The 144,179-nt window shown below is 44.8% G+C and overlaps 1 protein-coding gene and 1 long non-coding RNA gene across 4 annotated transcripts; one reads left to right on the forward strand and one right to left on the reverse strand.

The window, feature by feature from the left end:
* Positions 1-12,335: 12,335 nt before the first annotated feature.
* LOC112571435 (transcription factor GATA-3-like) lies at positions 12,336-89,961 on the reverse strand. Of its 3 annotated transcripts, none has more exons than XM_025250408.1 (6): positions 89,903-89,961; positions 72,213-73,394; positions 55,409-56,035; positions 48,744-48,889; positions 31,236-31,361; positions 12,336-18,705 (listed from the first exon to the last, which is right to left on the reverse strand). In XM_025250408.1, exons 2-6 carry the CDS (start codon positions 72,436-72,438, stop codon positions 18,247-18,249), a joined length of 1,584 nt encoding a protein of 527 aa, XP_025106193.1. In that variant the 5' UTR covers positions 72,439-73,394; positions 89,903-89,961; the 3' UTR covers positions 12,336-18,246. The 3 variants fall into 3 exon arrangements, with proteins under 3 accessions (XP_025106193.1, XP_025106192.1, XP_025106194.1); XM_025250407.1 differs by lacking the exon at positions 89,903-89,961 and adding an exon at positions 79,269-79,786; XM_025250409.1 differs by lacking the exons at positions 72,213-73,394; positions 89,903-89,961 and adding an exon at positions 60,660-60,681.
* LOC112571436 lies at positions 89,949-92,679 on the forward strand. The gene is made up of 3 exons (XR_003100821.1): positions 89,949-90,535; positions 91,311-91,389; positions 91,895-92,679. It is a non-coding gene; the product is annotated as an uncharacterized LOC112571436 (long non-coding RNA).
* The last annotated feature ends 51,500 nt before the right edge of the window (positions 92,680-144,179 follow it).

Genomic DNA, 144,179 nt, shown 5'->3' on the forward strand with positions numbered 1-144,179 from the left:
CCTAATTTGCCCACCTATGAAATTTTAAAAGGAGTTGTGTCGTCTGCGTCAGGACAACGAATGGTGTTTTGGGTTTTATTCTAATGCATCCCTTAGTTTGTCTGATTGATTGATTGATCGATTGTTCCGTTAGTCTTTGGCTTTTCTTCTGTCTTTTCTTTAGTTTCATTCATTCTTTCATTCATTTTTTTTTTCTTTTGACATTCTCAGTATTAAAGCATCAAATTCCGTAATAGTTTTCTTATTGTGGATTCTTGCTATACCGAGAGGTTGGAGGTTCGACTCGTCTAAGATTGTATCTCACCTGTGCTGGCTTTGTCTCACCTCACCTCACCTCACCTCACGTCACCTCACGTCACCTCACCTCACCTCACCTCACCTCACCTCACCTCACCTCACCTCACCTCACCTCACCTCACCTCACCACAATGAGCATCAACTCACGTCTGCTGCGTGTTGGGTTTTTTTTCTGACTGACGGATCCTGTCACATTCTTTGGTGATGATCCTGTCCGCTCTCGTCTACCTATGGGCAAGGAATGTGGATAATTTGCTTACCTGTACGACAGTTTATTATCGTTCTAAGGTGAAGGACCTGACCTTCCAAGCCTCCTGACCGACTTGATACAAAGCAACGATTAGAAAAACAAACATGCCGAGGGTGAGCCGACCGTTACTGGACCTCTAGCCAGTCCTGGTGAGATTAAATGGTCAAGACTCTCCTCCTCCTCCTCCTCCTCCTCCTCCTCCTCCTCATCCTCATTGCAAGTTTTGTTTACACCTTTCTTTCTATCATTTCATCTTGCTGTCCTTTGTGTCTTGTTTGTGAGTGTGAGCACAAGCCGTGCTGTGTGCAAATAAATAAATATTTATGTTTGTGCACCTATGTGTGAGTGTGTGTGTCTGTTCATTCACATGCTCCTAGTGTGCTGTGTTCTGCATGCAGGTGCAGGATGGAGGGCAGGAGACCCTGTACTAGAGAGCGGACTCCATCTGTGGTAGCTGCGCCTGGAGGCGGGCTGAAAATAAATTTTGCCGCGCGCAGAATCCTTATGAAGTATTTATCGTTAATTTAAGGGAAGAATGTGAGGTTTTGTGTCCACATAACACACCACCACCACCACCACCACCACCACCACCACCACCACCACCACCACCACCACCACCACCACCACCACCACCACCACACCACCACCACCACCACCACTGCCACCACCACCACCAACGCCAGGCCCATCTGCATATTTTATCCATTTACCTTCAGGGGATCCCCGAGTTTTGTTTTGTCGGTGAGTCGTGCACGCGCGCGCTCTGCCATTTTGCGGGTATCGCTGTACCCTGTAACATCTGTCCTCTGATATTACAAACTCTGCCTAAAGTGTTGTCTGCACATTTTGCTTTATCTGTCCCACAACACGTGTTTGCCTTTATGCTTGTCCAACAGCAACATGTGACCCTCATTACTGATGCCTGTCGCATGTTGTTTTCAATTTTTTAAAAAAGCAAACTGTTGCCTTAATAAGTAGAGTAAACAAAACCATAAAAATGTTAATAAGTAAATAATATTAATCTGTCACCAAATCCAGAAACATGTTTGCAAAGTGTAGAAGAGATAAGGATGCATTGAGAAGAAAGGAAAATAAAATTAACAGTCAAAATAATGAAACTTGTGTCAGGTGTGTTTCAATCAGTCGACGAATGTGTGTTTGTGTGCGCGTGTGGATTTGTGTGAAAGTGCTTGAATGTTAAGGTGTGTGAGTAAATATGTACGTGTGTGTGCATGTGTACAAAAGTGTGTGTGTGTGTGAGAGAGAGAGAGAGAGAGAGAACGTATGCATGTGTATCAATGTGTGTGCATATGCATAAAAGTGTGTGTGTGTGTGTGTGTGTACGCCATTTTTTGCGGACTAGAACACCCCTCTCCACCAGAACCTTCAAAGGAAGTGGGGTGGACGGGGTCGCGCATGCGCGCGCGTGCTAGATCATGTGTGCCAACGTGTCTACACGGACACCACCACTCCTAACTCCTTCAGAAAGAACAAGAAACAAAGGAAAAACCCTTCCACTCCAACCCATCCCCTCTTTAAAAAAAAAATGGCACAATAAAGTGGGAACCGACCCCTGACAATAAAAAAGACTGGCTACATGTTATTTCTGTCTGCAGGACGAGAAGAATGTAGCAGACTTATTCAAAAGTCGCGCGGTCGGTCAACAAAACAGCAAACTTTCAGACAAACTGTGGCTCGGTTTCTTCTCGCGTGTAAAATCTTTCATCTGTGGCAATCGTCATCGCAAAGTGAACATCGCTGCCTGCTAATGACGCCACCCACGGCACGCAGTGTGCTTTCAATGTACCCCGTTTGATTTCTTGTGGTCACGTGGGTCTCTACCCGATACCATCTGCACTGGACTGTGCTTGCTCTCCTTTCACGATTCCTGTCCCCAGGTTTGCTCGTCTCCTGTAACCAGCTTCCCTCCCCTCACGCTCCAGTCGGGTATTGACCGGGTGCGTGGCCAAGAAGAGAGGTTTTAGTTTTCTTGTTTGTGGACGATTTTTTGCCCCTCGGCTAAAGACGCCCGCCGCGTGTTTGCAAGTCCAAACGCAGGTAATTATCACGCTATTTTCAACGGCTTGTTCAGATCGAGTCCGCGGTTTCTTGGTTATCGACCCTTGGTGCCAGCAGGGGGGGACCGACGTATAGGTGGCGCACGTTTGCTCTTTGATTCCCAACTGCAAGTGTCACGTGTCTCTTGCTGCCGAGCTGGGGTCCCACACCTGTTCTGCTTCTCACCTGAAACTTATCGCACTCCTTCTATGCGCTCGAACATGCACTCCCTTGTCCATCCCACCCTCCCCACCACCCATCTCTTTCTTTCTCTCCTTTTTTTTTCTTGGTCACAAAGAAGAGTTTTGTCAGGAAGAGTTTCGGAAATGGCTACGTGTGGACTTTTGGTCAGGCTTGTTTGTTGATGGTGCCTTGTGGAACCACACTTAATGATTTTTCTTTCTTCCATTTTCTGTGGTGTTTCTTTTTGTGAGGTGCATGTGTTGACAAGGTGTTTGTGTTTAAGCTTGCTAAATAGAGTCGACAGGTAACTGCTTGTCTGTCATTTCTTGTGCTTTTCTGATTTCCTCTAACTTACAATAAATAAGTTAATAAATAAATAAAACACAAATAAGAATAATCATAACCATTATCATCATAATCATCATCATCATCATCATCATCAGATTTATATACATGTAGAGACTTTTCCAGCATCAAATGTACTTCAAGCACTTTACATACATTATATGTATCTTAAAGGCGCACGAGCACACGTATTTGACCAGCCATCAAATGAATGTTCATGAACACACATACACAGAAATATGCAGACACAGTGCACAGCAAAATATAAATAAAGTTGATTGGCAGAGCGCTTTACTCAAAGGGTTCATGAAAGCTCCCCACAAAAAACAAAAAAAAAAACAAACAAAAAAACAAACAAAAAAAACAACAAAAAACAAACAAAAAAACAAAAAACACAACAAAACAATAAACAAAGCAGAAACAAAAACAAAACAAAAAAAAAAAATACCAAAGCAAAACAAAACAAAAAAGTATAAAAACACAAGACCATGGATGTTCATAAAAGCGTTAGGTTCGTATCTGAGCGCACGATATTTAAAAAATATTTCTATAATGATGTCTGTTTGTACGAGTGTTCAAAGAAATTCATAACCCATCTGTTTGTATGTGTGTGCGTGTGCACGTGCGCTCATTCCGGAAATGAAGTAGTTAGAAATTCATTGCACTTTAGGAAGTTAATATTTTATCTCACAATTAAACAACTCATAGTAGAGAAACAAAATTGATATCCCATAAAAAAAGCTGCTTGATTGGTCTTTGTCTCTGAATCCAGATGCAGAAAGAAAATGAAAGAGTGAAAATGACAGACATCAATAGAAAATAGTTTACTTTACATTTTACTTTATATTTTACTTTATATTTACTTTATTTGCTTATACATGTCAGATTGTAAATCACACAATGCACACTTTGTAAGCATACTAGCGAGCTGTTGGTTGGTGTGCTGTCAACATAAGAACATGTACATCACACAATACACAGAGCTACATCATCACAACAATGTGTGTACAATGTACATCACAACATCACAACATCACATCACACAGTGCACAGAGCTACATCATCACGACAATGTGTGACAGACAGCACAGTACAATAGACATCACAACATCACAACAACATCACATCACACAGTGCACACCACGTTGACAACAATGCTGTAAATCACACCCAGGGCCCAACCACCACAACAGCCCGGAAATCAGCGAAAGCACCGATGGCAAGGGGACCCACGTGACACGCTAATTAACATATTCCTGCCCAGTTATCATCAGCATCTTTATTGTGCCCATAAATCTTGCCCTGCGGCTCACCTGTTGCGCTGCGTTTGGCAATGGGCACCCCGAGCTCCACCCCACCGCCACCTCTAACAGCGAGGAAGGGGAGGCAGGAGGCGATGATAGAAGGAGGAAAAGAAAGAGAAAAATTAGGGAGGGAGTGAGGGGTGGGGTAGGGTGATGTGAGGGACAGGTGGTAGGTGTGAGAGCAGCTTGTGCAATGGCCGGGTGACCGTAAATCACAATTGTTTGCAAGAAAAAACTGGCCGAGGACAGGGTGGTCAGTTGTTTCTGGGTGTTATACTCATTTATACACATTGATACGTTAATACTAAAATGTCTATATTGCAATCATCTTTTATGAAAATGAAAATATTCTTCCCCTCCCTCAACATGCCATACTCACTTTTGTCTCATCTGCTCCCTCCGATATTCCCCATCCCCTGCCCTCCCTCCTTCCCTGCCTCGCCTGCTCATCTATCCTATCGTACCTGTGCTGTCATTGTCTCGAGACTTCACTGTTCTTCATCTCCTTCAGGCTCAAGGCATCGCTCGTGTTCCCAAACAGATCAAATGCCTCCTGGTGTTGATTCTCAAAATGTCGGGGCTCCTGCTGACGTGGCCCTGTCTGCGACTGGTTACCCTGTGGAGGGCAGGGACTATTTTCACAGACAACACAGGCTGGGGGCGTCTGCCGCTCTCCCTCCCCTCCAAGCCCTCAGCATCACTGGATGGACCCGCCTTCCAGCCTCAGCCACCAACAACAACCATCACCACAGCCTCCCCCACCATCCACACACAATCGCACGATTCTCCATAACAACAGTAGACAACAACAACAATTTTATCCCTTTCCTCCTTTATTATAAACATCCCGGAAAATTCTGCGTTTTGAAGTTTTTCTTCAAAGATTCAATTTGTAAACACGTAAGAGAGCTCTTTGGTAAACAATTTAGTCTTGGTTCTGTTAATACATGTTATTGTTTGTTGTCACTGCCGACGTGTCTGTTGTAAATGTATTTCTGTCTGTCCATTGCATTCCTGTGTACTGTCTGTAGTACTGACCTTTGACCTGTCTGCTGCTTTAAATACAATTAAGGACTTTTCTGTCTCTTCTTCGATGCTGCCAATAAAGTTTCTTTCTTTTCCTTTTCCTTTCTTTTTCAGTGTTGCTACTAAACTTTATCTTTCTTTCTTTTTCTTTCCTTCGACGATTCTAAAACACCTTTCGTTCGTTCGAAAAGTAACATTCTATTCTGCCTGTCGTTTGTTGTCTCGTCTAACCACTTCACTTGTGTCAGTTTAACACCACCACCATGACTGTGTCAACAGATTGTTGTCTAAGTTTACAGTCGTGGACAGGTGGCAGTCTCCACACAACAACATTCGACAGTCGGGTGGATGAACACCTGCATCGGTCTCCGCTTCTGTCCGCCAGACACTTGGAACTGTTGAGCCACTCCCTCCCCTCGCCAGATGTCACAGTGGTTGTGAAGTAGAAAAGGTTCGGAACAACGACGATTGTGATTGAGTGTACTTGACGATGTGTCAGTAGATGGACAGATAAAGTGCAGTGCACTTGAATATATTGACTTGAGTCTGTAAATTGTTCCTCCGCGAAAGAAAAGGGGAAAAGGGAGAAAGAGAAAGAAGAAAAGAAAGAAACTCAGTGGGTTGAAAGTCATCGTAAACACAACTTGGTGAAATTCCAACAAAAATAATGAAATAAAATATATAAAAGCATTTGATGTGAAAAGAAAAAGTGTAAAATTGAATTGCTTGCAGTTTGAATATTCATCCGAGCAAAAAAATATCCTAGGACACAACAGCATTTTTCGTAATGAGCGGAACATGCTGATAGAAGCTACACCTGCGGGACACCTTTCAACTTGTTCCAACACAAACCATATCTGTGGGCAGCAATAGGAACACAGAAGGTGGGGACATATCTAGATATCTTTGTGTAGACATGTGGGGGCGTTAAAACTGAACGTGCATAAACACTTCATACAAGTACAGAGAGGATGTGGCAAGCTGCATGAGCCTTTGTATGTCCCTACCATGCCTTTGCCATAAATAAATTTTTGTAAAAGTTAAATAAGACCGTCCAGATGTCTTTAGTCTTTGGAATACAGATGAAAAAAAAATCCATTCTCACAGTCAAAAGATTTCAGTTGGTGAGAAAGCAGAATGATACTAGTCGTACCACGTGACAACTGTGTCCTCTGGTTGATGGGCGAGGCGGGTGAGGCTCCACACTCCTGCTGGCTCTCACCACCCGACCCTCCGGGACGAGAGTCAAGTTCAGGACTAGATGAGGTCTAGCCCGAGTCATGTAGCCTGTCACAGTGGATCGTGGACCAAACAAGCCAAACATGTTGACGAGGAGCAGCTGTGAGCTTGTTGTTCTCATGTCATTGCAGGAAATCGTCCTACAGGTCACATCACATCATTTCTTCTCAGTCGAGACTCTTAGCGGGTTAAAACAAGGCAAAGAACTCTGCTTGTGGTTATATAAACATCACTTGACAGACAGACAGACAGACAGACAGACAGACAGACAGACAGACAGACAGACAGACAGACAGACAGACAGACAGACAGACTAAATGAATTAAAGACAGCGAGGAAAAACAGTTAAAATAGAAGAAGAAGAAAAAAAAAAGTACAGGCACACGAGAATACCAGACATCCATTAAATCGTTATCACAAATACGTTTATAAAATTTCAGTAAATATAAAAATAATATTAAAAACACACGTGGTGTGAATAGAATAAATGTGAAACTACAATGCCTGGAGTTTGAATATTCAACCGAACAAAAATATCCTAGGACACAACAGCTTTTTTTGTAATAAACGGAACAGGCTGATAGAAGCTACACCTGCGGGACACCTTTCAACTTGTTCCATAACACAAGCCATATCTGTATGCAGCGATTTCTACACAGAAGGTGCGGAAATATACAGATATCTTTGTGCAGACATGCGAGAGATTTTAAAACTGGAAAATAATTCATAAAAGTACAGAGATGCACGCGGCAAGTTGCATGGGCATTCGTTTTTCCTGACAATAAATGTCTTTTATACACAGAAATGAAAATAAGGCTGCCGGGGTGTCTTTAGTGTTGGAAATACAAATAAAACCCCGCTCACAGTGAAAATAGATTTCAGTTGGTGAGGAAGCAGACTGGATAGCAGACCACGTGACAGCTGTGTCATCTGGTTGATGAGCCAGGCTGCCTCGCACCATCCGACCCTCACGACATCTCCTAGAGTTCAGGTCCAGCTGCGTGTTCTTGCCGCGGGGAGCATCTTGGAGAAGACACACCTGTCACAGTGGACCATGGGTCAAACAAACAAACAAACAAACAAACAAACAAACAAACAAACAAACAAACAAACAAACAAACAAATAAATAAACAAACATGTTAACGAGGAACAGCCGAGGGCTTGTTGTTCTCGCGGTGATTGCAGGTCTTGCTGCTTCATCTCTTCTCATGGACATTGTTCACACGCCGCTCTTCTGGCTTTACGGGCCTCGTGGTTGCGAGGAATGATGGTTGTGAGCTCCGCAAAGAAGTTCAAATCGCGCTGGCAACTGTTGTGTACTGTTCCGTACAGATGATGACGGGTACGAAATGGCGGCCAGACTGTCGCTTCTATGGTTTGTAGGTGATAAAATAATCCCTTTAAAGTTTTTCATTTGAAATATTTGAGAAGGTGAGAAGCTTTCAGAGTGGATTTCGAGAGTACGTCAGTTTTTCACTTTTGAAAACTGTTTCAGCTCAAGAATAACTAAAATGACAATAAGTACAAGTATAGTTAACAATGTCAACAAGCACAAAACCTGTTTTCTTCTCGCATTGTCTAGTTACTTTCTAGAATGACAAAGTCGAGCACCTTCAATCAATCAGAAAAAAAGGTTATTGCAGTTGAAAGTGTTGTGTAAGATTGTTCAGTACCAACAGCATCAGATGACCATATATGAAATTTTGATTTCACCAAACGACACAAAGAAGTAACAACTTTACTGTATTTTTATGTAATTGTTAAGGAACACATCTGACACACAGCGCACCAAATGATGGCAATCATGTGTGAACAACCAACTGGTTAAAAAAAATTAGAAAGTCTAAAAAAAAAATTAGAAAGTCTAAATCACCAAGTTTCGTTTACCAAAACATTTTGTAAGATAAAGCAGATATTGTATACATTCTGAAATTATTTTAGTTTCTGTTATCACAATACCTGCGGAATTTTAACAAAGGCTGAACAGCCCTCAGGCACTGCACCTGCACACTCTACAGTGGCTTTGGACACAAACAATAACCTGAATTAAAAATATTTAATGTCAAAAACTATTCAATAGGTAAAGGGAGTGTTGTTTATCGTCTCTGTCGCATTGTGAAATTCGTCGTTGAAGCCTCCGTCGTTATGTTCTGAGCTCTAACATGAAAACAACAGTCGCTGCCTATCTCGAAATCCAGAATGATTTGACACACCAACATACGAAGAACACAAATAAAACGGAAATTACAAAATAAACAAAAAATACAGTCTTTTAAATGTAATAATCATTCACTTTACAATTTACTAATGAAATACTCCCCAATTAATAATTTATGTTCCGCGATTTATTTCGAGAGAACAATAAGTCAAATATAAAACTCATGAAACTTCTTAAGAAAGTTTGTCTACTCAGAAGCAAAAGCTGACTCAGACTAACCTCAACAGGTTGTCAAGTGACTACTCTCTTCTAACAAGTCTGTTGTGGACTTCACAAATCAAACCTCGACAGGACGGAGCACCACAACACCGAGACAAACAGAAAAACAGTAAAAACATCCTCAAAAAATCCCCCGCTGGCCTCAGTCCTTTCAATATTTATACTAGTGAGGCTCTGATGTCCTCCTCAGTCTGCTCTTGTAGGAATGCACAGCAAACCGTGGATGACATCCTACACTAGTGTCAGCTCCTCCTTCAACTGATGGCCGAGGTCTGGCCGTCACCGATGCCCTCGACATCAAGGTGTAGGGAGCTTTGCAGATGACTGCCAGTGTCATCTTGAGAGCTGGCCTCCGAGTGTTTGATCTATTGTGCTTTTGGTAAGTAACTGTAGAGTAAACTGTGACCAATCAACATATTGGTCCAAGAACAGCAACCCTGCCATTCTATTAATTTATTAACTTTCCCTGGGTATCCTGGGGTATGATGCTGTATAAGTTGTTACTGATATTGTTATTGACTGTTGGATAAGGAACGGTCATTTTCCTCTTGAATGTATGTTCGCCATGAGAAAAATATCAGAGAGCTCATATAAGGGAGCAAACTCGCTCACCGAACTAACGGAGGAACTACTGTTACAGGTCTGGCGATGTTACAACCTCGGGTACCTAATAGAATGTCAAGTACTTGACGAAAAAGTACTAACTCCTGGAAGCAAAGCAAAGGAGGCAGCCATAAAAGCGAGTTGTCGGACCTGAAGTTTAGGTGGCGCTGTCTGCACCTGGGTGTTTACCCTTTGTAACAAGGGTGAGTCAGACTACCAGGGCTTAGTGCCTCTTTCCAGCAAAGAGTTTCCCACCCACTTCTGCTGTAACTCCTCGGCGCATCTTGAAAGTTTGCTGAAATAAAAAAGAGAAGAAAAGAGAAATAAAAAACAGATACTGCGAATGAAACGCCGATGGACTGAGTTGTAACTCTCGAGGACTGGGGCGTGTGCGTTGTCACGTGCAAAGCCTCGTGACTGGTTCTACCTGGCTGGGGTCAGATGCTGACATGAACTAGTGTTTTTATACAGATATCCCATTCACATCATCGTCATCATCATCCATCATTCATCCATCATCATTCTTTCTCAAATTTTACTGATCCCTAGGGACATTCAGTGACATTACAGTCTACTCCATGTACTGTCTGTTGGTGACGTATGCAGTGTTAGTCTTATGGGACACGACACCCGGCGAGAGTAGGTCTGTGGGTAGCAAGCCTCCACCCGCTCGTCTGGAGCCATGGCGTAGACAATAGAGTGAATAGACTATCTATCGTCTCTCGTCACCCACACTCGGTCTTTTGTCACCCTGACCTCAGCTCTTGAGACTCGTGACTTGGCAAGAGACCAGAGCTAGGGCCTCACGCGCTGCTCGTGAGTATTGTGAAGGCGTGAGGCAAGGGCAGACAACGCGACACACTCTTTGACTCAAGCCTATCACGTGTCTCACCTGTCCGCCTCCTTTCCTCCCACTCCGTACCTCACCCCCTACCCCACACCCTGCATGGCCTTCTCTATTAACCTTTTATATCTTCATGAGTTTATCATCTCTCATTTCTCGCCGCTTCTTGCCATCACGAAGGGTAACTGGAGAGGGTCTAGTCATGGCGACCCCAGGCGTCCTCTGACCTCGACTGTCATGGCGGCGTTCGTTGCTTGGTGAATGCTTGCCATGTGCCATGCACACACGATCTTAATCAATGACTCAACAGAATATACAACCAACTTCAGAGGAAAAAAGCTTTCAAAAAGAAACTTGTACACTGTGCAAATGTGTTTGTTTATTTTGTTTTTGTTTGTTTGTTTACTGGAAGTGGGCAGTGAGCGTCAGTCACGCGGAGAGCTGTGCTCACTTGCAGCCTCTGTTGTTTTGATATAGTGAGGTGTTCATGTCTTCACAGGGTTAATGTGTTATATAATTTACACACCTACACGCTCTCTTTCTTCTCTCGCATACACATCATCATCGTCATCATCATCATCATCATCATCATCATTTTGAGTGCGCACATATCTCCATCTTCAGTGAAATGGTTGCTCGATATTTTTTTTCCCCTGGTACAGGTGCTGTATACTCATGAGCGTGTAAATATTTTGTATGGAAACTTCGATAGCAAGCAAGAAAGTTCATCATACAGAGAAAAAGAAATAAAACAAAACGATGGACAAACATTACCTGAGTTCCCTGGGTATTGATCTCCACACAACACGGGTACCGCTACTTCTCCCCTGCTACCTGCTTAGTATGCACCAGCACGAGACTTTCAATAGGAATTCCTTGTAATGCATTCACACGTGTGTGTGTGTGTGAGAGAGAGAAAGAAAGAGAACGGGTGAGATTAGAATCTTCTTATCCATTTTCTACTGTTGACAAATAAGTTCTTTCTACGTTGCTTTAAGTCTTTTTTTTTTTTTTGAAAACACGGATCTCTTCCTGCTGGGGAAAATAATTCTTTCTTTTGAATAATAATAATAATAATAATAATAATAATAATAATAATAATAATAATAATAATAATTAATTATTATTTTGTGAAGCACTTTGAGCTAGCGTTCGATGTTGGGGTATATACATTGACATTATTATTATTATGAAACTTTTTATGTCTGTTATTCAGTGTCTCAATATTCTCAGTATTGCACTAGTTTATTGTCTGAATCACGTGACCTTAATATTGAACAGCTCATGAATACAGCGCCTGTCCCCAGCACCAGCCGGTCTCCAAGTGCTGTACACACGGACACACAAATGTCACACAGCGGCCTGCTTGGCATGTAAGCAACATCATCCACACATATATATACATGTATAGGGAGGAGTAAGCCAGAGTATCCAGAGAAACCCACCGGCGATCAGTGGTGTAAAGAGATGTCACATTCAGAAAGAAGTTATTCGGAACTGAGATTCGAACTCTCGGCACAAGATTTTCTTTGTCAGGAGAAGCGGTCTATGACAGATGAAGAAAATCACGTGAATAATCACACACACAAATGGAAAAAATGAAAAAGAAAAAGCAGGGAATAAAAAAAAAAAAAAAATAGATAAATAAAAAGATGCAAGACGTATTCATTCATTTATTATTTCATTCATTCATTTAAAGCCAAGAACAGAGACTTGGCTGCTGGAGAATTAAAATCCCGACAAAACACTTGAGTTTGTGATCTTTAATTCCTGACAATATTTGACTTTGTTACAATGACAGCCTTTGAGCAGAACTGAAACTATATGTACACGGACACTCGTGAACCATACCATTACACATGTACAGAGGAAGAACACAAAGACCGTTATACATCATCAGAGACCTAGTGACTCGTACTCAGTGTCCTACTCCAGACACCGACTGAAGACAACTGCAGCAAAGGTTTACTACTTGGACCGTAACAATCATGTACAGAACATTATCAGGTGAGTTGGTGTGTGAGATAGAAGGGATTCCCGTGTTGTATAATCATCAAACTTTCCTTCATTGACGACCTCCAACCCCGTTACCCTCTGAACTTCAAAAAGTTATTAAAGGAGTCGGGTAGCCGTGTTTAAATTTTTCTTCAAGTGTTTCAGACGACTTATCATCACATTTGAACAGAAAAAAAATGGGTTTCACTTTTGACATAAAAGCTGGTGTCACAATATTATTATTTTATTTTTCTATTTATTCGTAAAATAAATTCTCTTTGTTCCTGAACGCAATTATCTTTAAAAATTGAATAAACCGTCACACTGTGGAGAAAAACTGAGAACAAAGCCACACTGTGATTTAAAAACAAAAACAAGACTTTAATGTCTAGCACACTATTTCATGTTTTATTAAATTCCAGTGCATTTCATTCATTGTACACAAAGTTTTATTCCATTCACCGCCTTTAATATGAGAACTGCAACCCGGGTGCAGTCAGTCCAAAGCAAACCCATTCCCCAAAACAGTAATTGTGCAGTGTACTGCAGATATAGTTACACACCCGTACACAACAAAACCTGAACAAAGCAATAACTAATATATAATGCAGTCTGGCAGAGTGGGGAGGATAGAGGTTCATCAACTATCAACTATTCACGGATAAACACTGACGAGTGCTGAGCACTCTCGCAAAGGAAAAGAAGGAGGGAAGGATCGAATAACAATCGGAAAATTATTTTTTCATTTGAAGATCAGTTATTGACACAATGTATTCATCAATCCACTGATGTATTATTGTTATTATTATTTTTTTTTAGAATTCTTTTGTTATTCGTAAAATTTCAGACGCATGGCATTGCTGTTCAGGGGTTGATGCCTCAGATAAATCTTTTATTGATATATTTCTCTTATTATTAATAAGTAACAAAGAAAGAATATGTAAGGGCAACAGTTACACACTTCAAAGAAAAAAAAATATCTACAGAAATCAAAAAGACAATGCAAATCTTGAAACGACTAGAACTACCGCTGACAAACGGTGTTGGTGAATGTAAGGGGGATAATATCATAGGCAAGAAGTTGTCGTTCGTGTTCAAACCAAGTCGGGCAAGACAAAAATAAAGGAATGGAACCGGGTAGAAATTAAAAAAACGGAACCAAATGAGTTTTAAAAAAATAAAGGAAAGTTCCAGAGAGCATGCGTGACGTTTCATAACGAGGTTCATGTACAAAAGCGGTTTGATAAATACGTGTAGTACGTCACACCTGAGCCTGGTGTCTATGGCGGCTCATATGAACACCAGCTATGCGATAACAAGTGGAAAAAAGAACAGTCGACCAAGGTATGAGTGCGTAACAAGGAATTGCATAAATATTACATCTTATGCACGTCGGATTGGCAGAGATAATGGTGCAGCATACATTGTAGACCGTCTACACAGCGAGGGCGAGGTTTACTTTCAAATTACTGAAATGAAGAACTGAAAACAAATGGCAGTCCAAGACAGTGCAAACAATGCACTCGCAAAACTGGCTACAGGTGGCCCTTAGTGACGAATACGTCATTGTCGTACAGGTAAGTCATATCTATAAATAGCCACACTCCGGGCACGTGCAGCAAACGCTTGCTCCGCAATCAACGTGGTAATGATATGCTGTCGTCATGACGACGAAAGCTTTATTGTTTTTTTCTGATTTTGCGGTATTTGTTTGTTTGTTTACCCCTGCCCTGCATCCGGGCGTCAACCAGCAGTAGAAACAACAGTGAAAGTGCATAATTTTAAAAATAGAATATCCCCCATTGTATATTTACATGATACCATGCAGTCCAGTTTAAACATTAAAATATATATCAGTGGTTTATTTTTGCTGAGTACATAGTTAACAGGCTGGGAGGACTGGGGATGGAGTCTGCGGTCCGGAGACACAAGTTTTTGTTGTCAACCACGACCGTGATAAATTAGCATTGGTGTTCTCAAGAAGCCGATTATAAGTCGAGAGAACATTTGAAGATAATTCCCTCCCTAGGTCATGCCAATAACCAGAAAGCAAGCTGATTGGTCATCGTGGTGACCGGAAGCTAGGCTGAAGGTTGTGAAGGAGGGAGGGAGAGAGAGATGGGTTGTGATGTTCAAACTGTTGTAGGATCTGAGAGGAGGACAAAATCCAGCTCACAGTTGTAAAAGTTTAAAGGACTTTAAAGGGTTGTGAAGTTCCTGTTGGACAAACTGACTTGCTGGGATGACAGAAATTCTCAAAGACTCCCAGCAACCCCCTGGTGTTTCTCCCATCCTCAAAGTCGTTTCCCGCTTTCATTTTCTCCCTCTCCCCCTAGTCCACCCCAACCTCTCCCTCTGTCAACAGACTCCAGACCTTCAAGAGCAAACATACAGGAATGGCAGACGACAAACATGTTGTTGTCCTCGTCTCATTACATCATGAAAAAGTAAATCTCGTGCAGTAACATCTCTCTCTCTCGTTCTCAGAAAAGCTCGAGAGTTCGCTCGTCCCGTTAAGTTGTCGATGGTGTCACGGGAAATAACAATGCTTGATCCTGGGATCCGATCCTCTCTTCCTGTGTACACTAAGCTCCCAGATGTCCTGTCCTCCTTCCGTCCGACTATTGCCAGCGATTTGTACTGAGAAGAGACCCGTTAGTCCCTGACCAACCGTTAGTCAGAACTCAATCTTTGTTCCGGTGCCGCGTGCATCAGTCCGTCCTCTCGCTAGCTTTCCAACATCTGACCTTACTTTAACCCCTTCACCTTCTTTATAGTATTTATGACTGACTTCACATTAATGCTTACTCTGCAGTGTTAAACATGCATTGCTTTCCTTGAAAATATTCTCATTGATGACTGACCCCTGTTCTTGCTACGTCATAACTTGTCTCCCCTTTAAAAAAATTATTTGGCGAACGTCCTGTTGATGAAGTGTCACGAAAGGGGGAGTACTCCTCTGCTGCTCCCAACCTAACTACTTGGACACCACCAAGCGACGACTAAATCATTTTTGCCAACCGTCAGCACACGCGAGCAACCAAAAAAAAAAAAAATAATAATAAAAAATTCGGTCATCCTGATTGTAGTTTCGTTACGTCACAGGCGTCAAATTCCCAGTTGGCTCCAATCCTTTGGTATGTCCTTCTTCCTCCCCTTCCCCCCAGTTCCCTCTTTGACTTGGAGTCTGGAGAACTGGCAGGTCGCCGAGTCACAGTGGCGACGCACGGAAGCCAGTCGGTGACCCGTGGTGACCCCCAGGAGTACACGGTGGCTCAGCGGTTCACTGCTTCTGCTCGCAGGGCACGGCGTCGCTTGGATCTTTTTTCTGGCCTGACGCACCCAGGGTGGCTGAAGTCTTCAAAAGAGATGAGCCAGGACAGGCGAACAATTTTTTAATTTTGAACAGATACTTTATGTCAGAGAACCTCTATACCTAACCCTCCTTTCCAACCTTTTTATTATTTTTTAAAATTCATGTGCCACGGTAGTCTAAGTCAAAGCAACAACAGTTATTGACGATAATGTCTGCAAATCCCTGTCTTTTCTGTCACATTCCCCCATCCATCATCCCCTCCATCCCCGAGAGTTGTCCTCGCGACTCTTTGTGGCAAACCTCGCAGCCCTTGGCTGGCAGCTGGTGAAAATGAACAGTTAGGGTGAAAGTGAGGCTGGGCGTCAGATATCACCAGTTACATTGTCACGTGACAGTCAGATCAGCTGATCTGGCAATAATCAACACTCGGCGTACTTTACTACTTTAACCCCTTAACTGTCAGGATCACATCGCCGCTACTATTGCCATCATCCCGGCTTCAATTTCTTTTCTACAGACAGGGAGGGTGGGGAGGATTCTGGAGAGTGTCAGGATGGGACACCATAAACTAATTTTTACAGATATCATTTAGTGTTGGCTGTTTAACTGTTAAATTAGTTCTTACTCTATAGACATGGGTGTTTTACTGTTAAGTTTGGGTCGGAGTTGTACTGGGGAGAGGGACGAGCGGTACTACCACAGCACGAGAGCAAAATACTTGTTGAACGGCTTGTACGCGCAGACAGCGGCAAGAAATGTGTCTGGGGGGTCGGCGAGGACCACAAGGACAGAGAGGAGGGGTGGCGAGGGTGGCAGGGGTGCAGGGTACCCAGGACAGACGTGCAACGGTCCGTACCGTCAGCGCCTCCAACTGCCAGGGGAGAGAAATCAGATCGGTTTCCGTCGCCCAAGGGTCGAGGACGAACTCTGGCGACGCCAGACCTACTGCTGCCCCAGACACACGAACGCACGCACAGAGAGAGAGAGAGAAAGAAAAAATGGTGATCACGCAAGTCTTATCTGCTTGTCTACTCCAAGCCTCTCCCTGGGTGGGAGCTCGTCCAATGTTCTTGCTCCAGCCTCTGACCTGCTATACAAAGGTCAGAGGACATTTTTTTTTTTGGAGAAGGGGGGGGGGGGAGAACACTGAAGCAGACTTTTAAAGTGTCGGAATGGGGTAGGTGTATTTTTCAAATATCTTAGATGTAAAGTCAGCCCTTAGTGAGAATAAATGACTCAGAAATTTGTCGTGAAAGATTTCTTTCGTGGTTTTGCCCCCGGAAGGTCTCTATAGTCGTCAGCAATGGCTCATTCATTTTTGAGAAGCAGCAGGGGCTGGTCTACAAGCCCACACACCAACCTACAGGGGCTGGTGGGCCCTAAAGTCTCTCCGAGTGGTCTACAAGCCCACACACCAAGCTGCAGAAGGAACAACAGCAAAATCTTACTTTGTCTTGTACTCAGCTTGGTGTGTTCCAGCCCCAGCAGTGGTTGTCCAAGTCCTGCTGTCAACCATGCAGGTCTGCTATGGTCAAGCCATCTTAGCAATATCGTATTATTAATATCATTAATTAATGACATGTTAGTGAATGTCGTTGACACATTGGTGACACGTTAACAGCATTTTTACACAAGTGTCAGTGGATAACAATACTGTCAGTTCCTTTTCACTCCGGCCCCTAGTCATCTGCTAACGAAGCACAAATCAACGGTTATTGTCTGCTGCCATCACCTGTCCACCTTGGGTTATCCAGGTTCTAAAGTCTGTAGAGGAGAGGCGGGCAGACAGGAAGGACTCAGCCTGGGGTTCGAACCTCAAATACAGACTCGTGATGCAGATGAGAAAAGTTGCTGCCGACCCTACACAATGGGGAAAACACAAATATTCTTTTTAAAAAATCGCCCCCTGCCTAATTCTTACATGAAAAAAAAAAAAATAACTGATACATATGTGACTCGGCATCCACCATTATATTTTTTTCCAAAAGTAAGTCAGGGTATTTCAATGGCGTCCACAATTCGGAGCTTAATCCGCCTTAACCCGAATCCGCCTGTAGGTTCGATGGAGATCATCACCACTCAGTGTCAATGTACGTCACCATGTCAACAAAGTGGATGAAATATTGTCTGTATCCACAGTCTGTATCCACAATGCCCTTGTGTTCACAGCCCCCACTACCCCCTGGGAGATGTCATGCAGGTCCTGGACTCCTCCCCCCGAGCAAATGAGAACTTGGAGACCGAAACAGGTGACCCCCGGGTCAGAGGTGACGAGCGAGGGGGCGACTTGTCGCCGATGCTCATGAAGTCAACAGAAGCGTTTGACTATGCTGCGTGCGGGGCTCCTCTTACGCCATGGCGCCCACCATGTTGGAAGTGGAGAGGTTGAGACCAGATGACGAGATGTTGGGAATGCTACTAAACGACGAAGGGAACGACGACTGCAGCGAGGACTGGAACTGGTTGAAGCCTCCGCCCATGGCCAGGCCGCCGCCCAACGACCCCATCTGCGCGGCAGCGTGGTGGTGATGATGGTGGTGGTGCGCCGAGTGGTGCGCCGGGTGCGTGCTGGCATGATGGGTGAGGTAGCCACCGCCCATGGAGCCCAGTCCCTGTGACGTCATGTACGGGGACATAGATGGGGGCATGGCCGGGCTGAAGTTGGGGGCTGGGAAGTTGGAGAAGGGCTTGTCCCTCAGCAGGTCCATGGCCCCCATTCCTCCCTTGCCTTTCTTCTTGGATTTGGTGGACATCTTGCGATTCCGCGTCTGGATGCCGTCCTTCTTCATTGTCAGCGGCCGGTTCACCTGCAACCACAGACAACGATGTCAATGCTTGAATGATCCGACAGAAGGTTATGAAACATTAATACACATCCTTACAGCAGCAAGACAAGAATACTAAGGAGATGACGCCATGGTTGGGAGGAACAACGAAGAGATGATGCTGTTGATGATGAGGATGATGATGATGATGATGATGATGATGATGTGATGATGTTGATGATTGATGATGTAAAATAGGTTCACTGCATTTTTTTTCTGATGACAGTCTTCACGCGCACTTCAAAATGAAACAGGAACCGAAATTTTTCAATATCTTAAAACCAGTTTATAATAATAATTAGTGTTCACACTTACATAAATCTCAGTTACGACATCGCAACGAATTTTCCATTGTAAGTATTCGCGACCTTGTGAGATTGTGGAACACATACAAAAACATAAATAAAAACAATAAATAAAGTGACTGACTATTACAATCAGTCAGTAACCTCCGAGTCAACATCCGCAACCCCCTAATTTCTCTGTTTGGAAGTAAACATTCCCTTCTACAGACATGAATAACTGGTGACTTTAAAACATCAAAAGAATCACGAGAGACTTAAGTAGTTTTCAAACCGGAAGTTCTGGTAAGCCATCTTGTTACAGTCTGGCCCTCGACCCTCAAAGCCCTTACAACAAGACCATGCAAGGTGTTGGTCATTAGCGGTTGTCTCGAGTAAATTCGCTGATTAAGCAGAGAGAGAGGACAAATAAGGAGAGGGGAGAAAAGATCCCTATTCCCTCTTTCTCTGTATGTGTGTGCCTCTGATCACTAGGTGTCGCTGTCCCAGTTGCCTAAGGCAGGCTTCTCCGCAGCACAGCGTGGGTTACATCCGGGACCTGTGGACACCAGGCTCGACACACAGACCCACCCTCGAGTGTAAGAACGTCACCTCTGTCGGCTGACATGTGCGTCGAGTGTCTCCGGCGCTGGCTAAGTGTCTCGTGACGTCACTGTCAGCCGGTTAGGGATTTGAGGACCGGAAGTGACACTTAGTGCCAAGACAAAAGGAAGAGTGGAGAGGCAAGAATCGAGAGTCGACAAACAGAGCGTCTCGGGGCAGGCATATGTTTCAAGAGGGACTCGGAGGGGGACGAACCCTGTCCGCTGAAACTCGAGAAGGGTTTGCACCTGCGCCGCTCGACTCCTTGTCGAGTGGCCAGCGAGTCCGCCTGGCACAGGAAGTGTCAACCACGTAAGGGATCCACATGTGGACTGTTGGCTTGGACGGTCAAGTGGCAGGCCTCGGATGGCCGTTAGTGATGCTTTCTTGGTCCCTCTGTCCATCCTTCCCTCCTTTGAGAGCCGACGGTGTGACGTCGTCCAAAACCGTATGTCACTGACCAATACTTTCAAAGATTTTTGAAATGAAATTAAAAAAAAACAACAACAAACAAATAATCAATCGTCTTTTCCCAAAAAACCTCTCATTAGGCAGAGTATCAAGGATATTCCAGGTAGATTGCTGGGTAGACCAATGGACCGACAATAAAATTCTCTTTCCAGTTTCTATTTCAAGTAGTCTTGAATAGTTAACCATGTCACGTGACAGTTATAGTTCTCGCCTACGTGTGATATGAGAAATAATTACAATTTACACTCATCACTCTCTGACGCATAAATAATTATAATTAATGGGCCGCATTTGATGGTTTAGAAATGTTAACTCAGTGTGTAGACGCGGTCATCACATCATAAACAATCAGACAAAAACCATCATCATCGTCATCCCCTTTGGAAATAAATGTTGACATACCTTCACTTTTTTTTTTCGCCCTGAAACATTTTGTTTGTTTGTGGGAAGACATACGTTATGGCGGGTACCGACCTCGCTAAGCCCGAGAGACAGCAACACACACGAGCGACAGCTCACAGGCAAGATCCGTGCTAATCTCTATACACTACAACCGTCCTTCATCTCGCTGTCTTCCACATCTCAATGCAGTCATCTGTGTCCGGGAAGAAAGGGAGGAAAGAGAAAAGTAAGTCAGAAGAAAAAAGGGAGGCTACTTAAACAGGGCTCTAATCGCGGAACGACGAACAAAGCAGCATGGGAGATTTTCTTCCTTGCGCTGACATGCGCAGCAACAGATATCGAACAAGTAGAGAGAGAGAAGGGGGGAGATGGAGAAAAAAGAGAGAGAGAGAGACAGACAGAACAGACAGGCAAAAGACGGGTAGATGGGAAGACAGAGAGAGGGAAGAGAGAAAGAAAAAATGTGCTACGCCATACGCCTCCGTTTTTTTAAAAAACCATTTCTGTTGCCGTTTCTCCTCCCTTGTCTTATTCTCTCCCCTAGGGAGCGCGGCAAGCCGAAGCAATTATGGCGGTTAATTTGACGTCAACATTTATTTCCTCGAACGTTAGTTCGGACTGCCATCCCGTGCATTTCGCACGTGCCGCAGTTGCGTGCGCGCGCACTTCCTCTTCGTCTTCGTCGCCACGGCTTCCGGTCTGGAGAACAAACAAACAAGAATGTGGACATCGTCGTGGAAGTCTTTTAGAGCGAAACAGTTCCGGAACTCGGACTACACTATAGAAAGTCAACCCTCGTCTCTCGAGGAAGAAAAGAACAATCGCTCCGTCCCCACCCCCAACTTAAAAAAAAAAAATTTAGAATGATCACGTGTGCTTCAAGTAATTATTTAAACTACTTTCATCTGAATGAAGGATGAACAGCTGATAGGCAAGGAACTGTTGAATAATAATTATGCATCTGTTTAGGTCTGTTTTAGGCAGAACTGATATTAATTTTAAAATTGATTACGATCACGAGAAAATGACAAAAAATTCACACAATAAAATAAATTTTTTTTTCATGCTACACCGCCGACAAAACTTACAGGAGGACACAAACCCACTTCCAAAAGGAAGGAAAAGATGCTGCAATGCTACACCATGCGGATGTCTGGCCCCTCCTCCACCCTCTTTGAGTTCAGTTATCTGGCACATCCCTCCAAACAATTCATCTGCCACTTTATTGAGTTGCCGCCAGTCTCAACTTCACTTTTTATTATGTCATCAAAAGATCAGGACTGTTAGACCAACTGTTAACAAAATTACGCGGGACAAAGCTCGGGTTTTGATTTTTAAAAAAACTATCTCAAAAGACCACCACAATGGGTGGTGGCAAAAAGCTTTGGGCAAAGCAGTAATCGACTTTGTCGGTCTCTTGACACGCATGAGAACAGAGACTGCTTGTCGCCGTCACGCAAGCGTGACAACTGTTACATTTTCTCGTCTGACTGACCGCGGAGCGAGGTATTGATGGAGGAGGACTCGGTGGGGCCGCCAGACTACACCCGCGCAAATCACAGGCCATCCTGGCTCAGGTTCGATTCCAATTAAGCCCGACTACAGTTGCGACTGTTTGCTGTATGCGGGTTACTAGGTCCTTTACATCCCTCCCTTTAAAATGGCAAGCAGAAAAAAAAAAAAAAAGAATGTAGTAGGTTTGTTCCCCACAAGTATCGAGCAAATAAAAGCAAAGCAGATAATCAAACACTACTGTAGCAAAAAAAAAAAAAAAAAAAAAAAAAAGAAAAGAAAAAAGGACAAGAAAAACAAAAACAAAGCAATAAAAGCAAAAATAGCAAAAGAAAAAAGAAAAGGAAAAATGAATAGGACCAAGAATAGAAACGAACCCCCCCCTACAAAATCTCCCAAAAATCAAGAACTCAAAAAAAAAAAAAAGAGAGAAAAAAAACCGTATATTGCAGTTTTTCCCTCAGTATCGAGCTAAGCATTAACGATTAAACATGTTATCAACAGCAAGAAGAAAATCCAGAAAAAAGATAACAAAATGAGGAAAAGAAAAAACAAAACAATAAAAACCTCGTGAGGAGAAGTCGATATATTTCATCCTCCACTCTCTCCCCTCCCTCCTCAAACAATTAAACTAAAGTAACAGTGGTTAGTCTCACTCAGCTCTCCCTACAACCTTTGCCCTGTGACCTCCTACCTCATTATTTTCAAAATTATATTTTCCCATGTTATTTACACCTCACGAGTTTGTTTTATTTTGTTGCACTGCACAACAACTGCGGTAGATGCGATGGGAGGGAGGCAAAGCTCGTTCCCCAGACACACTCAGCTCCACCTCCTGTCAGTATTTTAACATGAGATTATCTACTGGCTTCTCTGCTCGTGCTCGCTGCTCAAAATCAACACTTCGTTAACCGGAAGAATGCACAAACGGAAAGTGAGTTGGGGTTGTGGAGAGTGCACACAACGGTTGTACTTGTATTTTAACTTCAGCATCCTAGCTGTCTTCTGGTTATCTCCATCTGGTCAGTCTAGCTTATTCCAGAATATTCCAGGTGTAATATAGCTCGAGGGGGAAAATGTCTTTTATTTCTTTTTGCGCCATTCATATACACATTTCTTGTAATTCAAACCTAAAACGCCAATAATAATAATTATACTACTACTACTACTACTACTACTACTACTACTACTAATAATAATAATAATAATAATAAAAATAAAAAAATGTAGGCGCAGTCACGCCAGTATTCACATTGTTGTCCACTTAGGCGCCATACAAGCTAATCAACAACATCAGAGACTGGTACAACTGCCAAGTGTGAGGATGAAGTGAGTAGTGACAGACTGGAGGATCGACAACAATGTTCGTTAAAATACTGTTTATTGGCCCAGGTGTACAGGACTCTCAGTCGCTGCGTCTCCTCCGTAAACAATCAGTCTCAATAAACAAACAGTGTCAGTGAGTAAACAAACAGACCGGGTGGTGTAAGCCGAGTGTCACGACTTTGGGTTGTCGCCATCCGTTTTAACGTGTGAGAGTTCGAATCTTGCAGACAGCCCCTTCACCGCCTTTCTTTCTACGGGTACTAGCTTCATGCACCCTAAACAACTTTCTTGTTACCAAACCTGTTCGTACTTTTACATGTCTGGGTATATTCTTGAAACATGTCTGAATGTCATAATAAGGATACACGCAAAGATCTGAAGACATTCACTTGCAGATACAAACTCAAATTTCAACTGGGACTTGCTTTAACCCTTTAACACACATCCAGACATGCAACAGGGTATTTATCTGTTCAGGTAGAATAAAATGTGCAGGAAAATAAAATGCTGGCCGAGAAGGTTGCTCGGAGCTAACTTCTGTGTAAGTAGAGAAGCAAGGAGATAATGTGAGCGAGGTGGTTGAGGATCAGCGGGAAGTGACGTAGTCTGTTGAAATGTTTCGCCCACCTTCACCCTCCCAGTTCCCTTGTTCCCTCCCTTGCCCTCCCCCCGCACTCGGTGGCTGACGACGCGGAGAGGCACAAAGCTGCGTGATTATCCCCGTTAATATCTCAAGCCTAATTGCACGCTTTGTTTGTGCCCAGCCCGCCGCTCGGCCCCCGAGTGCAGGGGTCGGCCCCTGACTGGCTTTGAGGAAGGTTTGGCACCGCGGCCCCAGCCTGGCTGTCTCTTGCGGGTGGCGGGTACGCCGTCAGAGAAAGGGGTGGCTGTACCCCGAGTCTGTGGATCTTCCTGTCGAGCATTCGGGGGGGCCAATGCATTGTGGCAGGTCGCACTGTCTATTGTCGCCAACTTTCCGGTAGGCTCTCTAACTTCGGGGTAGATGGACGGGTGGAGGAGGTAAGAGAGGAGGAGCCGTACTACCCATGGCTATCTCACGATTTTTTTTTTTCTTCCCCTTTCAGTACAGACGACGACATGTGTGTGTGCGCGCGCTCCTCCTGTCACGATTAGTCACACACCACATCGCCAGAGAAACAAAAGAAAGGAAAACACAAACACGACCTCGCCATCATTCAGCTGATGAGTTCGTCGCTTCATCGTCAACAGGAGGAGGATTAGGTCCTAATCCTGAGCTTCGACTCGCTGTCTACATAACGACTTCCCACAATGCCTCCCCGCAGCTTTATCGCTCCGTTCGCTCCCAGTCGTGGGCGGCCATGGTAATAAATCAACGGCAAATAAATCCTCGCCAACCATTGCCTCCATTTGCGGTCATTTTATTCTCTCGCCACCCCTACCCCAACCCCTATTTTTTCCATGGTCACAAGTTTATTTTAATTTGTGAAAAAAATAAATGTCGCTGGCTACCTCGGGTGTTCTGTCGCCGCGGCTTCTGTCATCTTCGGCAGAGATAGGACACAGCTCATCAAGTTCGCTCTGCTACCCGACTAATCAGATGTAATTACGTCGGGTGCGTTGTTACCCGCTCCTCTCTCCTTCCTTCCCCACCCAACCCCCTGTTCCAGCCACCATTTTGCAGCCCGAGCGAACGGTGCGCGCGCCACCCCATGGGGAGATAATGGCGGGCCCCGTCAGCGGGTGTTTGCTGCTCTCTTGTACCCTGATTAGCTAGCCGCGGGCGTGTCGTTAAGTAACGGGCATCTCCTCTTGTCCACTGTTCAGACCTGGGTAGTACGAACACGACAGAGTAGGAGACCTGTCGCCAATACCCACCCTGTGTCTGTTCTTCTCACCTCTGGATCCACCCGCCATGCGTTTCGCATCGGACAGAGGCTTCTTGCCTAGGACCTGCGTGCGTTCGTCTCGGTCACGTGACATTTCTGTTCACCCAACCAACCCCCACCCGTGATTAGCATCTGTCGCTGGGAATGACACACAGACAGACTCGCTGACAATAGCAGTAGCCAAGATGGCGCACGGACCCCGGAGCCTCCATCAAAAGGTTTGCTTGTCAGGAGCGCCGTGGTGGGGACCGAGGCGGGATGCGGGTCGTAGTGCAAACGCTTCTCCAGGTAATTACACATGAACTGTTCATTTGTCAGCTGTTCATCTGCCGCCTCCATCCTCAATCACCCTCACAACCACTTCCAGAAAGCTTGTCTGTCCATCCGCTGACCTTTGGCTTTGCTCTTTTGACGGCGGACAACTCCGGCATTCAATTAGCCGAGTGGTCAAGGCGCCTGCTTCGCTCCAGACTCCCGACACCATCACCGGGTGGATGCGGTCCTTTACTCCGGGGGACCCACCCCTTTCGACTCTTGGCTAACCCTCGGCTCCTAATTTTCTGGACAGGTCCCTTTCCCGGTGGGTTGTCTTCCGCCCCCTTTTCTTCAGCACTCACTCCTTCATCTCCACGGCGGGGGGAACACGACGGGTTAAAGATCACCAAGCGAGCGCGCGACTCGGAGGCGGAGGATGAGGATGGATGGATGGTCTTTTAGCTGCCCGCTAGAGTCTTGTCAGAGCGGTAAGGTAGTCTATCGTCTGAACAAACAAAGTCTGGAGGAAGATAAAACGTTTTCTTGTAGACTAAAGGGTTCGTTCTTCAAGAACTGGCAGAGACCAGAGACTCGGGTGTGTCAAAGGTTGCGAGGGGTCAGCAAAGGTGACAAACGCTCGTCAATAGATACTAATCATTGTTTTCTCTTGCCTTGCTATATCCTGCCAATACCTACACGAACACTTGGAACTTTTCTAGACATCAGTGAATGTTGTGTGTTGTAAACAGTAAATAATAATTTACAGCAGTTGTCTGCGCTCGTTCTCTCTCTCTCTACAAAGAACAAAGAGGCGAGGGAGGTTAAAGCAAGAGCTCATCAAGAGAACAAAGAGTTTTGAGTTGAAAGCAAGAGCTCGTCAAAAGAGGTTTCAAACGACAGCGACATCAGCAGTAATCTGCCACAACGGCCAGTGAGACTGCCATCACAGACCAGCTTCAAACAACAGCCCGCGCCGCTGCTTGCAGCAACACATCATTGAAAACATTCCCAGAAATGACAAATCGCCTCAAACAACTGACGAGGGGTGGAAGTGGAGCAGGGGTGCTGTCGGCGGGTGGGTGAGGAAGAAACAGTAAAATGCCCTTTTAATTTGCTTGACTGCCAGCCTTCAATTACACGCCGCTCTGCCCCTCTGTCCGTCACACCTACGTCCTTTGTGGCGCCCTCTGGCTCTGTGTTGCTTCCCCTGCAGGGCCATGTTTTCTGGTCTTAGCTTTTACGACATCCGTTGTTGTTGGGGTTCCTCCCTGCTACCCGACAGGTGAGCGCACAAGAATAGACAGTTTACTCAATGGAACAAACTTTTTTTTTTTACTTTCTTCCGCATTTCTTCACCATTGAAATGTGCAGGCTCCCATGTGTCTGCCTTTCACTTTTATCTATTTTTCCATAATTTTTTTTTCTTGATTGTGGTTTTGTTTTTATTCTTCCTTTGCACGTTTGTGTGTGTGTGCGTGTGTACATCCCCCTCTCTTGACCTAAAAAAATAAAGACCTTAACAATAAATGTTAGACTAAAGGGTGCACAATCACAAGACGTAGTGAACAACGGTTTTTATTTATTTATTTATTTTGGGGGGGTCACGTAGATGTAACGAGGTTCGGCAAGAGATGACTTCTGGTCCACGAATGGTCAATAGCCTCCCCTGTTGTTTTTATAAATATCTCAAATACCCAAACCGTTGTTTCTATAAATACCCTGAAATACCTCGAAACTCAATCAAGCGTGGCGGACAGGCGTTCCGCGGAGCGCCGTCTCCAGGCCGTCTGGGGGGAGGCGGCATCGGTTCCGCTTCTTTGATCGGCCAATTTCTACATTACCGCGCTTGAAATCCGACGCGCGCGTGCAGCCAACGTCTTGTGCACGAGGACACCCTGACGCCATGCTGCGCACGTTCACACACTTTTTGGCGTGGCACGTGCCACGCACGCATGCGCAGAAATGAGGAAACGGGTTTTTTTTCTTTCCCCTGAGCAGCACAACTCATTACAGTTTGACATATTATTACTGCAAAAATAACCACAATCTTCCTCCCTCTTCGTCGGGTATTTTTTTCCCAGGGAAGCTGGCGGAGGAGAAGCGCGAGATGCTGTCGTATGGGGCGCAGACAATGTAACATTGTTGGGAGGTAAATAAAAACACAAATAACAGCGGAGAAAATAAGCACCCGTGCTTACTTTCATTTCAGTACAATTTTCTTGGTCTTACACAGAATCGGCTAGGGGAAAGGCGTCAGGTTCGAAACCCAGCGTATCGCAGTGCCCCTGTGGGAGGGGTACAATGACTTTTGATGAATTTTAAGGTGACGAGGGAAACAAACACAAGAGCATGACATACAAAAAATTTACCCTGTGCCCAGTATAAAAAAATTTAAAAAAATGAGTGGTGGGGATATCTATTAACTCCTCCCCAACATAAGAGTCAGGGATGACGGTCTTTCTTTCTAAATCCCTTCTCTCGCCGCTAATGTTATTATAGCGACGCCCGTTGCAATAACGATAACAACAACCAAAAAAGCACAACAACAATGCAAGTGTGTGAGCAATCAGCGAAGACATCAACAATTGCAGGCGGCGATAACCGCGGATGACGACGAGGCGCCATCGCCGTGGCCTCCATGCTGGCATGTCCGGGTCTCCTCCAGGCCGGGGTAGACCCCGGGGTTTGTTTACTCTCGCCACTCACCCCGCTAGTGGGGTATGGTGCGCCACGCGTGTATTATTTTACTTCATCTTTTTGATGTCGGAGTTGTTCCCCCTTGGAGATGGCGTCGCCCTCGCCAGACGAGGAGCAGAAGTACAACAACCTGGGCGGAGGGTCTGGGAGTCGAGTCTGTCATTCAGAGATAAGCCGAGCTTGAAGTCTGATTTTCTTGGTCTCTTCCGACAGGGTTGTTATAGAAGCACCCAGCTTTCGCTTTTTGTTGTTTACTATTTTCTTTTCCTACTTATCTTTTTTGTTATTAATGATGTTCAGCGGCGGAAGAACACTTTTAAAAACACGTTAATATTCATTTTTTCTCTCCTTTTCGTGCACTCAGTACTAATAACATTGTTCGATAAAAGCTAAATCGACAAAGACAAGGTTGGAAAATCGTATACTTTTGATTGGATGAGAGCAGTATGCCTTGTTAATTTTACATGAAGTATATTTTTATATTTAAATAATTTTTTTTAAACGGTCTTAATTTGTGGTTCACTATTTCTAGCGCATGCTTTAAAAATAATTTAGCTGAAAAAAAAGCGTTTTCAAAGCACCGACTGACCGAGTTTCGAACCTGGTAGTTCATAGTCGAGTGCATTAGCTACACAAGTCAAAAGAGCGGGTTAGGAATTGAATAATCTAGTCTGCGACGAGACGAGCAACCCTGACGGGTGAAACGATTGTAATTTATTGTTCTTTGTCAAAATAAAAACTCCCTAACGGACCACTGGACCACAGTAGTTTGTTTATCTTTGTCTTTAGGTGACCCACCTCCCTTCAAGGCGTGTCCACCGCCAAACCAAGTCGCCGACCTGACGAGACTTATTATTTACAACACAACACCTGTTGTCCACTCAGACGGTATAGTTGTGGTGTAAGTCTGTTGTCGATACTATCTCCAACGGTCTGCTGACCGGGCGTCTGGTGGGCTGTGGCGATGAAAACAATAGTCACTGACCCTCGGTGGACATTTCACACACAAGAGGACGACCACGTCTTCTACCCCAGTCTGCTGGGTCCAGGTAAGTGAGCGACACCTGGGACTAAATTAGAGGGAGGATAGGGAAGTGGAGGGGTAGAGGTGGGGTGGGTGGCAAAGTACGTCACGGGCTGCCAACGTTGGCGAACCCTCACAATCCGTCTGGTCGAGGTCTGTGTCTCAGTCGCCCTTCGTTTTGTTTGGAGTCCTCGTCCTCAACGCCCGACAGAGGTAAGAGCGGTTCTACCACTGATTTCCCCTCCCCTCTACCCCCATGAGGTGGGTGGGTAGGGTGAGGGCCGACAGTGGGAGGCGGTGAAGGAAGAGCAGACAGGTGAGTAGGGAAATAAGTAGGACGAGATCTCGCGGCTGAGAAATGGCACTTTGACCCGCCACTCGATGGTGAACTTAGCCAGGGCGAACATTACCTGCCTGACCGTCTGTAGGGCTCGGTGTTTCTGTGAACTACTTCGCTCCATCCTTGTTAGTTTTTTTTTATATAACCTAAAAATGTTTACATATATATATATACAGTCTGCATGTCAAAACTGTCATCCACTGAAAGTCAAAAGGAGGATGCGACATTCTGAAGGGAGGATTTCACGGTTGGTGGATCAAGGTACAGGCGAACGAACACCTGGACAATCAGCAAATATCGATAACTATATCTATCAAAGTACAGGGACAGACACAAAGCTATAAATCCTAAAGGTCATAGGTGAACATTACAAACCAGGGACATTTAGATATTTATCGCACGCAGGTCGAATGTAAAAGGAACGAGGGAAAAACTGCATACTCAGTGAAAAATGGCGAGTTGTTCTCTAGTCAGGGCTGACATCATTAGCTAACAGTTTATTAAATATTTACGAAACTTTAGATGGAAAATTAAAAAGAATGGGGATGAATCTCAGAAATTTTGTGGCCGTGTATGTAATATCGGAAATATTCAACGACAGCAAGTTCGAACCTCTATGCGCGAGTTCATCCAAGTGTATTTACAAGTCGTTGGTTGATCTTCTGTTTGTCACTTGACAGGTTCATTAACCTCAGGTTTATGGCCCGTAGGAGACAGGTAGACAGCAGTTTACTAGGTGTTGCTCTCAAGGGAGTCTACTCACGGTGGGTCAACACAGAGGACAGTAACGTCACACGCGTTCGTCACCTGAGGTTCGCAACCCACGGCGATGGTAGGCGAGGGTGGGTGAAGGTGTCGCACGCTCTGAGTTCAGTCTTCACCCTCTCCGCCCCTCGGTGCCTACGTCTCGGACGCTACAAGGTGTTTCAACGGCCGCTTTGATGTCCGGGCGAGAGTTCTCTCCCCGCAGCCAAACCGTGACGTCGACGCTCGGGGTGACGCCCAGATCACAAGTAACGTTTCCTCGGCTACTCGGGTGTCTGTTTACACCCGCCCATACCTCCGTTATGGCCGCTGGGCAGGCTACTGAAGTCATCCCTCCGATGTCCGTTTATGAGGGGGAGAGGTTACTCGTGGTGTTCCCTCAAACACGTTTTGCCCAGAGCCTCTCACCATCCCCCTCTATCCTCCTACCCTCACCACCCCTCTACCCTCATTCGTTTGTGCGCGTGCGCGTGAGTGTGCGTGGTAGAATCCAGAATACAATCTCTACAAATGTACCCCAACAGTGGGTGAGAGAGAGAGAGAAAGTGTGTGTGTGTCAAAGAGAGTGGCGACTGTATGGTGGCTGGGGCAGGGATGGGGTAGAGAATAATATCGTCACATAATATTCACGTTCGCTGAACCGTTGAAGTCAGTTGCAAAATAAATAAAAAATTTCTCCACCACACAAACTAATTAAAACACAACAACAAACCATCGTCCTCGAAAAACATGCCGAGCTAATTAATTGATTCGCTGATTGTAAGAAACATTTGCCACGATCGAGTTCTAAAATTAGTCGTTGGCGAACGAAAAGGTGCAGACAAAATAAATAAATAAATAACGAAACTAGCTGACCGAAAGGACGAACTCGATTTTCATCGTGTGGAGAAACAAAGAAAGAGAAGATATGAAGAAGGTAAAAGAAGGAAGAAAGTTAAAGTCCATCCCACCCTACCCAGGGTACTCACGTTATGCAGCTTGTAGTAAAGCCCACAGGCGTTGCACACCGGGTCGCCGTTGGGGTTGCGGCGCCACAGGGTGGTCGTGGTGGTTCCGCAGTTGGCGCAGCTGGTGCCGGCTCGTCGCGCGGCGGACTGCACGTGGAGGAAGAAAGAATGGCCGTTAGGACAGTTACCGCGATTAGCCGCGAATTATCCTCATTACAGTAGTTGTCTACGTCACACATACTTTTTTTTTTATCTCTCAATCCACATTCTTTCTCTCTATCACTCTTTCCACTCCCCTCCCACGCACTACTTACCACAGACAGACAGACGATCGCATCCAACTACAAAGCAACTCAGTAAATAAAGGAATAAAATTAAAAAGTGAGACAGCCACGCTTGTCCTGTCGCACAAATAAAAAAAAAAAAAAACAAATAATAGAAAGATACTTTAGAAAATATTAAAAATATGCGAGGGTGGGTATGACACCACTCACTCGACAATTAATTGCTGGGACAGTCAGCTGACACCGGGTCTCAGACTTCATCGTCAAGGCCATACCCCGGGTACAGCTCTTCCCATATAATTGTCATCATCATAGGCTTGTAAGCTCGGGTTGATTTTTTTTTTTTTTAAAAAGGGGATAGATGACTAAAATGAATGTTAATGTGAAGACAAGTTCTCAAATGAGTGAGTAGATGGTGTTTGTCGGAGATTTCTCCCATCTTTGATTGTATGTATGTATTTTTGCTACAGGATTTCGTTTTTAATTAAATTTTTTCCCAAATAAAGACAATTGCTATGTCTCCTGACACATAATACAGAGATAGACAGACAGAAACAGAGTATACCCTTGCCATCGTGTTCGAAGCACCTCACAAATATTTGTGAAACTGTAAACATGTCTGCGAACGCCTGTTTACAAGTTATTGAAGTGAGAGTGTTGTGAGTGGCGACAACAAAGGTTAGTGGGGGAAACTAGCTGTGGAGAAGAGAAGGAGAAAAAAAAACCCATAACGAATGGGTAGGAACGAAGATGAGAAGAAAAAAAAAAGGCTCAAGGTGGATGGAAAGGAGACTTGGAACAGAAAAGCTTCACAAGGACAGAACGACAGCCGGCGTAAGGCCGAGACGAAGGCTAAAGCAGTGGATAAAAACCAGGAGCTGTCATCTACTCTATCATTAGCCAGAGCTCCACCCCGGGTAGTCTTACAGGCACAGCGCCCGCCTGACTGGGGCAGGGCCCCTCGCCACGAGAACTCCCACTCACCCTCCGTCCTCCCCACGCCGACCAGCCTCGTCATCGCCGACTCACAATTGCATCCTCGAGGTAGAGGACCGGTCCACCCCACCCCCACTTCATGCACACACCCACCACCCGGACTATTTCCATCATCGTCTACCGCCGGAGAGAGGGAGTGTTCCAGCCCCAGCAATGTCTGCTGCGGGGGATTATGGGAAGTCAGATAATGACTGGGGCTGAGCAATGTCACAATGGACGGCTTGACAAAAAATATCCGCACGTTCATATGAACGGTAGTACCCCAGACGAATGGGGAGGGGTGGATTTTTGTTTGTTGTTGAAGAGAAAATTCACTTATATACTGGTCGAAATAAAGACGATAAGAAAGATAAAGATGATTATATTGTCGATGATGATTTAGATGCTGAAATATTTAGAGAATATTCTGACTAGGTTCATCCACCGAATTCTAATTAGCAACAGAAAATTCACTCAGATTGATTAACTGTTTTTTTTTTAATTATCTCCACTCTTTATGACGACCAGCTCAGAGACGGAAACAAATAAATAATAATAAAACTACGAGACGTGCACCGCTCCTGTCTTCCTGCGATGGCCGCCATTGCCGGGTGTGTTTGTTTAGAATCATATCAAACAGGTCCCCGACAAGAGCTCCCATAATTTTTTCTTCTTTCGTGCACGAAGCAGACCCAGCATTTCGACAGACAGCAGCTAAAACGTATCGTGAGAGCTCGAGCAATTAAGACCCGGGTGTGAAGTCGAGGCTGTAAGCTGATGGAGGCGAAGCCATCTTCAGGCCTCGACGACAACGCATGGTGCGGAATGAACGAGGGCCTGCAAGGATGGTTTTTCGGGTGGCTCAACACCCGTATCGGGTACGTGAATGGGGTACGTGGGCGCAGGACGGCGGGGGGAAGGGAGGGGTGGTGGCTCGCTGTCGGGTAGCGGGCGTGAAACTGGATCTACTCGCATGTGAGCGGCACTAAGTCCTTCCACCCGACTCTTTGTCACCTCGTTCACCCACTCCCACCTTCTTCCTCCACCCAGCTACCCGACTCACCGCCTTGTTCGAACTGCAACTTTATGTCAGGAAAATAGGAGAAAATATAGTCTTGGGGGAAATCCCAACACAAGTGCTCTCTATGGGGTGGGGGAGAGAGAGAGAGTGTATGGATGCTTCTGTCATCCATGTTCTATCTTCACACTCCGCCGATCTGTCCATTCCTGGAGTGTCTGTCGTCTCTGTCTCCCCGTCCCTACTCACATTTCGTATCCGGTGCTCATTCTCTAGCCTCATAAGAACAAACTTTACACTTCTTCGGTTCTAAGGCTGAACTCTTGAACACACTCTTGACAATATCTTGGCCGGGTATGTAATTAATACAAGTGTTGACTACAGGGTGAAATGTTAATAAGCTTATCAGGGTGGGTGTGTGAGAGAGAAGTAGGGGTGTCTACACGATGCACACGAAATAAATATCCCTCCCTCATCACTTGCACCAGACACAGACGCAGCCACCTCCATATCACCCACTCATCCACCCGTGACGCGCACCCGCCATCAATCACACAGCGCGTGCTCACCCGTCATTTCACTCTCAAAGACAAGAAAATGGTAAAAACAAATGTCAGAAATAACTGAGGAGCATGGTGGCGATAGACCAGCTAAGGTCTGGGGTAAGTCGTGTGACTTGCGGGTATAGCCAACTCGGGTAGTCGAGCCGACCGGCGCTTGGCGCTTGATTTCGCGTAATAAGCGCTGATAGCATGCCAGCACGGGCAGACCACTCTCAGCGCTGCATGAGACTGGCGTCACAGTAATCCCCCTTTTAAAGTATTCCTTTGCCGCCAGGCTTTCTGGGTAAGCGAGCATTCACGGATGACTTTATTTATTTATTTCGTTTAAGTGTTTTCAATATTTTTTTTTATTTCGAGCTTTTTTTTTACATATCCATCCATCTCTCTCTCTCTCGACCTCGGAGGTAGAAAAGTCCAACAAATTAGTTCCAAGCGTGTGAAACACCTGCTGGCAGAAACGACTTTGTTGCTGGATTATTCATTTCAAAGCTGAGATGTTCCTCATAACCTGGGCAGACGACGACTTCCGTGCTCGGGTAGACTGGGTGTGAGGAACCGGATATAGACAAAAGCTGGACACGACAGACCACCACTGCCAACCTCCTCTTTCACAATATAACCGGGATAGGATGAGGAATATTTCTTTTTTTCACTTCACTGGTGTGGTCTCCACCTTCCATGATCACTCCTGAGGTTGACTGTCCCACCCAGTGGTTGGCCTGCTTCTCGTTGTTTTCACAGCGAGGTACGTGGAGCAGCTTCCCATCTCGGGTAGCTTACCTTCAGCTTATGGATTGTTTCAAGTGTAAGAACACTTCTAAGATCATCATCATCGAATTATTTCCCCTATTTAAGTAAAATCTTTAGCATGGTAAAAGAAAAAGGTCGACATTGCTTGTTGATGCTCGGGTGTGTTCAGATGTCTCTCTCTCTCTCCCCCCCTCTCTCGTGTGTGTGTCAGAGAAAGAAAGAGAGTCGCGGCACAATCACCAATCCATCTTCTTTACTGACATCCTGCTGACAATCCGCGGTTAGAGCATTGCCAGGACTATTTCTAGCTTTGAAAGCACAGCAGTCCATTTAGCCGAGCCGAGCAGTCGCTTATGACAATAAACAAATAATGGGCCCTGACGCCAGCGGCCATCACTGGAACATCCACCCGCCTCACTCCCTCTCCACCCCACCCCACCCCCCCAAGCCATCAGCTGCCTCCCTTCTCCATCGGGGTGATGGCCAACAATCATTCAGAGCTGCACACGTTTAACTACACTGGCAGAGAACAGTAGAAAGCATCCGAGGGGCGGTGTGGGCGAGCGCGCGCGTGTGTGAACAAGTGTGTGTGTGTGAACAACTTTGTGTCTCCATCTCTGTCTTCATCCACTTCTCTGTCGTTTTTCTTTTTTTTTTTCGCCTATGTTTAAATAAATAAGCGTTTGATAAATGGTCTGCAGTGTCATGGTGGCATCCAGGATATATCCAACGTTCGATCTACCCGGCGCTGTTACCTGATAAGAAAATTCAAGGCTGAGAGCGAGGCCTGCACCACAAGCACCTGGACAAGAAGGTTCTCACCTGTTGCACCCGAGCTACCCGAGACGTGTGCACCGCTCAACCGCGAAACGGCCGGCCAGTGAGCCTGCCGCGCGCACACACACGTGCCTTGCATCGTGAGGGGCCGACAAAGACTTACCTGTCCTACCTGCACACTCTCTCTCTCTGTGGACAAGCTGTCGCCCCCCGACAGTGTCATCCGTACAGCACGTGCAGAGTAGAGCGCGAGAACACACGTGCACGCACACACATCCCCAGACAGCTCGCAATATGTCAAAGGTGGGCAACTATTTCAGGTGGCTACTAGAGTGTCGGGGGAAAACAATCTCACCGCCAGCTGTCGCCTCCCCCGTAAAACACTTCCATTTCCGATCGGCGTCGAACCAGAACAAGTAATGACTCCATTTACTCAGCTCTAGCCAGGCTAGACACATAAGACATAAAAGAATAGTAATCTTCCCTTTTGTTCGCCGTTCCTTTGATATTATCAATAATTTGAATTCGAGGGTTTTAAAACTACATCTATGACGATGTACCACGTGACTTAGAATGGAGGAGCTGGACGTTGAGATATATTTTTGTCTGGTGGTGTGAACGCCATCGAAACCCTAACTACAGCAGTCTCCTCATCTTCCTCCCTCACACCACCTCTCACTGGTATTCACTCTCATATTCTCTCTCTCTCTCACACAGAGTTTGATTCCTCCTGTTCCCCTCCCTGTTCATCCGTGCATGGCTGCATGCTGTTGCGGGAGCAGCTGCATGTCACACGGCGGTACAAGGTATATTGTCAGGTGCTACAGGCGCCGCCATGCGTGACTCCCGGGTATTGTCAGCCGCATACAACAAGTATCAATCTATGACAAAACATGTTGTCCGCCCCTGTACACGTCTCGTTAACATGCTGGATCACCTGTCTCTTTTTTTTAAAATTTAGTAATACTGATTTCTTTAAAATTCTATTTTCTTCACGTCTCCCCTCTCTCTTTCTATTTTTATTTCTCTCTTTTGTTATGTTTGCGAACGATGACTGGTGTAGTTCTCTGCACTGCCGCTAGGTGATGCTCTAAAAATAGTTATTACAATATTTTTGTACATAAAAGTGTTCATAGACTTGTTCACAGGTGAATAAAGCTTACAAGTACTTTCTGAACGAAAGCCACGACTGATTGACTGAGGAGAATATTTATGTTGTTGCTAATCGCCATCATGCCGACTTCACCAGTCTGTATACCCGTACACAAATCTTTATTCGAAACCTGAGCCAGGGGTTTAAAGATTTTGTAAACCAAAGGTGGGATTGTGTCGGTTGTGGGAACTGCGTGGAGCAGACAACCCGTCTCGGATGTCGCCACGAGTTATCGGGCCTGTCACTGATTTCTGCGGGACCCTGACAGGCTGATAGGTGTTTCACAGACAACAGTTTATTAATTTCCACCCGGACCAAATCTCACAGGAGAAAAATGGAGCCACTTTCGTTGCAATCACCTGTTGCATTCATCAGCTAAATGAACTGCGGTGGCAACATGTTGTGGCTGGCCTGTGCAAACTGAACTCCACCATGTTGCTTTGTGAGGACAGGGAAGGTAGGGTGGGAGAGGGAAGGGAAGAGGGGAGAAAAGGAGGATGGGGGAGAAAGAGAGAGCGAGGAGGAAGGAAAATAGAATTGCAACAATGACGAAGGTTTGGATGCAAGAGTACGGAAGAAGAGATGAAAAAGCCAAGATTAATAAATGATCAACAAATAATGATGTGAAAACAATCAACAAGGGTAAGTCCCTCCTCACTTTCCAACCTAATCAGGAAATACTTCGTTGTCGTTGTAGTCATCGTCGTCGTTATCATCGTCTTCTTTTTCTAAAGCGCTCAGTCCACGCAGTAAACACCATAGGGACACAAAGATTTTTTCTTTCATCGGATTTCGCTAAACTTCAAGCTTTTGGAAATACAAAGATTTCTGTGTTTTTGTCCAGATAATGATAAACATCACATCTGATGTCATACAGAAATCCTCACTACCGTGTCAATAAATTCGCTGCTTTCTACAGAATTAAAATCACTTTGCTGCTGTCTGCCATGTCACGTGTACGAAAACAAAAAACAAACTTGAGAGTTTGGGTTAAACTGATAAATTGGCCGGTGGGTGGTTTTATTTATTTATTTATTTTTTAGACTCTCTGAAATCCTCCTGCTTAACTCCTTTTGCTTGTCCCACATAATTTGCGCTAAAGTTGTGTCTCGGTGGGGTGGCGAGGGACAGCGGCAGCTTAATGTGCAATAAAGTCCTCGGCTACCCAGCCCGGCAGTTGTCTGTGGGTTTTTTGCGTGTAAATAACAGATAAAACAGCACTTAGGCAAAGTAGTCTTAGCGTGAATGTTTGGAATCCATAAAATGTTTGGAGCCAGACCGTTTTAAATACACCTGCAACTGTTTTATCCGCGCCGCAGTAGGTTGTCAAGCAATCTTCGCCCGCCCCGCACTAACCACACCACGGCCATTTTCGCTCAGCAGGTCAGCGCGAGACGTGGCGGGCAGAAAATCATCGTAATAATAAAATAACAAATAAAAAGACCACAAGACTTCTGTCGGTGAACAAACTTCTTCTTTCACTCCCCACGGTCCGTGTGTACAAATGTCCAGCGAGAGTAGGGAGCCACACGCTTCGCTCTCATTGGCTATTAATGTGGTCACGTGCTGCTTCGCCAACACCACTGTGAGGCTAATGCTACGCATGCGCATACAATAGAGAGAAAAAATTAAATATAAACTATTATTTAAACCATCTGCTACACTGTACGCTTGGTGATAGATACAACTACTTATTATTACTGACAATGTCTTAATATTATTTATTATTGATTACACTTACTTTTCTTGGGACATTAATTTTTTGTGATTTTAATTACTGTTAATTACTTCTGTTGTTGCTAATAATCTTTCCAATACAAGTCGTCACCGATGTCGTGAGGACCTCCAAGCCATGCACCTCCCACACTGAGTTCAGTGACAACACCGAGAGGGAGGAAGGCGAGGTTGGCGGAGGTCACGGGAAGCCATTGTGTGGCGGTCCCGCCATCGTACCGTCCTTCCAGTCGGTCGTCGTCGTCGCCGGAATACGGCTCCGAGGACCTGACGGTCGATGTAGAGCTGCGCCTAACCTCCGACCATCCAGCGCGCGTTTTGCTTTTTTCGGGCCGCTGCTTGTGCGCAAGTCCGGAAGTGAGTGGCGCCCGGTGGGCTGAGTGTGATGCCCCGTGACGGGCTCGTGCGACACACAATAGTGTGATGTATTCTCTGCTGGCCGACGGAACCACTTTTCCCTAATCCCGGCTACTGTTGGAGGAAACACCCCGCCCCCTCCTGTCTCTCCCCGCTTCACCCACCCGCGTGCGTGTGTGTGTTTGTGTGTGTGTGTGTGTGCGTGCGTGCGTGCATATTTACAGCTGTAAACATGTTTGTGGGTGTGTTTAGAGTGATGAGTGTGTGTGAGTGTGAGGTTGGCTGACGTCGTCAGAAACTCCCCCACTCCCTCCACTCGTCTGACGGTCATCGATCCCCACCCACGCACCCCGACTGTTTGCAGGATGAGGCTGAGGGAACGACGAGAGATGGGGTGGAGAGACAGTGTGTGGGGGTCCTCGAGCGTTTGAACGAGGGTGAAGTCTGACGTCGTCACGTGAAGTAGACACAAAGCATCAAGTCAGGACATGGGAACTTTAAACAGAAAACTTCTACAAAAACTAATAAAGATGTCGAAGCATGCGAGATGAGGATTGCAGATGACTGAAAAAAAGCTAAATTAAAATACCGCTGGAACTGCAAATGACAAAAGTGATTGAAGTGAAAATAAAACTGAAACGATGACAGCCAGGGAAATATGATGGAAACAAAAACATCTGACGCTCGTGCGGAACCAAACAACTAAAATAATCACATCAGATACAAAACACAAGATGGAGAACGTGTGTCTGATGTCAACTCGAGTCGAGAACTAAAGAGTAACAATTTGTTTTTAATTTTATAACCGACCACTGTGGGCTGGATCAAAGGAGAGGGGGAAAAAAAAAGACAGGCAGAAGAAGAACAGGATCCAGCGACTGGGCGGGGCCAGACCGTCAAGAGGGAGGAGGAAAGTGCCCGGATGAGGTCCCACAAGCGTCAGAAATCAGATTAATCATGCGTTAAAGTGATCCCCGTGGTCTGGCGGTCACAGCAGCTACACACGGTACCTGCCCACCATCCATCTCTCCCTCTCTCAATCCTCCCCCCGACACACACTTTCCCTCCCAGTCACTCCATCACATTCTTTATTCATACACTCATCGACAACCCAGCGCTACGCCCCAAGCATAAACCGCTCATCTTCACCACCACCCCAACCCCTCTACCCGTCCACCACCGACACACTCACACCACCACCACCACTACCACATCGCCACCACCACCCACCTCACCGCTTTTAATCACTCTGTCAAAACACCCAGACGAGGCTGTCAGGCGAGGACGGGACGTGTCCTGCAGGGTACCCGGAGTCACCCGCACCCGATCTGTCTCTTATCTCTCCGCGCACCTCGCTGCCGTCTGACTGGTCTCTATCCTCCCAGCCTCGCCGCTCCAACATCAAAGAGAAGCCAGTCAGGTGCGAACAGGGCCTACTCAGAATTTTGATGCGTCCTGCCCCCTACCAACCCTTGTTCGTGAAGTGACTGCACTTTTGGCGTTAATTGCACGCGAGCACATCGATAGGTGCACTCACACACACACACACACGTGCATGCAGGTACACAAACGCATAAACAAAAATAAAAAAAAAGGCCCACAACTCTATATATTTAATTCTACGGTTGGTCGTGTAGACAAAGCTGGAAAATAAAACCAAACCTGGGCACAAGATCACAACGGCGCCGTAGACCTCCTGGCTGGGGTCGTCCTACGTGGGGATCGCTGGATGCAGACCCCAATAACACTTACTCGTGTCACGCCAGCCACAACTTCGGTGTCCCAGGGGATCACGGGACTGACCGCACGGCCATGTCGACCACCTCATTCCACACTACAAACTACACATTAGGTCTGTTTTATCTCTCCCTCTCTCTTTCTCAAATAATGATCGAAGCCAGCCCCGGTCCCCCGGGATGTCATTTGCGCCGCGCGCAGCGCCTGATGGGATGCACGTGACGAGAACAGCGAGGTCCACCCGGTCTCGTCGCTGCTGCTGCGCTGTACCGTGTGCTGCTGTCATTGAGGGAGTGAGAGATGGAAGGAAAACCGTTGGAGAGAGAGAGATGGGGGATTGTGTTTTACGCCGAGTCAGCAGCTAACGCGACAAAGCATCCAACCCTATAAGCAGGTGCTAAGGTGATCTCACAACAAACCGACAGAACAGTTGGTACAGTGAAGGGGTGGGAGAGAGGAGGGGTGCATACATGCACGAGCTTGGACAGCCAGGACCTGAAATAATGTGACAACGGCTGCAGCGGGAGAAAAAAGAACTCAACCAAACAAACCCGGGGATGAACAAGGTTTCGTTTTCACGCTGAGTGCTATAAACCGGAGTGGTGCACGACTCATGCTCATCTCCGTGTGAGGCAGATGTCACACTCGTCAGCCTCGGTAGTAATTAGTGACCTTCTGTTATTCCTCCTTCCTCTCAACCTCTCCCTCCTCCACACACCTTTCTCAAATGTTTGTCCACTGCGTGCAGCTGTAAACGACGCCGGCAACAAAATGTCGGGAATATGGTTCGTGATTTAATTACTTGAAATGGAGTAGATATAAAATATTTAATATTGATACTTTAGAGTTAGAATATGACTTAATGAAAAGATGTTGAAAAAAGAATTGATAGTGTGTCAATGGCGCATTAATTCTTGTGATGTTCAGGAAAACTACTTCAGCAGACATTCAGAAATAGTAGAGATGAGGATGACACTAATGGTGTGTTTGTTTGTTTGTGTGTACGCGCGTTAATCTTAACTACCGTAGCAAGAATAGCTTTGACAGTTATACACAATCGTCAAAAGCAACATCTACTTATCATGCTGTGCTGTACACTTGGCTGCTTGACACACAGACTCCCTGGGGTTTCGTCCTGAAACAACATGACCGAGACATAACACACTCGACATGTTCCCCCGATGACGTATGGCCCTCGCGCAGCGCCTGGTATGCGCGCGCACCCACGGGGAGAGAGCCGGGTGGGAGGGTTCGGGGCCGGGGGAGCACGTTAAGAGTGTTTTCAGACAAAACAGACCGTTCAAAGATCTTTTTCTGACGAGCTGAGGCTGTCGTCGGGTTCAGAAAGCGAAGGTTGACGGGGTCGCTCAAAGCAAACATCTCCCCTTTCGTCGTCTGTGTTGGTTTCGACGTAAAAACTTCGGAACACCCGGGGTGAAACCGAACTTACGTGTTGATTGACAAGAACGGTAGCTCTAGTGTGCCTCTAGCCAGGTCGGGAAAAAGTTTTAGCATGTTTGTCATCGACTGATCTCTGGGTGCCCCCCTTCCTACTGAGAGAGAGAGATGGCAGCCAGGAGACCAACGAGTACAATTGTGTTCCGAGGGGCTTAACTGCTCGTATTTTGGTAAATATTTGTAATCTACTATAGCCTATGTTTTCCGCATAAATAAACAGGCTTTGAAAACCACAAATCACCACATCTTCCACTCCAGACAGAGAGAGAGAGACCTAGAGAGAAATAAAGATATAAAGTAGTATAAGTCTTGGTCGTCTCTATCTTTGAAAAAATATTTTTAAATTAATAAATGTAAACGGGGTATGTTCATTAAAAGCATTTGCAGCACGTGAGAGCCGGCTTGTGACACTGGTCGTGAAGCAGGGTGTAAGTTAACCACCCAGCATTTATTTCTCCCCCTCTCTCTCCTATTTAGATTAGCGCACGGCGCTTGCTCAACATGACTGCAACAAAAGGCGGAATCACTCACAGAGTACATGTACATTAACCCGTGTGCTACCCGTGCAAACAAAACGCTTCACTCAACAGCCAAGACAACTCTGCCTCCACCAAGGGTCTCTCAATCCACCCACTCACACAAAGCCCAATTCCTCCCTACCCCTCCTCTCCTCCCCCGCCCAAACTCCTGTCATGTTTACCCCTCAAAAATCTACTGTTACCCTTCAAACTTCACCCTTCCAGGTCTTTCTAATTTTTTCACTCACTCCCCGTTCGCTGTCTTTTTTCTCTTCTCTCTCTCTCCACTACTCCCCTCCTTCCCCTTCCTACCCGGGTTCAGACGCTCGGCTGCGATGGAGAAAACCAAACACGACTCCAGCGTGAACCGTCTCTCAATTACTGGTTGACTCCGCCCAGTCAATCTGCTCAGGTGAGGGCTAAAGAAACAGATTAGCTCGCGCACGGAACTCACGAGAGCACGCGAGAAGGGACGCGGGGGTCGGAGCGTCAGGTCGGGTGGGGGATGGGGTGGGCATCTATCTTCACAAGCTTGACAACAACGGAGGCACACGAACCGCGGAGGTTATGATGGTGGATGCTGGACGGCGTTGTTTGTTGTTTTATTGCCAACGATGTTGTTTCCTATCACTCTGATGCACGTGCAGGTAGATAGGACAGATTCTAGATGCTTACACCAGTCATTGCATTAAAATGGTAATTTTTAAGGTATAAAGTAAATAAAATATTTTGGGCGAATAAAAAGTTGGGTCTCCTTTGCCAGACAGTAAATTGCAAGGCGCAGAGAGACATTGAGATGAAAAAAATAAATAAATAAAACGAAGGAATTGCAGGCGGGTAGGGGAGAGAGAGAGGAGCAGACGAGTGCCAAAAAAAAAAAAAAAAAAAATATGGGGAAGAAAGAGTGATCTGCAGTGTAAAGAGAGAAAAAACAACCCTGGTACCCTGGGTAGCTGCAAGCACTACAAAGGCCCCCCGCAGTACGTACAGCCACCCGAGTGACTGATCTGCCTCTCAAAAGGTCGCAAAGAGCTGCCGGCCGCCCGAGTTTGCTGAGCTCTCGTCATCCCGCCAGCGGAGACCGGCTCCTGTTTCTAGCGCCCTCTGCCGACCATGTACGCCATCGCGGCTCCCCCACCCGTATTCCTCCCCCTCCTACCCTCCCTTGCCGTTTGCGTCAGAGCCTGCTGGTTAACTGCGATTAATGTGTGCTTACCTATCTCTTCATTTTTATAAGGTATCCAAACTGTCTCTATATGATTAGCCTCCAATGTGAGCCGCCAGCGTAAATTTGGCTTGATTGCCGTTAAGCACCCGTTTCATCCTTCTCCCACCCACCCCTCAACTCCCCAACCCGTTAACCCTCCATCTCCTTATCACATCCATTTTCTTGAAAAGCTGACATTAATTAACCTGCTCGAGAGTTACTTGGCAGACTAACTCAAAAAGCTGGTTGAATGCAAAGATGTCGGCTTCTTCCCTCCGACCTACCCTTAAAAAAAAAAAAAAATCGGCGGTACCCGGCGGATTGAGACTTAAGGGCTCGGCTACTTGCATGCACGAGAAATATTTCCGCAGCTGATCCGCTCCGCCCAAGAGGAGACAATCCGAGCCGAACTGGCGGCTAGAGTTACGCCGCAACCAGCCATCCGTGTGTAGTCTTGATTTCAACGGTTTTACCTGCGCCATTCTACCCGTTTTCGCGGGATGAATGGACAGAATCGTTTGGTGAAATATAATTACACGGGCGACTTTGTGAAGACTGTAAAAACACGCGCACAACGCATATTTCTTACCCCGGACCTCTGGTTTCTCTCCTCCCAACTCCCCCACCCCACATATTCATACACACTAACTCGCCCTCACCCCATTTTCCCACCCTGAAGTGGCGGAACTATCGAGTGACCAGGTGGCCTCGCGCGGCCAGACACACGGACAGACTCGCCGACACACACACACACACACAAAATATAGTCCCGGGGTACATCAGTATCCTTGTCTCTAAAGAAAAAAATCTGGAATGTGCTTTGAGAAAAAAAAAAAAAAACCTAGCACTGATGAAAACAAAGATTATCGAAAATTATTTGTTAAAATAGAGAGAGAATCATGCTTATTTTTTTTTTTTAATGAGATGTACTTGTTTCTGCATCTTCCTCCTCCCCTCCCTCTCGTCTGTTACTCCCATCACCCACCTGCATCTCCATCCCGCCATCTTCTCGTTGGTTTTATCTCTCGTTTCTCCCTCGCCAACACCGTCCGTGTGCACGCTCGCTCATTCACTGCCGTTGTGAGTCAAGCCTTGATCAAATATTTTCATTATGTCGACAAACCAGAGCTGTAATTGCCAAACGAAGTCAGCCCCCCACCCCGGGTACTCCACACACACATATCCACCAAGGAAGCTGTAACGTTACGTACGGCCGACGATGCTGTGAGCATGCGCAAACAGCTTGGAATTAAGGACTGGAGCGAGGTTGGCGAGTTGGGGAAATTGATGTTAAAGCCCGACTCTCCCGTTTCACTTGTTTGCCCGAGCACTACTCACAGCAGGTTAAATATTATTCAAGATTCGAGGGGGAAAAAGCCCTCCGGTGACTCCCTGCGAGCAAGCTGGCGATGCTGTATTTAGATAAGAGTCAGTCGCCGTGTAATGCAACTCGAGGCGGAGGGAGGAGGAGGCAGGGTGTGGGGTGGGGTGGAGGGGTGGAGACTGTCCTCGTCCGATGACCGAGCGTGCGATGCACGTGCAAGGGATGGAGAAATGCGGCCTGCAGGCGCTGCTTGCACCTCCCACTAACAGTCTTTTTTTTTTCACCCCATCTGTCTCGCCTTTTCTTCAAAGCTTTTATCAACTGTAAATAGCTTTGCGTTCCCGTGTGTGTGTGTGAGCGCTTCTGTGTGAACTTCCTGAATGAAAGAAATTAAAGAACACACTCGTTGACGCACGATTGTAAGATTGGGAAAGGTATATCCATAAAATGCCTAGAACAGACTAACACGACAAAAAATAAACAAACAAAACCCTCAAACAAAAAAAAAAAAAAAAAAAAAAACAAAAAAAAAAGAAAATTTACATGTTTGTGTTAGTGCGGGGGTTGAGGGGAGAGGGAATAAGATTGCGAAAACGAAACAAATATTCCCACAAAGTTCTAAACAATGATATTTAAAAAAAAAAGTACAATTATTGACGAAAAATTTTTTTTACAGTTTTGAAGAAACTACAGGATGTAAGAAGAAACGAGTTCACATAAACATTTTATGTATATATATGACAGTGTTCGAAGATGGTTGGCGACATCTTCGTCTTATTACTAAATGACTTGTGAGTTGCAAAAATAAATAAATCTTTATGTGAAATTGTATGACCGGCAGACATCGCCATTATTCAGTAATTTCTCCATATGCGATCGTCAGAGGTAATAAAAGACAAAAAATAATTGACACAAAACTACTTCACTGACATATCAGTCACAGTGTGATGTAGACCTTCATTTTACATTGTATTAATGTCAGGGAGCAATCCGTGCCTTCTGTTTAAATAAATTTGCATATTTTGAGTAATTTTACATTATTTTTGTATTTATTTTTCTAACAGAAAGTATTTGACGGTATGGTCGGTGCCCCACACAGGTCGCACGATGTCTCCTGCTGCAAGAAATGTTCAAGCTTCTGGAACTCACACATCCACTGACGACTGGCAGGCACCACACCAGACCACACCAGACTCCACAAACAGCTGTTAGGCGAGACCGCCACCAGCCTCCTCCCTCTCGGCGACCGTGCCCGAGCGCCCAGCAACGGCAGGGCCCGGTATGTAAATAAATAAGTAAATAGATCTTCCACAAACTGCAGTTTTCCCTCGCCTCCAACAGGTAAATCCTTCAGCGCGAATTCTTTCAAAAATATACAAATAAGAACGCGAGCGGGGAGAAAACTCTCACGCACACGCAGGTCAAGAAGGACAACCGAGCCGCAAATTCTCACGCGGAGCGAGGAAACTGCCCGGCGAGGGTTTCAGGGTAGAACAACCTCTTGCTGGGGTACCGCTTCCAGAAGAAGGAAACAGTGGTGAGGGACATGGGAGGGTAGGGGTAGGGAAGGATAGGAAGGAAGGAGGACGGAGGTGCAGACCCTGCCGTGTGTGAGGACGGGTGACAGGGTGGGTTGTCAGTTCGTCAAGAGTCAAATGGGTTTTATATTCTGGGTGCGTCGGGTACGCCTGTGATTTAGTGCTGCTCTTGCGACCCTCCGTACAGCCACCGCGCTGACAAACCTGAGAGGGAGGGCCATGGAGAAGGATGAGAGTCGGGGGTGAGGGGAAGGGGTAGAACAGCTTTTTATCCGTTCTGTTATAATCCGTGTTTGTTCGACCGCCTGTTCTCGTTCTTTCCTTCTGCCCACGTCTTGTATACCCCTACAAACAGTTATTTGTTGTTTGTCATGTGTGTGTGTGGGTGGGCGTGTACACGAAAGAGAAACGTTATTTCTACGTTTGAAATATTTTGAAAAAGAAAACATTTCCTCCCTCCAAGTTATCACTTTCTGTAAAATCTCAAACACCGGCATCAGATGGTCGTTTTGTCCGTGTCGCAGGAAGTGCGATGGTGTTGATAAGGCTAAGGTCAGGGCTAGAGATCTCACGAGACACAAGACACAAGGTCGTGGTCCGAAAAGACAGGAAGGAGGCGAGCGTTGGCTCAGACCCACCCCTACACCACCCGCCTCCCCTTGCCCCTTACCACCCCATCATCTCCACCCGTGATCGCCGGGGCTGTCTGTTGCTGCGACTGGCGGATCGATCCCCGGCCTGATCGCGAGCTGCACGTCCTGCGCGTGAGCTGCACGTGTCGAAGGAAGTGCGAGGCGTTTACCCGAGGTGCAAGGATGTGACAGGGTGAGTAGGGTCTGGGTGCCGGTCTCTGCTAAGTGCTGCTATCAAGTAGCCACAGAGATCGAACTGCTGTGTGTGCCCAAGAGAAAGCCTTCGGGTGGCGGGGAATGCCTTACAGACTTGCATCGGCGACGCCAACTACCCTCCCGTCCTCCACCTGACTTTCTTACCCACCCCTTCTTTCCCACCCGTCCACCCGATGACAGGAGAGCTTCAGTCAACAATGCTAATTGCTGGCAAGATGTCGTTGACGCCGGTGGCTGTTGTCTGGCAAGATGTCTTTGAGGTCGGTGGACAGTAAAATTGCAGCAAAAAAAAAAAAAAAAAGCGAGGGCGTCTTTTCTTTTCCAGGTACATGGCATGATGGTCATAGAAAACTTGGGTATTTATTTATTTATATACCACAAGGTTACTTGTGTGCGCGTCCACCCGGTTAGTCGGGTAAGTCGTGAGACCCTTGTGTTCCAGCACCTGTCATCTTTATGTCGACAAAACGATAATAAACGAGGACAATGAATTCTCTTCAGTCTTTCTCTGAGTTCAAACTGCCAGTCGTGCCTCAAAAGTCCATCTTACGAACGATGATAATGATAAGGATGATGATGACGGCGATGGTGACAGTAATAATCATGACGACAGAAGTAGGAGTGAAAGACAATCGATGTAAGGAGGAAATCCTTGGGGAGGGAAGAGAAAACAGCAGTCACATGGCAGGTGTTGTCGGCATCGTCCAATGGGAATGCTTCGAGCACGTGCACGACAGGTAGAGAAGGTGCAGTGCGTGCCAAGACGGTGCACGAGGGGGGAGGAGAGGCGAGGGGAGCATGCGCATCCTCACCCCGAGCTTTTGCGCGCGCCATTATTTTGTCATTAGCCGTCATGGGTGTCTACCCCGCCTTACACCTCCCACCCCTGAGATAAGATCGCACACAGGGACTTCCAAGATGGCAGCAAAACTACGGGGGAGGACACTGGCTTTGAACTCTGTAAGCAGCAGTTGACAGGTACACAGCATCGAAAATTCTCGTGGATGTTAGATCACACACACACTCAAACAAACAAACAACCAAACAAACAACCAACCAAACAAACAGCCAACCAAACAACCAAACACACACAAACAAACAACCAAACAAAAAAACAAACAAACAAACACAAATTAAAGATGAAAAATGAAATGTAAAGACTGTACAGAGGGAGGAGAACTGAGGAGGGAAGATGAAGAAAGACTCACAAAGGAAGTCACAGACAGACAGACAGACAGACAGACAGACAGACAGACAGACAGACAGACAGACAAACAAACTGACTGACCAGCCTGCGCTTGGGCTTGATGAGGGGTCTGTTGGAGCCGTTCATCTTGTGGTACAGGCCGCACGCGTTGCACAGGTAGTGGCCCGTGCCGTCCCGCCTCCACAGCGGGGTGGAGGTGGCGCCACAGTTGACACACTCCCTCCCTTCTGAAACACAGCAAATGTACACACACGTGTCACTCTACTGGGTCATCATCGTAGTCATCCATCATTTCCCTGCTGTTCAAGTAATATTTTTAGCCTGGAAAAAAATCTGTTGATGCACGTGCGTGTTCACCCCCACCAACACCACCACCACCACCACCACCATATCATCAATTTTATTTTTCTAATATACAAAACTATTTATTGTTGCAGTTTAGACTTTCAGAACAAGAATAACTGTATTCAAAACAATTTTGTGTCAACACGGTTGTCGTACTGATATATATATAATATCAAGAACAACAATTAACATGTCGTAGTCAGAAAACCAGACATGACTGATTCCAGAGAGCTTCAAGAAATTGCTGGCGTGGCAGACACGTGTATCAAAACATCTCATGTTCCCCACACGAGTCAGGGTGAAACATATCCGAGGGGATCTGGTTGCCAAATGCGACACGTGATGTGAAGACAGACAGCAGTCGCGTGCTGGACAATTTGTTTTGTGATTGTGGTTGTTGTTTTTTTGTACTCCTGGCCTTTTGTCTTCAGGAAAGCAGGTCAGACTTGTTATGATGAAGTGTAGTTGACTGACATACCAACCGAGGCCAAGTAGATGTAGACGAGGGGAATAAAACCTCAGAGAACCAAGCTTAGCAGCATCTTCATCTACCAGGCCAGAACTCAGGTAACTGCTAAATTTAGCACGGGGCAGCCAGAATTTTAAAACATTTTTATCCAACATACCGGATCCTCATGAAGACTTTTTAACCGAAAAAAATAATATCTTAATATCGATAAATATTCTCAGTATTTGTCTTGTTAAAAAGGATGTTAGTCGGAAATGCGACAGAGTCGAGCGAATGAGGACGAGAGGTGTTGGTGGTATCATGTTGGTCAGATTCCTCGAATCCTTCCGTGCCGCCCACCTCAGCTCTTCTCGTCCATCCTGTTGTGAAAGTGTCCGGCAGAAGTCGTGAAGCTCGAGACCAGGCCCGGTACCTGTCTCCAAGCGCGCAGAGACGAATATTGAGGTCAAAGGGTCGATGCATGTACGTCATGTTGACATATCTCTCTCTCAATCTTCACATGGCATCGCAGAATAAAACAAATCCTTGACCGCCGGCTGATGGGACGCGATTTCACGAGATTGTACGGTACAACAAGTACCAACATTCCACTCTACGCCATCTCTTCCGGCCCCGAGTATGAACCGGAAGTTTCAGCGCCCTCTCTCGTTTACTACGCGCGCGCGCGCAAGTCGCAGGGCACAGGGCAGGGTCTCTTGTGTCGTTGACCATCGGTAAGAAAGGACATGTCTTCAATTGACGACCATGCTGACGAAAGCCTAAGATGACATTTGTCGCCGGATGCGATGAGCTGGACCGCACGGTCGTCAAGTCATCTGACATCAACAACTCCCACATCATGATGATGCCCGGCGTTTCGCCCAGAAGAAGAGTGGATGGTAAACAAAAAAGCTTTTAAACATGCGGGCAAAGTCTTCGTTCGCTGTGGCCTCCTGAAGACTTCGGGATTTGCCAACAGGCAGCGAGGAAATTGGATCTTCTGCTCTGTCAACCTCCACACAATGAACTCTGGCAATGATGGACGCCATGTTGTTGTCACGAATGAGCAGTTGTGGGCCTTTGTTTACACCTCTCATGCTGTATGCGCGAGAAAATACGAGAGTTGGGCGAGAGTGTGTGTGTGTGTGTGTATATATATGTAGACTACCAATAGTCTGCGATACTATCGAAGACACCAGGACTCTCACAGCAAGTGGAGTGAGACTGAAGGGTTGCGTGCCATCAGAAGGCGAGGTGCGGGACGCAACAGACAGGTTGCTAGACTCCGGGAGGCGAGGCCATAGAGAGGTTAGGGTGGGTGGGGAGCAGCTAGAGCTGGGAGTGAAGCATGGAGAGTGTGAGTGGAGGGTGGAAGAGTGAAGGAGAGGAGGAAATGGCTGGCTGATGCTCCCGGCCGCGAGTCGCCATGTCGAGGACCCGCTGGTCCCCGCGTCGCGCTCCAGACGAGTTCCGCCTCGTCACCAGTTCACGCGCGCCAGCCGAGCGTGTGAGTGTGTGAGAAAGAGTGACTGTTGTAGTATTTAATGTGAATGTGTATGTGAACACTTGTGTTTGTATGTGTACGACTGTGTGTGTGGGCGCGCCTCTTTCTATATTTGGGATCGGACAGAGAGACAGTCATACAGAGAGAGAGAGAGAACGTTTGAGTGTGTACGGTTGTTTGTTTATATCTTCACATGTCCAGGCAAGCGGAACAAAATGTAACTGTTTATTGTTTAGATGCTTGTGAGGGTTTTGTTTGTTGTCTTTTAAAAAGGTGCTTAGGGGAAAAAAACCACATAAAAATATGAAACTGCTATGTCAGACTCTTGTTGTCGACATACAAACTGAATGTAGTCTGAGGGCGCCACTCTCTCCCACCTACTCATGTAAGCTTAACACTTTCACTGACCATCAAGCAAACTGTTTGACCACCTTAACCCCCTGCTATTGCCAGGGTATCTGTATCATCTTTCATCGCCATTGTTAACCGCTGACTGTGGGGAAAAAATGGACGTCCGAGAATTTTGAAGGCAGATATACTTCTGTCAGACGCCAAGAAGTATTTCGAGCTTTCTCTTAGCTTGTGAGGGCGACCTCGGTAGTAGGCGTACACAGTGAGAGAGAGAGACGGATACAGAGACAGAGAGCATCCTGGTGAGATTTGCCCTCGCGAAGTTTTGTATGGAGAACTGAAACTGTGAGGGACACCATCAGCATTCGCCAACATCTGCAAAACAAAGGTTTTCCAGGCGTGGAGCTGGTATTGTTGTTGCTGCTCATACATATTAATCCAACTTTACTTCCACCCAAGACTTTAGTTTTCTTCTGTCAATTAATTCAACTGACATCGTGACAACAGTGATAACGAGTTTATACGGTCCTTCTAAAGGGTGTCTCCCTTCTTCAAGTCTCCTTAATATCCAAGGATACTCTGCAAACCTTTTATTGTCTCATCTGCATACCCATCCCGGGTAGCAACCCGTCCACGGCGGTAGGGGACAACAGCGAGACACAAGGAATAAGCTACACGTGCTCGAGTAGGAATATTCCTACGGCCCCAGAATGGACGGACCTTTGGGTCCAGAAGTACTACACGTGTCCAGGTCAACGCTTGTGCGTTTGTCGTGTGTCTCACGGCATCTGACCGGTCAAAGGTCAGGCCGAAGGATGTGAGATGGTGCTGTCGACTGTTAGTGTTAGCGGCCTTCGAACACTGTATACAAGGTACTGTAGGAAGTATTCCTGTAGGAATACCAGATAAGTCTTGTCGGCAGAAAATTGTAGGAAACAATAACCTGTCCAGTGTCATTTCCTGTCAACTACAAGGTTCGTCAAATTTTCTACTTCAAGATGTGCTTGCTGTCGCCATATTGTGTTCCAGCATGGCGGGGATAACTGTCTACTTCCGGTACACACAGTCCTGTCAGACGAGAGGGATGCCAGTAATTACTGGCACTAATTACTCTCACGACATGTCCACAACCGGACTTCTGGTGAGAGTGGTCTGTAACGGTCCCAACAATTTCAGTGAGTCTCAGACAAGGGGTAGACCTTTTGAGTGCTTCATTGGAGTCTAGACCTAAATTATATTAAAGATGACACCAGTGATTTTAAAAGTAGAAATGCCACAAAATGCTGAAATGGTTTTACTATTTTCTGATATCGTGCTTTGAAAAAAAAGCTGACAGACGGACAGTCTGGAGGGAGAAAGTAGGGGAAAAAAGAAAACTTTAAAATATTACTGCCAAGATATTTAGAGGTAGAAAGAAGAGGGGAAGAAGTAAACCAAGGAATAAAATTATCAAGCTCAGTAAGAGAGACAAGCAGCATCCTTGCTTCAGCAGCTGAGGGAGGAAGGGTCCAGCACACGAGGCAGCGCCTAAGTGTCGAGTTAGAAGTGGGCAGCACGCTACTGCTCGGTGTTTGTCAAGAGAGAGGCGGAGGGGGAGAAGTAATGTTAATGGGAACCGGAACAAATCTTAACGAACAGTTAGTTCCCCTATGAGTGTGGACACTGCGGCGACCGCGTGGTGGCGCTACCTGCAGAGTGACGCAAACTTGCAGCCACAGTAAGTGGCCGGCGCGACGAGGACCGAACCCTCGGCCAACGACTGACGGCAGAATTACAGGGATGGCGAACTACGCCGCAAAAAAAAAAAAAAAAAAAAAGACGAGGAAAAAAAAAAAAAAGGAGAGAAAAAACTCCATGAGAACAGAAGCTGTGGTTGAGTGGGTGTGAGAGAATCTTCGAGAGTTATCGTGAAAAGCTTAGACGACGACCTCGTCCTGTGTGGACTGACACTTGCTGGAAGCGAATTCAAAACATCATCTACTGTTTGAAAATGTTGTTGGGTGGGATCACGAGCCTTTTATGTCAAATTTCCTGTGCTTTAATTGAAGTATAACATTTTGTTGGCACTTTATGGGTGTACAGAGAATGGTGCCGATTATACAGTGCGAGGTGTGCGGGCCAGGATGGTAAAGAGAGAAATAAAATGTAAAAAACGGTTAGAACGGTTATCAGGGCCTGCAGCCAAGCGAGACCGAAGGAAGTCGTGTGCAGCCACAAAATTTGTCTTCCGTGTAAAATAACCAAAAAAAAAAAAAAACAGGAAAAACCTCCATTGAGAGTAAACTCAACAAGCGAAAGTTCATGACATCACAGTGAATGTTCATATCTTATTTCTTAAGAAAATGTTGTGGCTTTTTCTGTCTCTGTTTTTCTGTATTTTTCCCTTGCCATGCTTACACGAAAAACAAGTGCACAGGTGGGAAGAAAAAAAAGTGAATGAAGGAATGAAAGACACACCTTTCTACCCGGCTCAACACCTATTCAGCCCCAAAAAGAAAAGCGGAGTTCACTCGACAATAACAATTCTTCGTTCAGTTTTGTCGTTGTTTCAGTCCTTAAATTTCCCCATAATCTTCTATTCTTTCTTTTATCCCTGCTATCCCCTATCAGCTATCTTCATTAAATATTTCTCTCATTTTTGTTCTTTCTCTCTCTCTTCTTTGTCCCCTTCTTTCATCCTTTTCTTGTACAGTAGTCTAAGATTTATTTTAAGTGTCTTGTACAGAGAAGTGTAACACAATATCACCGTTTTCTGAGGAAACAATTCCACATCTTAGTCTGCGCAGCATTGTGGGAACACTTCTAGTCGCTCTCAAACACATTGTTGGGAGGAAAGTGAGCCGCAAACTCGAGCAGCGAGCAAATGAATGAGTGTAAAAGTCGGACAACTCACTCTGTCTTAAGGCGCATTTACATGGCGACATGAATGAGGCGCCGCCAGGGGGACACAAGCCCCACAGAAGTGAGCAGCCAAACGGCGGCATTATCCTCCCAACAGCCCTCCGATCAAACTGATAAAACCCAGAGATTGTGGAGCCAAAGTCACGTAAAGATGGGGGAGGGCTGGGTGTGACTGGAGGGGTGTGGCATGAAAACAACTGAGGGTCTCCACCACCCGACTCTTGTCAGCACCCGTTTTGAGCTTAGAGTCCCCCCAACCTCCTATGCCACCTTCTAAGATCATCCCTCCCACCCGATTTCTTCCCAAACTGCCACCACCATCCTCTCCTATCTAGCGACCATCGCCACGCGTTCACCTCCCCCCTACACTCGCCAACTCCCTCCCCACCCTTGAGATGCTATCGCCGTGCGGGCCATCTTGTGACATGTCAGAAGGCTAGTTTGAACATGTCTTGTTTACCAGGGGAGACTACAAGAAAAGGAGCCATAGCCAGACTCCCTCTACCCCCTCCTCCCACCTCATTCTCCCTTCCTTTCATCCTCCTCCACCCCTCCCCAGTCTTCACTGCACGGTGATCGCGTTTTGTACCTGACTTTACCTGAAGGTCTTGGACGCCAACACCGCGCAGACGACACCTGATCAGGTCATGGCTACAGGTGAGGGGGAGACAGAGACAGATTAACTGTGATACATTGATGTAATAATCAGAAATCAGAATCTTGTGCGTACGTGAGGTTCCACGCGGGCTCGTCCAATCAGATGTGAGCGGACAGCGAGTGGGAAAACTACAGGGTATTGAAGACAGACACAGATGGTAGAGAACAGAGAGCATGGACGAGAAAAAAGGTTTATCATCGGAAAAGTAGGATTGGTATGAATGATGGCAAAAATAGGGAATGTGGAGGGGGATAGGTGTGTACATCCTGTATTTTATTTCCAATAGAAAAGTGTAAAAAATCAATTGATTTTGTCATTAATTATATATAACTCGATGGACGTTGGACAGATCAGATAGACAGCTGGGACAAACAGATGTGGATGGTCTCTCATTCCAGGAAGGGGAGTTTTAGGTCACGTGATCAGTCCATTACAAATGGACGTTCATATTCCGGAGAAGGGAAGTGGGGACCTCGCCAGAACACAGAAGACAATGCAACGAAATGGTAGTGATTCCAGACACACATCACGTGACTTACCCGTGCTGGACCTGGCCTTGCTCCTGGGCCGGCTGCTGGCCATGGATGAGGCGGTCTTGAACATGCTGGAGGGGTGGAAGCCCAGGTGTCCCGAGCTGTAGTCTGTGCCCATGTATGGTGTCGGGTAGGCCGGCACGGGGTGCGGGGTGTGCGAGAAGGGCGACACCCCCATCCCGACTCCCATGCCGTCACCGCATCCGCCCAGACCGCCCCCCATCTCCGTCTTGGTGGTGGGTTTGGTGTCCGGGGAGAACTCTGCCGCACCTGGCGCGCTGCCCGTCCCCCCGCTGGCCCCGGAACTGCCCACGCCAGACCCCGTCACTCCCGCTGCTCCAGACCCAGCGCCGACAGAGTTACCTGTCCCCGTAGAGCCGCCGATGTTTTCTGGGGTACCGTCCTTGGGAGGTGTGGGTGGAAACGGAAATGAGTTGGTTGGGGCGATGGAGGAGGGAGGGTGAACTGAGAGCGGGGCTGTGGGGCTCGGGTGGCTGAGCGCTTTGTTGCTGAAGTGTGACGCTGTCATCCACCCGGAATGAGCGTGAGGGACCATGGACTTGGTAGACTCGCTAATCCATGGGTGGAGAGGAGGGTGAAAGTGAGGCCTACACATCTGGGAGGCACTTGACACTGAAAAAACGAGAAATAGAAACATAAGCCGGAGAAAATAAATTAAATCAATCAATCATCACCACTTTCTACTTCTTCATCGATGTATATTAAGGTAAACTTCCCAACCAAGTTACACACCATATTTACAAAAATTAAATTTACAAATTGTTTTTTCAGTATCATGTAAGATGTCATACATCCAAGACCTTTTCTTTCTTTCTTCCCTGCCCCTCAGGTGTCGTTTCCTATTCAAAGCACGAACACACCTAAATGCAAATTGATCTGCCCGGGGCTTTATAATTTTAAGGATCGCCAACCGATTTTATTTCATATTTTTTTTATGAAACCGCTTTTGCCTGAAGCAGACGGCTGCTTCATTTAGTATACCGCCTTCTCTGACACTCGCTTATTGTTCCTCGGGGTGAGTAAGTAAGTAGGTAAAGATTCTTGCTGTACCCTCCATTCTTACTTTCGTGAGTGTGTGGGTATAAAGACATATAAAAGACAAATAAAACCTGCATCGTCGGAGGGTTGTTAGTTTGTTACAGAAAACGAAGAGACAATGTTCTCTCAAGCTAATGAATCACACTACCTGGGATGACAGGATGACAGGCACGAAGCAAACCAACAAACGAGGGAAGGAGAGAAAGACAGACTGACATCATACCAAGAAACCACAAGCTCAGAGAAAAAAGTTTGAGTGAAATGTAAAATTTTCGCCATTTACAATTATTGAAAATGTCCAGCGAGCACACAACAGACTGGAATGGCTGTAACAGCTAGCTTCCTCTTTAATTGGCCGGCATGGTCTTTGCGATTTCATTCTCCATGTAATGCGAGACCATCTCCGTGTTTTCACTGCAACTTTTGTTTGTCATCATCGTCAAGGAGCTGTAGGGGGGACAGGAAATGGCCTTCCCCAGCTATCGCTTTACCAATTAACCTGCGGGCCGCCAAACACTGACTAATATTTGAGCAAATTTAGAGCAGAGATTTTCACTTTGTTGAGTAATCATTATGCTATCAAACCACCCTGGGTAGACGGGTGGGAGAGCGCGCGTGCCACTGCATTCTGACTCCATCACACGTGTGGACATCCTCGTTTGGTTTCGTTTCTCTTTCAGTCTTTTGAGAGTTGAAATCTTATTTAAAAAAAACTTTGCAAAACACAATCCTTAAACATTAATCAATCTTGTATATACATGAAACATTTTTTTTTTTAAAAGCCGAACGACGACGATGATGGTTCTCAAGACTCGGGTGCATGTTTCCCCAATAAGGTCCTCCAACCAGCATCCAAGCCCTGGCTGCAGGGACACACAGGATAACCATGCATCACTCGCGACAATGCCAGCCCCAGCCTGAGGGAGAAGTCCTCTCAAGCCGCCATAAATATTTAACAGGCACCGGATTCCATTTCCATTTGATTAAACCTCCCAACGCTGCCGCCAATCAATTGGGGATAAACAGCTCAAATCGGGCAGCGCCGGGGTAGAACCGCCTCGGTCCTGGTGTGGAGACTTGTCCCTTCGGAGCTCTGACTGCCCTCCCCCTCCCCAGTGTCACTTCCTCCTCCTCCTCCTCCTCCTCCTCATCCTCCTCCTGCTGCTGCTGCTCTCCCTCTAGTGGCCCGACGCGCTCCTGATTGGCTTAGACGCTGGCGCCAACGTCTTTACTTCCGGACCTCCCAAGGTTCCCTCAGTTCCGGTCTTCTTTCTTTTCTTGTGCCACATTATTCTGTGTGTGTGTGTGTGTTTGTGTTTTAAAGAAAAAATTCACCACCCACCCTTACCTCAATCCACAATTTTTTTCTCTTCCCTCTCAGTACCAGTGGCATCAGGACTTTAAAGCTGGTTTTGATTGATGATATTAAAATATTTGTTTTCTTCCTTTTCTTTATTGTGTGCGACCGTGTATGCGTGTGTGTACGTGCGTGCGTGCTGTTGCCAGCTTGTCTCAGTTACCTGCATTCTCTTGCTCAAGCCCGCGACTCAAATCTTTTATTTTTCAAGCTCATTAGTTGCAATTATTTCATGTCTTCTCTCGTCTTTTGAGTCTTCATGAATTTTTAAAGGACAGAAAGTAAATATTTATACCTTTCAAGTGCTTCATCGCTAATCAATCAGGTTACCTTAAATATTTATTTGATTAATTTGTATTTTAGAAGAGAATCTTCATCAAATAAAGTTATCCGTGTGCTAAAAATAAAAAAGAAAGCTGCTATAAATATCTGCTGATCTCCTTAATGTTTTGGTATATAATAATTATTATAACCAAACAGGATTTATATGACAGATGGAATGTAAAAACACGTGTCACTATCTTTACGATTAAAGAAAGAACTTAAAATATAGATATCTCTTGGAAATGACAATTATGCTTACCATTCTCTTTTCTAATTACCAGTATGTGCTGTGGATATTTGTGAGACAAACATCGATACAGAGAGCCGCCAGGGCGTGGTCTGTTGATGTGTTTTAACATTCAATATGCGAGTGAGTTCTCACACAAAAATGTTGATGATGTTTACAGTTTCTTACAGACGCCCTGTGTGTCTGTTCGTGCTGAGAGAGAGAAGTGAACATTCATACACACTGTCCACATGTCTGTTTTGTCTCCAGCAACCTTTCGCCGAGAGGAAATGCCGAGAGCTGTATTTACCGACGCTGAGATGATTTTTTTTTCTGGATGGATTTGTGAGAGAGAGACGGGGAGGAAGGGATGACAACAGGTCGACCAAAAATAATTTTAAAAAAGCGAAAATAACGAAGTATTTTTACAAAGAATTGAAACTGGAGCTGTAAAACTTTCAAATCGACTCGGTTGGTATACTTTCCAATATTTGTCCTTCTCTTTCTCACTACTCTCTTCACTTCCATTCCGCTGGCAACAAAGGCTGCAGGTAGCTGTTAGTTTGTTTGTCAATACGTGTGTGTGAATGATGCGGGTGTGGATGTTGGTGTATTGATGCAGCAACTACCGGCGGGTAGGAGTCAGGAGAGATCAATGTTTCCTTCTCTTTATTCCTAAAAACGCGAACTGAAGCAATGAAAATAATATAAATATTTCAGTTCTGGCAACCACATCTAATGCAGTTTAATTTACATCGTAGTGTGACAGATAACAGATAACAGATAACATCAAGCACAAACTTCAGAGCGATATTATGGGATGCATACTCTTGGAAAAACGTGGAACTGTTTCAAGTGTTAGTAAGTTTTGTTTTTTTGTTTTTCTTTTTCGCCATTCACTTCGGTTTCTGAAGAGAGGCTATTCCCCAAGCTCGAGTGTGTAGAGGGAGATGAGAGACAAGTGTGAAATAACACAGAAAAACGAGATTTTAGCGAGACCACGAGATACATTAAGAGGATCAGCTCGGAGTTTTTGTTTCTCTTTTTTTATTTTGTTCACTCATTATTTTTCCTCTTTTATTTATTTTTATAGTGACACCAACATCTGTCCCTTTTTGCTCATTCAGCTGCCACAAGAGCTTGTTCAGCCGCTGCAGTTTACAACTAAAATGTAGATAAATATTTATACAAACATCCATACACACATCACACTTTAAATATATAAACATATATGTATCGCTCATTTTCTCTCTCACACACATACACGCGCTCGTACACTTTCAACACACGCGGCCCCCAGTGTCTTGCCTCCAGCACCAGTCGCACCACCTGTTGACCAACTACCGGCCGCAAACTCTTTGATCTGACGCCGCGTGTCGCTTCCAAGACAGTGGCAACCAGAAACGGTTATTCAGGAGGTATCGCGGCCTTAACCTTCCCCTATCCCCACACCTGTAGGTCCCTCACCACCACCACCCCTGTTCACCTGTATATCTTTCCTTTGTAAACATCTCCTAGAGATAGCAAAAAACAAACAACAAAAAAGTGTGCACGGTTCCACGGTCTGGAAGAGCCTAATGGAGGACACGCTTGGATGGTTGAACCCTTTACAATAAGACCCCAGACGGAGGGACACGGACGAGGACCATCGTCGTGTTCAGCACCAGGCTGTGAAAGAGTTCCACTCGGAGGTTCCTGGCGGCGAGATGTCAGGTGAGGAGAACGTTGGGTTGAATCCACGTGCTGTCGGTTCCAACTACGCTGTTTCTTTTCTTGTTTCGCCCTTCCACCCACCCCACAACCCACCCCGACAACCACCCCAACCCTACCCCCAGCAATTCAGCTCCCGGCCTGCGTGCGCTCGGCGTTTTTGCAGGTTTAATTTATCTGCCGCTCAATGCACGCGCGAAAAGACGGAGGCAAACATTCAGGCGAAGACAAAGTTCCATAACCCTCAAATTCTTGCAGCCTTCCCACACTTCGGTGTCGGCTTACTATTTAAAAAAAACTCTTCATTTTTTTCTTTCTTTCTTTCTTTCACTCTCTCTCTCTCACACACATTCAGGCGAGCGGGGGTTGAGTTGGGGCGTTTCCAGGTTTCCAGTGCTCAGAGAGTAAACGAGGGCATGATTAGATTAACCGCCTATCAATTATACATGAGAAGAATTTGTGATCTTCTTAGTACATGCGTCAATAAATGCAGGAAATGTAAAACGATGTTTATGTCTCCAGAAAGTGCAAGTAAGACAAATATGCAGGCAAAGAGAGAGAGAGAAAGAAACAAGGCAGACCTTGCATTGAGTTTGTCCACCTTCCACATCTGTTCTCCGATTGTCACCGCAGCCACATTGCCGAGAGAGAAAAAAAAAGAAGTGTAATTGTTGATTACATTTCCAGTTTTCAGTAAACAAGCAGCCGGCAGTAAACATGTACAGACGTAGGCTCGCGCCGTGTGATCGTGTGAACGCGCGTCTGTCGGCGGCCTGACGGCGGTGACCTGAAGTGTCAGAGGCCAGCATCCGGTGCCAGCGACTGGCCGACTACAGGGAGGCGAGAGGACCCCAAGCATCACACCAGCCACTCGGCCTCTGGCCCTCACCTTCACCCTCGACCCCAGACGAAGAAGAAAAGTGGCCATGCGGACCAAGAGGCAAGAAGCAGTGGACAGCAACGAGTCTGGGCAAGGAGGTGTTTGGGAGGATGTTGGGGAGGTGGAGGTGGGGGAGTAGGTTTTCCCCAAGACCAGGAAGGCTGTTGAAAGGTCAGTGCCGGTTCACACTTAGTTTGCAGATTTGCTTAATGTGGACGGGGTCAGGAAATGTGAACAACAAAGACCCGACCCTGATCGGGTAAACTATTTCCGTATTTTAATTATTCCGATTTTAATATAACACTTGACAACCACAGCTTGCGTCACTGACCTGCAGTGTTGGTTGAAATTTTGGCGGCCAACCTTTGAGAATTATTTCAGTAAATAATGAGAAGTCGGTCTAGAAAAAGTCTCCTTGATATATAAACCGTTCTTAAAAGAAAGATGAAAGAATTGAAGAAAAAAAAAAACCCAACAATTATATGGACTTCCAAACAACAGACATCTAGCAAGTCCTTACTGTCCCCTCCCTTCTCTCAACTATTTACACGGGTGCCACGGTTGAATGAAATGCATCCGTAGCGACGATCTTTCAAACTATCTTGCCTAGAAATGTGCAAGAAAGAAAGGAAGAGCGACGCAGCAGGGTAGCCACATCGCAGACTGCACTCCTGTCAACCAAGGCCCATCTTTCTACTCCAATCAGTCCCGCTATGCAAACCTCCTAACATACCCCCCCCCGCCCTTCCCTCTCCCCCACCTCTCTTCCCACCCCAGTTCATTCCTCCACCCGCTCCGCTCCTCGCCGCTCGCCCGCTATTTCGCAGACTGCTGACAGAAGATGGGCGCCACCGCTAGAATTCAGTCTTCCTTCCGTTTCGGTTCGCGTCCCAGGGAGGTTTTTACTGCCGCCACCGCCAGAACTCGCAGCCCCTAAACGTCTCAAGGCAGGCTTTGCAGTCGACAAGAATGTGAACGGCAATGAACTTTCTGGACCAGGGAGAAAAATGATGTGGAAAGTAGAGAGAGAGATGGATGAAGGATTTATATGGTCACCGACAGGCTAACAGCGATCCCCACCTATCATCACCGATACTGTCCGGACAGTGCAGGAACTCATAGTCCAGTCTGTCTGTCTGTCCATCTGAAGACGAGAGTTCACTGTCCATCTGAAGACGAGACCCTCAGTATCAGACATGAGCTTTTTACTTTCCATCGTCTGGTAATTATTTCTCGTCTTCAAATGGACAGACAGAATTGACTACTTTAACATTCTTTGCATAATTTTCTGAAATTATTTCATTGAAAGCTACGCTTTGCAAATCTTTATATTTATATTCCAAGAATACACAGGACCTTAGGGATAAGTTGAAGAGAGTCGTGCTTCGAGAAATAGTCCTCAACTATATCTTTCTTGAAGATAAAAAGATTATCTTCGTTACTGCTGTGTCAGACGAAATCTTTCTACAACGAAAAAAAAAAAAAAAATATCGGTTTTTAAAGAGGTTTGTGGGGGAAGCCAGTGGAGGAGAATGTGTATTTGCAGGCGGCGTGGCTTACACCAAAGGTACCACAGGGGCGCCCTCTTGCGGTGATGCTGTCGTCTGCAGCCCATCGGCGCCCATCCCGGCGTCTGGTGCGAGGAAAAGCACTTTGTGTGTTCAGTTCTTGTTGCCAGGGAACTATTCTCATCAACACCTTCCTAGTGCCAGTCCCTGCCCTGAGCCACTTCACCAGCGCCGCCCAAGACAACAACGATCGACAGATTGCAAACAAACATTTTAGTCTCAACTCCTTCTAACCTTTATTTACTTGAATGTTTACAACTGTGTGAAGTTGTTTACAAATGTCGGATTGAAGAAAGTATTATCCGGAATGAAATTTACTGAAATAATGTAATTAATTTATTCACAGATGCCCGCCCACTAGTGCCATCTTCCAGCAGCCAAAGTGTAATTAAATAATAATCATTACAATAACAGCTCCATATATAATAAGGAATTCGATTTTCATGTCAATGGACTCACGGTGAATTGTTGAGGCTAATCAGAGTTGACAACGATATGAATGTCAAAATAAGATGATTAAATAGACATTCATCATCATCATTCCTTGCTACTCCTCGAGGAGCATAGGGCAGCAAAAATAGACATTAAAAAGATAGAAAACCAGTAGAGACCCGTATGAACGAAACAAGTTATGTAACAGAACATATGTCATAGCGGGCTTTACAAACAATACACGGTGTTTCCAGTGGAGTGATTAATAAAGGAAAAAAGAAAATATCCTTAGAAACAGGACGAGTAATTACATTAAAATATTATTTGTCTCTGGAGATATGTCCTTCATGGTCAAGTATTTTTGTTTTCTCTTCAAAGTATTTCCTTCCTTTCAGAACTGACAAGAGACATGCTGTGTGTTTGTATATATATATATCTCTAGAGAGAGCTGCACTGTAAAGTTGGCCCATCCCTGTCATTAAAATATCTGATAACTATCTGAAGTGACGACATGGCAGATCGACTGACATTTTGTATCGACTGAAGACAGTCGGGAACATGTTTCCGATAATATATCGACAACAGCAATAATGATAATTCGTGTTTTGAATTTCAGTTTTTCTCCTGTCAGTATTATTATTTGCAGATAGTGAATGTGGGAAAATAGGTTGATGATCTTAAAACATTTCTGTCAGCCTGAGACATTGCCGGAGACAGTGAAAACACTCATCAGACAGGTTGTGCCGAGAGTGGAGGTGACGAGAGAATTATTTGGAGATCTTGCGATACCATTGTGTGTCAACTAGAAGATTCGGGGGCTGCTTTAGTTAGAATTTGCAACAAGTAGTTGATTTGTTGAGATCGTAAAGAACTGCGGCTTTTTTGTCCAGCGACACGGTTGTCTTCCCTTGGCTACGCGAGTCTCCTCCCCTTTGCAAGGTTGTGTCCCATCCGTATCTCACGATCGCCATAGCTGCGCAGCTGGTCTCGAGTGTCGCTGCATCTGTCAATAGATGTTTATCGAAGTTGGCCTGGTGTGAACTTGGTCATGTAGAAATACTTTGCCCTTGTCATCGCCGACACTATTTCTTGTCATCATCTTATGTTTCCTTTTTTTTCTTCTTTACGGTCATTTACTTTGCGTCTGCCATTCATTCTCTCTCTCTTGTTCTGTGTGTCTGTCTGCCTGAGCCAATGCATGTTTCTGTTTATGAATTCATTCAGGCGTTTGTAGTTTGTTTGTAGCTATAGGAGGAGAAATATTCGTTCCTGTGTGAGCGTCAAAAATAAGGGGGAGTAATAGATTGGACAGACAGACAGGGACGACAAATCTGCCGGATAACACGGATGAAGAATTTCTCCAACTATAAACCATTCTTCACTCGAAAACCACTTCTCCATACTCGTGCTTTCTTGTCAGCAGTATCAAATTACCAAAAGACAAACAGTGCAAACAAGCTGAGGACGGGTCACGACTGGCCTCGCTTATCTCCGCTCTCCAGCTTGGGAGTCAAGTTAGTGTCGCCCTCACTCACCACCACGCTTCCGGTCTCTTCAGTCGCAGGAGATCGGACCCCGCTCGCCGGCAAGCCGAGCGTCCTCGTTTGGCTGTAGCCTGATTATCAAAGATCTCTTGGCGGCCAACAAGATTTCCGCACGCGTCCTCAGAGTCAGGAGTTGTGGAGAAAGGTCCTGGGGCTTTGTTGCGTGTGTGGTCTCCAAAATAAGTCTTGAATCGCCGGTCTCCAGTCGAACATTCAAACCAAAGTCGACTTTTGAGACCAGTGACTGAAAGGCCGAAGTTTTGTGTCCGGAGGAAAGACAGTGGTATCGCCCGTGCGAGGGAAGGTAGGAGTACACGCGGTGCTCGCTATTTGTGTCCAGTCGTCTCAAATTACTACTGTACCTGGACAAAGGCGGGGTAGAGATCAGAGACACCGCCGAGTGGCCTGGCCATAAGACGTCTTCCTTACCCGACCATTGTACTTGCCGCAGGGTCTGAGCGCTGAGGCGAAACGACTTCTATGTGAACCTACTGTCACAGGCTCTAATTCCTAGCAATGCAATGTCTTTCTGAGCTGAGTACTTGGTGTTGGCGGTTAGAAAGCTGAAGTGAAACGGTTTCCAACTGAACAGAAATGAACTGAAAGTATTAAATATTATTATCCCCTCTTATGAGAAAAGAAAGATGTAAGGAAAGACAGTATGTTCAGATAGAAGCCGTTTCGCCTCACTTTTCTTAGACCCTACATCAAGTACTAGTCGGCTGAGAAAGGCGTTTTATTGCTAAATATAGTTTGCAACTGAAACTCGTTTAATTTATTTACACAGTTTCAAACACCTTCGATCCCCCTTCATTTCATGATTTACGTAACATTCAGAATCCACTGAAAGTCACTGAGCTGAGGGCGACACGTCTTGCCGAGGTTCGCTTTTCTACCTTGTGCCAGTTTTTTTTTATCCCAACTTTTATACTTTTAGCAACGTGCCACCTCTTGTTGATGTTTCTTACAACTTCAGTTCTCACTAACTTATTAATTGCCAGGTTACGGTCGAGAACTTCCTCTTGAATGATGGCATCTGAGGCATTCATACTTTCATACATCCTCTCGCACCCACCACGTGGTGCTCCTGGGTGCACATGTCATCCTCCGTTAGGACAACCAAAGATGATCAGCACATGTCCACCCATTTTTGAAATCTTCACTTTGAGCCAAGAGGTGCACGAGACTGAATGTGTATGCACGTGACCTACAATGTTATTCACCTTGTCGTACTCACCAACAGACAAACATGGACCGTGGGGCCGCTGTTGTAGATGGTGAATGGGCTCTGTGTTACAGGTGTGAATTGTTGCCTATTTGTAAAGGTACGAACATTGCACTCAAAACAGATGTACTTTATGTCAGTCACCAGGGGAAAATATTGAATATTATCATCCCTTATGAGTGAAGGAAGATATAGAGAGATATAAACAGATAGACGATCGAAAGCATTCAAAATAAAGTTTTAAAATGCGGTTGTCTTTGTGTTTGTGTCATTTCCGCTGTTCATCTCTTTCTCCCTTATTTTTATTTGATGGAGAATGCATTCAATTGTCGGTCCTAACCCTGACAGTATGTTCAGTTGCAAACCGTTTCACTCCAGCTTTCTAACCGCCAACACCAGTACTCGGGTGAGAAACACGTTTTATGGCTCGGGGTTATCGCTTGCGATCTCCACTTTGCCTCGGGGCCAGGGTAGCAATTAGGGAAAACTGACCGCTGGTACTGACCCCGTGTACTCCTACCTTCCCTCGCACGGGCGAAACCATTTGAAAACACGCCCATTTCGACTTCGGCCTTGAAGGTTCGTTTTCAAGTCCTCGTGCACATCAGTCAACGGAGATTTTTGGAGGCTATGCCGAGACACTGTAGGTCTTTCGTTGACGTGTGAAACGATACTTATTTCAAATCTTTTCATCAAGTCCTCAGTCTGATAGCTAAACATTTGCTCTATAGAGCTGGCTCTCTTAGCATCAAGGGTTTGCACATCATCACCAACAATTAGTGTAGTCAAAAGTTAAAGGACATAAAGTATATTATCATCTCAGCGATCTCTAAGTTCAGATAGAACAAATTCTAACATTATTTTTTGTCTTCTCAGTCCCAGGATAAGTAGTATACTTGTACTATTTTGTCTGGCCAAAAATACCTTATTCCCACCAAAAAAAAAATTATTCTCTCATTGAAAAAAGTGAACAGATAACAATAATGTAAATTTAAATGCTGGGTAGTTAATAGAACTCAAGATGAAACAGTTTCAGAAGAGCGTTCACGACATCTGCCAGCTTGAGATGTTCTGCCTCCTACTTCAACCGCCCTGATGGTGGATGTAATCAGCGAGTGGTCTTCCATCCCAGCAAAGTGTTCTCAGCAGAACGCGCTGTACGCCACCTTCCCAAGGCACTTATTTATCCTTTAAAAAAACTTTCAGATAGAATCAGTTCAAGAGAGTGAAGTGTCAGTACAACTGAGCAGTCGACATTTTAGTTCAGGGACAGGGAGGATGCAGTCAACTCCTCTGTGTACAAACGATAAGTTTCAGCGGTTGCTGGGGTGTGCACCTGTGGTCTGCAAATGAAGTAGACCACTTTGAAATCAGGCAAGATGGAGACTTTGTGAAGAGAGCAGCGAAACTGATGCGAGCGCCCTCTAGCGTGGGTCAGGAAACCATACTGCGTCGGACAGGGATTGGACTGGCGGGACCTGAAGAGCGCTTACTATAATCGTATTGACAGATTACCGGCCTTACATCCTGTTGCGAATCCTTGCCCGCTACTTCCTGTCGCCTAATATGAGATGAACTGTTACTGCCGCCTCCAGCTCCGCCTGGCGGAGACTTCAGCAACCGCGCTGTGGTTACACATAGGTCTGACCCTGGACCACGTGGCGGGAGACTGTGGCATCAGTCCGCCATGCTGCAACGGTCATTAAAATTTATTTTTGAGGAGTGGGAGTGGGCAGTTTTGTTTCTATTTTTAAAACTTAATTTTATTGTCTTATTTCGCATTCAAGTGGTCGTTGTTGTCGAAGATAACTAGACGATGACGCGAGGGTCGTGTTGTGACGGCGGGAACATCAATGACGGCCTGGCCTCCAAACAATCGGGTTCACACGTGCGAAAGTCCTCGACCTAAAAATAACTGGCGAGACTCTTTCCCCCACAACCCCCGCCACCCATCCCTGTGCGATATTTGAGGCATATTGCCGTTATTTCGGCTGAGTCAGTTCCGGAGGGCGCCATGGCGTGGAGGAGCGCGTACAAACGGCAACAAACGTGGCGTCGACCGCCAGCAGGTCCCGCTCCCACCTCATCAACTGGCGGCGGCGGCTGTGACAGCCTCAGAAAACTTGCAACAACCTCGCAGACCGGTCCTCTGTCATCATCATCATATTCCTCGATATTGGTGCTATCCTTTGTGACCTCTGACTTCTGATGAACTAGCAACGAGGACACGAGGACAAGAAGAACGAGCGCCCAAGACAAAAGAGAGGATGGAGGCGTCCCCGGACAAAGCCTAAACTAGAATAAACTATTCTGTATGTCCTCAATTCACTTAATAAAATATAGAAAACGAATAAAAAGTGAAAATTAATTTGAAAACAAGGTAACAAAGACATCGAGACCCGAGGTTCCTCGCACAAGAGTCAATCAACCAAAGCGGGTCAGGTCCGTGACGAACATGTCACGTGACAGGACAACATGCCAAGGAGTACAAAAGTTCCTTGGACAGAAAAATCTGGAGTAACTGACTGCCCAGATGTCCTCTGAGCTTTATCGTGTATATCAAAAGGTCAGGGATTTTTTAACAGACTAATAAATGTTGAGTCCTGGAGGGGGAAGGAAGGAAGGGGTGCTCGACACCCGCTCACAAACACTTGTACAGGTTTTCCCGACCCCAACCCACAGTCCTTCACCCTGAGCTCCAGTCGCCAGGCGCCGCGAGCTAACAATTGTTGAGACCCCCCAGCGGTGACCCCGGGCCAATTACCTTGTTACGACATATAGTTAGGGTTTGGGTTTCACCGACTCAGCGCCGGTCGCCGCTCAGACTGCTGGGTAATTGCAAGGGATTCCAGACACACACACGCACACACGTACATTCTCACGAGCTCCCGCGTGCATAGACACACACACCAACCAACAATGTAGTCAGAAAGACAGGAAAGAGAAATATTCAAGTGTCACCATGGTTACAACTTTAAACCACAGCATCTGTGGATAATCGTGGGTTAAATGTATCTCAACTATATTTTCGAGGTTAAGTGTTTTGAGATGAAACAATAATTTTAGTTTGGTTGTCTTTCATGGGTAGGCGTGCCCCGAGTCTTGTACAGAAACATTATGGAAGACAGACCGGTGCCAGCCCAGCAGCAGACAGACAAGTCGATTCTTTGTCTCTGACACTTCATTCTGCCCTCGTCAATGCCAGTCGTCGACACCCTTTCCTCTCTCCTAGCTCCTCACGCAATCCTCACCTCACAGAAATCAATCAAACTGAAAATAACCAGGACCTGTCTCCCCTGACCTATCCCAACCATCAGCAGCAGCATCAACAGCAACACCAACAACAGCAGCAACATGTCACCCGTCTCCTCCACCCCGACGCTATCAGCCTTGAAGAGACAGGGTTCCTCCTCAAAACACCCGGAGTGTAATGGCCGGGTATCTGACAGCTTCTGAAGCGATCTAAATCTGTTGGAAAGCGCGCGTGTCGGAACTTGCTTGTAAAGAAAAAAGTCGTGCTGGAAAAGGTTAAAACAATATTTCTCCCCGCGAGGCCCGACAGTTTAACCACATGGAGCCCGGGGCCTGTGGATGGCAACAGGCAAGGGTGGGATCCCACCCGCTCTCGCTCTCCGTCTACCAACTAGAACAGGGAGGGAACGGGGTACGGGTGGGGATAGGGTCAGAGACTAGAGATGCATCGCACTATTACTGATGTTTTCCTATTTCATACAATTTTTTCTTTTTTTTTTCTTTTACTCCTTTTCTTTTCCTATGTTCATTTTACTCACGATTTAAATTCTCAGAATACAAGTCTTAGTGGCAGTGAGAGGCGAAATAATTAATGAAAAGTAATTTGTAACCACTAAGTAGAACAGAATGAGAAAAATTATATAAACATTGTGTTGTTGATGCTTGCTTGGTTCCTCCCTCCTTTGTAGTAACAGTTTGCTGTTTTTCATAAATTCTAGTTATTGTGATCGGTTTTACCAGCCTCGGCAGCTTTTCTGGAGAATCCAGAACTGAAGTGTACCTGGACACGGGAGAAGTGGGTAGAAGCAGTAATTACTGTGGGTAGTGGGTAGAAGCAGTAATAATTAGGTACTAGCTAAACAGTCTTGGACCGTTTCCAGTCAGTGGTTGTGCAACGGTTTCCTGCCAGACTTTGACGAGGGGAGAAATCAGCAGTCAGCGAGTGATTATGTTAATCACTAAACACACCTGCATCAGCAGAAAAATGACAGAGAACTCACAACAACCGAGCTTTGCCGACGGAAGGAACAAGATGGAGTTAACTACATCGGCACAATGCCAGACACCAGCACCACCACCACCACCAGCACCACCACCACCATTATTATCACTGACACAATGGTCATGCAGGCAGCATTCACAGAAATCCTGGTTATTTTTGTATTTCCTCCGAAATGATCAACCCATGCCCCTCCTGCTCTTCAATACCTCCACCGTGTTTATAACTGATAAAACACACAAGCAGTAGTAATGCTAATAATAATTGAAGACAATTTTAGAAGAAAAGAAGTTGGTAAACTTAAAAATCTTTAAGTGCGTCGTGAGAATGAAAAGAAATTAAAAAAATACTACTGACAGTCACACGATCAAAATAAGAAAATAAGTCTTGAAAGGACCACCACTCAAGCTCGCCTCTTTAGAGTTCATTTTCCTCTGCCCGAATTAGTTTTACCTCACTTTAGGATGCCTGGCATTTTGATGACCTCCGTGTGTGTATATATATGTGTGTGTGCGTGCGTGTGTGTTTGTATATGTGTGTGTGCGTGTGTGTGTGGTGCTTCATCCATTTTTTTTTTCGTCTGAAGGTTTCGATTATTTAACATCCCAGCAGGCAGACAGTTTCTAAACAAAGTGCGTTATGATGCTCGCTATGTAATAACCATTTTTCACTAATTTGCTGACAAATAAGTTTTTCTTTGTATGTTGTCGGCACGGGACTCCACTCTACTGTGTTCACACTCACACCCACACCACACACCCTTCCCACGCACTGTCTCAAGTTCTGACCAGACTTCTGCTGCGAGAGAACCTGACCCTCGCACCTACATTCCTGTACAGGGGCGGACATTCTTCCTTGACTGTTACAACTCGGGCAAATCATTTTTAATAATTTTAAACCCACGAGAAAAGTACATAAAGACTTTTTTTTAAGGATGTTTGAGGACTCGGGCAAAACGATCACAAGGACTGATTACTGTCATGTCCCATGGACGAGTCGAACCAGCGGTCTAATTTATGGTAAAATAAGTCTGAGATTAAAAAAAAAATCTCTGATGAGAAAATGTGACATCCATGTTGACACTGTGTTTTCCTAGTTGCTTGAATCCCACAAACGAGAAATCGCGACACCTGCTTCCAACGGTCTGGCTTTCCGTTAGTGACGCCATATTTGTACATACCCCAGACTTCGGCCATTGTCCCGCTGTCTCAATTGTACAACTCCTTATTTATTTGTTTATTTATTTATCAACCTATTACATCAGCTTGGTTTATCGCTGTTTTCCTGGCACCTCTGTCCCTCCCGAGTATCCTTCACAGAAAGCGGCCCACCTCCTCTGCCTCCTGCTTGCCCACCCGCCGCCACCCACTTGAGTACCCGTATAAACACACTTCACAGCTTTCCTCCGCGGCTGGGGCTGATGGTGTCGGATAGGTGGTGGTGAAAGCTGGCGAGTCCTGGGTACTCGACAACACTCTCTCTGCGACTAGTGTCGCCTCGGTGGTGTCTGAGTTAGCACCGGGGCATCGCCGCAGCCCCAACCCCTAGCAACATCCTGCTAAGAAGATTAGGATGCGACAACACTTGCACATTAAAGCGAGAAAAACAGGAAACAACCCAACTGGCATTCCCTCGCTCAGAGACAGATGCTGCTAACAGTTGTCAACCCCAAACACGGATTGTCAGTCCTTTTCTTTCTTTTTCTCATTCCCAACATTAAAGAAAATAAACCATTGCCGAGGTTGTTTTTTTTTAAATATACGCACTCGGGTAATAATATATACAATATGCGATACGATAGGTCAGAAAATTGAAACTTTTATATTTCAGTTGTCTTGGTCTTCATCAGCCGAGCAAATAAGTAAATGCGAACGAAAAATAAATGTATACTGTTCAAGAATATTCCGCTAAAATTTATTTTAATTTTGATGATGAGTCACATATCTACGAAAGACAATCAAAACTCTAAAATAAATAAATAAATAAAAAGAACAAGAAAGATGAAAGAATATATTGTGTATACTAAACATTTAAAATAATCGATAGTTTTGACAAAAGAAAAATTTCAGTTGTCTCTGTAACATTCATGACATTAAAATCGTAGAATGTTGAGACGAGGTATGTTGCTTTCTTCATACTACAGGTCAACGGTGCGTGTGAGTTTACTAAAAACAAACAAACAAACAAACAAACAAACAAACACACACAAAGCTGTTGATTAGTGCAAACTTACCGTGTGGACTTCTATAACCATGCGCCCGGGCCGCCGAGGCTGAGTAGTAACTTGCGTTCATGTGCGAAGGGTTGGAATCCAACGGATGTGGGAAAAACATGTCACTAATGTCTTCTGAGGGAAGCGGCATACCCGCACCCGTGCCGTCGTACCCGTTGGGTACCCGACTGGCCTCGTGGGACAGCCAGGCTGCCGGCGAGTGGTGCTGGTCTGCCATGGCCGACATGGCAATGATGGGTACTTACTTGGAAGAGTATAAAGTCCACGGCTTCAGCAGTTGAGTGACATGCGCACTGGATTGGCCAGATTTGGAAAAGCACGTGACTTGAGCAGCAATAAATTTTTTTGTGATGCTGCAGAAGGTGACACACACGAAGAAGGAACAGTCTCCTGCTCACTTTCCCCACTTGAGGGGAAACTTCTCCAGACGTTAACTGGCCAACGGCAACTTTTTTTTCTCTTGAATTATTGAGCCGACGACAGTTTTATTCACTCAGAGCCGAGTCCCGCGCGGGCTTGCGTGACTTCAGAAAAGCCAGCACCGAGCTACAAGGAACAAAATCCCGCTCGGCAGCAAAACCACTGGTTAACCCTTTCCCTCGTGTTCGAGTCCAACGGTTAATTTTACTAGGATCTCTTTTGACAGAGAAACAACTTTTGATCGTCGTGTATTTTTCGCAGCATTCTAGCACATCGAATTCGGTGTAGCAACTTTTGGGAATGAAGGAGGAAAATCATAAAACTCCACAGAGTTCGTGGACCAGTCTAGTCTCGAGCTTTATGGTTAACCCCTCGCTAGTCTGAACTTCGAACCGGAGAGGGAGGAAGTCTCGGGGTCTCACGTTGCAATTGATTTCTTGCGGGGGTAGCAAGGAAGGGTAGGTGGGGTGGATGGGTAACAAATAGTTCAGACTGAGCGGGGAGGGGAGCTAGTCCTCGGTTTAGTTTCCGCCTTCACACGATCCTTTTCTCCTCCCGCCAGACAGTCGAGAAGTCGCAGGCGATGGTAGGGGGGTCCATGCAATATTTTATGAAGAGATGTCCATCAAAGACCCAAGTTGGTTGTTGCTTCACCTTGTTCTCAACTCAGTGGACAGTCTAGTCAGTCCGGGACCTCGACTGTGCCATGACCCCAGAACCTCTGGTGTCTGTCACAGGGTCGCTCAGGCCGTCAGATGAGATCTGCAACAGCGGGCAAAACAGATAGCACCACACATCCGAGTGAACAAACAGGATATCAACGATTCAGTTTTAACTGTCATGGGACTTTCGAAATAAAACCAAAGTTCTGTTGCTGTATGACATGCGAGACTATACAATGAAAGTAATGAAACAGCAAATTTCAATACAAGGACGATGACGATGATGCTGATGATGATGGTTATTAAAAGATCCTACTTTCTAAACTTTGAAAGATTTCTTAATCTGCCAGTTAAACTATTCTGTAATTCATTTATTGTCTGAAAAATAACATTCAATTTTGCTGTTTGATGTTTTTGACTGTGTGAAGAAGTTAAAGCAGATTGTAAAAAAAAAAAAAAATCTCCGAAAGTCAGCAACTTGATTCGTTGAGTTTCTCGACAACTCGCCAGTTCCAGCCATACACAACTACGACCACTTCTGGTCACGTGACCGACTGGGTGTGTTGATGTGGTTGGGAGGTAGCGGTGGTGAGATTTGATAAGCAGCCATGTCCAACCGATTGCTTCATGCAACTTCGACTTCCATTAAGCACAAATTAACATCGCGACATCTCCAGTAGTTATCTTCCTCCCATCCACCCCCTTTCTCTACCCCTCCTCGTCACCCAGTTAGTAACTAATGTAAGAGGAGCAATAAGCTCAGCAAATTCACTCCCAATGCTGTGTGGGAGGGCGAGGAGAGGAAGGCAGGGCGGGTAATACATTACTTAATGTGAGTGTGGGAAGGGAGGGAGGGTTGGAGGGAAAGCGGAGGGTGGACCGTGTTATCAGCGCATGTGCAAGTGCCTCCAACACCGCTTGTGTGTTTTCGAATAACCAGAACGAGTTTCTTGTGTAATTTGAACTCATTTCTGGGGTAATTATAACTCACTTTTCAGGTAACCAGAGCTCGCTTTTTTTCGAGATTTCAGTCCGGAGTGATAGGCTGAGGACGGGAACAACGAACCGTTTTGTTCATCGTGCCAACAGAGAATGTTTGTCTTCAGTATCAGCAATATCTCTCCTTCACGTTTCTCTGCTCTGGCATTCAAATATAGAGCATAACGAAATGTCGCCCTCAACATTCAGACTATTAGTAGGATGGAACGAGAGAGAGGAAAAGAAAAAAAAGAGTGAGAATAAAGGAGGTCAGAACTGGACGCGAAGGAAGGAAGAAGGCAAGAAGAGAGGAAGGAAGGAAAAGAGGAAGGATAAGGAAGTCTTATTTCCCCCATCAGTATGGCTGAAGAGAGAGAAGGCAGATCAACACAAGGATGTCATAGTCAACACTTGACCACAACCGTTACCTCTGAAGTAAGCCGCCATGTCCGAACAGAATATTAGTCTCCGTGTGTGGGAGAGAATGTTCAGACATTCTGAGTGAGCGTTCATTTTATGTCTGTGTCGTTTTGTTGAATAAAAGTACATTACCAAATTACTGTCTATTCTGTTATCTTCCACAAAAAGTAGTTTGGATGTTGTCCTGAAGACAGCCTGCCCCCCCATGGACGCCACAACCGTTTAGCTAACGCGGCAAATGTGGAGTAATCTCCCCGCTGTCACGAGGGGCAGCTAATCTCAAGCGCAGCTGTCACGAGCACCAAATTATCTCAAGTGCAGCTGTTTCGCTAGCCTGCTAATCAGACCAGCACTTGTGCATCATACTGCTCTTAATCTACGGCGAACAGTGTCCGATGACAGACGTCGATGAGGCCCCGGCGTGTGTTCATTATTTTCACGGTAAACAATAACAGTCTGCGAGATATTGCCGGAAGTCAGAAACGAGGCTTGCAAGGGCGAGGGGTGAATGTAAAATGGAAAGATGAAAAGCATCTTTATCGTGAGGAACAATTTATAAAGGAAGGAGGAGGAGGGGTAGTGCTATCAACAGAAAAGGCGGTTGTAGTGGTTGTCGTGGCATGAAAACAGAATTTTGCTGAGTGTTTGAATCGGAGAAACCAGTCAAGATTTTAAAACTCAAGTCTTGTACATGAATGAAAATGAGCCGAGTCTTATTAAGGTGTGAAAAGTGAAGAAAAACACACACAAATTATTTTTCCATTTCGATCACATTACCGAGGAAGACTTCTTTAAATTTTCAGTCAGACAATAAAGCGAAAACAACTTCTGAGACTACGACCGAAAGAATTCACAAGTCTCTCTCACACATACATGATAATCATAAAAAGATATTAAAGTAATGTTTACGAGCGTGTATGCATAACAATTCATCCACCATCTCAATTTCAAACTTGCCAGACTGTTCGTGTGTATGGACACTAAATTAACCAAGCCTGAGACATGAATGTGTGTTCACAGAAAGGTGGCAACTACCACATGAAACATATATACACACATTACAAAGAGAAGTTATTATTCTTAATATTATCATTATTAATCATAATGGAATGAAGGCTTAAAGCCTAGCTTAAATAATGCGGAACAAGAAGACAAGAAGGAATGTGAACAGATGACTCAAGAAGACCAAAGTAAGTGTTGATAGTTATGAAAAATAACCGACGATACAGTTTTGAAATATACTCACTATATTCACCGATGATTAATGTACACGATTTTTACAGTTTAACAAAAAAGAGGTGAAAGCCGCAGAAAAATACTTGTTGCTTACAATTGATATCTGCAACATTTTTATCATTTTATCCATCATTTGATGAAAGAGCACCTCACAGCTCGCTACTCTACTAATCTGCAGTCGACCCTCGCAATCACACTCCATCATTCTGTCAGGTTCTGTAGCAAACCTCAACAGCTTCGCCAACAACAAAAAGTACTGTTCGGTCAAGTGTCTATTCATCATCATCATCATCATCGTTGTCGTCGTCGTCATCATCAACTACGCTGCCAGCAAGAATCAGACGCAAACTCGTCTGGTTACATGTAAAGTTTCGCTGTTTTACAGACAAATATTTGAAATATATTTTCTGACACTGTGTTGTGGAACTCAATCTGCACAACACGTGCAACAGAAAAAAAACACTTTGCATGCACGAGGCGGTTGTTGTGGAGGTACCGAGGTCGCCACCTACGATCCACTACTTCACTGTCGGGACACCAGCGCCGACTAGCGGGCTAATGAATCATGTTGTTGGTGACATCGCTAATTACACTCACTTGAGATTGGTCGCTGATTAAGTGCTGCCAGGCCGTTGGTTTGCGGAGGAAGATGTAGAACCTTCCTCCCCCTCCTCGTGTTTTGGATGTTGAAGCCTTCTGTTTCGTCCTCGGTGATGTCGGGTTTCTTATCAGTAATACGCCTCGGGTATAGCCTCTCGCCCAGTTTTTTTGTTTTTTTTAAGTTTTATTTTATTTTTTTCTGGTAGATTGTATACTACTTGCGGTCTGATAGCTTGTATTTTTTTTTCGCAGCATACGCATGTCATTATGATTTGTGTTCTATAAATTAAGTGACTGTGTGCATGCATTTGTCAGCACAGAAGACAGAAAGTGAGAGTGAAATACTGACAAAAAGACAGTTTTTAAAGTATACTTTTCCCCTTTTCATCAGCTGAGATAAAAGCAGTGAGATGAATAGCTTTCATGTTTGCATGCCGGCCTGCGTTGTTAGTTTGTCGCACGTGTCTTGTCTCCGTTTTCATGTTTAGCATCGTTCGCACGCGCATGGCGAGGGCGCATTGTTGATGCACTCACTCTCGTCCTGCGGACGCGCACTCTGACCCACGGGAACAGATTGGTGGGAGGCAATGATAAGTGTTCCTAAAAATAAATGAGCGCTGCATACCGAGTGTAGTTAGCATCACTTTTGCTCCTGAGTTACAGGCTCGAGCATCTTATTGACAGGTTCACTACAGGGTCAGCATCCCGAATACCTTACTACGGGCAATAAAGGGAATGAGCTACTCATTACCAACTCATTATCAACCCCATTCCTCCACCTGAGGAAAAATATACACTGGGTATAGTTGTAGGGACACACATAAGTCTATTGTGACAAGTCATCTGTACTTTACCCCTCTACTAATGAACTTTGTTCCACTACCGACATCAAAACATTGTCCACATCATCCTCCCCGTTGTTAGCTTGCTTCTCATCTCTGTTGTCTATTCATTCATCAACTCAGCTGTGTTGAAAGAAACCTGTTTCCACCCCGAGCCACAGATGACACTATTAAAATGTTTTATGTGACAGCGGCTCTCGGTGCACACCTGAAAAATCCATCAGGTGTCGCGCTGCTGCCTCGCTTAGTGGTCGAGGACAAAAGGCCTCCGACGACAGAGTTACAAATTTTATTAATCATATGTGACATATAAATACCTAACAAAAATAAAGTAATTTCATTCTTACATTATCGTTGTATTGTGTCATGTCATGAATCAGTGCTTTAAAGACTACTACCTATCTACAAGTTGTTTCTAAAAAGAATATATATCTGTTCATGATAAAGAAACTTGTGAAAAGGATGAGAAAAAGGTATAAAACTTAGTGATGTGTTTATCTGAACGATAAAAATTGAGCGATGTATTTTCCGAACCGGGTAGGTAAGAAGAATCTTTATTTCGTGTAGTAGGTGACTGGTCCTGACATACAGCTGTACCTGTCTACAGCCCTACACCCTCGACAGTGTCAGCAGCAATCATAAAATAACTCCAAGATTTAATTGCCCTTCATCAACCTGAACTTTCTTAGTGTTCAGACATACTCTGCTGGGGTATGTGCCCCTCGATGAGTATAATTATAACCCGGGGGTTGTTGCTTCTGTAGACTGTACTAGTCGCACAAGTATGAATAAACGGTCGACTAAATTTTTACATGACTTTATCAAAAAGATTTTTGTCAAGCAATCGGCCATTAAACAACTATTAACAGTTTAGGTTCCGTGTAAACATTCATTGAAGACTTGCCTGTTTACATCTAATAATATTCCATGTGGACAATTCTCTAAACCGAGTGCTTACTTAAAAAGCAGTTAGTGTGATTTAAGACATCATCATCATCATTATCATCATGTTGACAGATATATCTCACACTCCTCCTATCAACCTACTTTCGCAGAGGATGTAGTGAGAAGAGAAATTATCTTTCAATAAAAACTTTTTGATATATGTGTTTACATCACATGTCCACTTGACTTATGCTTGAACATCGGATCAACGATCAGTATAAAGAAAATGTGTAATAATCAGTATCGGACATCGAGCTAACAAAGATGATGTGTAATGTGTGTTTAACATGTCAGCAAACATTTGCACGGAATGTGTTCTTCATCCATCTGCAATTAAATGTCATGTGACTACAGCATCAAAGTGTTTGTAAATTCTGCGATGCACTCGTTTGTGACCCGGCACCAAATAATCAGAAAACCCACTGGTAGATAACACGGGACCCGAACCTGCGACAAGAAATCTCTTGCAGCTTACATGCGGCTTACATCTTAATCGTGCATCAATCAAAATGTCTACTTTCCTCTCACCCTCCAATGTCTACTTTCCTCTCACCCTCCAGTGTCTACTTCTGCTTCCATCGCACAATGTGTCAGGACTTGCAGCCCACATTTTAATCGTGTGTCAGTCGGAAAAGGCTTCTTGTCATTTGCATCCATTAACGTACATACTCTCCGACCTGCAACGGTTGATCCGATTATCAGCCACGGATTAACCCGACCTACTCCGTTACAAGACCAACTCCGCCATGACCCGTGTCATCAGATGTGTGGTTAAGCCTCCAGCACAGTTATCAAACGATTTCATCGACAAGAACCGAATAATGATGAAAGAGATTATACCATGTAAACCAATGAGATGACAATAACAGAAAGATCACAGGTCAACTGTAAATTAGGATGTTAATCGCTAAATGAAGAAAAAAAAAATGTTGAATATTTTGCAGTTGGCTTACCAGGTTGTAGTATCAGCAGCAGCAGCAACGATGACCAGATAAAAAAAGCGATGAAAGTATGGAATCAAGCCTTGTATCCTAGCACTCAGCGCACACACGCGACAGTCAGAACACTCGGGAACCGAACCGCGACTGAGGGTTGCGATGTGATATTCACCATACAGCCAATCCACATGTTGATGAGACAGACTCTCAGAAACACAAACCGCCGCCACCACCTCTCTGGCGCAGACAAGAAGACGAAGAATCGCGAGCGAGGAACGAGCTTGTCTGCCTGCATGCGTGCGCGCGCCCGTGTGCGTGAGTAACTTCCTCAAGAGTCCGGGGCTCTCTCTCCCAGCAAGCGATCGCTCGCTCCAAGGTACCACACTAACCACGCGCTCTCTCCAACCGCCTGCCACTCAGTCGTTGAACACTAAACAAGCTAGAGTACCTCCCCTCCACCATATTTCTCTTTCTTTCTCTCTCTCAGGCTGGCGCCAGGCGGCTGGGAAGGCGAGACGAGGCCGGCGCGACAAACGAATTAATGGCCAATCATGAGGCGTATTACATTGTTGATATTGACATAATGGCGGTGCGGCCCAGCAAGATCGAGCTCTGATTGGCTTGTTGCGTGCCGGGGATGATTCAACAATTGGTCTTCTGTCAATCATGTGGCTGGCAGTGACACGGTCACCGCGCGCGCTGAGGGAGCCAGTCTATCCGCCTTGCCGGCGTTGAAAGCATTTCATTGGTTGATCGTCAGGAAGGCGGGGTGTCTCTCGCAGATATTGACCAATGGCTTAACGATGCTATCTAGCTCCGCCTTCTGTATCGCTAGGGTATCGCGATATTTCCCTCAGCAATCCTCGGAACGAAATATTCCCCGCGTGCGAGTGCGCGCGCGAGTGTAAGTACTTTTAAACCCTGTTTTTCTCACACGGAGACAAAATCCCCGTTTCTAAGAATAATCAGCACTTTTCTCGTTCCATGTGAACCGTTAAAATCATTAAGGGTGGAACAACTGTCCTTATCCACCCAGCTACTTCCAATCAAAGGTTTCCAATACTTAGGCTCGGTTTTCTCAGCTGTAACCCTGTGATTCAGGTCGCGTTCCATCTGACTGCCTGAACTGTGTCAACAGCTCTGCGTGAAAGGCCTTTAAAGAATAACAAATGCAAGCAGCTATCAAGAAAATATCAGAAAAACGGGCGCGTGTTAATTTGCATATGAAACCCTGGCAGGAGAGTCAGGGAGCGCTTGGTGAACACCGCAAAAAAAAAAAAAAAAGAAAAAAGAAATTTGAGAAAGTGAGAATAGTGGAGGAGGAGAAAGAGATGATGATGATGATGATGATGATGATGATGATGATGATGATGATGATGATGATGATGATGATGATGATGATGATGATTTACCTCTCTCTTTGAGGCTAAATCACACTCAACAGATTCTCTGTGTTCGTACAGTCACTTTCTGTCTTTCTGTCCAGGAATTTTTTGTTTTATCACTCATTATGAAAAAGAGAAAAAAACACTTCATTAGAAGCGATGTCGCTCTTTCCATTCATCCCATCGCTCTGTCACTACATCGTGAAGCTTGTCACCCACACACCTCCCCCCATCTTGTCGTGGAACTCAATGAGCGGAGTACAATGACAAACATTTACACCTGTAAATGATGATCCACACAGGTACAGTTTCACACATAAGACTAATCCACAAGCTTTAGCATCTCCTGACACAAAGCCTCAAATATTGTCCGCCATCTGTTGTCGAGGGCTCAACGGCGCTAGTCTGTGTCGCTACAGCATCCTTGATTTTTTTTTTTTTTTTTTTTTTTTAGGGCCACAATGTGATAAAGGATAATACATATCTCCAAATACCTACTTGCATTCCTGCACACACACACATACACACTGATTACCTGGCATAAGCAAAAAAGCACCCCCCTAGAAATAGTATGTGTGAGAGAGAGAAGGAAAGAGAGAGAGAGAGAAAGTGAGGTGATCATGTCACCAGCTCTGGTGTTGTTGATACCATCATGTTGTCGTTATCGTCGTCGTATCGCCACTGGTGTCTGCTACATCAGCACGTCCCATGCGTCGCGTACCGTCACACGCAACATTCGCGCTGCGTGCATGTAACGCTTGGCTCATGGAAATCTCAGCCACTTATTTCTTCTGTCTTTTTTTTTAAAAAAAGAGAGAGTGAGAGAGTGAAGTACCCGACACACCTGGACGCCGCTGAATCACGGTGAGTGTAGACAGTAGCTGCAAACTTCACGGCCGACAACAACCCTGTCCCTCCGTTGCAAAAGCTTTGGCGCCAGATGTTATCGACTCGCCAGCGACAACGACCGTAAGCGGTGGGCTTGGTGGTGGTGGTGGTGGTGGTGGTGGTGGTGGTGGTGGTGGTGGTGGTGGTGGTGGTGGTGGTGGTGGTGGTGGTGGTGGTGGGCGGTGGTGGTGACAAAGGATGGGGAGCGCAGGGGGAGAATGTCAGACAACAAGCAAAACCCTGACGAGAGATGTCGGGGAGTGAGCATGGAACACAGACATGCATAAAACACACAGGTTAGAGACTGGCACAGGTATTCGTTTGATCTTCGCTTCTTGCTACCTGTCTTGGGAGCTGCAAGGATGGGTAGGTGGGGGAAGGAAGGTAGTCGTTAGAGGGGTGTGTTGTTGGGAGGAATTTGTTAAAGCTGGAGTATCGGAGGAACTAGCAATGGTTTATCTGGAAAATTAAAACACCGTCATCATGCAATCAGTTATCCAGATGATGATGATGAGGAGGAGGAGGAGGAGGAGGAGGATAATGACGACGATGATGATGTTATCTCAACTCAACACCAAGGATTTAGTGTTAGCTACTAAAAACCTCCCAGACAGACAGTCGGCCTCATCATGTCACTCGTCAGCCATACCTCATCTCTTACTGAGCTTCGTTGAGTTTGCATCTTGTAACTTAAAAACTACTCACACATCAAAAGCAACCGCTTTTGAAATCTCGAAATCTCCATCATGTTCAGTAGCAACGGCGACAACAACAACGACCAACCAGCCAAAAGTAAAAGCAAAAACATAACGACTCAACATTTACTCATCTCTTTCCATTCTTCTTCAGAAAAAGAAAAAAGAAAGAAAAAAAACGAACGCAAGGGGCGAGGGGAGAGTCCCAGGCGGGTACCAGCCGCACAACGAACCCAAGGAACGAGTCCGCGTGTCTGCGGCCGTTTAAAATGCTGGGCGTCAAACGGTTGGAGTTTATCTCGACGGCGATTTATTGGGTGATGTGTTGATATCAGCGGGCAAATGTTTGGCCGCGCCACCCCGGCGTGTTCAGGCTCGAGCACCGCACGTGTGTGCTCCGCCAGGCGGCCGCGGGATGCTGCTGCACCGATATACAAACCCGCGGCCCGCGGAACCTGGCGGCGTCTGGGTTGCCATGGCGACCTACTTAGGTGCGTGCGACTGACGCTGCAGCTGATGATGCTGTCGTCGTGTACTCCGGGAGCGAGGTGTAAGGATGAGATGTTTACTCCCCTCCCCCAGCAATAAACCAACATTACAGTGACGTCACAGGGTGGGGAATACTCCCCTGCAAGGAATATTTTTGGCTTTGTGTGATGTCGCATCACAATTATTTGGTCCTTGAAAGGGGATTGCGGGGATTGCATTCTCACCTGCTCTAACAGAAACGCGTTAACAGGAGTAAAGATAAAAAATATCGCAACATAAAAACATCGTCTAAGAGAAAATCGAACAAGGACATGCGGTCAAAGGGAGATAACAGAGGTCATTGTAGTGCGAGACACATCGTTGTACAGGCCGGAACTACCGACTTCTCAATGAGGGTGGTGAAAAAACCAACCAAACAAACACTTCGACCAAATAATAATTATTCTCAGAAGTATTACATCACAAGTAGACAATTTTCCCTCCCAACTGAGCAAAATTAAAAATTGTAATAAAAATGACATAACGTTTGTCATCGTCAAATGACAGAGTCTTTCTCCGCATCTCCCCCCTGCGTGTGGGGGCCTGGCAGGGTTTTTCTTTCACGGCGTTGCGAAAGCTAGTTAACCAGCCATCAGACAAAACGCTGACCTTTGTACACGTCAGCGCACCCTCATCCTCATCCCCGCCTGCTCCCCTCCCCCACTCCACTTTATCACGCGCGCTGTAAGAGCTTCTCCTGCCTTCAGCAAAGGTCGGGTGGCAGCACTTTGGCCAGACGGAGGAGTCTCGGCCAAGTCTCGCGAACGTAACGTTGTGCGAGGAGGAGGCTGGCAGCGGCGGGGTTCTCGTTTGCCACGGCTGCTGACCTGACAGGGACAGATATGTAGATGCAGATGTAAGGTTTAATGCGTGATAAACTTTGCCACACACGAAGTGCAGTCTGGGACGGGATGCTACAGCTCCTGGCGCTTGGCGCCTTAACACGCTGTTACTGCCTCGTTTCTTCCTCAGCCTCCTCTGATCTCAGGCTTCTCGCATTTTGGCTTTCCTTTTCTCCTTCCTCCACTCTTCCTTCTCCTCTCTCTTGAACGTTCAAGAAAGAAAGTTAAAAATATACTTCATCGCCGTTAGAAATTCGACTCATGGTTTTAATTATTCGCTGTTATTGAATCTTATTCTTAAAACACATTTGTTATGCTTACATGCAAGAGTAGGTAAACTTTTGTACTTAAAATAACAAAACGAGGAATCACTGAGGGGAAGATGGCGCCGCCTGGTGTTATGAGGCTGGTGAAGGCAGTTTCATGCTGCCAGTGGCACCAGTGTGAGATGCAAGTCTTGCGGTTATGGCGGACACAGACGAGTCGATAGCAGACACTGACTAATGTGTAAGGGGCAGTCAAACGGAAATCCACTTACCAGTTAACAATCCCCATGGTTGCCAAGACACTGTTTCCAACAACGGCAGGGGCGGCAACTCCTTCGGTATGTCTGGAGTCCGTGAGTAGAAATCATTTGCCCGGAGACCGCTACATTTCATTTGACTTCACATCCTATGTTAGATACGAGCTAATTAATATCTGTGAGATGCTGAGTGAGATGCTGACTATGTCTGTGAGATGCTGACGATATCTGTGAGATGCTGACTATGTGAGATGCTGACTATGTCTGTGACATGCTGACTATGTCTGTGACATGCTGACTATGTGAGATGCTGACTATGTCTGTGACATGCTGACTATGTGAGATGCTGACTATATCTGTGAGATGCTGACTATGTGAGATACTGACTATATCTGTGAGATGCTGACTATGTGAGATGCTGACTATATCTGTGAGATGCTGACTGTGAGATGCTGACTATATCTGTGAGATGCTGACTATGTGAGATACTGACTATATCTGTGAGATGCTGACTATGTGAGATGCTGACTATATCTGTGAGATGCTGACTATGTGAGATGCTGACTATATCTGTGAGATGCTGACTATGTGAGATGCTGACTATATCTGTGAGATGCTGACTATGTGAGATGCTGACTATGTCTGTGAGATGCTGACTAATCATGTCGGACATTTGCAGCAGTATGGCGGAAAGGGGGAGGGGGAGGGTTTGATCGAAATTGCAAGTGTGATGGAGGACGATGATGAAATTAATGGTGGACACTGTATAGTTTATGTTGGACTCTGACTGACTAGTGCGTGTCCAACATAGGCCGAGGTGTGTCGGTATAGCAGATAGTGTATAGCAGAGGGTATAGCAGATAGTGGCGAGGCTATGACGGACTCTAACGAGAAGTATGGCGGACACAGGAAAGACTATCGCGGACATTCATCAAAATATTGTAGGGTATGGCGGGTACAAGATGCAGTGGACACTGGCAAGTGTTTGTCAGACACAAAATACTGACGAGGATTGAAAGCTGAGGTGGAATAGCAGCGATTTTTGAAAAAATATAAATTTGCTTCTTTAGGACAGTTTTAAAATTTTAGAAACGTGTTGTGCGACTAGCCCTTGACTTATGCCACCCGAGAAATGTTTCTTTTTATTTTACATTTTGCTAACACTCGTCAAATTCTGCAGCCTTGTACCCGGGGTGTAATATTTCGTTGATCGTGTGATGCAATGTTGTTTGGGGCGCCGTTAAATCTATTTTTAGTAGCTCCACCACCCACCCAGCACCATCTTCCTCTTGTATATGTGTTGTACCCGAGACTTGCCTGTAGTTGCTCAAAAGCCAGCTGTAGCCTTATCTCAGGACTCTGGCCGTGACACAGCTCCAGCTAATGGAGCGCCGCCAAATGCCATTCATTGGACTCAGTAATTACTTCCCTTCCTCACTTACCTCTTCTTGTAGATACATGATCCACCCGGCAACCTCCCCCCTTACCCTTGGATGTCTACATCTGCACACGCATGATGCCTGTAACTACTCCGTACTATGGCGTCGAGACAGAGGCGGCCTCCAGATGTTTCCTCACCTCCAGGTGGCAGCACAAACTGGAAGATGAGGAATCATCTTTCTCTACATGCGACGATGCACTTTCCACATTTGTCACAGTTGCATACCAGACAAGAGTGCTTAGCAGAAGTGGTTGCGCCGCATCGTCTGTCTTTTCAATCATTCGTGGTTCGTATCCCATGCAGGAACTAACGCGAACTCGATTTTTTTTCTCACCTCTGAAGGTAATTTTATGTATTATAATAAGATTAATCGGTCGTACATATTGTTGTTATCGGTATTTGTGACCAATTAATAGCTGCAATGCACGTGTTGTTTTCTTTTAGTGCTTAAGAGTTTTAACTATAAGTTAGACCTCAGCCATTGTCGGCGGTATATGATGTGGATACCCGTGTCTGTAAGTACCCACCCAGCAAAACATTGTTGTATGCCTCTGAAGGCTTTCTCCGGGTGAACCCGGCAAAACCTGGATTACATGACTTAGAGTTTGCCTCACGCACGTGGCGCAGGTCATAAACCTGACCTCTGACCTCTGTCTAGTCGTCACGTGTCGACTCAAAGTAATGACTCGCCGTTAAACATCAACAAACACGACGACAATAACGTCAACCTGTTGCTGTCGCTGCGACTGTGTATCGAGATACCGACACGCGCATTAATCTTAACGTCGCAACGGTTTTCCCCGACACAGCATCCTCCAAACAAAACCCTCGACACACGTGACCTGCCATAACATTTGTTGTTATGTCTCGCGTAGTCTTGGAACATTTGTTTATCTTCTCCACACCGTCCTCTGTATCAGTAAAAGTCACGTGATCCAGTTGCTCGCACCCGGGTGTCGGTGCATGTTTCGAACGCGCGTTCTCCAACGTCAGCACGCGACTGTCGACACAGTTGTAAGTGCCAGTGACGTGGCAGTGTCTCTGTCTCGCTGGCTCAAGTCGACGTCGACATCCGCCATCGTGGTTTTCACCAGCCGCACGCCGCGCACGTGCAGAGCACGAGCTTGTCGTCTACATGCAAAGCGGGCCATCCCCCCCCCCTTTCTCTCTTCCCCCTTCCCTTCTTCCTCTTCTTCCCACCGGTGACATCGATCAAGACGTTATCGCGTTTTTGCAGGCCCTTCTCGCGCGGATCAGCCATTGTTTCGGCAATAGCAGTTCTTTTCCTTCAAACCTTTTTTTAAATAAAAAAGCAGTCAAGCTTCGAGGACACTTAACTGGCCACGACTCGCAAATCTCTCTCCTTCTCTCTCTCTCCTTCTCTCTCTCTCACACACACAAATATCTAAAGCCTTTCTTCCCACGTACTGATTTGTTTTCTAGTTGTTACTCGATAATTCTTCATTCAATCCCCGATCCATGCTTGCATTTAAAAAAAAAAAAAACTCATTCCCTAAACGGAGCAATCCATCACTGAACTCAATTTTTTGTTTGGTTTTCTTTCATGCTACATTGGGCAGAGGTTCCGGTTCAGCGGTTTTTTCACCTCGACTGCACTGAGGTGCGGCGGTCTTCATCTCGAGGCAGGAGGAAGCAGTGGAGCTCTCCCACACGAGGAGTCGCAGAAGAGTGATTTCCTTTACAGGTAATCCTAAACCACCCGTCCACCCTCATACCTTTCTCGTTTTTCTTCCAGTTCTCTCACGCGCACAGTCGTTGTGACAGAAGACAGATTGTCAAGATTTCAACCACTTCATCCGCTTTTCGTTCTGATTACTTGTAAAGAGAGACAAGGAAATTACTTGTGAATTAACTCTGTATGTAATGAAATTTTCAATATGATCTTTGTAAGAAGCCAGTGCTCACCCTACTCTTTGTGTTTTAAAGTTTTTTTGTCATTTTGTCATTTCCGGTTTTGTTATCTCGGCATTTCTGGTTGACCAGTTTCGCCGGTGGTAGTCCTTTGATGACACCATCGTAAACCTCAACTTGGAGTATTTCCGAGATGGTTGCTATGGTCAAAACATCTCAGAATCACCAGCAGTGATGAAGAATTATCTAGTCACGATTAATTTGTTGATAATCTCAACTAGCGATTACTGAATTATCCTGTTTACCAATGACTACAGATCATCCTCACCCGACTTACAGGCTGCAAAACAAACAAAATTTTAATTTGCAGGATGAAAAGAAATCGTCCGTAGCCACAGCTGTGACCAGCTCAGATGTCTGCCATACTTGTCATTGCCAACATCATTATGTAGCATAGTATACTTCATTGTTCTGCTACATTTGTCATCGCAAGTGATGTCGAGCTCAATATTTCCCCGCGTGGTCTCCTTTCGATGGTAAACAGGGTGATTGAAAAAACAAACCAGCACACGACTGCTTTATTGATGTATTAATAATAATAATACTCAGGTCCATACATTATTGTGTCTGCATCAAGCATGTTGAACTTTGTCGAGTGTCGAGTGTCCATAATATTCTGTTTTTTCTGCATCATCCCTCGCAACCGCTTCTAGTACAGGGCATCTTGTTTACAACATGATGTTGACAGCTGCTTTATTTAGCCTTTCTAACATATTGAGGGTTCTTGTTTACACAGTCCATGTAAGACCAAGCCCTGGTTCAAATACTCGTTTGTCGCAAGTTTTGTTATGAAGACAAATCGGTTTATAAAGCAATATAAACAGCATGGTGTGCTCATCGTCAGATGTCATTGTCAGTGGTGTTTTGTCGATGATGACAATATGGTGGATATAAAAATGTGTTTGTGAAATAATTACTCGATTTCCCCCCAAAATGAATGAGTGTTGGGTGGGTTGGGGAGTGAGTGAGTGAAGGATACATATATCTAGTGTCCTCATCCAGCGCTTCCTCATCATCACAATATAAACAAGAAAATAATGAACATATAATGACAAAATACTCTCATAGCAACTTGAGCACAGTTCTTACCCACAAGTATCAGACTTTTGGGGGGGGGGGTGTTTACCCGGCGGTTTGTGAAGTTGATAATTGAATGGGGATGAGAAACACATCATATTTACAAAACATTGGAACCTTGAGTACAGTTAACAGCCAGTTCCTGAATGACCAATAAGATCCAGACAAGCAGGTAGATATGGTAAGAAACCCACCTTTCTAAGTACATCCGCCACAAAGATCAAGAATGAGAGCAAAATGATTTTTACAAGTTAAAAGAGAGAGAGATACTTTTTCTGTTATTCATTTTTGATGAAACTCACATTTACACTCATTTAACTTAAAATGATATGTTTATTACATTTTAATATCTCACATTTTACCGTAGTTTTGTCTCTTAATTGCTAATCATCATCATCATCATCATCATCATCACTATTTTGTCCCTACAGTTCATTATAGAAGTTTGATAAAGAGTTCGCATCTGTGACTGGTGTAGTTCCGGTAGCTTTACAGTCGATGACATCGCAAATGAATAAAATAAACGGAATAAACCGATTTTTCAAAAAATGTGTCAGATTATTGAATCATTAGCAGAAGGCAATGGGAGGGTAATATTTGACGACGAAGTTCTTTCCTCAAAACTAATTTAATTTCAACCGTTTTTACCTTTTTTTAAGCTCGTTCTTTGCGATCTGCATTCCTGACGGTTCGCACCGTTGCGACAGTTGGACACCTCATCCAAACAGATTATTTACAAGCTTTGACTAATTTTTTTGCTTATCGCTAAATACTGCAATAAACAGTTATCCTCTCTTTCTCGGTGGAGGCTGCAGTTGAGTAAAACTAGGGGCATGGGGGTAAGTGAACAGGTCACCTCGGACATGTTGGAGATGTTCAGACTTGCTGTGGCATCACCTTCACTCATCATCTCTCCTCTCCTCACAGGACATTTTGTCTGTCCACCCTCTCCCTGGTTACCGCCTTCCTACTTCTCTTCCCACCCACCACAACTCTGCTCTACATGTCATCTCATTCCCTCATCTACTATATCATCTACTTATACCAGTTCCGCACCCGCCCTCCTCTTCCTGGCTGTTCTTTCAGATTCTCAGCTAAGAAAGCTTTTCCATCAAGATCAATTGTCAATAAAAGCCAGTCTCTCTCTCTCATGAGTGCACACACACACTTCCCGAGGCCTTGTCGTATCAGTCGCCTTAAGTGGGTCTCCACTTGACGAGCTCTACTCCGTGCCGAGTGTCTTAACGTATCACACGGGCAGGACAGCGCCGGCCGCTTCAAGAGCCGGACCTAGACAAGGAGATGTGGAAAGAGAAGACAAAAAGCGATAACACTTACAGTCTGGAAGGAAATGTCGACGACTCGCAATGTTCGTCATCCCAGAGAAGTGTTCCACAAGCCAGCCAGCGGCCTCTTCTCCGCCGCGCGGTCAAAGCTTCAGGGGGCGGGGCTTGGCGAGGGTGCAGCACTGCTGGCCACGCCCCCTTCTGTGATCGCTCCTCGGGGTGACAGCTGCCACGCGGAGTGAGGGAAACTGGGTGACCTCCCTTGTTGATTTTTCCCCTCCCTCTTCGTTTATTTTTTTATTTCTTTTTTTAACATTCATTTTCTTGTTTACACATTTGTAATTAAAAATATTCTTACTGTGATGTGGAGGCTTGAATGCTATCTGCGTTGTTAATAAAAGCATTTTGCAGAAAACGACTGAACCTGGAGGTACAGATAGCGGTCGGAATGAATGAGAGAAAAAGAGAAAGACTGAACTGACTGAAAACTCACAGACGTACAGACTAGCAGCCAGACAAGACGACGGAAGATAGAGATCAACGTACGCAAAAAAGGGGGAGATACTCTTGCAGAAATACAACCAGAAACAGATTGCCACAGAACATCGACTTTTCGAGAAGAGGGCAATAAAGCAGCATCACTTGCAAGATTTCGTGGAAAATGTGTTCTGCCACTTTAAAGATGGTACGTGAGCTACTTACTCAATAATCATTATCCCAACTCCATTTGGAATCTGTTCCTGATCATTTATCACACTTCCGTGTGTTTAATTATTATGGGATTCAGTTTATTTTCTCTCCCTCTCTCTTCACACAAACACACATTTATACACACAAGCCAATTAGTTAAAGTCTATTAATAGATATTTCTAAACACTTACCATAATTTGTGTAGACGCAGGTTCAAAGACACCATTGTGCAAATCTCATTCTGGGTTGTTAAAATCAAATACTACATCACTGTAAAATCATGAAATACAATATTTTTTCAAGAAATATGTGGAAAAATGATTTTTAAATGTAAATCTGAAGTATGTATTTCGTTGCTCGGTGACGCAATGAGCAAAGGGCCTGCCACGACAACAGTAAGAATCGGGTGTCGTGGGTTCGTATCTCAGATCCAACGCTTTCCTCTTTGCATGTGATACCTTCTTCCACAGCTGACCATTGATGCTTGTCTCCGGCCACCAGCTTCGTTCTGTCTCTGTGTGTGTATGGATGTAGACTGGTGTGCCCTTATGTATGTAATGTGCTTTGAGCCGGTACTTGAACAAAAATATATTAATGTTGTATTTTTTGTCTCTCAGTTTGAATGAAATATGTAGGGGGGATATGAAGCCACTTGCTCACTGATTTGTGTCAAATTTATGACTGACTTTTTCTAATCTTTGTTTTCCCTAAATCAACAATTATTTTCTCAGAGAAATTTAGGACAATTTTTCTTTTATTTATACGGGTAGGGTCTTCACGGGATGTAAGGAGCATTGTCTGCAACGACTGAAAGGCGATACTCTGGAGTATAGTACGGAACCCAGCAAGGTAAACACCGATAACAGAGCGTTCGGTACGCAGACAGGTAAACTAAGAAATTCTACATTTCAAAATTGTCCTTGGCACAAATATTAAAAAGATGTGTATCATATGCAACAATGATTTTAGGACGCACGGCCTGTCTGACTGTTTTCTGGATGAGGAGAAATGACTTGTTAAGAACCTCGAAAGAGAAAGTGCTTTGCGGAAGAGGAAAGGAAATTGAGGGAAGAAATTTGTTTGTGTGTGCTCCCATGCTATTTAACCAATGTACAGTCATGCATGCGCGAACAAACACACACACACACACCTCGCACGTGTACATACCCTGCTCAATGTGTACAAACACAATTGTTTGGGATAATGAGCGGAGAAATCAACTAACAAATCGTCATCTTCCACCCACAAAAAATTTAGCATGAGAGTAACCTTTGCCCCCACTGCACCTTAATTATTCTTAATGCCTCCGCCTGTTCATAGTCCCGAGCGGACGCCATTCACAAATTGTCTGCAGCAAGCTCCGCGTCCAGCCGATGCTACAACAGGACGTCGCCGACACTGACGCCCAGCCCAGCACGTGCACCGACATTCACACCACGGAGCGGCGCCATGTCACGCACGTGTCGCACGTGCAACGCGCTCGAATGCATGTGGCAGCTGCCAGCCCGACGGCTGTCCATAAAAAAGTATCACTACTACGAACATGGCCATTTCTGCACCCTTAAAGGCCTAGTGTGGTGCAGCCTCTTAAAACAAATGATTTGGGGGAGAGAAAAAAAACAAAACAAAAAAACAAAAACAAACAAAACAACAACAACAAAAAACCAAACAACAAAAAACAAACAAACGCAAGAAACTATTTCTTCAAATCTGGGTGGACAATACATTTCCGAGACACGAGTAGAAACATTACTATGCACAGAAAGAAGTCATCAATCAAACATCAAAATCTTGAAGGTTCCAGCCATTGGTAGGCGGTTCAGTGTACAAACGTGACGTCACGATGTTAACCGCTCTCTGTGCATGGGGATGTTTGTCGACGTGTTTCGCGAAGGAGAGGAGATGGTGGTTGGTGCACTTTGGTCAACAGTATCGTGCACTGAGCTTTGCCGAGTCATTAGAAAACAAATTGCACCTCGCGAGATCTTTAAGGGAGATGTCTGGGCTGTGTCTCTCTCTGGTTTAATAAATGTGAAGAGGAAATAAAACAACAGCTAAATGTAATATTGTTCTTTAAACTTATTTTTCCTATCTGGCTTGGGATAATGGCAAGACACAATTAAATAATAAAGATATCAGTCGAACCACACACCTAATCAACTATGGTATCTAAGTGTCAGGACGTAAAAAAATGGAGAGAGAGAGAGAGCCGAGCAGAGGGAATGAAAGAATAAATTGTGCGGCTGATTGAGGTCCGTATGTCATGGACAATACATTTGGGACTATTGTGGGGTTATTCCTGATGTATTTCTCTGTATTTTGGATTCTGTATATTGAGTTTGGGGAGCTACTGTGATTTATTCCCTGTGTCAGAACATGCAATGCATTTGTCACCTTTATTGTTGTTGTTTGTTTTGTTTTTGTCTTTCATTCTTGACAGCTAGCTTACCCCGAAAAACCTTTCCAGTCTATTCATTTCTCACAACATTTCGAGTTTAATACTCTTATTCGCTCACTCATTTATTTACACCCACACTCACACACTCACAAGTACAAGAAATGTTCCCAGGGAAAGTATTCCTGTATTCCCTGTGAATTGATGCCCAGTGTAAGTCTCGTTGGCGCGATTCCGACATATGTTTGTCTGACTGGTCTGATCCAATGACAGTTCCAGACTTGCCTGCCACTGCAGGTCGCCCAGGAAGAGGACACATCCTGTCCCTTGGTCCTCCCATGCAAATATGCAAATGAGGATAAAAGATGCCAGCCTGTCACTTACCATGTTTTACCCTCAGCCAGAAGTTACGAAGGGAGAAGACACTGCCTTGTAATGTTCACATGTAAAATATTTCCTCCTTTGCTGTGGAGTGAATATAAAATCATGTTTGGACAAACATGTGATGTAACACAACCATAACCAACCAGTAAACGAATAAATCAACCAGCTGACACACTCACTATAAACATAAGCGAAAGCCAAACACACTCTCTGTAAATATATTTTGAAAAAATATTTTCAAATCATTATTTTCATCTCATTTTGTTTGGTTTTTTGAATTATTTCGGTCTCTTTTAAAATGATTTTGTCTATTTTAGAATAAGTTTTTGTCTATTTGTAAATCATTATAAATTACAATATACTTACAAATATCAACATTATTGTACTAACATCAAGCATTGACATTTAGTAATCACAAAGCTTCGGTATAGCGTGGAGACAAGAAACCTAGAGAGAAAACAAAAGATAACAGGCTCTGACACTAATTACCGCATGCATGGGAAAAAAACAATAACATTGAGCTGAAGTATTGTGTGCAATATCTCCGTCAACAACAACTAAACAAAAAACAAACAAACAAATTGTCAATGTAAACCTGGAACCCACGTGGTTAAGTGGTGTCGACAGCAGCGACTTTTGTCCACAGAGAGACAAGAGAGACCGAGAGAGGCATTACCGATTGATGGAACAGCCACAACCATTATCCCTCCATTACACACAGACTGAGGCGAGTGAGAACAAGACACGCCGAGACAACGCCTACGATGACGAGTTCCATAAAAACCCACCTTGTAGGATAACCACATTGTAGCTGACCATACAATGAACTATCAAGAAACAAATGAACACATAGATATTATAACGAAAACTGTAGATAAATTGCCATCCACGAGGTCTGCCAATAACTACCACGAACGCGCCTGTAAGAACTGGACAGCAATTATCTCAGTGCCAAGCCTCGAGAATCCAGTGGATAAAGATGCCCTCGATGAACTTCAGAAAACAACAAAATCGAGGAAGATATCCCAGCAGCACAAAAAGTTTCAGAGGAAAGAAGTCCAGTATGGTCATCGCTCCCAGGCTCCTGTTTTTAGCCAGCAGTTAAGCGGACGACGACGACGATGATGATGATGTGACGACGACGAAGACGATGTTGATGATGGTGTCATAGCGAAACCAATCTCACACAACAGCCGGAATGCCTACGTCACATGTTCAACGGTTAGCAGGCGACAATGCCCCTCGCGTGTAGCCGGGTAGCCGGGTAGGCCCCGGGACCAGTCATCAGGCTGGCAGACGAGAGCTACTGCCTGCTGCTGCTGCTTATTTATAAGCGCGAAGGCGGGCCGGCCCATCTCAAAGTACATCAGATGAGGCTAGAGAAATATTTTCAGGGGACAGGAGAGTTTCATAACTATCGGCTTATCTCGCCGGGCTGGCAGGCGGCCAACTCTTGTCGTGTCCGATCGCGGACCGGAAATTGCCGATCATTGCCGATCACTGCCGATACGATGCTGAAATCAACGCCCCGGTTATCTTCGGAGCTAGAGGCCGCGGAGTGATATCCATGGCAAAGGATTACCTGATGATGAGTGCCTTTTCAATAGTCGGTGATCTTTTAATAGTTAAGAAAAAATAATTGTGGATGGAATCCTCGATTCCTGAGAAGCATGGCTTTTCGATTTTTTTTTTCCTTTCTATTTGCTGGAAGGCTGTCGTTTAGATATGGAAGAGCTTTTAATTTATAGATGTCAGCCAATAGCTGGCTGCTGTCAGTAAACGGATTTGCGAGACAGTGGCGGGCACGAGGAGATGAAACGGGATAGATTGGTGAGGATGTAAGACTATTGATGATTGGTTACAGCAAGTGGCGAGAATACCATGCAGACACGTTAAGCAAGTAGGAGGGTAGGAGAGGAGAGTGGAGGGGAGGTAGGCGAAGAAAAGCTGCACAAAGAAAGAAAGGAGCTGCCAAACATTTTAATCTCTGATTTCAGTTAAACGAAAGACCATCGATCAGAGGAGGTGGGGAGGGAGTTTCCTCCTTTCCTCCTTCCATCAGATATCTGGCCTTCCAGCTCTCTCTCTCTCACACACATGCGTGCTCATGGCGGCGTCCTCACTCTGGTGGAATTTAAACATGTCCCGCTCGTGCTGACAAGACCCTCCTTCCATCCCGCCTTCGTCTTCCGGTCACAGACTCGGCAACAATCGTATCATCCTCGACAGTTTCCGGAAATGACCGGAGCTGCGAGGCGGGATCAGCTTAGGAGATAAGGCGTCTGCAGGGGAGAGAACTCTCGTGTAAAAAAGGGAGCAAAGGTTAATTAACCCTTCAAGTTTTCCCACTGTGCTTTAGTTAGAACTCATCTCGGACCAGGAATGAAAGGCAAGGGGCCATAGAGAGGAGAGACTGGAAGAGGGGAAAAAAGGGGGGAAAGGGGAGCTTACCGTAAAAGAAAAACAAAGTGTGTCTGTAGCGGATTATTCGAGGGTGAGGCCGTCTGGATGTCTGGCCAAGCATGACAAATGCATACACGCACGCGCGTACACAAGCACACTCACACGAGATGGAGACAGTGATATCTTTCACCAAAAGATGGTGATCTTCTCTCAAAGGTCGAACAATCAGCTTCCCGTTAAATGTTTACATCTGTCTTCTTGGAATGACCAAAGATCCCGTGTGTGCTTGAGTGGAAGCCAGCTAAATACAAACAGAAACAATGTCCGTTGTCATGCAGGACCAAGGATAAAGAAGACGACAAATAAAATATGAAGTTCAAGTAATAAATAAAATATTCAGTCCAAGAAAGGAAATAAATCGAAAGCTAAGAAAGAAAGAAAGAATAAAAGAAAGAAAAAGAAAGATTACCAATTAAAAGAATCACAAGAAGGTCAAAGACTCGTGGTGAAGACCCTTCAAGGGTCGGGACACAGCTGCACACGGTGGGATCGCGAAGGCTGCGGACAGAAATGTGAGAGTAAAACTCTCCGCGTGATGAGTCGCAAGAAGAAGGAAGCCTGTGAAGGAGGGATTAACCAAGAGTTTTGTGATGATTAATCCAAGGTACTCCCAGTTTCTTTTTCAGATCGTCTTAGTTTTGTGTGGAATCGGCTTAGCTAAAAATGACTTTCTTGTGTGTGTCTGTGTGTCTGTGTGTGTGTCTGTGTGTCTGTGTGTCTGTATGTCTGTGTGTGTGTCTGTGTGTGTGTCTGTCTGTGTGTCTGTGTGTCTGTGTATCTGCTCAATATGACCACACTCCTTCGTACTTGTCTGCAACATTCTCGGGTATTTTCGAGTGCTTTTGATGTTTGTGATTGGGGGTGGGGGATATTCTGGGTCTTCATTATATTTTTGTGGGCTTTCAGATTTCATAAAACTGTCAAGTTCAAGAAACATCCTCCCTAACAAAACATTTCTTTAAGCTTTATTTTCAATTCCTTGAGACAAAAATTAACCAGCAACTAATCTACAACATAAATAACTTTTATTTTATTTGTAGGGTCACACCAAAAAGACTTTAAAAAACACAGGATTTGGGGCTTTTTTCTGGGACAGCTGCTTCTACCATCAGACCACACAAATCTTTCACGATTTTATTTTCATAGAGATTTGATGAAAGTTAAAAAGCAAGATCAGGTTTTTGTCACATTTGGAGAGAACTTTCTAGAATTGCATGATTTCATCAATCTAGTCGTGGGACACTGTGGACATTCCAGGAAAAAGGGAAAAAAAAAGAAAGAGAAAACTAAGTGAAATAAACTGTAAAACACTGAGCACGTGCAGTCGTGGATACGAAAATTAATTATGTCTGTGGATAAATCTCATAATTTTAACATTATTTCCAAACGTGCTTATTGATCGCCCACAGGATGTGTTTTCAAATGCAATTTCCTTGTGTGAACTGCTTCAAGCAGGTAGTGCACTTAATTGTCTCCTTCGTTAAAATAATTGATCTCGTGGACTTTGCGGTGAGGGAAGTGGGAGAGGAGGAGGAGGAGGAAGAGGAGGATAGCACCTGTTTGTGGTGGTTGACCTCGGTCCTTCTGTTCTGCTAACCTAAGGCGAGAAAAAGGTTTTTGAAACTGGTTGGTTGATTGGTTGGTTTAATTTAAAAAACTGCTTTCTAGAGGTAATTTTGGTACCGTAGGATGATGGGATGATGGAGGGAAAGAAGACCTGAAGACATGGGAAGAAACCATATTAAGAAAATGACACCTTTAGAGAATAATTCCTTTGTCCCGAGACGAGATCTGAACCCAGGAACTCCATAGTTGTAGTTGTGACAAGCGAGCATTGACGACTTTGCTATAGATGCTCCTCCTCCTCCTCCTTCTCCTCCTCCTCCTCCTATTATTATTATTATTATTACAGACGTTCACCATCTTGACCAAGTCCCAGTTTGAATTCTCAGAGTTTTAGCATTTCCACATTCATCTTTGTAAATTCAGCTTTCAGTTGTTGGACAGAAATGGTGGATTTGAACTGTCTGTCTCTCAGGCCACAGAAGTGCTGGTGTCGGTGTATTTCCCAGCATGCCATGTTGACAGTCCCAACACAAGCACCACTGCACAGCTAGTCTGGCTCCGCCAATCGCAGTCGTTCACGAGAACGCCGACCGTATCGAAGCTTCATCTCGTTTGAAAATCCCGCAAGTCCACATGATGTCTCGCGGGATTCCTTATCCGCCAGCGGCTCCGTTGGTGTAGGTGAATGGGACATTAAACTGGCGAACAAAGCGAACAATCAGGGGTGCATTCCGCAGTAAAATGTCATGGCGCGTTCCACTGCAGACTCCGTGATATCATTGTGTCCCTCCATTTTATAGACCATATGGCATTCGCTTTGAGCTCTTGTTGTTGTTTGTTTTTTGTTTTTTTCTTACAGGACTTTAACCGGGTGGCCTGTAATTCACCCAGCGTGCCAGCCATTTTCTGTGAACTTTTAGGTGGATCCAGAATCAACTTGGTCGAGTGGAAGAGAAAGGTGGAAACGTTCTGGGAAAACATGTGTACATATACCTTTACCTCTGAGTTCCGGGTGGTTTGTATGCACCCTCAGAAATTGCTGGATGTTTGAACATTTCCACATGAGCACACAGAGCTGTTTGAAATATTATGAATATAGAATAACATGGAGCCTGATAGTCTTGTAGGAAAATGTTCTTCGATGAACAACATCTTCGTTGAGACAACGTCTACCGTCGGTCGTCCTCGGTTGAACAATGTTTACAGGCTTTAAGTTTCTATATATATAAGAGTACAACCTAGCCACACAGTTGATCAAACTCAGCTCTCTCAGGAATTTCAACTTAGAACCTTGGATTAAGAGAGTTTTTCTGTCATTTTAAACTGGTGGATAGTCGAGTGTTCAGAGACAATCGTCCAACCTGGGGGTACAGCGATTCGCGACCCGTGATGCGCAGCTGACTTCCACCAGTTTATCTAGCTGTTCAATGGACATTTGGCTCTTAAGATGGATGGGGAAGGTGAGGCAGGAGAGAACCACCATTACAGTAAGCTGGGAATCTCTCCTCCACAACATGAATAGTCACTGAACCTTAATATTTCATCAAACTTTGCTGATATTTTAGTCTGGCCTCTTACTTGGACAAACTCAGCTTTTTCTGGCATTTAACTTAATCTGAATTATGTAAAACTTCTGACTGACTATATAACGACCTTCGCTTCTGCTATCTCTCGAGTTTATTTCCCTTAGAAGTCTGCCAAGCGTTTGACTGATTCTTGTGTACCCCGATTGTAAGATGCAGTTTGAGCAGTTTTGATGGAACATCAACCGGTCAACATATTCTGCCCTGGATGCACTTCTCGTAACCGCTTCTCCGTGCAATAGTCTGTTGCCAGTGCTGTTAACCCCGTGTGTGCTGGGTGCATGAAAATTAACTGAGTGCCCAATGCCGGCTTTTAGTGTTCACATTAGTTTCCCTAAACGCTTTCTCGCCTGAATCATATCGTAAACATCGCATAGCGATAGTGAGAAACACTTTTGCGAAGCATGATGGTCGTAAAAGGAAGAAAATCGATTATTTTTTTATTTATTTCAGTGAGTCATCTCAACAAACATACCGTCCTGGAGAGATCGGAGCCATAGACTGAAAGTGGAAATCAGAAGGAGGTAAAAAGGTTGGTTAGGAATTGGGATAATGCGAAGGTGGAAAAAGAGAAATAAAAAGAAATAAATAGTAAGCATAATTGTGAGAGAAAAATAGAACGGAAGAAGAACGGGGCGTTGTAAAAGGAATGAGAGAAGGAAGAGAAAACTTGAGGGTAAAGGAGAGGAAATGAATATAGAAGAGGCTAGCATAAATAAATAAATAAATAAAAATAAATAAAATTCAAAAAGTCTGATGTCTAGAGATGTCAGTAACAGACGTAGATGGTGTCTGTTGGTGCTTGTTAGTTTTTCTTTCTTTCTTGTTCTTCTTGTTTATCTTCTTGTTCTTCTTGTTGTTCTTGTTTTGTTATTGTTCTTCTTGTTTTTGTTCTTGTTCTTCATGTTCTTCTTGTTCTTCTTGTTTTTGTTCTTGTTCTTCTTGTTTTTCTTTTTCTTCTTGTTTTTGTTCTTCTTCTTGTTTTTGTTCTTGTTCTTCATCTTGTTCTTCCTCTTCTTCTTCTTCTTCTTCTTCTTCTTGTTCTTCTTCCTCCTCCTCCTTCTAATCCTCGTTCTCCGCAATAGCCCCTCCTCTCTGTCGTTAAATATCCTCGTTTCTTTTTTACACGACTTCCATCTCTTTTTCCTCCTTTTTCCCAAAAAGAACTTGAGGGGCTGACCCCTGGCGCTTAATCAAACGACAGGCACACGTTTAAAGACTTGTCCCGATTTCAGCTACGGCCGTTAAATCGCATGAAAGATGAAGACGTTTGCCAGTGATTGATGCGTTTTGTCGCTCGCTGCGCTGCGTCGGGGCCCACAATGCCCTTTTCACCGACACCGGAACTCGTTCGCACACTGGCGACGAGCGGCACAGCAGAAGACGCCACTTCCGGTCGCGAGGGAAGCAGCCAATTTACGCGTGCGCAAAAATGTGACGTCACGGTCGCCTCGAGAGGCAAGCGCGTGCAGACTCTTCTGTCCACCGGGGTGTTGGGGAGGGGCAGGGCGGCGGGCACGGGGAGGGCGGGCTTTTGAGGACAGCGGCGAGAAGCGCTGAGACGAGCGGACCAAACTTGTGCCAAGAGAAAAAAAGAGTGAAAAAGCGGAGATGTGTGTGTTTGTTTATGTGCAAATGTAGTTCAAACCCTGGCTGAATGCTTTCCATAGATAGCAAAGGCCGTTGAACGGAAGGCGGAGGAAGCCGGACCGGTTGAGGAGGAAACATAAATCTTCTTCGGGGCCCTGGACGGACTGCGCGCGGCGAGCGACCTCTTCGCTTGTAATGTGATTTTCTCAGAATTAACCTTCCCCTCCGCCTGGACAATAAATCTCCAGCAATCCTGCGTTGCCATGGAAATTATCGCAAACTTTTTCCCTCGATTCCTTTCGAGGACCGCGGTAACGATTCGGGCGACGCCGCGAGATTCTGCGAGTCTTACGCCAGAGACCGAGCCTGACCCCGCGACCCCAGCGCCGTCTATCGAGGCCGAGACAGAGGGGCGCTAACCCTTCCATGCCTCATCTTGGATCCATGCAACTGCATGACAGCCAAGCCTAATGGAGTTGCAATAGCCTTTATCTTTCGGGAAAATTAGTTGATTTTCGAGTCTACAAAAGGTAGATAGCGAGGCGCACGTGTAATCTATCTCCGTTCTCCTGAACACCCTCCTCTACCCACCCGACCCACAAACTTTCTCTGTGTCTGCCAGGAGATTACATTCCACCACCACCCCTTTTAAAACACCTCCCTCCTTCGACAAGTAACTGGTTTCAATGTCCGGACTCCTGTTTTGTGATGGTGGTGGTGGTGGTGGTGGTAGTGGTGGGGTGGTTGGGGTGGCTCGGGGTGTCTTATCTAGCCAGTTCCATTTGTAAAGTAATAAGACATTCCACATTTCTGTTTCCCCGGCCGTCCTCTGGCCCCTCTTAACTTGTGCGCTCGGTGAAACCTTTAGAACGAGGCAATCTCGACAGAAAACTATTCGTCATGGTATTGGAGATCTCCATGTGCAAAAATATCGATTGCGGTTTATGCTCCATTATTTTCCATTTACTCTCTTTCATTCTTTCTTTCATTCTTTCTTTCTTTTTCAAAACTGGGGAATCTACGCCAAGCACTGGGATTTTTTTGGGGGGTTGATATCACGAGGACCATTCCTGGTGCTGTCTATCTATTTATCTATCTCTCTTTGTCACAAAATGATTTATTTCTGTAGGAGTACTTCTCTTGCAGGCAGAGTTGAAAAGAACAGAGTTGAATGTTTGTAAAAGCAAAGTTACCTAACTGGCAGATAGTCGAGACCGACCATGGTGGTGTAGTCAATTCTCAGAGGTGCAGTTGACTAATCATGCTTAGCCCGACCACGTTGACCCCGATGACCTTTGTCAAGGCTGAGGTTTCCTCAGATTTTATTTCGGTCCTTGTGATTTTTGATGATCCTCTTGAAACGAAAAATATTTATCAACTCTTTCTTTCTCTCTCATTTATCCACTAAGAGGTCTATCTCCATGACACTTGCTGGCATGCTTGGTTTGGTAAATCGCCAGCATGTGATTGTTATCTATTCTGTCTACTTCTGTGTATCTGTCATTGGCCTTGTGGGTAAATAAAATTGCATTGTTGTTGTTCTAGGTCACTTTTAAAATCTCATCTTTTTCTACTTCTTCTAAAAGCATCTTCCATAGTCCTAGTTCAAAAAATAAAATGAATTCGTCTCTGTGATACACTCACACATTCACGCACACAAACACATGCACGCGCACACACACACACTGGTATTGTTTGCACTTTTTCAAAGACACAAATGTACCCGAGGAAAGGGAGGGCAGCACTAACTTTTGACAGACCTGACACTCGTGGGCAAATATTGATACAACCTTGCGACATGGCCCGCGCCTACCAGAGAGGTGCGGGGGCCTCGACTTGATTAAAGAACAAGAGTCTGCGACGTCAGATTGTCATCTGATTGGCCCCTATCTTCCCCTCCAGCGACCTCTCCAGAGGGCAGAGGTGCTTGGGAGTGACCTCCCTTTGCTTGTCCGCCATTGAGTCGCCTCCCAGGCCCGGGTGTGTCAGCAAACGGCACGCGGTCCGCCATATTTCCTGATAAACACAGAGTCGCGGGCTGCACGTGCACCTCAGTACATCCGGGCTCTTGGCGAGGAATTCTGGAACTTCTCAAGAGGCCGTCTATTTTCGGTTTCGCATGGCGAATGGGCTACTTCTCAACTTGGGTAGGAACAGAAGCAACAATGCAACAGGAAGGGGAAAAAAAGGGCCAAGATTTCCACAACACAGAACGGGCAGGAGTTCACTTCCGGTGAGACCTCTGGGCTGGGGTTGGGGATGGGGTGGAACCAAGTTTGTCTCTGTCTCTTTCACTCTCATCCATCCCCATAACCTTTGTATGCAATATGTTCTCATTTTCTTTGCCATCTTCAGGCAACACTGAGAGACTGTTTCTCCAACACGCCGATGAGTGCGCAATGACAGAGCACTGAGCGATTGTTTAAGAATTCATTTGATCCTAATCAGGATGTTCGGCCGAAATCCATCCAACTCGAAGACAAAAAAAATGTGAAAAGGGCGTGTTTATTTTGTGAAACATGTTTGCCCATGTTAAAATCGTCCTCAGCCACCTTCATCGTCGGGAAGGCGTTAATGTAAACACACTTAAAACGCCCTTAGACAAAATGTTTGTCTGTCCATCGGTCTGTCTGTCTGTCCGTCCGTCGTTCTGTCTTCTAGATGAACAAACTCGATGCAGAACTACACACTGATACTGTCACATGCACATGCACGAAACAGCGAAAGGAAGAAAGAAAGGGGAAAAAGACAGAAAAGAGAGAAAACAAAGGACAAAGAAAATCCCAAATAAACAAAGAAGACAGAAGAGAGACATCAGATGCAAAATGTTTGAGTCTGAGGAAGGCTCACACCATATTTTTTCTACAGAAAAAAAAAAAGACTTGAGTGTATAAGAACCACACAGGAGAACGCAGGTAGAACATTCTACAAGCAGTGATGGCGAGCGGGTGGAGCAGGTGTCCGGTTCAAGACCTGTGAAACCCAAGACTTTGTGCACAGCTGATGTTTTTATACACATCAACGCGAACTGCAACACGATCCTTTGAATTATCTTCACTCATCTCCATTGATCTTCGTTGTCCTGGATAATCATCGTTTACTTCGCGCTCACGCCACCAACTCTACTTACCTGACAGGTGAACTGGAACCACGTGTCATTAGTGTGCAGTCCAGCTTGTTTATTCCTCCAATTTTTTTCTTCTTCGCGCAATCACACATTTCTGACACATCTGCGCATGCGCAACTGTTGCAGCTTTTGCTCGAGCTATGCATGTTGGGAAAAATATCCCGAAATAAAAATTAAATCGTGACAGCGGCGGAAACGACGACGACGACGATGACGATGACGATGATTTCTCGGCAGCCGACCAACAACCACAAGTCTCCGGCAGCTGAAGACAGGACAAGAAAAGCTCGTGCATTGCATCAGCGCCAGGTCAAGAGCGTGTGGGAAGGTCAAGCGCAGCCCACACAAGCCCACAGGTGGGCCGCACGCGCCAGCGCGCCGTCGATCGGTTTGGTGCGCGTGCAGGCGTGTCTCGTGATGTCGACACAATGCCGTCGGCTCACGGTTCGCCGCGGTTCGGCAAGTCGCGAGGAGGTAACCGATACAGTGGCACAGCTGGTTACTGTTGTGTGTACCCAAGGAAAGGTTGGAACACTTTCACACATCCTCCGTGCTACTAATGACCGCGGCGATGCTACTTTGTCGGTTGTTAGACAGCGCGCTATGCTGTTCTGTTTCTAACTTATAGAGTTGTCCAAATGTTGACAGTTAACTATATGCGAATTATTAGACTGTCCTTGTAATTGTTTCAAAATTATATTTTTTCCTTGTCTTTCACTTTTTACAATTAAACAACATGCACATTAAAAGTTTATCACCGCAACCCACATGGGTTACACATTAATGCTCTTTGAACTATCAACAATTATTATATTCTTAAAGGTGGCTGTTTAAACACAATTTGCTATGTTCGTATTCGCTCGTGATTAACCTAATTAATTATTAAATTACTAAGCTCATGATGTTCATAGTTAACCTATTTACAAATTGTTCTCGTAGTGCCCACAGTTAAACTGCATACAAATTATAAACCTGTTCTCACAAAGTACAGGATCTATATTTTATGTTTCCTAACCACGATAAGTAAATTAAAATTACATTAGTAGACTGTGCTTGTAAGGCCCACCGTTAAATTACAGACAAATTATTATATTGTGATTGTAATTCCACAGTTAAACTAAGTATTAGATTTTGCTGGTAACGACCAGACTAGTAGACTGTTATGTTTGAGACGTCGCGTGCTCCAAATGCTGCTGGAGTAGGGCACGAGCTCACAAGTGTGGTTGTCAAAAGGCATACTTGAATAAAACAAACATAGAATCAAAATACAACAACAGAACTACGTGTTAGGTGATGGAGGTGGTGGTGGGACCGGGGTGGGAGTGGGGGACAGGGGCTAGAATTGAACACCCTGGTGTGGCCGAGGCGTGGTGCCGGCCGAGCGCGGTTTCCGTCGCCATCGTGACAGCTCGGCAGCGATTGAAAGGAGGCGAGAAATTACGGCGCGGCTGCTGGCAGCTGATAAGACCCAGCCTCCAGTTCAATACCCGCCCTGCGCATCCTCTCGCCCACAAGCTGCAGCCTGGGCTTTGCTGGTCCAGTGCTGCACCTCTCGGGGAACTGGTCCTGGCAACGGAATATTGACATCTGGTATTTCTGAAGAAAGAAAGGAAAGAACGACGGACGGACAGACAGAAAGAAAAGCAAAGAGGAAGGCATGTTTGTGTAATTGATTCTTAGCAAAAAGATTTGGAAGTATCTATATGTGGCTATGGTGGAAACTGTGTGTGTGTGAGAGAGAGAGAGACATAGGCGAAGAGAGAAAGTGTGTGTGTGTGTGGAGGGTAGGAGAGAGAGTGTGGGTGAGAGAGAGAGAGACAGAAACAACCAGAGAGTGTGTGTGAGAGAGATAGAGACAAAGAGCGTGTCTGTGTGTCTGTGTGTCTGTGTGTGTGCGTGCATGTGTGCCAGAGCGCCTAAAGGTTGAAATAAAATATTTTTTATTTACCACAAACATTAATTAAACGCCGGACAGTTCAGCAATGGCGTGTGTGTTAACGGAACCGGATGTGGGTGATCCCTATCGTCAGTTAAGGAACTTGCTGGATCACGTGCTCAATCAGGTCAAGAAGAAATATAAGGTCAAGGAGTAAACACACACAAACACATTTTAACATCAGTATTCACTACAAGTCCATCACTTCATTTGATCTCTTCCACAACAAACAAAAACAACATAAAGTCAAATTACTGGTTAATTCCTGTTTATTGACAGGCCAAAATAATAATAATAATAAAACAACCCTGTAATCAAACAAAGAAACCGTAAATATTTCACAGCATAATTAATATTTCATTTGTTAGTTAAATTGACAGACACATGAGCTGTTCGACACTGTGATATGCGAAGTTAAGGTTATATTTAATGGCAAAATAATTATTCAAATGAATCGCATGAGCTAAAAAATCTTCATTGTAATAAGACAAAATACAAATATTAAGCATTTTTTGTTTTTCTCTCTTTGTTCCATTGACATTGAGAACTTCCAGAAAACTGTGTGAAACACATTTTTAACAATTATAATCGATTAAATTATATTCCTGGTTTTTTTTAAACTTTCCTATTTAAAAATTTCACTATTAAGAAGACTTTTCTATCAATACTTATGTCTACAGTTGTGATAGCAGACCTAGAAGATAATAATACACCTGCACAGGTGTAACTAACGACAGATACAGGAAGATGAGAGTAAGAGTGGAAAAAAGTACTCATCGTCAATCTACAAACAGTGGTTAGATAATATATCCAACTGAATTAATGACAATAACAATTAACAAATTTATTAACCCTAGACAGCAATTATATTCGGTAAGTGTGATCAGAAAAAGAAATAAACACAAACATACAAAGTGCTAGTAACAAAACAACGACCAGAACAAGATAAGGACAATGCTGCTCATCATAGAAAACTTTAAAAATGTAATCTTACATATAAATACATATATATATATCTTACATACATACCATTCTAAAGACACGCAGACCTTATAAAAACAATCCGGACACACAGCCATCCACTCTCCCCCAGTAATTGAAATCTTGTCAACTTGCAATGGGGAGGCTGCTGTCTTGTTTATCAGACACGTGACTTTTTTTTGTTTGTCAAACACTTAATTTGAATAAAATGTTGTGTCAGACAACTGGTGCCAGATGGATGGAGGGAGGCAGCGACAAGGATGGAGATAGGAGGAAGGGGAGGCCACTCGTAGTCCTACACAGCTTAAAAAAAAAAGTCTGTCCTTTATCTACAGGAGTGTATCATCGCAGTCATCTTTTCTCCCTTTCTTTCTTCTCCCTTTCTCTCTATCTCTCTGCTTTTCAGCGCTTCATCAGATCGAGGCTTTGCGGAGCGTGTAAGTGGCTTATCTGTCAAGCCTGTCTGTATAAATTGTCCTCGCGGACTGAGAAGTTGGAGCAGACGACAGACCAGAGGTGTGGCCACCACTTCATCGGTTGAAGAGTTTCATTTTCATCCCCCTTCCCGAACGAGGACTTTAAGAAACTAGTTACAGGCAAAAAAGTGACAGAGGATGCCTCAAAAGAAAACAAAAACAAACGAGTATAGGACTGTGAACGGTGGCAGCTTTCCGTTGAACTGACGAACATTTGAAACTAGGATTTCCCACAAAAAGACAAGAGTGGAAAATAGGAAGTTAGTGGCCAACAAAGGTGTGTTGTCCACGTGTGAAATAGTGTGAGTCTTGCTGAGTCCATAGTTTGATTGGTGTTGTTGCTTTGGTGAGTCTTCTGTTGGACAGGATCTTCCTGTGGGTGGTTGTGTGGACAATCCATATCGACAAATGGCAGGTAAATGTGTGTGTGCGTGATTGTGTGAGTCAGAGAGAGAGAGAGAGAGACAGACAGAGAGAGACTGAAAGAGAGAGAAAGATAAATGAGCATCCGTATGGTGAGCATGTGTGTGTGTGTGAGATGTGTGAGAGAGTATGTGTGTCAGTGTGTGTGTGTGCATCATCATCTACTATACCTGTGTTTGTGATGCATGTGTGTGTATGTGTGCATCATCCTCTACCATACCTGTGTTCAACATTTCCCACCTCAGTCAGCACCACCCCACACTACATGTACATACCCAGATCCAGTTCCTCTGACAATCAATTTCCCGTTCCGCCTCACTGCTCAGGCTCGCCCCTCGCGGCGTCAGTTTGCAAACTTCACACCTTTCCGCCAAAAGATCCGTGTCGGACCACTCATTTTCCACCATTTTTATGAGATCAAGTTGGTGGTGCACGTCCAGTGTGGCTGGAAACATGGACCACAAACCGGAAGAAGATCGGGTCATCCTTTTAAGCTTATTGTTTTCTGTGACTCATGCCGGGCATAAAACCTTGGGTGGTGTCGGGTATCTCCATCCAGTATGCTAGCGTTTCACTCTTAGGGTTATCAAGACAACCCAAGAGGCATGTTTAATTCTGGATGCGGCGGGTATTTGGTTTTTAATAGCCTGACCGCTTTACGGTCCACGCCGTTGCACCAAGCTTTATACGGCTCGGGGAAAAGATGTAAAATGTTTTTTTCACATTGAGGGTCATCCATCTTACACACAAGAGCTCGGACACAATAAGTAGACGATAATAAAGAAATATTGACACAAAAAATAGTTCCCTTTTATGGTCAGTGTGTATTTGGAAGCAAAACGTGATGTACGTTGGTATGTGTGGGTGGGTGGGTGTGTGGGTCGGTGGGTGTGCCGTGTGTTTTTGTTTGCGAAACATGTCAGCAGGTAAACAAATTTTACTTGTTATCGACTCTTTGTTTTATTATTCGGTTCCTTCAAAATGACAAAGTCTGCTGCTTGCTTTCAAAAGGTAATTTCCCCATCTAAAAAAAGCTCAAATTACTCGTGTTTTCATTATCAAAAGGTTACTGGACTTTTTGCGAGCAGTATATTCATGTTGTTATTTTGTTGGGTTCCTCTCATCACCACCTCCACCATCACATCAGCCGCGCCATTAAGCCAGTTAATCCTCTGACCTTAGACAATTTATTCGCGAGTGTGGGCGCCATCAGTGAGTGCTTGCATCCTGCAGCTATTTGCAAATGAGTCGCGACCTTTCTGCAAGGAGCATAACAAAGCATTGTTTATTAAAGTTGAAAGAGGTTAGCTTCTATGCGAACAGTGGGCAAAGAGGAGTTCCTGATGCTCTGGGAGGTAGGACATTACATGTCATGTGACCCGTGTTGGACGAAATGACCTCCGAATGGTCACCCACCTTCTGTGCAGATTGGCTGCGTGTAGAAGGCCAAGGGTCACAAAAAGAAAGGATCGGGAAAAAGAGAAAGGAAGACAAACCAAGAGAATAAAACAAAAATTCTATGTCCCAATGTGTCCCCACTTCCTTCCACACCAAAAAAACAACAACAACAACAAAAAACCCCAAAAAAACAACAACAAAAAACAACAACGACAAAAGAAAAAAAACCCAAAAAAACAAACAAAGAAATAAATAAAAAACAAAAAATTATTAGGAAAGGGAGACTGTTTCTCGCGTGGAATTATTTGAGAGCAGTTCGACATTTTTCCAATGTTTTGCACTGATTTCTTGTCCTGTAGTGTGAGTTGTTCCATAGTACAACCAATCAACTACCCGACCATTTGGACATTGTTTTTCCTCTTTCATCGCCGTGATATAGCCTTAGTTGCTGGCTCGGCGTAAAACACAACCAACCAACCAACCAGCCAACCAACCAACCACTCCTCTGATTTCTCTGCGCTCCCCAACCCCATTTCCTCCGCCAACACTCAATCTCCCTCCCTACCCTACCCACACCCACCCATCCACCCTAGTTTAGTTTTCTCTCGCATCCCTTAATGACAACATCCCGGCACATGTTGCCTGTGCACATTCTGTTCCGGCGCGTGGCCGCAACCTGGTACCTGACCTACGTGCAACATGTGTACAGACAGCAACAGTAGCGCCCTCGGCAAACACCGATTTGTTTGTCCTACGCTTGGCTTCTCACACCCCATCCGGGCCTCACACTTCAGACTTGTTGTTTTGTTGTCAGTCGTCACAGGAACTGAACACTAAGTGGCCCCCGCTGCTCCCGGGTCCTTCCTCCTCCCCATGCATGCTTGAATGTCTATACGAGATTTGTGGAGGGGGAGGTAGACGGGTTGGTGCTTGCTAGTGTTCTGAAGAGTACTCGGCTTGGCGACTGGTGTTCCGGGTACGTGAATAAATCTGTTGATGTATGAAAATACTTTGCATGAGTCTTATACCCTCCCCCCTACACACACTCCCTTGTTGGTGTCAGTCAGCTGTAAGAATTGCTCCAATTGATAATTAGTCTTGTGATCGCCTCCCTGGGACGGTGAGATTGAATGACAGAAAGGCAGAATGAGAGGTACAAAGGGTGGTAATCGGATCAGCTCCTAAGATAGGATACAAAGTGAGATGGAGACATCAGAGGACCGACAGAAAGACAGGACACGGGGGGGGGGGGGAGAGGGAGGGGACGAGAGACACAAATGTGTGTGTGTGCGTGTTGCATAAGAGGGCGGGTGGACAATCACCTGGATGTTGGTCGTCTACCCTCCGACACTGCTTGGTTGCTCAAGCGACGGCGGCAGCAGATGTAGACATGAAGGTGACAATAACGGTTTTGTTTGTCTCCTGTGTCCCGAATCTAATACAACACAAATTATGCACAGTGTCTCTGTCTCTCTACCTTTACTTCTTCCTCCATCCATCCATCTGCTGTGCATGTGTATTTGCCGGGTGTGTATACGTGGGAGCGCAATGTGTGTATTTGTCTTCGTGTGTGGGTGTATAGTGTATTTTTTTTAAATATATTTGCTGTGTGTGTGTGTGTGTGTTTGAGTGTGTGTGTGATTGTTTACATGAACGTTGCCTGCGTGCAGGAAGGAGGGGTAGTTTTTTTTTTCCTTATTCAGCCACACAGACATTCGTGGTAAGGAGAATATAATATGAACTGACAGGCGCGTGCACACACACACACGAACACAGAGAGACAGAGAGACAGAGAGACAGAGAGACAGAGAGACAGACAGACAGACAGACAGACAGACAGACAGACAGACAGACAGAACGGGCAACGAACAATGAATGGATGTAAAACTTCACACAACAGTAAACACACATAAATTACTGCACACCACCACACCTGTCTGGAAGCGGGTATCACCAACTGAAATCATTTGCCGTGTATCCCACGGACGTTTGGTTCCTTATCTCCACATCTCACACCTGATTATCTGTTTATGCTATCTTTTTTGGTCGTTTGACTGTTTTGAATATATTTTTCTATCTTTTCCTAGGATTATTTTTGATGTTTACCTACCTTTGGGATTGGGCATATCTTAATGGGTTAATGGCGACAAAGTCCGGACTAATACCCTGGGTGCTTTTTCTAGATTAAAATCAGCATCAGCTTTACAGTTAGGAAAGAATAATAAAACCTGTTTGTTTGTATTTGTAGCTTTGAGAGGCAGAGACGGGGGTATTGAAGGAGTGAAAGAGAGGGAGAGAGGGAGATAAATAAAATGCGTGAGTGAAAAAAAAAGTTTGAATATGTAGGCGTTGGGTTTTGTGTGTGTGTGTGTGTGTGTGTGTGTGTGTGTGTGTGTGTGTGTGTGTGTGTGTGTGTGTGTGTGTGTGTGTGTGTGTGTGTGTGTGTGTGTGTGTGTGTGTTATTCTGTCTTTATGTATCTGCTAGTTTCTGCGTTTGTGTGTCTGCGTACCCGTACCTGGAGGACGGAGCGTGAGCGTGTTTGTCTCTCTCCATGCCTGCCTGATGTAGACACCTGGTGTCTGGGTGTGAGACGACACAGGCCGTGGACGTGTGGTGGTTGTGTTGGTTGTGGTGGTGCTGGTGGTTGTGGTGGGAGGATAAGAGAGAGAGAGGGTACACACTGTACTGGTCGTCGTTATTGTCCATCAAATTTATCATCAGAGTTATAATGACCAGCACAACATCAAAAACCACAATGAAGATAAATTTATATCGATAACTGTGACTTTTCTAAATTCGTTCTTACTTCGCATACACACAGTCAAAGCGAGCACGTGCACACACACACACATAGTTGTGTTGTGGATAGGAGAATGTGCGGCCTGCCTTGTAGTTTTTCAACTGGGAGCAGCTACTCGCTTTATGTTTCATCCTCCCACGTGTCATTCATAGACATAATGTTTGATTGTTATGTTGCACCTCCTCCTCCTCCTCCTCCTCCTCCTCCTCATCATCATCATCATCAACAAAAACAACAACAACAATATCAACAACAACAAAGACTGTTATATATTATATTTGTTATCATTTCTCTCGACCGCAAGTGATGTATGTGCTTTGACTCTCTATTACACTGTCATTTGTTTTTTTATTTGTGTCTGCTGTATAGTAGAAAAATGCGCTATATTATTATTATTTGCACATACACAATTACATTCACACGCATATGCTAACCACACACACACACATATGCATACACATTCGCAAACACCAACACCCAGTATCACACTCATATAAACACATCACAAACAAGCTTCGCGCTTTCAATAATCAAAAACCATCTTACACACAATGTAAGACCACCGCGATCTTGGTGGAAGAACAATTAGCCAGGATAAACCCTGGCAAACACAGGACAGTTTGGAAACAAGCCACAAATTCTGCCGTGAGGCCGACACTTCATTCAGGGAAGGGTGGGTGGCTCGCCGGGCCAAAGACAGGGAGACACAAAGGCATTTATACAAACTGGTGTTTGGATTGGCTGGGCCAGCGCCCCTCCTGGGCTTTATGATGACTGATTTCCCTTTTGGCAAGAAAGTCGATCTCTAGCGGGCCCACCATCTTCGCGCTTGCATCGATCGCTTTCTTATCTCCAGCGGCCATATTGGCGCAAATGTCCTCCGTTATCGACCACCTACCGGACGGCGCATGCGCGAGCTGCAGACGGCAGCAGACGACAATCAAACCGGAAATGGAAGGTTAAAACTCGCGACATGATTGAGAGTGGGAAAAGAAAAAGCGAAGAAAACTGGGAGGAAGCTGAAAAATAAAAAGACTTAAGGAATATTGGGACAGCACGCGTCATACACGAGACGGCAAGGGAGAGAATCGTGATGGAGTGTCGGCAGTGATGTCCCCGCGACTTAGCTTTTCACTGCGTTAGAGGAAACTATGAGATTATGATTATTGTGATAAGTATAAAATGACAATGGAGATCAGCTCAGGTTCCTTAACTCACTCGTAATCTGTTTTTACTCTCATTTTTCACCTCTTATCTCCAGCACGATTTATTGCCCTTTAAATTCCTTATTCACGTCTGCTGTTCATTTTTCAGGATCGCCATGGCAAAAAGAAGAATAAGCACGAACTGATCGACTGAATCGAGGTTAGAAACAAATACTCAACCGCTTTGGGAAATGTCAAGTGTGATGTCAGCTGGACAAAGCTTTGGTAGTTTTTAAAAAATTGTTTGCATTATTTTTTTTTATTCATATTGTTTATTTTTTTTGGTCACGCCCTCCTCTTAAGAGTATCAATGTTTGTGGGAGGATGCCGGGTGCTACAGGGGGAGCTGCACCGAGTTGTCACACTCCAACTGCCTAAGAGAACGAAGGGTGCAAAACACCCAGAAATCACAAAGAAGACTCGCTTCCTTCAAGATTTAAAGAAATATCTTCCTGACTGCGAAGACAAGAAGGAAAAGGAGGACATGGAGATGATCCAAGTCCTCTGCAAATTTTGTTTCTTTCTGCGCCAGGTGATGGTGGATGGTGTCATCGTGCGAAGTGGAAGAAGCAACTGCATCGAGGACGGAGATGAGTTTGTCTTGTCTTTGAGCAACATGCAATTTGAGCACTCCAGCAATGTCTGATGCAAGATGTCAGCTGAGCTAAAGATGAGAAATCTTCCATTTTACTGTCGAGGTGGTGGAGGACGACATTATGTTCAGAAAATCTGAACAGCTCCTCCACATGGACCGACTGAGAGCTCGATCTCTGTTCAAAATGTTCTAGAAATCGCTCCCTGTCCCTCCAGCGAGTGCAAACCAGCTGCTCACCAAGTACAGCAGTCTGAGGGTCTAAAAATATTATTCATGACAACAATTGTGCATTAAAATCGAATAGGTTATCAAAAATACCATAAACATATTAATACTATCGCCATGTACAATCAAATCAATATATAAGGCACGAAGTATACCATAAAAGATAAAATCTGTTTTTATGTACGAACATCAATGGTATCAAACAGACGATAAAATATTTTATGGGTGTCCCTGTTGATACTGTCAGAACTGATCCTTACGATGTCATTAAGGGTCGAGGCTGGAGATGAGGTCACCATCGTGGTCCTAACAAGGTTGAAAGGGGAGCGCCCCTCCCTAGACCTTAACTGACACCAGGATAACTCTGATATCAACACGCGCTACATACTCTTATTATTTAAAAAAAAAAGAAACAACAGAAAAGAGAAAAGTTTTATGATTTGATTCTGTAAAAGCCTGGAACTGAAGCGGTACTGCGGGGGGACACCAGGGAGGTCAGCCAGTTGAATGAAATACATCTTGCAAGTTGATGTCAAGTCAGAGAACTCCAACGACAACAATCACTGTTCTCGTGCTTGGCGTGCATTGGGTGGTGGTGGTGATCGTGGTGGTGGTGATCGTGGTGGTTGTGAGTGAGGGGGTTGCGATGGGGTTTGTTATGACTGGGAGGGGATGTGGGGTGGGGTTGGCGATGGGTTATTGCCGGAGAAACTGTGAGGCACCTTCCCATGTTGGCAGAGCCTCTTTTTATGGCATCGGAATAATAATAATAAAAAAAAAAACTCGGGGAAGAGGAAGGGGTCAGGGGTAGGGTGTGGGTGGGTAGGGCGAATGAGTGGGCGGGGATGGGTTCTACTCCATCACAGGGGGCCTTGCGACACTCATGGATGCGGAGCTCGCGCTATCAGCTTTATGCACCATCGCATGCAATTCCTGCGCTGTCTCACGTCAACTCTCGCGAGGCCTCCACGTGACTTCCGTCCAGCCTCGGGCTGGCTGGACCTTGGGTTATCGTTCGTTGCCGCACCAGTTATATTGTCCCCTTGCGCCGGGTTGCGATAAACTGCGGGCGGGTCCCGCGAGTCGCCGCGCTGGGCGTCTGGTTTTCTTATCACGAGCTGCACGTACCACACGGTTAAACCACAGTTCAAACCCCTCGTGAGCCTTGTTGAGACCACGCGCTGATATTATGCGTGAAGCAAGAAACAGAGGTAGGGGAGGATGTGGGAGGGAGAGGTGGTGCGAGGATGGCTAAAATCCTGATCACGTGATGACTGAGGTGATTTTCATTGGTGGTCTTGTCTCTGTCAAGGTGAATAGCGAGTGTAAAAGCAAAAGAAAACGAAATGCTTAGAATGCCGTTGGGGAAGAGAAGGGAGCAGAGGTAACAGCGATAAGCTAATATGATTTGTGTTCTTATTTGAAAGGGGAAAACTGGAGGAAAAAAGTCGTGGAGCTGGTAAACACCATTGATATATGTCACGTGATTAGATTTTAATCCCATGTCTCTCTCCCTCTCCCACTCACATTAGTCACTCATTGACACACACATTTATAACTAACAAATAGTAATGCTAGCAACCTTAAACAAATATTAATTATGACAGCTCATTTAGGGAACAACAAAAAGAAGAAAGTATATCAGATAATCTACTAATTACAAGCTCATCATCATTATCATTAGCATCGTCGTCGCTATCATCATCATCGTTGCTGTCGTCATCATTAGATAATTTTTATAACGCTTTTTCTGAGCACCAGCTATTCCTAGCACTCAGGCACCAGGTATAAGGGAGGAGGAACAACAAAACTCTAATTGCTGTTAAAATATTATTCACAAAACAGAGAATCTCTGTTCATGAGTTAAATTATCTGAAACTGACGATTAAATTATTACACCAACTGTAAAACTACAACAAAATGTTATCAGTCCGATGTTATTGGAGAGAAGAAAGATACAGTGTACACATCAAAATGGATAAACACGAGAGCAGGGAGGTAAGCAAGTCAAAGGTCACAGAAGTGACACTCCTGTTGGTTAGTGTGTTCCCAGCAGGAGGCCTTGGGTCAAGAGGTCTTAGACCTTTGAAAGATCATAGTAAGGACAGTGAGATACAACAAACTGACGGATAATATCACAGGGCAATAAACACACAGACAAACATCACACACGATCATTGTTTTCTTACTGCACGTGCATTGGAACTGGCGCGCGCGCACACACACACACACACACACACGCTCGTATTCATCCACTTTTTAATTTGACCGGAACTTAAAATGAAAAAAAAAATTGGATGAGGGGGAAAAAAATGGCTTAACAGCAGCGAGGGCCGTGACTTATGGCGGGGCCAGAGATGAGATTGTGGGAGGAATCTGTCTCTTTACAGGAGTCGCGACATAAAATAGTGTAACGGCCTCCCCGCCGCTCCCTCCATCGTCTCTTGTGCGTCACGTGACAACTGGTATGATACCATTCTCTCATTTGTTTTTGCCAGAGGTTTTCTTTTTCTTTCAGGTTTATAGGACACAAACTGAATGCAGCTTACCCCTTCCCCTCTCTCTCTATCTTCTCTTCTTGTCTTTCAATCTCTCTTTCATGAACTGCACTGTATTAAATATTCCCTTGTATTAGCACAGTTTTTGTGTACACTTTCTTTCTGTGGACCAGCAGACATTGGATAAACAAACCATTCAATCACTCAGACACGCGACCAATCAATCAATCAATCAAGGAAGCAGTCAAGTCCCCAGTGTTTGTGCTAGCGTGTAACTTGACCTTTGCCCCCATCCAGAAGTATTAGTATTGAAGTTTATCTCCGTTTGTTGACTTTAAGCTTGGAGATAATCTATTTTAATTTACTTCGGTTTCAGCAAATATATTTTTTATATTTTATTTGGAAAAGTACACATACGAAAGGAATACTGGCTGTGGTTAGCATGTTTATGGAACATATTTATCAATGGTCCTGTGGATTTTGCTTTCATTATAATTAAAATCCTTTGCATGAAGATTTATCACATACCGGACACTCTTTATTATTTTATATCTGTCTGTAAACATGCTCAATTTTATACACAGGTGGATTATGAGGGCTTACCGTTAGAGACAGGTGTGGATATTCTTTATAAGACAAAGCCATGTAAAAAAAAAAATTTTTGTAAAAGAGATTGTGTGGAGGCTACACTTGCAAGAGATGCTTATTTATAAAAGCTATAAATGAAAAAAAAATTTTTTTTGAAAGAAGAGTCTATTCAAGTTTATTACAATTAAAGAGATGGGTACTGAGACTTTTTCAGGATAAATCACAGCCCTAGTATTCCGCTTGAGAACGCCATGATTAGGTTCCAGAGAAGATTTTTGTATGAAGTTTCCTCCCTTTCTCACTAGAGAAGAAAGTGACCTTTCATCCCTTTTCTCTTAGTCACTCAATTAGTTCCTAAATTAATTTTTTTTTTTACTATTTTATTTTTTATTTATTTATTTTAGTTTGTCAATCGTTAATGTAACTTCAAACACCAATGGCGAGAAGTTTCCGTCAATCTGTCTTGAGTTGACCTCTGACCTTTACCATTTCATCTCTCACGCACTAGACACTCATCGATGACCGAACCCAAACATCAGAGGTGTCAACTTTTCACAAACCTCGCGCTCTCCCTCACTCTTCTTTCTCTCTTTTCTCATCCCATCCCCTCCCTCTCTCCCTCTCTCTCTCTCTCCCCCACCCTAACAGTGGTACAGTATGGCGGGTTAATTCTCGGTTCTTCAAACCATCCAACCGGCTTTGCCTCGGCCTGTAGCCGGCTGCTCTGAAATGAAACGTGTAGTTATCTAGATGCGATCAGAGCGGCGGGGACAATGTCAATTTCCACACCATCCCCCGGAGTACGATTCGATTTCTCGGCCATGTCAGTTGCAGTGCGATGGAAGATTAATGGGGCGAAGGCTGTGCCTGCGCTTTGATGTGCAGATAGCGATAGGCCCCAACTACTTGCAAAAACCGGAGGATGGGGAGGCACGGAGCTGGCCAGCCTCCGCAGTCTGAAGAAGCTCCTTGTGATGCCGCTGCCAGCAGTGTTTGAGAAGGTGACAGTATGGTTCACTGTCTTGTTACCGCCGCCTGGCATGATTGACAGCAATGGCCGGCCAGGGACGGCCTCCTCACCTCGCCCAACATTCTCCTAGCTGCTGGCGCCAAACCAAATATGTAATTCCATTTCAATTTTTTTTTTAAAATCATTTAAGACCATTTTAGCACCAAGCAAACTCTTCTCATTAAAAAAAAAAATTCTCCATCCTATCCCTATTTTTTTTAAAGTTAAAAAAAGAAATGACAGCTGTTTCTATTTTTAGTCAAACTCTCTAAACCCTTAACTGAACAATTAAGAGATTTGCGGATCAAAACAGAAATCAGTGTAATTAGGAATACATACATCTTAATCGTATTTTATCTAAATTGCATGCTGGGTTTGAACAGTAGCTGTTATCTCGTGAAGCTGTGTCACTCACCTCGGTGATGAGAGTCTGTTTGTTCAACTGTCGTACTCTTGTTTTGTCACAAAGCTCCGGCTTGTACTGGCCATTATTTTCTCTTAGTTTGTTGATGTCGGCTGGTCTGTTTATCTTTGTTTTTCTTGATTTGTTTGCGTTGTTTGTTCGCTGAACCACAAAAAATCAATTTTTTTTAACTGGATAATCTTGTTGTCCGATCAAATTAAAATTTCTTATTGACGGAGATTTCACAGGTGGACAGGAAAGAAAAGACACGTGTCCCTTCGGAGGATTCCTTCCCAGAATTTGTCATTAAAGGTGAGTAGTTTTCAGATACATGTTAGCTGAGATATGTGTCTAGAGATTAATATGTTTTAGAATTGTATATACTACAAGATAGACCATTTGTCTTGGTGTTTGTGTGTGTAGTAGACGAATGGGTGGGTGTTGGAGTGTCTGTGTGTTTGCTTGTATTTATTTTTGCATGTATGTGTGTTTGAGTGCCTGTGTGTGCTAAAAAGGTGTCGTATTTGTTTATGGCGATATGAGTGATATCTTTTTAGTTATCTATATCGACTATACTTCCTACTTAGCCAAACCTTCATGAATCAAAATTGAGAACTGTATACAAAAGTCGAATGCAGAGAATAAAACCATTCTAGATAATTTTAAGGTCGTTGAACCAAGACATTTGATCAGATTCCCAATTGATTGATTGATTAATTTATTGATTAGGTTGTTTCTTACATTCAGTCTGTCTCGTATACAAACACGTTCTGAAGAAATGGAGGGGGAGTATATGGGAAGAGGGGTGCAGCAGGGTGTGTATGGCAGAAAGAGAGAGAAAGTGTGCGAAAGAAATACAAAGTGGAAGAAGAGAGAAATAGAAGGGGAGGGGTAGTGGGAGGCACAAAAACAAACACAGACATCTTACCTCCTTCCTAGCGACCAGCACTCGGCAGGTCAGACACGCCGCGGACCAAAAGTTTGTTATGTCTGCCGAGTCCAACCTCGAGCTTAGTGACAAACGGACTGAATAATTTATTGGCGAGATTGTTGATGAAGCTGTCAGTGTCAACTCAGAGCACTGAGTTATTCTTAAAGGCAATACTGGAAACCCGATTCCAGAAACTAAAAATAGAATTACAAATTTAAAAGAAAAATACTGGAATGTTATTTCAGAGATTTCAAGAGCTTGAGACTTAGGTTCAACAAGACTGCGGCGGTTTCAACTGAGATGTTTACAAATAATTTCAATGAAAAGAAATCTTAAAGCAGTTGAGACTTCGTCAGATGAGATTGGAAGATGTCCGACTGCCTGTCAGAACGAATAAAATAACAGTTGGGAGAGCTGTACATTACTGTCACGTGTCTAGGGTCACGACACTGTCACGTGAGCCCTTGTGTAATACAAACGACCACAAACATTAAAGGCAAGCAAAAAGCTAACACTTGAAAGTTAGCCTGGATTGATTTTCAAATAAGTAGGTTTCACTATTTAAATTATATCAATTCCAAAAATTTCAAACTAAAAAGTTATATCGTTCACAGATTACAAGCCTCTCAACATAATCAATCACCCGTATTTAAAAAAATAAAACAAACAAACAACGGACCTCAGTTTCTTTAATGTCACTAATGTCGCATTAGAATTTTCTAGAAACTGTCACACTAGCCGAGCTTTCAGTAAAGTCAAAAATTCTATTTTAAATTTAATCCTTGTGTATTTAAAAAAAAAAGTAAACTAAAAAAAATTCGCGTATTTGCTACTCACTGTTAAATGTTTTGTGAAAGTAATTTCGTGCTTGACTCAGGTTAACCTTTAAGGCGCTGAGGTCCTCAGACATCTGACAGAATCCTCTGTTGTCATTAGTTTCAAGAAATGATTAAGCCATGACAGTACAAGGTTTTTTTCTCACAGCAAAACATCATGAGTAACAGATTGCTTACTCCTGAGCAAAACACACCCGCTGGAGGACTGCTACATGAGTAATAAGAAGAAACTGTATCCCCGTGTTTGGAAATACCAGACTGTGTGTGTATATCTGAGTGTCTCGAGCTCAAGCCCACAAACCGAGTCTTGTGCCGGGATTCCAGTCTGTGGAAAACGAAGAAAACCTGGTGTTTTGAAACATGGCTACATGACCGAATTTTCTCTGAAATGTTTGTCATTTTGTGCATATCTCTCTTGGGCAAGCCTGTTTGTTTGTCTACCTGTTTGTATGTCTGTCTGTCTGTCTTTTTCTCGGCCTCTCTCACTCCCTGACACACCTTCTCCCACACACTCATCATACTGAATTCTCGTTTTGCCAGTCATTGCCGAGAGAATGAAATGTTCGTTGATTCTTGAATATTCTCTTAAATTTGTTGTACTACAATCATGTTATTTTTCTGCAGATAAAATAAATTTCCAAATGACGATGCAGTTCTGAATACTCTACACTGACAAACTTTCTTAATGTCAAAGCCAAAAGCACAGTAGAAGAAAAGCTTTTTGTGTGGATGGGGAGAGAATGGCACATGTCAAATGAAAAAAAAAATTATTGCCTTTTCTGTCTCAACCACGAAGTAGTTACAGCAATCCCCTGGTATAACCACACAGAAAATTCTCACCATCTACACCAGGAGAAGAGCTCATCGCACATTTCTTGTGTGAAGGAGATAAACTTCAGTTAGACGACAGCTAAACGAACAAACCATAAAATATAAAAGTATATTAACGAGGTTTTACCATGTGTCACTGCGCATAAAATTAGTGAAGAGATAATTTTATCATTTCCGATGTTATTATTATTTACATTATTTTTAATATTTATTATTTTTATTGATTCATCATCATCATCATCATCATCATCATCATCATCATCATCATCCCAAACACCATTGAATAATGTACAACATTCCTTGATGAGACATTCTGAGAGCAGAGGTCACAGATATTTATAGACTGAGAGGTTGCCTTGTGTGACCGACACACCCAAAGCCCAGGCGACATATTCAAACAACTAAACCCAAACTCACGACAAGAAATCTAGTTTGAAAATGGAGGGTGGTTTTTCAAAATAACTAAATCTCTGCCTCCAGAGCATCCCATAATAAATATCGCCATCCCCAGACAGCTCCATTTCCCCAAACATGGCGTCTACAAGTCGCTCATGCGTGTCGGATTACAGATTACAGAAGTCCGAGAAGTGTCACATTTTGTAGGCAAATGGGTTCTTGGGATATTACTGCTCTCGTGCTTCAGCAGTACAACCGCTACAACCCCAGCATGGGTAGAGTACCGCTCTACAAGGGTGAGTCCGCGCATGCGCACCCACAGTTTATCGCAAGGAAACCACAGCAATGCATCACGAGTTGTTTAATGTGCTTAATCTGTTTTCAATCGCTTGGCGCATGTTTACTTTGTTTATTTGTCTTCTGGAACGGAGCCTCCCTCCGACTGTTTACGGTCGCCATGGTGACAGTAGCTCGTCGTGGCAGGACAGGCCGAGAGAGAGAGAGAAAGTCTGGAACTGGCAAGTCACCAGCAGAAAATGTTTTTTTTTTTTCTATCTCGATGTCGATCGCTGTAAATCTGTCGGTGCTGGTCTCCGAGACTGCGATGGTCCATCGATAGGCCAGGCGCTTGGTCCGAGAGCCGTCGACCACGAAGGATAACTGCTGCAGCTGGAGATGTCATTAGCTCCCTTTTCTCGCCCAGCTCCGGTGCCGCAGTCCTTGTCAAGAAGCTGGGTATAGAAGCCGGGCCCCGATAACGCCGCGTCTTCTCAAATGGAGTGCGAGATCTCGCGATATCACGGACGATACGAGAATGATAGACCAGCGCCTTGCACAAGCCTAGCTCCAGACGGCGAGCTTTATCGCCAGGAATCTCCGACTGCCATTCTTGGAATGTGACTTTTGCGTGGAAAGCTCGCTGTCTCACTCTCTCTCTCTCTCAGTCTCTCGCCGATCTTCTGTCTCACTCTCTCTCTCTCTCTCTCTCTCACACACTCTCTCTCGTCGATCGTCTGCCTCTCTCTCTCTCTCGTTCCATACTTATTTCTACTTTTGTTTTCTGTCTTCTTTATCTGTTCTTAACCGGACAAACATGGACGAATGCTCGACGAGGTTTCATAAAATGTTTTCGTGGCAGTACACAACATTTTTGCTAAACTGGCTCAAACCTTTGAAGAGAGACCTTCAGACGGACACATTCTGTCTAATAAGTGACAATGTTCAGCAAAGCTCTCATCCTCTACAAATGTTATCTAGGTCCATATTTGAAGTCCATTTAAGGAAGTGCTGTCGGGTAAGTGCGCCCATATGCTGAATGTCACATGACTATTAATCTTTAAGTCACTCAGTAATTTTTTTTAAAATACAGATTCGGGAAAAAAAGAGATAAAATTTCGTTGTCATCGTAATAACTGCTCAGCACATTTTCCATGAAGACATTGCATTTCCATTTTGTTGTCAAAACTGTTTTGTAGCTCCAGTTTAGCGATATCTAGTTTTTTCTTGTTAGCACTTCAGCACTTTTCTATTTATGGTCGTCAGATGGTTATACAAACATTTGCACTAAACTATCCTGCACCCCGCCTGTCCGTGATTACTCAACAGTAATCTAGAAATGGATATTCCCGAGGGAGAGTTTAATTGCTTTGGTAATGGGAGACGAAGGGATGACGAATGTTGAAGATACCGAGTAAGCAAGAATTTTTGTTTCCTCCACCACTCCTACTACCTGAGTTGTACAGAACATCAACACCGGTAGCTGTTTGTCAGGTGAGGCGAATGAAGGAAAGTAAAAATAAAATTAACGCCAAGGTCTTAATATCAGGTTTCTATGGTCAACCATAAAAAACACAGTTATCTCCCCAGACTCGCTTACTTAACAGGTAAGAAGGATATAACGAACTTTTGCCAAAGGTGATAATGCCGACAGTCCTCGTTTGATGTTAAGATCACTTGTGAGCCACGCCAACCACATACCTGGCCCCGCATGAATCCAAATTTTTTTTTATAACTGTACATCTGCTTTGATACAGCTGAACACAACTCTGTCTAAATTTGTCCAAAAAATAGAAAGAACAATAAGATGATGCTACAAGTTAGGCTGATTTTTAGACCAAAAAAAAATATGTTTTGATTCCACTTTTGACAGTTCACACCGACTGACACAGACGGACAATAGACTGTGTAATTGTCCACACAGCATCTTGGCGTTCACCAGCCGTGGGACAAGCAGTTTCAGGAGTCGTACCTGGCTGCTAAGGCCTCAGGTGAAGATGAAAAGATGAGAGGAAACCAGGGTCCGCGCGCCTTCTACCCGCAGGCTCCACGTTACAAGGAGGGGGGATAATAAAGCTGCAAAGGGACGTCACGCTTGATGAGGACGTTTAACTGCCCTTGGTAGCCTGAAGGGAGGCGCAAGGAACCACGCTCCAGTGATTTTCATGGCTGTGTCGGGAGCCACCTCCGGTATCCGTCCTTTGACAATTTATGTCATCTTTTCTTGGACGCTGATTTTGATGGCGCTGATAGACAGCAACCGCAGGCGAGTATGTATGCCAGCCGTTAGTCACAGTTTGAATTTTTACGGTAGAGAAGGTCAAGCGGCTTCTCTTGGAAACTTCCCAAGACACACACACACACAGACATGCAGACACAAACAAATTTGAAAAAAGTACACACAAATATCCTATAAACACTTACGAATGGAGGATGTCGTCAGTTAATGTCCTTTAAAAAAAAATTCGATAAAATCTTCAAACAAACCGTGACAGATAACTATACAGTAAAGACGAAGCTGACAAAGTTCAGGGAAGAAAAATCGAGATCATGGACAGAAGCCACATTCTATACTCTACCTCCCCTCCACAAAGTGCGATTCCTCCTTCCTCTCCTCCTCGCCTCCCCACCCTGAGGAGACGGCGGGTGTGTGGGTGGCGCCAGGTATGTGGACAGAGACCACTGCGACATCGTGGACCCCAAGGTCTTATACCTTAGCCTCCAGTGAATTAGTGATGCACTGCAGCTGATACCTTTTACAGCCATGGATGTGGCAAGGTATGCATATCTAAGAGGCGCCAGGAGTGATGTTAAGATCTGGAGGTGCTTAGAGAATTCATTGCAAGTAATTAAATTAAAGAGTGTGATTTGTTAGAAAACTTTCTTTTGTAGAAGGCGAAAAAATATGGAGTGAGGGAAGAAAAAATCTCTCAAAGGCTTTCAGACTAATGAATTGGAGAATGATCGTATTTTATTGGAGATTTTTTAAAAGATCAGAAGTGATGTTTGTTTTGAAATTTTACTTTTTGAGGTAAAGTAAGAGCGATATAATAATCGAACAATAGATATACATTGTGTGTAGAGAGACATCTACTCAGGAGGATTTTTAAAATCATGAAAGCTTTACACCATTTCACACATGATGTCATCTCTCACGGGAATTCGAAAGCAGAATTTGTATGTAATTAGTGCAGTTGACAAGCTAAAATATCTCTTCGTCTCACAGGTTTTATAACTTTTTTTAAAGACAGGGGTTTAAATGCAAAATTATATAACTGCTCTTTGAAATGAAAAGACTGCTTCATGTAAAATGTACAGAACATACCGATACACATCCCTTCAAAGATTCTTGGTATTAAATATTACACTATTGCATCAGGATATTTTTACTTTCGTGAAAATAGTGAATTAGGTTTTTTTTCATCAAAATGTTGCAAAAGGTTCATTATAATTACTCTACAGTGCTGCTCTCTGTGGGTTTTTAGTTTTTGCTTTCTTCATATGAATATGTTTGTTTATTTTCATTATGGTATTATAGTAACTAGTAAGATGATCGTTCGATTTTATCATAAATTTAAATTAAGATATTTGTTTATTTTCAGAGGAACGGTAAAGAGGTTTGCAGGTTTGCCAGGTCAGAGGTGACATCAAGAGGTGACAACGACTTTGCACGCTGACCTTACAATCAAGAGTAGGTATCACGTGACGCACGACACCTCCGGTCAGCCCGCCACACACCCGAGACTCCATCTACCCGTGTTACAGCATGAACAGACATACACAACATGCTTAGAACCACTCAGACCTGTCTAATTACATGAGTGTATCTGTAGGAACACATCTCTAACACACACACACACACACACACACACACACACACACACACACACACACACACACACACACACACACACACACACACACACACACACACACACACACACACACACACACACACACACACACAGTTGTGTACCAAGCGTTGTTTTGGACAGGGTGGGACTGGCGAATGAGAGAACACCCGGGTGAGTCGGAAGCATCTAGTCAGTCTGCCTTTCATTAACACCACAGACGCCGCTCGCACCACCTCGTCACCACCCGGACTGTATCTGGCCCACCATCTGCAGGCCTGTCTCGCCAGCCGCGGGTACGAAACTCTCAGGTACAGACACCACGACCACTGCTTGCCTACCTGTTTGAAAGCTCACTCTCAAGGTGGGGTAGAGGGTGGGGCTGTGAAGATGTAATGAGGTGAGAGAGTGAAAGACAGGTGATACTGGGGACACACAGATGGTCAACATCACGAGGGGGCAAGGGTCGTGTTGGACATCTCAAGGCGGTAGAATCAGTAACCAACTCGACCACAACCAGAAATAGAGGCGGTCCATGAAAGATGTCCGAGTATTAAGGGGGACTAGCTGCTCACTGAGTCGTCATCATGTTCCTGGCTACTCAGTGAGTCGTCATCATGTTGCTGTCTCCTCACTGAGTCGTCATCATGTTGCTGTCTCCTCACTGAGTCATGATCATGTTGCTGTCTCCTCACTGAGTCGTCATCATGTGGCTAGCTGCTCACTGAGTCATGATCACGTTGTCACGTGCTCACGGAGTGGTGACCACATTGCTACGTGCTGCTGCATACACTCACACACGCCACCCACTTTCTCTGGCTCCTTTATGATGAGGTTTATCGCTTGAGTCATCAAAGAAGCATCAATCCTTCTTCACCCCCGGCACGATATACAGATATAGTTATAGTCAGATGGGCAAACAGATAAATACAGCTTCAAGTGAACCGCGCATGATCTCACGCCATCGCCCTCTGACCTCTGGAGCAGACAGCGAGGATAGTGGGATGTCCTCAATGATTTTGTTTCCCCGGAAACTGGGGTCTGCCTCTATCTGACCATGGTTCCCAGCATGCAAGACAATAGTCTACAAGTTTATATTTCTGATTCACACCAGTAAGCTGATTGTGTTTGACTGCAATCAGTAAATATCTCATTCACAACATGATTGTAAGGTAGAACAGAAGTATGTGGCTGATTCATTTTGGACAACAGCTTGTTACAGCGCGTGACACTGATTCACAGAAGGGTTGAGAGCAGCCCCTATCAGTATCCTTGTGACATCTCCAAGGCTTTTGTTCCAAATGTGCCTTAATTGGCGATGATATAAAGACAGGATATGTATTTCAAGTCACAGGGGCGAGCATTCAAGCATAAGCACACGAGAACAGAGGTTTGAAGGGAGACAGACAGAGGTGTTGCTCAGGCAGATTTTTTTTCAGGTTGTTGGCAATAGCAGGTAAATATTTCATACCTGAAAGGTAAAAGGTGTTACCGTCATGACAAACGGTCTTACGACACACCATAATGTCTGCACCTTTCAGGTCTCACTACTGAGAGAATTTTTTTTTCAAACTTCTTCGTCGCCCACAAATCTTTTTCAGTCGCCAGGTTGTAAACCCTCGGCGTCGAAATCGGTGTTCCGTTACAGCCATGCTACACTGCCTTGCTCCCCTTATTAACTGCTTGGCAGACTGGTCGGTGCCCCTCCATCCGGGTCATTATGTCACATTCTCCCGCCGAACTATCCACTCACCAGTATTGCTCTTGCTCACCGACATCAGCTACACGTGTTGCAAATTCCTTCAGACTTTCTAAGCACTCGACTGTAACGTGTGTGTGGGTGGAGTGGGGCGGGTGGGAGGACAGAACAATAACAAGAGATGAGATCTGTTTCCCGAAGCCAAGCAGATGCCCTATGACCTACAAACGAAGTCTCTACTAGAGCGACATTTTTGTACCTAACCTTCCGGTCAAGGGTCGTAAGGCAAGAGTTGCTGAAAGGTGTGGAGTTATGACCCTTGTCTAGACTTCAATCTCAACGGCAGTACAAACTATTGTGTCTCCAGTGTCGGTCCTGCCAAGCCACAGGCTCCTCGTTCCGCGGCTACAGTCAGAAACATGTCGTCAGCCACCGGGAGGGTTCATCCTCACGAGGTGCAAAGACCATGTCCGACACGACACGGCCACCCGATCCCGCTGATAGGGTGTGCAGATACCCAGGGTGCGCTCGGCATTCCGTTACCTGGATCTCCCGATGCTTAAGCCACAGATAACATCGACGATCGATTGATGGATCAGCTGGCGTGTTCGCAGTCATTCCAACAGCCAGTCAGCTCCTCACGACAAGCCAAAGAGCGTGAAAATCGTGGGAAACGCTGACATCCAATCAAAACAAAGGTTAAAGGGCAAATGAGAAGGTAATGTATCGTGCAGTATGCGACCATGTTCAGTAAATAATTAGCATGAATAGGATTCAATATTCTGTACTGATATCACACTCTAAGGGGTATTGAGATATTTAAACACACATTCCTATCTATAAATAAATATACATTATGTATATGTGTATAGAACTAACACACACACACACACGTAAACATTTCACTGGTCGATTTATAGCAGCTAATATATTTAAAACTAGTCAGATATTTTCACATATTTTCAATATGTATTCTTAACACAGCTCAAAATAGTTATCAGTCCTGTAGATAAGTAGAAGGTACGATGACTCATCTCAGTGGCATACTAACACATGGAAAATAAGACAATGACATCTACAGTAAACAAAAAATTAGAGTATACACATGACCAGAAAATATCAGCGTCGACTCAAAAATAATTAGTATTTACCATCACAAGGTAATGGACGGGTTCTCAAGTTCACATTACTTTCCATGCAGAGCATCCAGGACTCCAAATATCTTCCATTGTTTAAATCATAGATTGCTTGTTTGAACGATGCGGATGTCTAACACACGTCTTTGTCTGTTTGTTGTTGTTGTTGTTGTTGTTGTGTTGTTGTTGTTGTTGTTGTTGTTGTTGTTGTTGTTGTTGTTGTTGATGATGAACACTGTAAGCTTGCCTTCGCTTCATTCTAGGGTCTTGAAATATCGATGTCGAGCCGTCAACTCACGAACGAAAAGAATGTGAAGGGAAAAGTAATTCACTTGTTTGTAATTTTTGTAGGTTTCTGAGCTGAACTGTGGCTTGGACTCCAGCTGGGACTTGGACCTCTTTGCTTGCTGGTGACTAGCCCTGAGCTAGCCCCTAGCTAGAGGACCTTGTGGTGTCGCTCGTCACAAAGGGGCTCAAGCCACGTGTTCGCTACTGAAGCATGCAGCAGCAAACCGGGTGCACCGCCGGTCCCTCCATCTTTTGCCCCAACCGTCCATACCCGAAGCCGTGGGTGGGAGTCATAAACCGTGGAACTGGTGTGTGAGAGTTAATTCCTACAACAAACAGCAGGCGCATGCAGACAGGAGGGACACTAAGACCTGCCAGGGACCCCGCGCCATCGAGGAGACGTCACTAGGATCGGAGGAAAGAGAGGAACAAACAAAATGCAAAGCCCCTTGTATCCCTCCCTTACAACCGAAAAAATATGTAGGAGCATAAAATCTCGGAAAGCCAGTAGCTTTGTAGCAGAAATTAATGTTTCAAAGCGGGTGGATTCTAAAAATGGAGGTTCAGAAGTGTTGCTCAAGCAAGTGCTGTTTTTTTTAAAGGTTAAAATGTTAAATGTGCGCGTGTCGACTTCCATGTAATCATTCTTTTGTCGAGCACCGGCTTTCGTTAGTGTGTGTGTGTGTGTGGGCGCCAGTGTTTGTGTGTGTGTGTTTGTGAGAGAGGTGGAAATATTCTGTTTTGATACGTTGACAAATACAAATTAGTTTAGCAATTAATGTGTGCTCATACCACAGGCCAGTCAAATGTCAGATTTACCGCAAAGAAAGAAAGGAAAAATTAAGTTTATTCTATTTCTGCGCATCCATTTCTGCTTTCAAAACATTTTTCTCAGCCTCGTCTACTCATCTAGCTCTCTGCCTCCGTACAGCTCATCCTTTCCATTCCTCCAATACTTGTTCTGTATTAATATGAGTTTGTCATGTTTTGTTCTCACGGATACTTTTTTAACACATCCTTCGAGATGATGAAGAGGACACCGAAGATGATCATGATGACGATGAGGAGGAGGCGACTGTCAACGACCACAACAAACCCGACCGACTGATTGTCCCCTTGGTATGTGATGGCGCCAGTGGCGTTGTAGACTTTCTGGAGGTTCAAAGAATGTGTCGCGGGGAGCTTGGTGCCAGACTTGAGCGGCCGGAGAGGTCACAGCAATGTCCCCCCCACACCACATCCTTCACCAACCCACCCCTCCTGCACTGGGTACTGGCACTCAATGAAGATACAGGCTGGAATGCCGGCTATGTGTCATTCAAACAAGGACTCTTTTATTCCTGGAGAAAAACTCTCAGACCAACCCGTGCGAGGGAGTTGGGCATACGAAGCTAAATTTTTCTTTCTCTCTTATCTTTTTTTTTCTCTTTTCTTTCCTAACCGATCTTATTTCCGTCCCCCTTTCTCTCCACACACACCCTCTTCCAACAAAATTCTTCCCCACCAGTGATTTTTTTTAAATGTCCGAGGTCCCTGAGACGACGTGAGTCATGCTTGTTTACACTTTATGTGCTACACAAATATTGAGAGTAACTAACTGCACTGTGTAAAGGTGTTCTTGAGGGTGGAGGGTTGAAAGGTCACGAAAAATCTGTATTTTTACCGACAACGGCAGTAAACACGTGGTGAATGGAAACGTCAGATGGACCTCAACGTCCACATCATCAGCTGGTAACTGAGAGTGGACATGCTTCTGCGCTTACAACAAAGACCCGTATGCAAGATGGCGTCAAGTAACCATTGAGTACTGATCCTATCATTATTACCTCCCTCTTCTCTCTCTTTCGCTCTCGTCCCCTCCCTCACTACCCCCCTCACCACCCTCCCTCTTCTCACGCTCTTATTGCTGAAAACTGGAAACGGGGCACGTGATGTCCACGCGCGCTGGGTATCACGTGGAAATAATGTCTCCAGCTGCCAGTGATGCTTATACTCCTGACAATTATGTTGAGGAAGCTGCCAAAACTGGCGATACCATCGACAATGATGCTAACTGTGTTGACCACCCGACTGAGTCCTGCTTAGTCCCACTGCACTGACAGTCACGAGGGTATTATTGACACTTATGTTGACAGTTGTGGTTGCATAAATTGACAGTTACACCATGAAGCCAAAATTACACAATTCCTACGGCAATTCTCCGCTCCTCCTAATTTCGTTTTTGAATAATTATTGTAATTATACGGAGAAGCTAACATCAGTTTTAAAAAAGCTAAGATCATCCCGTTAATGTGACTAATAAATGTTTGGCATACTTGGCATGTTTATCATACTTGGAATACTTGGCATGGTTGGCATGTTTCGGCCATTTGTGGTGTAGATGTATTATTTGTATTCGGTGTAGTCCTGCATTTTCCAGGGGAGAGAATCCTGCCCATTTCGCATGTAAATGTTGAGAGAAATATGCGTATTCTTCCTTCACTGGAAAGATATACTTGACCAACGGGGTTAAATGGTGTTTGGGGAGGTCATATCGGCTTGGGTTACTACATTAGTGTGTGTGTCGCCGGAAGAAAAGGACCTACATCCCATCATGTTTATATGGTTCCCCTTGCTCGTGTCGGAACAACATCAGACGACACAGGTAGCCTCAGGTGGGAAGCATGCGACACCTAGTCCCAAGGGCTGGGTGCTAGGGGACAGTCCTTTGCTTTGATCTTCGTCCCTGGTCCTGGTCTTGGGGCGAGTAGGACGCCACGGAGCCTCAGTCGCCCCCATCCTTTCCTCCTTTTGATGTCGCCGGTATCTGTCAGGTAAATGTGCTCAAAGGGCGACAAGTCTGATGTAATCGCTGTGATGAGGAGCGATGGTTTGGCGGACTCAAGATGGAGGGATTGCTCTGAAAATGGACTCTTTAATCAACGAGAGGATAAATAAATTTGCCTTTTGGATGTCTAGATGTGGAATCAGAAACTTTTTCATTGAATATATGTTGAATTTTATTGTGATAGCTGATATCATGTACATTCAAAATATCTCGATGATCATAACAGGTGAAAGAATAAGGTTTATTGGATCTTACATTTCTTTCCTCGTGTAACACATGGACGCAGGTCTTCCTTTCTCCTTCCTTTCTCCTTCTGTACTTTGACGGAAGTATAATGACAGACAGTAAGAAGGTAGGTAATGATTTGGCAGCATCGTTTACCTGTCTCATTTGAGAGTTTTTGTACTTGTGTCCAGTTGTCAGATGCTAAAAATTTCAGTCATCATCGTCGTCATCCTCGGCGCCATCATCGCGATGCAACAATTGGAAGGAGAACGAGATACATCAATTAACCAGCGAACTTCACGTGCCAGCCCCGACCTAAAAGTCTCCGTAAAGACTTGGTGGGAAATGTGTACGGGTACCCGTCTATCCATGAGTTTGTGTACTCGTATCTACATCAGGGAAAGTTTACCAACCTTGAATCTTTCATCTTAAACTCTGACGCTCATCCACCCCGCTCCGATGCCCCCCAACAACACTCCAACAGCCTCCACCCCACCAACCTTCCCCCAGCCAAACACATTTTCACAGCAAGACTCGGTTCCAACTGTAAGCGATTAATATTGACATTGAGGACTCGGGTGCTTTTATTGCCAGAAGCACAACTGAACACTGCGCACAGACGTTCCACTCCATCCCGAGGAACAAAGGCCATTTTGACGAAAGCTGCAAAGTGGCTGCCGTCGTTTTACGACACTCCTTTCTCAAACAGCAAGAGTGGGGCTGTGTTCGCCAACAACCTTTGATACAGTTTACACCAGTCGGCGATGGGTCCCTTTTCTCCTTTTTATTTGTTTGTTTGTGTGTGTTTTTGTTGGGTGTTGTTTCTTCCCTCCCCTTTGCCTAACGTTGATGGCCATTTTGCTGATGTAAACGGTAATCAGTGGACCGTGACGGTTCTTTGTCAGCTACTGCAGGGACTCCGTTTAATGGCCTCCTCTTGCCCACCCTCTCATCCCATGGGCGAATGTTTGCAGTTGCAGATAACCGTCGATAGGTAGGAACCTTCGTTTCGCAAGGCTGGGTGGCTGCTATGTTTTACTGGCTCTTGATTGGGCGGGTATTTGCTCGTAATTACCACCCGACAGAGGTGGGGATGATGAGAGAGACTGGCACTAGAAGGACTGGCGGCGCGCCGAGCTTCGGGTAGAGCGGTGGGTGTCATTTGCAGCTCAGCTGCAACCCGTGCCAGGACCGTTTGAAGTGCTGTGCTCAGTGGTGCGTGACTGACAGGCGCGGAGAGAGGAAGAGAGCGGCCACCAGGTGCCAGACGCTTTGAAGGATCAAGGAGCGACTCCCGGGTGGAGAGTTCTTTTACTGTTCGTTTGTCGCCATCGTAGCTCGTAAACCTACCCTTGTTTTAATTATTACGAGAGAGATTGGAGGGGTTGAGTGAGAGAGAGACAGACAGAGATAGAGAGAGGGAGAGATAGAGAGAAAGTATTATCATTGCAATATACAATAAGCTTAACTTTTCATTGTTTTTCTTTTTAAAGAGTTTATATCCTGTTTTTTAACACTCAGACACGATGATACGCATATACAACCCACGTTCATCCACAAACACACACACGAACATCACAAAAATGTGCGTGCAAGTTCACGAACACATGTGTAGAGACCCACACACCGCCTGATTCACGGCACCGAGCAAAACCGTTTCTCTGTCCTTCTATGAGTCAAAGATTATCGTTAATACAAAGATAATCTTATCATTTACCACTCTGTAGGATGCGGCGAGAGACACGTGTGTCGGTGGTTGACACATTTCACTCTCAGCGTTTTCGGGTCAACCGCAGTTTAACGCCTCTGGGGAGAGTTCCGGCAAGGGAGGAAACCTTTTTACTCGCTGGAGGGAGGGAGGAGAATCGGGAAGGAAGGAAGGAGGGAGGGGAACTGAGAAGCCCCGCTTATAAACAGTTTCATTTAAAAGGAAAGTAGCGTATCTCTATTTGAGGCTGTCTGGCAAGTTCGAAACAATTTAGCTTATCGGAGACCTCCCATCTCGGTCTGGCGGCCAGCGTGCAACATGGCAGATAGGGGCTGTAGGCACTATCTCCCTTACTTACTGCCGCCACGGCCCATACTCACCTTGTTCATCACAGTTCGTTGCAGGCAAGATTTTCCCATTAAGTTAATCTTGTCCGCCGAAAATGTTTTGTTCTGTCTCCTCTTTTTTTTCCCCCTTTCTTGCCTTCCGCTCTTTTGAGCTTCTGATTTTTCAGGTGGACTCCACTGGGGAGTTGGGTTTTGGTTTGTCCGTCTCTTCTTGACACTGGTGGTATTTCTGGAAGGGTCTGTGAGTTCAAATTTAAGGTGCTGTATATTTGTTCTTTTTGTTCAGTGTAAGCGTGTCGCTCTGGTTCAGTCATCGTACACTTGAATGCTTCAGTGTAGACTGGTCTGTTTCAGGCTTGTTTCAGTATATACTGTTTCAGTATATATTTCAGATATATTTCAGTCTTACTTTTTAATACTTTCTGTTTAAGTATAGAGGGTCTATTTCAGTCTTGTTTCATATTGTCTCTGTCAGTGGATACAGATATATTTCAGTCTTATTTGTTTTATACTGTCTGTTTCTATCTATATAGGGCTTATTTCAGTCTTGTTTGTTTCAGTGAGCACTGATATGTTTTTCATATTTCTATCTCTAGGGATAATTATCATAATGAGTATTTATAATTTCAGATGTCGGAATGTGTGATGTACTTTACTCAGGTTTCACTCGTTCATCCTCCATTGTTAAAAATCCACGTGGAGCTTCAGATACGTAAATGAATCTGACAGTCCTAATAATCCCATCAATCCTAACAATCCTCTCAATCCTGACAATCCTGAGATTTTATTTCGACACTCAGATTGAACACCGAAGACGGCCACGAGTGCAAGATACACGGAAGGTATAAAGATTCATCCTTCAGATATGTGGAAGCAAAGTAAGTGACTGGTGTAATTTGTTTATCTTCGTGCACACGATTCTTTCTGCGAGGCCGGATGGAGGTGGGACGCAGGGGAAGGGATGAAGAAGGATGAAGAAGGTGGAAGATGTCAGCGACAAGCTACCGTCACACACAGATTGAAAGACAGATTCACACGGTCGCTTTAATGTTTTCAAATTTTCTCCTGCAAGGGGTGATAACTCACCCGATACACGACGAAGGATTACCGGAACATAAAAGGGGAAGTAACTGGTGCAAGACTTGGCAACCCAACGCCCAGAAAAAAAAAAGCCTGGGCCTACACTGCATCAAGTATTTAAGGCGTGCTGCTTTCGAACCAAGATCAGGACTTGCAAATTAAGAAGAGAAGACGGCGATAAGGTGGATGTGCGAAGGTTTGAGAACCGCAAAAGTGTTCCTTCTGACATCTTTATGTCGCCTGACTCGGGGGTGGCCTCCCCGCGCGCCGTGATAAAGAAAAGGGAGACTATCGGGGCGAGGTGGTGTTACGGCAGAAAAATAAACACAAACCCGAGGTTTGAACAGGTCTTTGTATGCTTGTTGTGGTTCGGATTGTGCAGAGCTGTGTGGATACATTGTGGGAGAGTTTTTTCCCCTTCCATACCGTGTTTGTCTTGGCGGAGTATCTTTCTTTTTGCAGGTAAAATAAAACCTTTCTATAAACTCCTACAAGCGGCTCGATTGGGTAACAGTATCTCTCTCTTTTTCTCCCGTTCTCCATACCTCCCTCTCTACTTTTCTCCTTCGCCATCGTCTACACATTCTTGAGAAGCAAAGCCTGAAAAGACTTAAAAACAATTTTCGCTGGTATTTTTATCCCGACGACCGTTGGCATGCAGCGAGAGCGACGTTAAATAGTCTGGGACCCCGACACGTTTGCCTGGGAACCCGAGACAACAGCCTGTGGAATGTCGAAGTCCCACGTGACCAGTTCCTGCCAGACAGGCGTGGAACCGTAACGGTGCGAAACATGGCCATCCTTCTCTCCTGACGTCACTTGTGTGTTAACCTGGGAGCCGACCTGCCTGCGATGCTTGAGACCAAGAAAAATGATGAATAGAGAAAGGGTATAAGTGCATACTTCCACGAAACAAGCATCCCTTGTTGAAAAAAATTCCATGGGTTTCACTCACCCCATACCCCAACTCTCGATTAGAAAAATAAGTCGGTTGGTTAAAAAACACGAGTTTTGACCAAAAAAAGAGGGATCTTGTCTGAGAAATCCAGCTGGACTCTGTTTTGCTGAACTTGAACGGCCGGTTCTAACGCCTGCCTCCTTTAACACAAGTTCTAAATGCTCTCAATGACATTTTCATTAGCCAGTGCTTAAAGTTGTTTACAAACACTCTCGGGGCTGGTCGCCACAAACACATGAACGAAATCCTTCTGTACACATCAACTGAGCGTTTCAGTGCTCCCTCACCAGCCCCCCACAAGCCCTAACTCCTTGCAGGCTCTTTCATGCGTCTGCTTTGAAGTGCTCGGCTGTTTAGGATGCAATTAATTTTGGAGCCAACCCGTTTTAATGCACTTGGTCCCTGAAAACTGTTTATGAGAACGGCCCGAAATATTGTGTCACCGCCACAATGGGTTTTCAGTAGTTGGGTAAGTGCAGGGCAGGCTTTCAGACCGTAGGAAAATACACATCAAGGGACAGTACTTGAAGACTGACCTCGTCTGGAGTTCCCTCCTCTTTCCTGCTTTTTCATCCTCTCAAAGCTCGCATCAGAGAGTCTTTTTGTCTCTTGAAAAAAAGTCTCCCAAGCCCTCGTCAGTGATTTAGAGACCATCGTCAAAAGGTAATTAATGATAACGATAATGATAACGAATACAATGAGGTATGGTACTGATGATGATGATTCTTTGCGACTAATGTTGCAGCAGATTTATCAATGCAATTATAGCAATTTCACCAAAATCATGTTAATCCCACCCCTGCACCCGCAGGTATTAAATCGTTCAGCAGAGGAAAAGCACCTCAGAACACTGTAGGGATTTGTTTGAGGATGAGGCTGGGTGTGTTACAGTAACTGTTTAATGATGTTGATGGCGGAATTGTTGGAAGCAGGAGAAATGAACAGCCCGGCGAAACAATACAATACAACTCATTGACATGAGCATATTTCAAACACTTCAAAATTCTCTTCTAGAGTTTTCGTTACAAAATTTGGACCCTACATTCTTTGATGTGCGATGCAGTTGTCATTTCCCTGACAGGCCAGCGAGACAAGATGTCCCCTGCGTTCGCATGACAATCGTGGGGACATGTTTGAGTAACAGAGCTGGTCTGTACAAATCTTCCACCACGCAAAAAAACCAAAACAAAAACACAAAAAACAAAAAAAGAACAAAAAAACCAAAACAAAACAAATACAAAAAAAACCAAACAAAAAATAAAGAACAAAAAAAAAAAAAAAAAACCAAAACAAAACAAAACACAAAAAAAAAAAAGAAATAAAACAAGTTGAGAGCGGAAACCTTTGATCTCGAGCGCCAGGGACAATGTCTTCAGACGCAGGCAGGGAGGAGAGGTGAGGGGCTTTTACAACCCGTTGACAGGTCTTGTCACAAGTTGTGACCATAAGCAGTGTTAACGGGATTTGTAAAGTTCTTTTAGGGTGACAGCCTTTAAGTCTGGTGTCAGAACCTCATTGTTGCTCGTTGTCTGCCGATGAAGACCCGCCTTTGGTCTTTACATCGAAATTTAAACCTCGGTTAAGTCCGACTGTGCCTCCTCCTTCTTTCAGGCTATTATCGATTCTATTTTTTTTCTCTGACTCTTCTTTCTCTCTTTCTTTCTCTCTCTCTCTCTCCCATGCTAGCTCACTTGTGCTCTCAATTAGTTTTTAAAAGACACTCATAGCGTTTGTTGACGGCGCTGTCATCACTTGCTTTTCTAAATCCCGGGGCTTTCTGCTGTCCTCCCGCAGCCCTTGTTTTTGTCCATTTTAGCGCCCGCAGGAGTGTAGCGGGTCTTTGAGGCACCCGAACACTGCAACAATAAGCGGGTGGATGGCCTTTGTTGGGGCAGCAAGAGAGTTATTGATGATCACTTCACTCCAGACCATCGCCTGGCTGCCAGCTTTCCGCCACCCGGGGACGAGGTGAACTGGTCATCGACAATAAACTGCTGCAGCCAGCAACACCCGGTAAGGGGCTAGCCAGCCTCCTAGTTTAGCAGGCGGGTGGAGCAGGTCCGTCCACGGTTATGCGACTTCCAAATTAACAAATAGAGTTCATAGAGTTCATTCCTTTAAGTTCAATCCAGAATATTAAAAGATGTTTGCTTCTTTCGACATATAAACTATTTTTTTCCAATTTGAAATATTCTGGTAATTTAATTAGCAAACATTTTAAACTAACAAATTAGTAATAAATAATTATCAAAGAACGTTTGTTGTATTTTATTAATATTTGCTTCCTACATATATATACTTTTATAATTAGCTTTGACTTGAATGCAATATACTCGTATCTCCATAAGACCGAGGCACCTGTTTATATGTGTCTGTATATTATTTGTGTCTATATATATATGTCTACCAATGGGCTCGAGTTTATTTGCGATGTAGGAAGAGGGCTTAAATGTATCTGTTAAAATCTTTCATGCACACAGAGCTTCTGTGCCAAGTTCTGATAATATTAATCTCCTTACAATGTATTTTAGACTCCCACAAGTCAAATTCTTTATCCAATTCCTTGTTCTCACCTTTCACCTCCTATTTATTAATTAGTAATAGTCATTCGAAATTATTCTGGAACTCGTTAACACTTTCACATTGGAGTCTAACAAGAATCAAATTAACTCCAACTATTCCTCAAATCCCTGAACAGGGGGAGAAAAATAACCCGAGAGGTGGTTCCAGTCAGTCGAGTGCCAGATTGGCGGCAGCCCTCACAAGAGTTCGTCTTGTGTTCGTCTTGAGTCCGTTTGTCGCAGGAGCCTCATACAGCTTTCCTCATCCGTGTAAATCGCCAACAAAACCTCCCATTGCCACTGCAGGCGGGACGGCATCAAACACCGTGCACCATCCTTGTGTCTTCAGCAGCAAATTTCACGACTGGTCAGGCATGTAAAAAGTGTCTCCCTGTGGGACACCCAGGCCCCCGAAGAAACAGTAACGAGACAGGGATGGTGTGGGAGGGGAAAGAAGGGGCGGAGGGATGGAGAGATGGAGGAAAGTAGAGACAGTGATCAAGAGAGCATAAATCGAAAAAAAACCCAAACAAAAACAAAACAAAACAAAACAAAAAACAAACAACAAAAAAAACCAACAACAAACATACAGACAAAAAAAAAAAAAAAAAAAAAAAAAAAAAACAGCGTGTGGGATGAGATACCTATTCTCTTTACTCATTGATACTGACTGATACTTTCATAATAAAATCTTGACACAGACCATAATGGACTTCTAATTATTCTGTCAGGTGTGGTATAAGTCGCTCCGATGTCAAATACAGATTGAAATAATGTCTAGCATACAAACAATCAAGAGAAAATGGAAAGATAGAAAAAAAAGAAGAAGAATCATTCCGATGATTTGGAGAGACAGTGAAGAGTCGGAGAGGAAGAATGTGACCTTGTAATGTGTTTCCGATAAGGAGGATTGATCATTACAGTTTGTCATCCCAACTCGGAAACGAGGTTCAAGACGGGTGAGGTAATCAAACTTCAAGTGTCCAGAACGAGGCTGTGGCACTATTACTAGAAAATGTACAAATCTTCTTCTCTTTATGTTTAATTACAGACAATTTTCTTTCTTTCTTTTTTCCTAGAGTTCTTCCTTTACAGTAGAGTATTTTAAAAATAGGAAATGTTTAAAAGTAAAATGTGTTATTTAAGGAACAGTTAAAGAGATCACTGACCTGGATTTGATTTATGAAACACGCTCACACACAGACACATGGGAGACCAGCTGAAAAAATATCTCGATGATGGATTCAATTACAAAATAAATCTTTTTCTTTTACTTGTCTTTTTTCTGTGTTTCTATCTGAGTCTGTGCTTCAGTCAGTCCGTTCATCTGTCATAGATAGTCATAACTTCTGCCTGGATCTCTCTCTGTCTCTGTCTCTCTCTCTCTGTCTCGCCCCTACCCCTCCAAATGTCCCTCCCAGCCGCAGACATCGTGCGATACTGTCTGGGCATTAAATAACGGTTATGGTTCCGCAAAAACAAGCCATCTGGTGGGTCGAGCGCCGGGGTGGGCACAGCGCCTCCTGTAAGCGGAGGACATGAAACTGCCCACTTGGCCGCTCTCCTCCTGGCCGCTCCTCTCCTCGTCGCTTCCCTGGGTGGAGGAGCAGCCACGTCATTAGCGGACTTGCTGGTGATGCTGGCCGCCGATAAGCCTTTCCATCCCCACTCCCTCGCCACCACCATCCCCCCACACACACTCTCAGTTCTGTTTTGTAAACCACCCGTGTAAAGGGAGATCATCCTGTCGTCTTCGCGGCTTTATTAATCCCTGACGTTCTGCTCGTCTTTTCAGTTTTCATTCTCTCTCCCCCTTCCCTTACCCCCCAGTCGTGGTGTCAGTCTGTTCAAACTCCGCCTTTCCCTTCCTCCTCCTTCTCCTCTTCCTTCTCTTTGTCTATCGTGTGTGTTAGCGATTTCCTACATCCGTGCATGTGTTTAGTTGTGTAATATTGTGTGGATGCGCGTGTGTGTGTGTGAGAGAGAGAGAAGGAGAGAAGGAGAGAAAGATGGCCTACTATTAACATAAAATGCTGTCTTAGCACAGGAAGACAGAAAGAGGTGGGCCCCAAATATTTTGCAGAAGAAAAGCCTGCACCCTGAGTGAAGCTCTCCTGTATATCTTGTTTTCGTATTGATAATTCACGGGTTGGGATGGGGAAGGGAGAAAAGGAAGAAAAGCTGAAGAGTTCAGCAAAGAACTCTGCTGTTTAATAAAGCCGCGAAGAAGACAGGTGATCTCCAAGGTTGTTTACAAAATATAAATAAATAAACAACTCTACAATTTAGAGAGACAGACAGAACGACAAGCAAGCTTTTAAGTATTTGAGTTTTAAAAAATAGTAATGCTCATCATCGCATGTTCTTGTAAAGTTACTTATTTTGTCGACGACGACGACGAGAGGAGGATGATGATGATACATACTTTTTTTAATATTTAAAGTTCTGAATAAAATCGGAAAATTAAAAGTAGGTTTTTATGGAAAATAAATGTTCTGCCAGAGAGAGAGAGAAATAGAGAGAACAAATTTGGTTAATGGTTTATGTTCGTGATGCCGAATTTTGCTTTTTTTTTTTTTTTACCTTTAATCACTCCTCTTGATCAAATTAACATTATTATCATAGCTTTCGCCATAAAGGGCAGCTGCATGGCTTGCTGGGAGGCGCTCTCGGTTTCTGCGGTTTTGGCAAAATGCTCATTTATTATTGCAGCAAGCAGCCATTAAAGGAAAAAGTTAAAACACGAGTTTGCTGCATTTCTCGCAAAGCGTCCGAGCTGAACAGATGGGCGCAATAACGGTTCCGGAGAAAAAAACAAAACAAAGTGTGCACTTAGTGTTTGCGGTTTTAACTGCAAGCTTTCTCATTGTTTGCTTCCATCGCTAGTCAGCAAACTGCTTCTTAAACTCCTTGTCTATGCTCGAACCCCTCGCCACCCCTCCCACCTCTTCCCCTCCCGTCATCTCCCTCCTCTCTTCCTCCTTCACCTGATTAGTCGTTCATTCGATCGTTTCTCTTGTTGTGGCTCTTGCAGTCAGAAATATTTGAAGCTTGTGTTTCCAATTGTTTGAAAGTGAAATAATGGCAGATTCGCGATTTCGATCTTAACAGCTGCATAATATTTGCATTATTGTAATGAGCTACTCTTTGATGGCGCGGCCTTGCAGGGGTAGCTGCCCTTATCTGTGACAGTGACGAAGCGCAGTTAGTGAAGCTTTGATGACAGGGGGCGCCTCTCAGATCCTCCAATCGCTACATCTTGCCAGGCCCAGCGCTATGACGGCAACGGAGAAGACGGTTTAGAGGCAGGGAGAGCATTATGGGAATTTAGCTGACGAAGGGGGAAGGCGGGGAAAAGAGAAAGGGAAGGAGATATTGTGGATGTTGTAGGGAGGGTGTGTGTGTGGGTGGGTGGGTGGATGGATGGGGGGATGAGGGGGAGAGATCAGGCCTGATTGTAATTTTTGGTCAAAGTCTGTGACACCGCGTTACACCTAGCTGCGAAACAGCTTGGAAACTAATGAATCATATCGTCCTGCCACTTCGCCAACAACTGTCCCTAGATCACACCGAGGCTTCTCCCTTGCTCTCTCGCTCATTCGCACTTTTCACACGAGAATGACAAAGTCGAGAGTTCCACGTGACGTCAGCGCGGAAGCAGTAACTCTGAGAATTGACGTTTGTCACGGAAGTGACCTCCCTTATGAGTACCCGGGCCTGCGTTTATGCTTCCGTGTATGTGTGCTATCCACCCCTCTCTCTTCTCTCACACTCATTCACATGTGTGTGTACGTGTACGTGCTACCACCCTCTCTCTCTTCTCTCACTCATTCACATGTGTGTGTGCGTGTGCGAACGTTTGATGTAACCATAAAAGCCAAAATTGTGGATCTGACGTGCGTGCGTGCGTTCGCTCCTGTGCGCACATGTGCACGATCCTAGCTGCCTGCCGTGTGCGCATGCCCAGTCTCCCACGCGCCTGCAAGTGTGTTGCATGACGTCCCTGACACCCTCCACAGCGATAAGAGAGGTTATCAGGGAGCCGTCACGTGACCTGTTAGCCGCGCGAGATACAAGACATACCCCGTCTATCAGCGGCGTTTACACGGCCACTTTGCACGTTCAAAAGTTCAACGAGACGTGTGGTGACGAGGGTGGAAGGGCCATAACTCGCCTTCAAGTCCTAGACGGAGGACTTCAGGGCGTGCAGATGGAGACGATGACTTTGGTTGTCCGTTAATGAGTTTAGCATTCTTTCTTCGTCGGCTTCTCCCCCCCTCTCTCTCTCTATCCCCATTTCTTACTTCCTCACTCTGAGTGATCTCAGAAATAAAGATATAAATTCATAAATTAAAAGAAAGAGAGACAAAAGAGTCGAACAGATAAAAAAAAAACCAATAAAGGTGTTCACCAAAAGTCTTAGGAGACTTGTAGAACAGATCCCGCAAAACAGTTTAATTATAGAAAAAACACTGGAGTGCATGACCTAAGATTTAAATCTCATCTTTCTCCTGGAGTTTGTGGATCATGTCGGCTCATATTATTTTACACTATTAAGCATATATACCCGTCATATACATCTAAGATTTTATCACATCATCTCCGCCTCACCCCAGAGTTGCTAGTAAAACACAATTTTACGAAAGAACTAACTTGGCAAGTGTCGAATGTTTGACAGAGTTGCATGTGAAGGTCGTGGGGAGTCAGTGGTTTGGATGCCAATCTTCCTGATAATTAAAAAATTTGTCAGCATGCCGAGCTGACCTCAGATGTTTGCCAATGCTTTGCCAGTACATTTGCCAAGACAATGGGTTATAGGGAAATTTCGGAAGCCTGATGACAAGGAACAGAATACATCCTAACATCAACGGACGACTTCGTGCAATTATGTTAAGATGTGAGGCTGCGAGGGAAAAAGTCTCATATTGAATACAAGCGGAATTTATGACAGCATTAAAAACAAAATTTCTTTACTAGTTTTTTATTTATTTTGTTGCTGTTGTTGTTGCTGCTGCTGCTGCTGCAGAGGCCATACCCGCAAATCTCTGCTCATACCTACCGCGCGTCCACTGACGAGAAGACGGATAGTGGAAGACTTTGGACAAGAGTGTGGGATGCTGAAAAGAAAGAAGACATAATTCTTGGTCCACAACAGACTCACGGGAACGCACGTTCTCCGCAGAAACCGTCAAAGAAAGCATTACTGTCAGCGGACTCATTTCCTTCTCTCTGCTCGTAAAAGCGAAGTCAAATTTTGGTAAACACTTAGCGTGGCCTCCACGTGGTACGCATTTGTCAGGCTCGTTTTTCTCTTTTTTTTTTCATTCTGTTTACAGGAACATCAATGCTGACACGTGATTCTGTGATAATACCCACTGACACGTCCCCTTCCTCAATAGTCCGATTGTTCGTCAACTCGCCGAGAGTCACGCATTGCTTACGCCGAGTAACGGGGCTCTGTCAGACCCTCTCAACGGACAGTATCTGGAACCACGGCGGGCGACAACTCTAATGTGGCACCAGATATTGTCCCCTTGTTTTCTCCAAACACATCCATCACCTTTTTTTTTTTTTAATCACAGCCTATCCATTAGAGGGGAAATAATCTTTCACACCTTCCTGTGTTTGCTTAATTTCTCCACAGGCTTTCGAATGTGGGAGGCCATTGTCTTACCCTGCGGCTCGCTTGACCCCGGGTGTATATCGGATTGAAATCATAGACATGGGGGCCGCGCCCTCTGACAGCCTGCCTCCACAATTTCAAGCTGGGGAGGATTTCATAAATGCGACTTTATGTCTGTCTTTGAATGCGTGTGTATGTCTGGCATCGTGCACGGGGTTAACACCATGATGTCAAATGTCTTCACATGTGCGAAAGTTCGTAAACACATAAAGAAAGAGAGATAGAGGGAAGGAGGAAGCAAACCTGATGATGAATAGAGATAATGGCAGACAGAGAAGTACGGAGAGAGAATCAGTATTTTCGGTAATGCAAGCCGGGCCTGTAAACATGTGCCACATGCATAGAAAGAACAGCATGCCC

The sequence above is a fragment of the Pomacea canaliculata genome, linkage group LG9 (assembly GCF_003073045.1).
Source record: "Pomacea canaliculata isolate SZHN2017 linkage group LG9, ASM307304v1, whole genome shotgun sequence".
Taxonomy (NCBI): Eukaryota; Metazoa; Mollusca; class Gastropoda; order Architaenioglossa; family Ampullariidae; genus Pomacea; species Pomacea canaliculata.

What these genes read in the sequence shown, in the direction of transcription:
- LOC112571435 (XM_025250408.1), bottom strand. Translation starts at nt 72,438, where the DNA reads ATGTCGGCCATGGCAGACCAGCACCACTCGCCGGCAGCCTGGCTGTCC. An exon ending in TCAAGCCCAAGCGCAGGCTG is followed by an intron (nt 31,362 to 48,743) that starts GTCAGTCAGTTT and finishes CTCCACGTGCAG; the next exon opens with TCCGCCGCGCGACGAGCCGG. An exon ending in TTTACTACAAGCTGCATAAC is followed by an intron (nt 18,706 to 31,235) that starts GTGAGTACCCTG and finishes CTGTGGTTGCAG; the next exon opens with GTGAACCGGCCGCTGACAAT.